Source organism: Copadichromis virginalis, linkage group LG10 (genome assembly GCF_057382275.1).
Source record: "Copadichromis virginalis isolate Kocher_CV1m ecotype Utaka linkage group LG10, C_Virginalis_male_GT1.1, whole genome shotgun sequence".
NCBI lineage: Eukaryota > Metazoa > Chordata > Actinopteri > Cichliformes > Cichlidae > Copadichromis > Copadichromis virginalis.
In genome coordinates, this window is record NC_140627.1 from 20,203,913 (window position 1) to 20,328,428 (window position 124,516).

The 124,516-nt window shown below is 41.6% G+C and overlaps 6 protein-coding genes and 6 long non-coding RNA genes across 16 annotated transcripts; 6 read left to right on the forward strand and 6 right to left on the reverse strand.

Moving 5' to 3' along the window:
- The first annotated feature begins 19,770 nt into the window (after positions 1 to 19,770).
- Positions 19,771 to 20,395, forward strand: LOC146700355 (uncharacterized). Its single transcript, XR_014922554.1, has 3 exons — positions 19,771 to 19,897; positions 20,100 to 20,180; positions 20,300 to 20,395. It is a non-coding gene; the product is annotated as an uncharacterized LOC146700355 (long non-coding RNA).
- On the reverse strand, positions 19,825 to 21,705 carry LOC146700356 (uncharacterized). The gene is made up of 4 exons (XR_014922550.1): positions 21,227 to 21,705; positions 20,820 to 20,928; positions 20,048 to 20,138; positions 19,825 to 19,888 (listed from the first exon to the last, which is right to left on the reverse strand). It is a non-coding gene; the product is annotated as an uncharacterized LOC146700356 (long non-coding RNA).
- Positions 21,706 to 22,385: 680 nt separating this feature from the next.
- Positions 22,386 to 37,172, forward strand: LOC146700357 (uncharacterized). Its single transcript, XM_085471303.1, has 17 exons — positions 22,386 to 22,767; positions 22,853 to 22,882; positions 23,096 to 23,245; positions 29,412 to 29,627; positions 29,711 to 29,767; positions 29,856 to 30,082; positions 30,386 to 30,406; positions 31,031 to 31,400; positions 31,448 to 31,585; positions 31,722 to 31,748; positions 31,842 to 32,390; positions 32,939 to 32,998; positions 33,328 to 33,411; positions 33,565 to 33,615; positions 33,800 to 33,823; positions 34,075 to 34,140; positions 35,638 to 37,172. Exons 1-17 carry the CDS (start codon positions 22,386 to 22,388, stop codon positions 35,658 to 35,660), a joined length of 2,475 nt encoding a protein of 824 aa, XP_085327429.1. The 3' UTR covers positions 35,661 to 37,172.
- On the forward strand, positions 25,154 to 27,991 carry LOC146700358 (uncharacterized). Its single transcript, XR_014922552.1, has 4 exons — positions 25,154 to 25,238; positions 25,424 to 25,447; positions 27,475 to 27,495; positions 27,822 to 27,991. It is a non-coding gene; the product is annotated as an uncharacterized LOC146700358 (long non-coding RNA).
- LOC146700359 (uncharacterized) lies at positions 28,038 to 28,518 on the forward strand. Its single transcript, XR_014922553.1, has 3 exons — positions 28,038 to 28,083; positions 28,188 to 28,232; positions 28,458 to 28,518. It is a non-coding gene; the product is annotated as an uncharacterized LOC146700359 (long non-coding RNA).
- Positions 37,173 to 39,676: 2,504 nt separating the features above from the next.
- On the forward strand, positions 39,677 to 49,588 carry LOC146700360 (LIM domain kinase 1-like). The gene is made up of 16 exons (XM_085470524.1): positions 39,677 to 39,805; positions 39,883 to 39,954; positions 41,837 to 41,975; positions 42,570 to 42,679; positions 43,830 to 44,003; positions 44,083 to 44,188; positions 44,293 to 44,573; positions 44,646 to 44,835; positions 44,942 to 45,028; positions 45,105 to 45,236; positions 45,324 to 45,383; positions 45,491 to 45,556; positions 45,886 to 46,072; positions 46,415 to 46,470; positions 46,564 to 46,721; positions 48,423 to 49,588. The coding sequence occupies exons 1-16, from the start codon at positions 39,765 to 39,767 to the stop codon at positions 48,880 to 48,882; spliced, it is 2,319 nt and encodes a 772-aa protein (XP_085326650.1). The 5' UTR covers positions 39,677 to 39,764; the 3' UTR covers positions 48,883 to 49,588.
- On the reverse strand, positions 49,327 to 51,855 carry LOC146700361 (uncharacterized). The gene is made up of 2 exons (XR_014922551.1): positions 51,583 to 51,855; positions 49,327 to 49,900 (listed from the first exon to the last, which is right to left on the reverse strand). It is a non-coding gene; the product is annotated as an uncharacterized LOC146700361 (long non-coding RNA).
- Positions 51,856 to 52,666: 811 nt separating this feature from the next.
- Positions 52,667 to 61,062, forward strand: septin4a (septin 4a). Its single transcript, XM_085470527.1, has 12 exons — positions 52,667 to 52,888; positions 54,862 to 55,236; positions 55,880 to 55,976; positions 56,262 to 56,348; positions 56,452 to 56,575; positions 56,753 to 56,887; positions 56,986 to 57,103; positions 57,994 to 58,095; positions 58,221 to 58,317; positions 58,508 to 58,670; positions 58,795 to 58,897; positions 58,989 to 61,062. The coding sequence occupies exons 2-12, from the start codon at positions 54,895 to 54,897 to the stop codon at positions 59,058 to 59,060; spliced, it is 1,440 nt and encodes a 479-aa protein (XP_085326653.1). The 5' UTR covers positions 52,667 to 52,888; positions 54,862 to 54,894; the 3' UTR covers positions 59,061 to 61,062.
- On the reverse strand, positions 60,773 to 80,841 carry mntb (MAX network transcriptional repressor b). The gene is made up of 6 exons (XM_085470525.1): positions 80,479 to 80,841; positions 75,960 to 76,530; positions 75,825 to 75,866; positions 75,415 to 75,526; positions 64,921 to 65,113; positions 60,773 to 64,758 (listed from the first exon to the last, which is right to left on the reverse strand). Exons 1-6 carry the CDS (start codon positions 80,552 to 80,554, stop codon positions 63,944 to 63,946), a joined length of 1,809 nt encoding a protein of 602 aa, XP_085326651.1. The 5' UTR covers positions 80,555 to 80,841; the 3' UTR covers positions 60,773 to 63,943.
- A 1,379-nt stretch (positions 80,842 to 82,220) lies between these two features.
- Positions 82,221 to 83,375, reverse strand: LOC146700364 (uncharacterized). The gene is made up of 3 exons (XR_014922555.1): positions 83,290 to 83,375; positions 82,862 to 83,003; positions 82,221 to 82,309 (listed from the first exon to the last, which is right to left on the reverse strand). It is a non-coding gene; the product is annotated as an uncharacterized LOC146700364 (long non-coding RNA).
- An 887-nt stretch (positions 83,376 to 84,262) lies between these two features.
- Positions 84,263 to 102,630, reverse strand: LOC146700365 (lissencephaly-1 homolog A-like). 2 transcript variants are annotated; one of them, XM_085470528.1, is made up of 11 exons: positions 102,455 to 102,630; positions 90,756 to 91,051; positions 89,154 to 89,238; positions 88,987 to 89,061; positions 88,539 to 88,745; positions 87,268 to 87,436; positions 86,854 to 86,956; positions 86,462 to 86,690; positions 85,931 to 86,032; positions 85,687 to 85,843; positions 84,263 to 85,536 (listed from the first exon to the last, which is right to left on the reverse strand). In XM_085470528.1, the coding sequence occupies exons 2-11, from the start codon at positions 90,785 to 90,787 to the stop codon at positions 85,463 to 85,465; spliced, it is 1,233 nt and encodes a 410-aa protein (XP_085326654.1). In that variant the 5' UTR covers positions 90,788 to 91,051; positions 102,455 to 102,630; the 3' UTR covers positions 84,263 to 85,462. The 2 variants fall into 2 exon arrangements, with proteins under 2 accessions (XP_085326654.1, XP_085326655.1); XM_085470529.1 differs by lacking the exon at positions 102,455 to 102,630 and adding an exon at positions 102,253 to 102,328.
- Positions 102,631 to 102,742: 112 nt separating this feature from the next.
- LOC146700366 (clustered mitochondria protein homolog) lies at positions 102,743 to 121,480 on the reverse strand. 4 transcript variants are annotated; one of them, XM_085470533.1, is made up of 30 exons: positions 121,161 to 121,480; positions 120,841 to 120,917; positions 116,216 to 117,535; positions 114,991 to 115,151; positions 114,731 to 114,902; positions 114,308 to 114,448; positions 114,094 to 114,224; positions 113,858 to 114,012; positions 113,550 to 113,675; positions 113,272 to 113,461; positions 113,099 to 113,191; positions 112,679 to 112,897; positions 112,375 to 112,550; positions 111,946 to 112,257; positions 111,713 to 111,846; positions 111,301 to 111,402; positions 111,066 to 111,166; positions 110,833 to 110,985; positions 110,366 to 110,428; positions 110,030 to 110,277; positions 109,792 to 109,876; positions 108,079 to 108,232; positions 106,880 to 107,019; positions 106,688 to 106,768; positions 106,135 to 106,260; positions 104,604 to 104,725; positions 104,355 to 104,448; positions 104,139 to 104,273; positions 103,982 to 104,055; positions 102,743 to 103,850 (listed from the first exon to the last, which is right to left on the reverse strand). In XM_085470533.1, exons 3-30 carry the CDS (start codon positions 117,489 to 117,491, stop codon positions 103,754 to 103,756), a joined length of 5,061 nt encoding a protein of 1,686 aa, XP_085326659.1. In that variant the 5' UTR covers positions 117,492 to 117,535; positions 120,841 to 120,917; positions 121,161 to 121,480; the 3' UTR covers positions 102,743 to 103,753. The 4 variants fall into 4 exon arrangements, with proteins under 4 accessions (XP_085326659.1, XP_085326658.1, XP_085326656.1 ...); XM_085470532.1 differs by having other exon boundaries at positions 109,792 to 110,277; positions 113,323 to 113,461; XM_085470530.1 differs by having other exon boundaries at positions 109,792 to 110,277.
- Positions 121,481 to 124,516: the final 3,036 nt, after the last annotated feature.

A 124,516-nucleotide genomic window follows, 5' to 3' on the forward strand; every position in this document is an offset into this window, starting at 1 on the left:
ACCCTGGAGAACGATTCCTGCAGGCTGCTTAATGAAATTATAGGAACATTTGCCTCAGAGAGTTCAAGCTGTGTTGAAGAATAAAGGTGATATTCCAAATATTGACTTTCAAACATGTTAGAAGTGTTCAAACTCTGTTTTGCCTTATATACTGGATCTTTCTTCGTGAGCTGGTTACAAAAGTCTTTGCGTATTTTCGATGCATGCAGGATTAAAAACAGATTCTAGTGATGGTTTGTTTACCTGTATTTTCTAATCTACTGTTTAATATGTTCGCTTTATCCTGTTTTTCAGGCATTTCAGTCACTATGAAATACTGTTGTTCCACAAGCCTTAAGTACTATGTTACACACCATGGCTTGATGATGATGAGAGGAATAACTTATGATGTGATGACTGTTATTCTTATGACCTGAGTGTTGTGGTGACATGTATTCCTCGGGCTATAATCAATAAAAAAAAGCTTGTTGAAATAAGCACGTTAACACAGAAATCTGTGTAGTCTCATGTTACGTATGCTGGGTTTCATCGTTAGGCCACAGCTTCATATTAAAATGGGGATTTAAGGTAGAAATACTTCTCACTAAAAATATTTCCGGGTCTGGGTTTAAGTCTGTTATTGTGTCCTTGTAGGTTCAGTGAGTGTCTTGTTTCTTTGTGTTTTCTCCAGCAGCAGATTTTTTCGTTTTAGTCACACTTTAACAACCGGGGCTTCAAATGGACTTGTCATGAGACTGTTCAGGGTCCATTTGTCTCCCTCTGCTGATGACACGATCGCTATATTCCTGATGGGACTTTAGATACACAAATCCACAAATTCTTGTGATGTAAACCTACAATTATGGACAAAACTTAAATGAAACTGAGTAATAACTCATAGCCTAAACTTTAAAAAGCATGTGAACCTATGTGCTTGTGACCCTGTAAAAGGCTACGTAGTGAGGTGGAAGTAGACATGTGAGGTACTGAGCTACCCCTTTCTATAAAAATGAGCATTCAAAGTCTGCAGAGACAAAGTGGGCATATTTTAGAACAAACAACCTACCAAGGCAAAGAAAAAAGGTCAGTGCAAAACACCAAGATGCCAGAGGTGGTGGAACAGTGTTGCTTTGTCCAACCCTGTTTTTGTAGGTATCATATTATCACTTGGTCATCAATACTCCAGCAGGTGGTGCATGGAGTGAAATGTCATTATATTGCACAAGTGGTTGAGAACACATTTCCCAAATCTGAAGAAATGTTCAGTGGACTGATGATCAGATTAGAATAGATGCGGTTTGGTCTATGAAGATGTAACACAAACCCTGATAAAGTGAAACAGTTTTGCAGGAAGCACTGATCTGAAGTATGTTCCTTCTCATAGAGGTTCACTAAATTGACTCAAGAGTTCATTTTTAAAACCTTTCCACTAAAGTGAGCACTGTATGGGTTCTTAAAAGAAAATATAAGTGCATCCTTTTATAACTGTGGGTTAAAAGAAGATCAGACTGCATATTATGAGCAGAGAGGCTACAAACAAAACTAGACTCATATGTTTTTCCTCTCACACGTTCGAGCCTTTCACCTTCTCGTGATATTTTGTGTTCGTATCCTGTAAAAACAAAAAAAGACTAATACAGAATCATGAAAAAGTGTCACCTTAGACTTTCTCCTATGAGTAATTTCTGGCTACCTCTTGTCAACGTTTGTCTTCTTACGCCTGTGCATTTGAGAGCAATTTCCTGTATCTGAGGCGATTATATTCTCAGTCCTTATGCATTGCACCACAGTTTACTTGGAAAAGGGCCAAGAGCTACATTTGCAGGTGGTGTGGTTACAGATTGATGGACATTTTTAGCACCTGAGCAAATATAAGGGGCCAAAGGAGAGACTAACACAAACCACTCCACAGATGCTTCATTAAAAAAGCCCCTTCAGTCTCCTGTTTGCATGCTTACACACAGGAGAGACGCAGTCGCTGACTGAATGAGCTAAACAAACCAAAGTAGACGTCGCTGTTACGTCACCAAACTCATCACTCAGATTCTGACCAAGAGAAGAAAACCCTGTAAGATAACAGAAGTGAACTGTGAGGGCTTGCGTCTGCTTTCTAGTGTTAAACACTATTTTATTGGTTAAGATGGTTCATGAGGCTGATGTCTATTCAAAGACCTCTGATGCTGTCAGTATGTGAATGAGGTGATTTTCCCATTATAAGCGCCTCCATCTGGTCACCTCAATCCTGACACTGTGGTGATGACAGAGATGGACTCATCATCATCAGGATGTCTGATTGGGTGTTTCTCTAACAACTCAGGGAGCTGAATGACTTCAGATTGCATGCTGGGACCTGATGACTCTACATGAATTACAGTACTAACGTTGGCTCTATCTCTGCTATATGAGCGTCTGCAAAAACTTCAGGTGAAACAAGGATGAGGAGACTGTGCTGAAAACCTAAAGCTAAGGAGCAAGAGAGAAAATTCTGGCACCATGTAACAGACGTTTTGTGTTGAGGTTTAGTCCAGATGATTAAATGTAATGAAGCTGAAACAAAATTAACTGCAATATGTTTCCATGGAGGAACAATAAATCTGCTGTTTAACATTTCGCTCCCCTTACCCTATATCTGATAACATAGATGAATGGAACCATTCATCTATCTGGCAGTGTTAATGGGCTGTGGTAAATCAAATAAACAGATGCTGTTCAATGCATAAACAGCATCCCCTGCTTTGCTCTTTTCCTGTTTTCTATTTTCTCTTAAAGAAAAAGGTCTGTGCGATTTGTAGGTGTTATCACTTTTGCCGCAGTGTCTCCAGACTCCTTCACGTTTGTCACATTTGCTCAATGTGAACTTGCTATCACTAGAACAGGACGCCAGTGGCAGAACTGCCAGGTCTGGTGTCCCACTCAGGGATGCCCGGTCCTTATGCTACCCTTATCAGAGTCTGCTTCTGACATGTGGTCAGAAAAATACACACTCTAGGGTCTGGCAGTGCTCCACCTGCTCCTCTTTACAACAAGGAGCAGATTTGGGTCCTGCTGCTGTCGCTGCAGAAGTATTTCTACTTCACTGGGTTTCTGTCTTCTTCCACTCATTAATTGAATCTCTTTTTGGGGGCTCTCATGTTGTTGCCTCTTCACAATGCATGTTCTCACTTTCAGTTTGGAAGCTTGCATGCTTTATGCTTCCCAACTGGACAGATTGATATCCCTGAAGTGTCACTTTTGCGTGGTGACAGTACAGGCCTTGGATTATTACGTGGAAAAAAGGTCAATGTGCAATGATAACCAACAGCAAGAACAGTGTGAAAGCTTTTTTGGATCCTGGCATTCATCTGAATGTTACTTTGGCACAAGAGCTGATCTGTTTAGGGGAATGACTAAGCACACTCTCCCACAGCAAAAGTGCTGCACTACATTAGCAGCAGCCTCCCCCAGTAAACTATTACAAAACTATTAAGCAACAGCTTAAGGAACAGGACAAAGATCCCAAGGTGCTGACCTGGCTGTAAAACAAATCTGATCCATGGAGGCCCCTTGCTGCAATCCACAGGACACAAAAGAGAAAATGCCCACGCCTCAGTGCCAAACACTTCAAAGAGCCCCAGAGGTCCCATCTCAACGCCCCGACAGGTCAGAGCTGTTTTGGCGGCACGAGGAGGGCCTGCACAATATTTGGCAGGTGGTTTTAATGTCGTGGCGGATCAGTGTATATGACCTCATCATTCCATTTACATCAGTCTGCCTGACAAAGCTTCAACACAAACCATCTGACAGCGAGAGTGACACACAAGCACACGCAGGCAAATACACACCATCCACTCAAAAGAAGAACATTATCAGGAAAAAAGCCTGTCTCATTTTCACGTCCTGGTACCTGAAACCTGATCTGTGACTTACAGTTTTTCTCGATTGGTTTGGCTCATTTCTTGAAACCGAGATGACATTCTCAAAATAACATGGACAAATCTCCAAACCACCTTGCAATTGTTCACAACAGAATGTCATTTCTCATTGGTTTTATCAAATTGCAAATGCTTTAGTACATGTCTCAAGTGACTCTGTGCTTCTTTTCAAATGATTATGTACAAGTAGCTACAGTTAGCACAATGAGCCCACATTTAGCACATTTTCCAAATAAATAGATCTTGGCGATCTAAACTGATTAGTTGATTTTTCAGTGAAATGGTCACTCACTCCAAAACATATCAGCATGGTTTCAGTGTGTAAGTCATCATATGCACAATTGTCTGTTCAACTGTCAAAATTAGTCAGAGATATAATACCATGAAAGTATGTCTTGGAACATTTGATAAAGTTACGACAGTACTTGACAATCAATCAGGTGAAAGTAGAACTAACGAAGGAGCAGTTTCCCACATCTCAGATGACCATGAAACAGATTTACGGGGTACCATTTGAGAGAAACTCTGACGGAGTGAAAGGGCTGTGGTACCAGTATGTGCATGTAAGTCAACTACTGGTTGTCTATCATTGTAACACTGTTACAGTAAGACATGGTTACCACTGTTTTTTTGTTTTGCGTTATCCTTTTTACCTTCAGAATCCACCTTCAGAATTGTGTGACTAGAGCATTTTGCCTAGAAATTGTCTTCAGTTGTCCACTCCCTGTTTTTACAGTACTTTAGATCCTCCCTGCAGTATCTGTCTCTACTTGACTGATTAGATTTATTTCTATTCTATTGTAGAGAATAATGGCATTAGAAGGCAACGAAACCCCTCACATCCTAGTGTTCGTTGATGAAGCTGGCTTCAACCTGGCCAAAGGTCGAAGGCGTGGCCGTAACATCATTGGCCACCGAGCCACTGTGGATGTCCCAGGCCAGCGAGGAGCAAATATAACAATGTGTGCCGCCATATCAGAAAGAGGTGTGGCCACACACATTCCCAGTTTAGGGCCCTACAATACGCAAAAGCTCCTCAATTTTTTGGACCACCTTTATACTGATCTGATCCCAGAAAATGAGAGAGGTGAAGAAGGACCTCAGCTACCACATTATGTCATTGTGTGGGATAATGTGAACTTCCACCGCGACCCACGCATCAGAACCTGGTTCACCACCCATCCCCGGATGCTGATGGAGTTTCTTCCACCTTACTCTCCTTTCCTAAATCCAATTGAGGGTTTTTTTTTTCAGCTTGGAGGTGGAGGGTGTATGAGCATCAGGCTCAAGACCAGAGGGCCCTGCTGCATGCAATGGATGCTGCATGTGAGGACATCGCAGGGGATCAATGTAGGGGATGGTTGAGACATTCACGCCGTTTCTTCCCTCGGTGCATCGCAAGGGAAAATATCCGTTACGATATGGATGAGAATTTATGGCCTGACAGCGAGCAGCGCGTCGATGGCCAGGGGGATGAGGATGGTGGCCAGGAAGGAGAGGGTGACAATGGCGACCACTGAAAATATTACTGTACTATAGTTCTGAAACCTTATTTACAGTATGGTAGGCTAGAGTTCTTTTTGTTTTTTTTGTTTTTTGTTTGTGTTTATAACTGTTCACATTTACAGAATCCTGTATATGTTTTCTTTTCACAGTATGTTCTCTAATCTTAACATTTCTTTGTACGGATAAGTATGTTTACAGTTTCCTTGAGTATGAGTGGTTTACTGGAGGCTGATTTTACTGTAACATCTTTTAGTTTTATTCATAGTGGTATTCTGTTGCTAGACCTGTGCCTCAGTGACAGAACGTCTAAGCATTTTGACTTGCAGTGCTTAAACAATGCCAAAGGTATAATGCATTTTGGGGGCATTGACTATTTATATGAGAAGGATATTTAGTTTTGACACATGGATAAACTCTTTTGGGAGAGGTGTGAGCTTTTGCAGGGGATCCATGGTGTTGTGCTAAACCATCCAGGTTATTTTGACAAAAGCACTAAATGAATGCACATGTGCCAAGGCAATTGAGAAGGATCTGTGCTATTTTGACTGTACTGACCTTTTATATGGGAAAGGAATCTGCTTTTGAAGCATGGACGAAGAGTTTGGGGAAGGATATTTGATTTTGCTAGTGAGCTATACTGTTGGGCAGAACTGTAAGACTGTTTGGCCAAATGACCTTATGGTTTTGAGATTGTCATCTCGGTTTCAAGAAATGACCCAAACCAATCGAGAAAAACTGTAACAGAGAAATTACCCTTTGATTTATGCTGAGTTCACAGCCTCACTATAAGTGTGTGTAACTTTGACATTTGGCTACAATCAAAAGATTCTTGATCACACACAAGCACACGGTTTTCTTTTCATGGCCTCCTTCTCCAAACTCTTTCCTGTTTCCTTCATGTCTTTCAGCCTCCTGATGGATAGCCCCTCCATATGTTATAGAGCTGCACTGTTTATGTAAGGCGCTGCTCTTGATTTGCTGTTGTTTCAACCCTCCAGAGAGGAGAAGCCTCTCCCCTCCGTGCCGAGGCGTTCTTTGTGAGTCATGGGAAGGGGCCTGCTGTTAATGTGCAACAATGCTCAGCATTAGTCATCTGATGTGAAAAAACCGTCTGTTTTGTACTTAAGGAATCTCTATTTGTGTAACCAGACAAATAAACTATGCGTACGTTTCCTTTTGACTTTGTGTGTCTGTCTGTGAAAACAGAGGAGAAAAAAATCTCTTATGGGGATGGTAAGTGCTCCTATGCTATCATGATGTAATTCTGTCTCAATGGCTTAATTCAGCCACTTAAGCAAATGCTTACGGTCATCAGTTTAAATGGTCTGACACATGTGGGACCACTAATAACTAGAGGATGCCCCAGTTTCTTTTTCTATGTTGGTTCAAGTGGAGATAATCATGTGCAGTATCACCAGAGTATTAAAATTTTAGTCAAATGTTGCTTGTTCTGTGGCTAAACTTTCCTCATGGAGATGCTAACAGATAGACATGAGGACAAAGAGACAAAAGCTGCAAAAAGCATCATAAAGAAACCTCACCATCAATTTGAATTTGGCACAGAAGTTCATATCCAACATTGCTGAAGTTGGGACAAAACTGTAGCCAATGCACCCCAGCAAAATGTTATTTATTTGCCAAAAAATTGTAAAATAATGCAACATTTTTCCGCTTTCTCATTTGCCAGATTTTTTTTAATATCAGATGACTTTCCTGACACAACCCCAAGGGTTTTGTGTCTCTTCCCAGATCAAACTGAGAGCTTGTCATGACTGTATACAACTACTCATTGGAGCAGAAGCATGTTCTGGTACCTATGAGTGCCCCTGTGCACTCATAGGTACCAGAACACATAACACATAGTTTCGTTTTCTATAAGATCTTTGGCGAGATTACACTGAGTCACTTTTACTACTGTGAAAAGAAATCTGAGACAACAATGTCCTCTTAAAAGTTTTGTAGATTTAAGAGCCTCAGAATCAAAATTTAAACATTGCAGTTATTTTTAGGTGTTTTGAGAATAATTGGTTGAACATCAAACTAAACTACCCCAAGCAGGAAATATTGGGATGAATTGCTAAATTTCGCTGCTACATCTAAAGCAAACAAAGACACATCTGCTGTCTAAGACTAACAATTCACGGCGTTACATTTTACAAAGACAGAAGCAATTAGCTGCACTTGAGCACCAGCAAAATAAATTACTTCCACAGTCACTTGTTTTGAAGGGCGCATGTAAGGCTTGCCATATGAGATTTCCAGGTACAATCCTTTGGCATGGATTGCTCGGGAAGCTCCAGCTTGACATTCACCAGCTCTGCAGCCAGTTTATCAAGTCTAAAGAATCCACATGCACGTGAGCGTGCTCTTTCTATCTGGGTTACAACTTTTCTGCTTGCTTTTGCCTCCCTTTTCTTCTCCATCACTCAACTTTCTTTCCCTCCATCACCCCAGAGGGGTAAATTACTAGTCTGGTCAAGGAAGGGGGGTTAGCGCTCCTCCACTCCACACGGGCCCATATATAGGCAGCAGACGTTAGGTAAACCCTAGGTAGACGTTAGGTAAACTCAAAACAGGCACGACTCAGCCAGCTGCTTTATTTGTAACACTGATATGCTTCTGTGAGTTGGCACAGTCGAGCACGCGTGGCACTGCAGGTTGTGCGGATGGATGTGGGAAGTGGGCAGCAGGTGGATGAGAGAGACTGCAGTGTGTTTGCAGCAGGCATGGCTGTCAAGGTTTACATGAATCACACTGTGTACACACATCACTTCACTGATGGCCACAGTCATGTGAAGAATAACACTTTAACTTTGTTTAAAGGATTGTTGGCAGCAGAACGAGTATTTCTTTAGCCAATTTTGGAGAGTGGTAATTTCTACTTATTCCTGAGGGATGACTGGCCAAATACAGACAACATGATGTCATGTCTACATGTTTCCACTGTAACTACACTACAATAGAACTTGATAGATAATGCTCCTAACTCTGATAATCAATTGAATGTTTTTCCTAGGACTGTTAAAAGGATAGTTCTCCCTAAAATTAATTTTATTTAGTGCTTTTTATCCAGTTTTGGAGATAACTGTTGAGGGGATGTCAGCATTCGCTTAAGTGTAATGCAATTAGATGATATGTGCCTTGAGATGCAAAAAAATAATGCACATGATTCACAACCAAGTTACATCCCAAAGTTTGTGGTAACTTGGGGGGTGTTAATTGATGCAACGTCCAGACGCAGAGGAACCAAGTGCAGGATGAATTTTCAACAAAAAAATCAAGTGGTGGTTGTTCACTTTAAGGTAGTCGGCAAAGTCAAACAATCCAGACAATCGGGAGGCAAAAAAGCAAAGGGTCATGCACAGGGAATCACTAGAAACACAAGAAAAATAATAAGAACATGAGGAAAGCCGTAAAGTTTGAAAAAAATGAAGACAAGGTCAAGACAATCTGGTAACTGGGGAGTGCAAGACAGCACGCGTATATACTGATTGACTAATTGGAAACATGTGTTACAAATACCGCTGATACTCATTAGGGCATGACAGACAATTACCAAGGGGGTAACACAAGCAGGGCGCCACGGCGGTGCAGCATTTAGCATTGTCACCTCACATCAAGAAGGCCCAGGCTTCAAATCTGCCTGTGTGGTACTTTAATGTTTACGCCTCCTCAAAAGCTCCAAAGACATTGCTGACGGTTAACTGCTATACTAAATTGGCTGTGGGGGTTAAAGACAGCATGGATGGTGACTTTCAACTGGACAAGCAGTTAAACGTGATGGATGGAGGGACCACAAACAAAGACAATAAGTGAAAATGACAAAGATGAAAAGAGACTAAAATTAATATTCCAGAATAAAACAGGACAAAGTTAACATCCTTTCATGCACCACTTGTAGCATGACACATGCTTCATTCTGCTCAGTGATGTCGATTAAAGTTTAATAAAAGAGAAGGCCTGTATCCAGGTCACAGGATATGCAGAGAATGTCTTAGAGTGCCTTTCTTTAAATTTTGCTTAAATAAAGGCCTGTGGCTCTGGAAGCAGCACGGATTGTCTTATAAATAGAAAGGTCGGTGGTTCCATCTTCGTATCAAGTGGCAAGATACTGAACCCAGAGTCACCCTTAAATCTGTGAATGTTAGGTTAAAAAGATTAGGATAGAAAAAATGTGAATGAGAAGAGAATGAATGGATGGATGGATGGATGGATGGATGGATGGATGGATGGATGGATGGATGGATGGATGGATGGTTGGTTGGTTGGACGGATGGATGGATGGATGGATGGATGGTTGGTTGGATGGATGGATGGTCGGATCATGGATAGATGGATGGATGGATGGATATGTGTGTATGAATGGGCTTGTAGTAAGAAAGCACTTTGAGTGCTCAAATAGAGTATAAAAGCATTATGTCAGTACCGGTCCATTTACCATACTCTTACAAGCCCATTACTGTTTCCTTATCCCACACGTGCATCACACAACTAAAGGCAGACTATTACACAATCTATTAGAGCAATTGGCTTCTAAAGTAAAGATCTGGTCTAAGAGCATAAAACTTTTTATCCATTACCGTCTGTGCATGTTTATGGATGAAATACAGCCGTGCCTTTTTAATCGTTTATGATAAGAGACTCTGTGGAGAGCTCTGCAACAGCAAGAGAAGGTCTTAAATTTGGAAACACGTTCTGAAAGCAGTTATATTTTGGTTTGTTAATGTTTCCAACATTGTGCTGTAACATGAAATACTGTTATGGGTGTCGCGGTTTTCCTTTGTTCATTGCTCTGTTTCTGTGCAAGACTTGTTTAACTTTACGGATGTGAGAGCCAACTGTAATTTTCAAATGTGCTCCTCTGTCCTTCTCTTACAAATCGTGGCTCAGTGTCAGTACAGCCATACTGGATATTAGGTGCTGCCCCATCCACCACAGGACTAATGAGATCGAATTAACAGTTTTACGCTCAATGAAACTAGACTTGGCTTTAGATTTTGGCCAGGAGCCTAAAAAACCACTGGGACAACATGCAGACCCCGAGGAGTAACTCTGAGTGTTACTGAACTTGCTGAACTAATGTTTCTCCCTGTGTTTACATATGCAGATGCGAGCTTATGTCACCCCGAAGACTGTGTTGACTGTAGCGGAAAGTTGTACTCAGAATTAATAATTAGCTCTCATTTCCCTCATTGTGAAAAAAATGTGTGTCTAAAACACTGATACCTCTGACTACATCTATTTTAGAGACTTTTAGGAACTTGTGCTGCTTTTAATTTTATAGTTAGTCGCAGGCAGTTAACAGCACTGTGCTTTGGAAATATAGGGTATCTGCCCTGTTCTTACAAGCCGCTTGAGGCCTGTACATCCACAGTGAGAACTTGGTCTGTATTGCCAGCAGTAAGTCAGATCCATTCACAGTGGGTCGCCTTAATTCTGTTAAAAAAAATTTATGGATTGAATTTGGAGGTGTAGCCAGGTATAGGAAGCCGTCCACTTTGGTAGTCTCAGGATTCTATCGCTGCTTTTTGTGGAGGATGTGGGTCTATTGACTTGATCAGGTGGTGGCCTCCAGCTTGCACTGGGATGGTGGTGGTGGAGTGTTAGGAGACAGGAAGTAAAATTTGCACCTCATACTCTGAGGCCATAGTTGTAAGCTGGAAAAGGGTGGTGCCCACTCTGGGTCAAAGACAAGTGGAGGAGTTTATTTATCTCAGGGCCTTGATCACAAGTGAGGTGAGACTGGAGCAGGAGATTGTCAGATGGATCGGTGCAGAACCAGCAGTGATGAGGATGCTCATCATTGAGTTTAAAACCAAAGCTGTCATTTGCCTGGCTGATCAACGTTTTTACCCTTACCTTTGGCCATGAGCTCCGGTCATGAGTGGCAGTAATTAGCTTCCTCCAAAGTTTTCTTTCTTACAGACAGAGTGACAAGTTCTGGTACTTGGGAGGGGCTCAGAGTACAGACACTACTCTTCCACTTCAAAAGGAGCCAGCTGAGGTGTTCCAAGCACGTCTGACCAGAAGGAGGCCCAGGGGTAGACCCAGGATATACTGGAGAGACTACGTTGTTTAGCTGGCTTAGGAAAGTTTCATCTTCTCCATACCACTAACCCAGATGGATGGATGGATCCATCTGACTGAGGGAATAATTTTACTTTCCTTGCAAAGAGATCTAAAGCAAAAAGCTGATAGTCGAGGTTGCAGATGAGCAAAAGGTAGTCTGCATATATGAGCACTGCACTGCAGATGCAGAGAATTTGGGGTATTAATGTCTGATTTATGAACATGAGTAAAATATATGTAATGTAGGATTGAAAATAAATGGTCAGTCATAGTTTATTTTAAATGTGTGTTCTATGATTATTCTCAGTCTTCGCTTTACACCTGCATTGACCATAACACACACGTACTTTTCGCTTTGCTTTCATTCTCAATTTTCCCTCCATTATTAACCTTTATTATTATTACCCCAACATTATTTCACTGCATAACTATGAAGTTCCATCAAAGCTAAACGCAAAGCATACCCAGTCTGAAAACGGAGCAATAAAACGACAATTTAAGACCAATTATGGGGGGTCAGGTACCGACTCTCTCCTTCTTTGTCTCTGAAACAGACAAAAATGGCCAGACTATACACTCATGTAGAAATAAAAATAAAAGACTCCCATTTACTAGTTTTTAAAGATAACAAAGCCAAATGAGTCTACATGAACACATGACAGAAACATCTGCCACATTTCAGATCAGCCACTGCAAAAGAGGAAACTTGCACTGCATGAAAATGTTATTCTTCAAGCCCTGAAACCCAGCTTTGCTTACCTGAGTGACCACAAGTCACTGGTCATAGGTCTACAGCTGATTGTGGCTGTAAAGAAGAGGTCAGTGAAATGATCTAATATCCACTATGAAGCCACATTTTTCTGCCAAAGAACAAGAAGCACAGTCTATGTGAGAGGACTCAAGTGCTTCACCCATCCTCAGTCCTGCAGTCTTTAGGTGCCATTAGCTCATTTACTTCATCTGTTTCCAGGCCCATTACCTCCAGAGAAAGAAATTATTTCAGCAATCCTGCCAGACAGGACCAGCCAGCCCAAACATGGAGAGAAAACCCCAGTAATAGCCCTGGTTAAATAAAAACACTGATCAGGTATCCTGACTGGTGTGTCTCCGAGTCAGCCGAGGCCGCTGGACACAAAGTGGGGACATAAAAAAGACAAAGACTTGTGGATGAAAAGTCAAAAGGTGACAAACTGGCAGGGTTACGTCTCTGATTAGGATGATGCTTACATTTTGATGCCTACATAGCATTTTTACATGTTGCTTTTCTTCTCTTTTTTAATGTTTTGTGGTACTGGCTGCTGTTTCTTGTGTGTCTCTCCTCCACCTCTCTGCATCATCTCCTCTCCTGCAGAAGGTTGCATGATCAGGTAAATTAGTAAAAAAAAAATTCTTAGGACATTGACTAATCCATCACCGCTTGCCAACCTTCAGTCCTGGTCTTGTATTTACCTGAATGAACACAACAAACGACAATATTAAAAACTCTGTCCATCATTGGTATCTATAGCTTTTTTGTAAAAACACATCAGTACTCATTAGTTAGTACTAAAGATCTATCATATATAGTGAATCACTCTAGTTTTCCTGCATTTTAACCTGGAACACTAGTGGAATCCAGGGCACACTCACACTTCTGTCTTTTCTTAATGATTTGTGGAGAAAAACAAAGAAGTGCCCCCCCCCATTTTCTTCAAATTCATAGTCACTCATTCATCCCAAACCTCCCTTGCTCTCTCTCCCAAACTCCCACCCACCCTACGTACTCTCTTTTCTTGGCAGCAAAGAGCAAAATAAATGCATCCCAACAGTCTGGGGGGTTAGAACAACCCATTTGCTTTAATGAGGTGATCCAGTGTGTTTTCTCTCCCTCTCCCCTTCTTTCCTTGTCTATCGCTCTCTTTCTCTGTCTTTAGCCAATTACACACTGTCCTGTTTTGCATCCCCCCCCCCCCCCCTCTTTTTTTATGCTCACACTCATTTTCCCTCCTTCTTTCTGAAGGCCTCGGTAAGCCCTGATAGGCTTGCTGGGGATAAAACCTGCAAGTTGGGAGAGGAGAGGGACATTTTGGAGCAGGATGGCAAGAGGGACGGTGGCCACATACCTGCATGGAGTCCTTCTCCTGGCTCTGTGGAAACCCTCGCTGCAAGGAGGTGGGTCCCCTTTACTGCATGTGTGTGGCACCCAGTAGAGATCAGGTGTCACATAAAGTTTCTTTAGCATTTGTAAAAGAGAAATTCATGGACAGCTCTTTTTTTCTTTGTTTGTCTATGTTCTATGAGATCTGTGAGAGGTTTTGCATTTATAAACTGGCCGCTAACAATTATTCTATTATTATACCATCGATTTCCTCAGTGAAAGCACATTGTATTCAATGTCCAAAAATCTACTACAGAGCTAAATTTACTTGACTGAAGAAGCTATTTCTTAGCACCATGAGTGTAGCATCATTACCAACATGTCTGCAGCCTGTCCCATCTCAACTCTGAAGAACTTAAAGTCTAAAAATGGTTTTCTTAGTCAAATTCATTTGCAGCCTTCTGAAAATACTACATTGACCTTGCAGTCAACATGCCTTATATGTTCATAAAAAGTGCATTTTTTTCTTAACAATAAATCAAGAAGACAATGCTTTGTTGAGTGATTCTAAGATATTGCTGCTTTAACTTTCCAAATGCTAGTTTCCTCCCCCCTCATCTGTCTGGAAGAAAGTGCTGAAGCAGGTGAACGCGTAAATTAAGGATGACACACTTTAGACAAATAACTTCTCAAAGCCCAGGTGTATTCATTTTCTCACAGTCAGCTCCTGAGGCATGAGGTCTGGACAACAGGGTTATACTTAAAGCTTTTAATGAGGTGTTGCACCGTATTAAAAGGTTTAATTCAAACTGTGTGCTCCAGACCTCATCCCTCCAAGATGCCTTTTCATTGTCTTGTCTGTTTAAGCTTTGAGCCGGCTGATCTGAAGAGGTTCCCCCTCAACTCTTCCTGTCTTGTTAGACGAGACATCCGCTGGTTTAAGAGCTGTTCTAGACTGTTGTGTAATTTGCATTCACTCGAGGTCAGGCTGAACCACTGCACGATCACTGGAAAGCAAGGAGATGGTATCTGCTGTTTAGCTTCTTTGTTTTGGTCTTGCTTGGGATCTCAACATCTGCATTCTTTAAAATGGTACCTCAAGCCAAAAATAAATTGAAAACCTCAGCACAGACTTTATAGGGTACAGCAAAAGTTAAACTGTGTGAGTTTTAGAAGCAGAAGCCAAAAATAAGGTAAGAATGCCAGATTGCTTTTTTGCCTTTATCTGATAGGACCACCTACCTCCTGAAGTCTGCATTGCGTGATGACTTCAGTGACAAAAAAAGGCCAGCATACAGAGAGCGCACAATTAAGCTGCTGGATATAGGAAGTGTTACTTAAGTTTTTGTCTTTCTAAATTAGATAAGAGTCAGTGTTGCGATGGCAGGAAATGAGAAGTGAAAAGAGGATTACATGACAAAAGGTTTTCCTGCCTTGAGTGAAATATGATCACTGGATTTGGATGTTAAGTGAGCCATCAGACATACTGTGACTTTTTCTGAGCTTTAAAATAACAAAACTGAAGTTCAGACTCTGTGAAGTTATAACTCCTTGCAAATTAATCCAAGTTGTTGGGTGCTATAAAACAAGATATTGAACTAATTGAAACCCGGTGATGGGAATAAAACTTGCAAAAACAACCAGCTCACCAAAGTGCATTGAAGAACATCCAAAACAATGAAAGACCAGTTTTAATCTGAAGCTCAGATGTAAACCTGTTGATTGTAATAAAGGAAATAATCACCAAATTCAGCAGAATTTGTCCTCTGGGGTTCCCGCAGTTAGGCTAGCATGGCCTAAAACAGTAATATTTGTATATGGACTTAGCAATTAAATGTGGCAGGCATTATTACTTCACTAATGAGTTATTAATGACCCTGAAGAAAAATCCCTTTCCAAACAGTGACCAAATCTCTGGTGAATTTGAGAGCATACCTGTCCTGTCCAATGTTTAATTCCAATAAAAATTCCTCCAAAAACAACAAAAGCCTTTTGGCAAGCCTGTCCAGAACAATCTAGCCGGCAGAGCTGAATGACCGAACAGTTAAGTTATTTACTGTGTTGGAAATGTGCTGTACATGGCAACACTATGAGATCAGTAACCCACATTCTTTAGGAATCCCTACAGACCTTTACACATCTGGACTGTGGGATCTTAGAAAGCCTTTCCTTTTATAGTTGTTCACGCTCCCTGGTTCTATTTTTGGTTGTTGTGATTTGAAAACAACATAGGTGCAAAAAAGTGTGAGAATTGTGACCGAAGCATGCCATTTGTATGAAACAGCGTTTGTTATTGGCTGCAGAGAAACTCGGATATGGAGCAAAGAGATGATAATCGTTGCGGACAAGCGCACACGTACACGCTTTCCACACTTTTCATCATCTCCCTGCTTGTGTGGCATTCGATTCTATTTGTTAAATGTAATCCTTGGTGTTTAGGCAAATTAAATGGGTTACATCCTGCAAAGAGGTGAAAATTATGCCCTATTAGCGCCGACAGATGACTCACAAATTCCACAAATTCTGTCAGGAGCCCGAAACATGGTCACCAATAAATTGCTGTGTTTGTAAGGTGATGTAAATGGCTTTGTCTGCTCATATAAAAAGAACTGTGCAACTTTATTTTATCAATAATACCCACTGTTTTTTTATAGCAGAATATTTCTACAGGCACAGAAAAACCTACAATATTAAACACATTGCTTTTGCACACTGTGAACAGGGGTATATGTACCTGCTGGAGGTGCGACTGGAGGAGTCGGGCCAGGAGCTGGAACCGGATTTGGACCAGGAGGCATTGGGACAGGATTTCAGCCTGGAGGAGGTGGACCAGGAGGCACTGGTACTGCTCTAGGAGGCTTTGGACCAGGAGCTGGTGGAGGTAGGTTTGAGAGTTTCTCCCCAAGTTTTACTGAATCTGACTGCAGCTGCACAGAAACACTGGCTGACATGTTTCAAGTTATCCTTGGACCGCTACAGGTAATCAGCATTCCTTTCAGATGCAGTTGTTCTCATAAAAATAGCTAAAGATTTAAGATTTATCGTCAATTACACAAGCACCATTTTTCAAATGTTCTATACCTTCTGTTTAAATGAAATCAGTTACTGGAGGAGTTCCAGGTTACAAGCCATGAAAAAGCTTTAAACGCCACGCTATGTTTTCATGTCTCACCAATAATGAATTCCTCATGTTGCGTTCAACAACAAGAACAAAATCTGGCCATAAATTTGCCTATGATGTTTGGCTGCTTTTCAGCTTTCTACATACACATGTCATCTACATCAGTCTTTCTGTGCTTTCAACTCACAATAACTCTATTCCTCAGGGGGCTATGGGGGTCAAAGGCCAGGTGGTGTAGGCCCAGGAGTCGGACCAGGTGGAGTGGGACCAGGTGGAGTTGGACCGGGTCTGGGACCAGGAGGAGTGGGACCAGGAGGTTTTAGGCCCAGCAGCTTTGGTCCTGGAGGACTGGGACCTGGAGGCGTTGGGACTGGTAAGACAAATATAGTCGTGAGATATTTTGTTTACTTCTTGATTTATTGATTGATTTAATTATCTGCAAAGAGCAAAGTTTTTCCTTCTGTTACTTTTCACCTAACTGTCCTGATTACTTTCTTCTTAAAGGTGTCAAGCCTCCAAAAACAGGTAATATGTTTGTTTGTTTTTTCAATAAATCTTCAAATGTCATGAAATTTATGCAACAAAAAGTCAACTTATAGATCACTCTGATGGCTCTAAGAGCTCAAGGTGATTTCTCCTTTATTTAAATAGGAGGCAGCTATGGTACTGGTGGAACAGGACTAGGACCAGGCGGAGTCGGGACGGGTGGTTTTGGAGCAGGTGGTGTTGGTCCTGGTGGTTACGGAGCTGGGCCTGGAGGAGTTGGTCCAGGAGGTTTTGGAACCGGCACTCAAGGCATATTCATCATGATTTTTTTTTTCTTTTTTTGGGGGGGGGGAGGGTACAGGTAGCATATCATAAATTGTAGATTTTCAGCACAACAGTGTGTCTCAGCAACAAGTGACAGGCATATTTGATAAATAATATAAAACATAAATTAATACATTAACTTCACAAAGAGATTACTCGTGAAAAAAAAATCAAGTATTAATAATGCAATCTGCTATTTTACGTATCGGTATCGGACATAAAAAAGTGGTATCGTGCCATCTCTACATAGTACATGTTAAAGTTCGGGGATCTGTGTTCAGCCTCTGGTTAATTCCAGGGAGCAGGATAAGAACAGCATCGATGTACCTTCATTTCATATCTTCTGTCTTCTAGTTTACTGTTGGTGGGGACCCAGCCTGATCAGTACAGACACATACAGCGATAAAGGCTGATCCATTAGGCTTGGCAGACTCCCAATGAAGGAAAAAAGTCATTACATGAGTCAGAAAGACTGATATGTTTTGGAATTTCAGTCCATTCTGTTTTCAATCCCCCAAATCATGGAAGTGACAATATCCAAACTAATCCTAGACGTTAAACATAGGCTTTGTGTAACATTTTGAAATCCATCTATTGTGCCTTTATTTAGAAAGCGTAAACAAACCAAGTCCAGGTAAGTGTAAGCAAAGGAAACAGATTCACATATCATATTTTCCAGTTTACTGACGTCTGGCCATCTCAGTGAACACATTTTTCATCCTCACTGCATGTTTATGTACACTAAGTATGTGCGTGTGTGTGTCAGTGTGTGTGTGTGTGTGTGTGTGTTTGCATGTTCCACTCTGAGGAGGTACATGTAAACATAGGCAAGCAATAGAAGGCATGCATTATGAATAAAAGTAAGTTCCATAAATGGAAACCATTGCAAGCCAAAATTATGCAAACGAACACAATGACAATTAAATTATATTTCAAAGAAAAAAGTTCTTGTGTGAAGCTCGAAATGACCTAATTTGTATACGAAGCATGAACAGCAGCACCTGTTTTAACGGGAAGTTGCAGAATTTTATTTATGCTACATGTTTTATTTTCATTCATATCTCTTTAGAGGCTTTTGATTCCTCTCTTTGACCAGCTGTAATTGATTCAGTTACTGTTAAAGCCGGAAGTTTAAGAGGTTTTAGAGATTATGACTCTAAAAACTGTAGTTTTGTCTTGAGCAGACATAAATGTGTAATAGTACAAAAAGTACATCAAGTTGCACAAAATTAGTTAGTGTATGATTTAATTTGTGTTTGGAAATTTAGGTAGTACTAAGTGCTCCTTCTTTACGTTTTTTCACCAGGGTTTGGAGGCCTTGGAGCAGGAGGTACTGGGACTGGTGGAGGACTTGGAGCTGGCACAGGTTACACACCTGGAGGTCAGCAGATTTCATATGTCTGTATCAGCGTGGCTCTTGCATGTATATCAGCTAAATACTTACCTTTATACATGCTGGATCTCTGTGATCCAAATACCATAGGCATACTGTACATACCACACAAAGCGTTGGAAATGGCTGAAATATGATTTATTTAATCTTCTTAAGTTTCCATTTACCATAAATGTGTGGTAAACATAAATATAAACTGCTTGCCTTTAAGGATGCATATGTAGCAAATAACACTCTGGTCTAACACAGGTGGATATGGAGGTGGTTATGGACCAGGTGGAGGAGTTCAATACCCAGGAATTGGTGGAACTGGTCCCAAACCTCCTAAAACAGGTAGGTACTATATGTTTATGAATTAATATTAGATGATACTATATGACTGACCTATGATATCATATCTTTCTTTTTCATCTTAGGTGGAGTTGGGACAACACTTGGAGGAACAGGATTTGGGCCTGGAGGTGCAGGGGTTGGGCCGGGTGGAACAGGATTTGGGCCGGGTGGAACAGGATTTGGACCAGGTGGTGCAGGGGTTGGGCCAGGTGGAACAGGATTTGGCCCTGGTGGTGCAGGATTTGGCCCTGGTGGTACAGGAGTTGGGCCTGGTGGAACAGGATTTGGCCCCGGTGGTGCAGGACTTGGGCCTGGTGGAACAGGACTTGGCCCTGGTGGTGCAGGATTTGGCCCTGGTGGTACAGGAGTTGGGCCTGGTGGAACAGGATTTGGCCCTGGTGGTACAGGAGTTGGGCCTGGTGGAACAGGATTTGGCCCTGGTGGTGCAGGTGTTGGACCGGGTGGAACAGGATTTGGCCCTGGTGGTACAGGAGTTGGGCCTGGTGGAACAGGATTTGGCCCCGGTGGTGCAGGACTTGGGCCTGGTGGAACAGGACTTGGCCCCGGTGGAACAGGATTTGGCCCTGGTGGTGCAGGACTTGGGCCTGGTGGAACAGGATTTGGCCCTGGTGGTGCAGGACTTGGGCCTGGTGGAACAGGATTTGGCCCCGGTGGTGCAGGAGTTGGGCCTGGGGGAGGTATATAATATACATACATTTCCTCAACAATAGAAAGAAAGCTTTTGTGATTAAATCGTAATAATAAATTGATATTTAAACAGTGCATGCCGCATTTCCCGCTATTTGTAAAACATACTATTCTGAATTTTCAAGTAGTTTGTGTCTTACTTTTTAAAGTTGATGAAAATTTTGTCTATAGAAAACATTTTTCCTCTTTCAGTTCCAACATTGCCACAGACTGGTACCACTGGAGGAGGACCTGGGGTAAAGAGTGGTGGAAAAGCATCAAAGCAAGTCCCAGGTAAACTTATCACAACACAAAAACACGAATGCAAAAGGCTTTGCAGTTCTAAATTTAAACCAGAAACACTGATTTTTTTGGGTGGCGGTGGGGTATTGCGTTAATATGATGTCACACAGGCATTGGCGTGCCTGGACTCTATCAAGGTGGATTTGTCCCAGGCCAAGGTATGTTGAAACATATCAAACATATGATAAATAAATGCACGATGGTACGATAAAATAAACAATATATCAGTATAAGAGATTTTGTTTACAGAAGAGGTTGCAAGTGTTATCCCGTCTTCTCTGATCAGGGTTTGGAGGCCGTGGTGTTCTCCCTGGAGTGGCTACAGGAACTGGACTAGGAACTCAGAGTGGTATGTACATGAACTTTGTGAATACTGTAAAATCTCATCTTCAAAAAAAAAAAACACGTTGCCTTGTTCCCTGCAGGAGCTGGAGTACTTGGTCAGGGTGGCACTGGACCGGGAGGTGCAGGCAGTAAGCATCATAAAGCCTAAACCTAAAAGCTGTGTGATATTACAAGTACAACTGTTGTGCATTAATTGGCTTTTAAATATTACGACCTTAAAAAAATATTAGTGAATGGCAGCAAGTTAGAACCTTAAAGGGCTTCTGTGTAAAGTCTATCTCTCACCTTAGATGGGCGAGGACAGCCATTGCCTGGGATTTTTCGTGGTTATCCCCTCATATCACCAAAAACAGGTAAGAGAAGCAGAGACATGAAGAAGATCCAGCATGTAGCGCTACAGGCCAGCAGGACAAAAAGGAAAGGAAAAATTCAACTTTTTTTATTTTATTTGCAGGAGTGGGAAAATCCAAGAAGAATCCAGCCAAAGCTGCAGCTAAATACGGTACAGACCACAGTTGAGGTGTAAGCCTCATTTTCAACATCAATAATGCAAAAGTAACTGAATAATTGTGGTCTAATAGAAAAATACTTTGTTTAAATTTGTATTTATGGAGGTGGAGCTGGAGGCGCGCTTGGTCAAGGAGGCACTTTTGGGGGTGGGGTTGGAAGAGTTCCTGGAGGGGGAGTCTCACCTGGGTTAGGTGGTGGAGTTGGCACAGGAGGCGGACCTGGATTTGGAGGCGGAGTTGGAACAGGTGGCGGTATTGGAACAGGAGGTGGAGTTGGAACAGGAGGGGGACCTGGATTTGGAGGTGGAGTTGGAACAGGAACTGGACCTGGATTTGGAGTCGGAGTTGGAACTGGAGGTGTCCCTGGATTTGGAGGTGGAGTTGGAACTGGAGGTGTCCCTGGAGTAGGTGGTGGCATACCAGGCTTAGGTAATTCCATACTCCTGTCAAAGTTACATCATGCATCCATTCAGAAATCTTCTATTCATAGATGTTATTTATAAATTCTGAAAATTCTTCAACAAACAAGATTTGAAATTAAATATGTTTATTGGGGTTTAATGGGTCCTTTTGTGGTTTGGTAACTTTGTATTCTGATATGGCCACAGGTTATGGCCCAGGTTCAGCCAAAGCACGCAAATATGGTGAGACACGTTTCTTCATTTCTGTAAAATACCCAAATTACATGATGAATATGTGTTGTTTGCAACACTCGAAGTGCCTTAAATTTCTCCAGGTGGTGGAGGTGTCGGGACTGCAGGAGGGCCTGGTTCTGGAATTGGAACAGGAGGGGCAGGTGGTGGCTATGGTTTTGGTCCAGGCGGCTCAGGTACTGGCACATCTGGAGGCCTTGGAGGTGTGAGACCTGGCTCTGGAGTTGGTTTTGGTCCCAGTGGTACTGGCACCAGACCAGGTGGTCTTGGCTATGGTCCAGGTGGTACTGGCACTGGAACAGGTGGTCTTGGCTATGGTCCAGGTGGTACTGGCACTGGACCAGGGGGTCTTGGCTATGGTGCAGGTGGTACTGGCACTGGGTCAGTAGGAGTGGGACCTGGGGGTAATTATGAATCACTATATTAAAATCTCATATTAAATATTAAAATATACATAAACTATATTGTACACTACTATCAACACTAACTTGAGAATGTGCAGTTATGAAACCAAATCTATGACATTATCAAAGACATACAATATACATAAATACTATAATTTTATTTCAGGGTATGATGCCAGTGCCAAAGCTCGTAAATATGGTAAGACATAACTTCTCTATTTATTATAGATTATTCATCAAAATAAATCAAAGTAGCTAAAAATTAACAATTTTCTCCTGAAAGGCATGTTAAGTGGGGCTCTTGGAGGTCCAGGAACAGGTACTGGAGGACTAAGGCCAGGTGGTGCTGGAACTGGTTATGGCCCAGGCGGCGTTGGCCCAGGCGGCGTTGGCCCAGGCGGCGTTGGCACTGGCTATGGCCCAGGTGGAGTTGGGCCAGGTGGAGTTGGCACTGGCTATGGCCCAGGTGGACTTGGACCAGGTGGAGTTGGCACTGGCTATGGCCTAGGTGGAGTTGGACCAGGTGGTCCTGGCACTGGCTACGGTCCAGGCAGCGTTGGACCAGGTGGAGTTGGCACTGGCTACGGCCCAGGTGGAGTTGGACCCGGTGGTGCTGGCTATGGCCCAGGTGGAGTTGGACCCGGTGGTGCTGGCTATGGACCTGGAGGTATGATAGAAGAGAAATAAGGAGCCATGTCAGAATTAAAATAGGTCCACTGGCTAATATAAAACTAATGCTGATGCGTTTGCAGGTTATGCTGGAGCCAAAGCGCGCAAATATGGTAAGAAACAACCTACTAAATGTCTGATGACATTGATGCAGTAAATTTGCAATTTCATAAAATATATGTATAGAGAATATCAGAATATCCACCTGAACTCACACAACTATGTACTTCTAATGAATGTTACTAATCACACCTTTAGTTTTGACATCTGACAAGTCTGTGGATCTGACAAGTTTTTGTTTTCTCATAAAATCCTGCTCTCTGCAGGTGTTCCTGGAGGTACTGGAGGTGCCCTTGGTGCAGGAGGCCTTGGAGGAGGAACCGGGCCTAGTTCTGGGCTTGGAGTTGGAGTAGGGGTTCCTGGACAAGGTGGAGTGTCAACAGGTGGTGGACCGGGGCTAGGACTCGGGGCAGGTGGTATACCGGGGTCTGGTGTTGTGACAGGAGTTGGACCAGGCGGATTTGGACCAGGCAGTGCTGGAGGTACAGACATGAAACGCCTGTCTTATAGTTCTAAATATGATACACTTAGCTTTAAAGGATTTGTCCCCTCGTGCTTATCTCACAGGATATGCAGAGGGACCCAAGTCTAAATATAGTGCAAACTAATGTAATATACATGAGCATTAACACAGGAAGAGTTCAAAATATAATGTAATTTTATAATTAAATGAAGGCAATAATTTTAAGTTTCTTACATCAGATTTTGGTAGGAATTATAATCAGTCAATTAGAATTAAATCATTTTTGATATAAATTTTTAAACAGCAACAATATTTAAAATATTTCCATGGTTAGAAATTGTTTTTCTTTTTAAAGATATTTTAAGCTTTTGTTATAGATAAACTACTCACACACTTTTGAACCTTCCTAGGTCTTCCTGGTGGTGGCACGGGCCCAGGGACTGGAAGAGGATATGGACCTGGTGGTTATGGGCCTGGAGTTGGCACAGGCTATGGACCAGGTGGAGGTTATGGTCTAGGACCAGGGACTGGATTTGGACCAGGTTTAGGAAGCAATGATAATTTTGCTAGACAATTCTGATTGTAGCGCTTTAGAATCTTTAAAATGAAACTTTTTATGTGTATTTGCAGGTTATGGACCTGGATTAAAACCTGCTAAATATGGTATGAATGTTTTTTTTTTTTTCAAACTGAATTCTCTTACTTTGTGAATAATGGTGAAAATATCTTCATATGATTTTGATGAAGGCCCAGGTGGAGCTGGCACAGGTGGAGTACTTGGAGTGCTCCGAGGGTTATTAAAAACTAAAATATTAGTTGCTCATTTCTTTTTGTTTGTTTGTTTCAAAGTTAGCAAGGAAAATTAGGTACAAAAAAAATCATTCCATTCAGGAAAAGTAATATACAACAAGCTACACACTCACTATTCCTGTTGTTTCTAATGTTTACTTAAAATGATGTTTTTTACTCTCTTTTTTTTAACCACATTTGATTTGTTGTGATCCTCAGGCTACGGCACGGCTGGATCTAAAGCTGCAAAGTTTGGTAAGGTGTAGTCTGACAAGTCAAGTGGAAAATAATAAATAAACTTTTTAAGCACCTCTTTTGAATTTACCTCTTTTATAATCTGTAGGGCAACCTGGTGGAGTTGTACCTGGGACAGGAACTGGAACCAGCACTACAGTAGCAGGAACAGGGACCGGCCCTGGCGTTTCAGCGAATGGAACCACCACTGGCACCAACCAGACAACAACCAGACCAAGTGGTGAGCCTCTGTGCTAAGGATAAAATTAAAAAAAATCATATTACAGTTAACTATCATTTTCACAATTTACGAGTTCAATTGTCTATTGCTGGATCAGGAGGAAGACTTGAAGACACAAGAGGCACACTAACCCCGGCAACAGAAGGTATCTGTGCAGTGTTAGAGTAAACACACACAATCAATATGCAAACACGTTTTATTTGACTATTTAAATTTATATTACTAATCATTCCAGACATTACATGGAGTGCTAGTTTCTAATCTCAGTCCTTTTATTATTCTGTCCTTGTTTCAGGTGATGATATTTACACTGTGATAGAGGGGTCTGGAAGTCCTGGTGGAGAGGGTGTGTGAAACTCTCTGGATTCTTGAGAACATTTTCTTATGTTGAAATCATCCACAGACTTTGTGCATATGACAATTCTCACAATCAATCAGGTCAGGAATTCTGATGGTTGCTGAAGATGGTGCACAAACAAAGAAGCAACACAAAAAAACAAACAGCAACAAAAAGAAACCTTAATTTGTAAATATTTGTTCGAAATAAGTTTTCAGATGTGAAAAGATTCCTACATAATTATTAAAACAGGAGGTACCGGTGTCGGTGGCAGACCAGCGGGTACAGGGAGTGACGGAGATCGTCTAGGTGGAACAGGAATCCCCATCATTGGACCCAAGCCAGGTATTTTTGGCCATTCATGCTACAGAGATATAGATATATGCATATCATAATTACTTAGTTACTGGTTGAACCACGTGTTTCAGAAATACCAGTATTAGTTTAAAAGTTGTATATTAGTTGAAACTTTCTGTCATCTAAGCAGTATTATTTCAATTTATGTTATTTAATCTATCTGTATATAACAGGAATCAACGGGACAACACTTCCAGGTCAGAGATTCTGTATTTATCCATTTCTGTGCATCAGTAGCTGTGTCTTTGTCTTTCACTGCTTTCCTGTTCAAGTCATTATACAGATTTCAGCTACATTTGTTGTGAATCAAAAGAGCTGGATTTCTTACATTTGGGGGTGGACAGTGCCACCATGTGGCCATTTGAAGTATACATGGGCGATCGTGGCTCAAGAGTTGGGAGTTCACCTTGTAATCGGAAGGATGCCGGTTCGAGCCCCGGCTTGGACAGTCTTGGTCGTTGTGTCCTTGGGCAAGACACTTCACCTGTTGCCTACTGGTGGTGGTCAGAGGGCCCGGTGGCGCCAGTGTCCGGCAGCCTCGCCTCTGTCAGTGCGCCCCAGGGTGGCTGTGGCTACAACGTAGCTTGCCATCACCAGTGTGTGAATGTCTGTGTGAATGGGTGGATGACTGGATATGTAAAGCGCTTTGGGGTCCTTAGGGACTAGTAAAGCGCTATATAAATACAGACCATTTACCATACAACATGGTTGCCACAAATTCAGATTTTGACTAACATATTCAACCATTACTAAAACATTTTTAATCTTTTCTCCAACAAATTTCATCCAGTTACTAATCAGCAAATAAATAATATTACAGACTAGTAGATCTAAAACAACAAGCACTCCATGAGAGCAAATGTCCACCAAGCCAGCGCAGCATTTACTTTTGAGGGAACTGCATTGTATAATGTAGATATCTATTTTGCTTTTTAAATTCTTTTTAAATGTACTTTAAGATGTTTGTAGTGCAGTAAAAATCAGGTAAGGGTATCCAATGTTAACTTTGATTGCAGAAACTCTGAAAATACTTTCTTGAAAGATAAAAAAAAAGTTTGGGGTCAACTTGAAAGAAAAGAAGATGTAAAATATAAAACTGGGAATATGCCCTAAATATTGCCAATGCAAACAAACGGCAGTAGAAAGCATAGTTTTAAAGATAAAAGACATTTTATGAAAGATTGACCGTAATTGAAGTTTAAAAAGAGCTCAGAGGTCCAAAATAACATGACATTTACAATCCCCATGTATCATCCCTATATGCTCACATGCTGTCAGTACAAACGATGGCAGTAAGAATCACTGTTTTAAATACCTCTTTATAGCTTTACAGTCACTTTGAGTTTCTGATCAACCTATTGAAACTGAATGAGAGGTCAGAGGTCAAATGTGAGATGATATTTTAAATCTTTATATGGTACTCTATATGTTGACAATAGGCACCACACTTCTAAGAGTTATGGTTTTTAAGTCATACAGCTTTTTTCAACCAATAAATCACTGAGATGATTTTTAAGATCTTGGTGGATGCAAGCCAAATTTTAATGGATGGTTAAGATAACCCCACTCTACACTGAGCCATCATGTTTACGGACAGAAAGACAGAAGAGATAAATATATTCATTCTATAGTAATCTGAGTGCGATGTGGTAAATAATGTACTTTATACTTAAGATAATATTGTCTACATATAAAATCGTGCCCCTTACTTTGCTTTAGTGCACATTTTGTTTTGTATTTGTACACCATTGCTTTGTTGATGGTCTTACGTGACACACCCAGTGTATGTGTGCAATAGCAAATTAAGTTCTTTTCTTTATTTCATGTTTTATTATTGATATTCTTCAGTGTAAACTGGCTGCAGTATTTTCACACCTACCAAACCTGCAGCAGATGACAACTCTCAAAATCCAAAAACTTGAATGAACTGATTACAGCAAGCAATAAATATCTTTGTGTTCTATTAAGTGTTACGAGGCATTAGGTGTGTGTGTGATTACAGGTCAGTAAAGTGCCAATACAATTTCCTGATGGGAGATCTTTATTTACTGAGCAAAATCTAATGGTCACGAAGATTAGAGTTAAAACACTGGTGACATTTTAGGGGACATCGAAATATATTCTAACTGCAAAGCATCCAACATCTGTGAGGCAACAGGAAGTCCACTTCTCTTCTTTGAATTTATAACAGTTAAACTAATAGCTTTCTTCCTACATTCCACAGGATCCACAGGCGTGACCCCTGGTAAGTTAGTATAAATAATTAACACTGAGATCTTATTTGAAGGAAAGCAGATCTCATTCTAAACAGTACTTGACTATAGAGATTGAAAAAGCATGTGCATTTGAATATAAAACTGAGCATGCAGTGACACACTGACTCCTTTTTGATGTGGCTCGTGTTATTTCTCCACTGAAATGCTGTCACGGCTGTCACTGGTTTACCTGAGAGTACCAGAGAATACTGCATGGCAGACTGACACCAGTTAACAGCTGCAAATTGAAACAAATGTTGCTTAACTTTTTCTGATTTATGCTTTTACAAATAAATCTGTACTGCTGTTGTTACAGTCGTTGGTGGAGCTGCGCAACCAAGTGGTATGTAAACCTCCATAAACTGCTAAAGTTTAAATAAGTGCTGTCAGGATTTTACTTACCAGTGTTTCTGGTTTCAAACCGCTGGTGCAGGTGTTGGTAAGTAGGCCTATATGTGGCTTGCAGATTTCTGAAAGATACAAAGATATCAGCAAACACTGCTGTGTCATATTTACACTGGCAACTCTCTTGAACATTTCTCTTTAAAATTCAGGTGGGACAGGACTTCCCCCTACAGGTGAGATGTATGAAAGCAAGATGCAGTGCACAGCATTTCTTTGATGTGTTTCTTGCAAAGTTATTCACAAATTAATATTATTTCTCAAATCTGGCCTTTTACAGGTTCTGGTGGTGATCTGACTGGAGTTAAACCCCTCAAACCCCCAGGTGATTAAAACAGGATAAAAATAATCAATTACAAATTAAGTTTAGGGATTACTTACTTATACTGATCACAGATTCAAATCATAAGATTAGCAATAGGAAAAGACTAGAAGTGAGACTAAAAGGAAAAATAGCTACCATTTTGAATAAAGACTGTAAAGAGAAAGGTCATATCAGCTGCAATGGTGGTGAACACTCATCCGCACACCATCTATGTTCTGTCTGCAGGTGTCCCCAGAGGTGACACACCAGGTGAAGGTGATGGAGAAGGAGGCCCTGATGGATACAGGGGTGGTACAGCGGGTACAGGTGGACAGGGAGGAGTAGGAAGGGGTCCCACCAGTGCAGGAGTTGCAGGAAGTGTTTCAGGTGGTGTATCAACAGGAAGAGAAGGCAGCCCTGCTACTGGAACAGGTGTTGGTTCAGGAGGTGCAGTTGGAGCAACACCAAAACCACCTAAAGGTGCCACTTGTGCCTTTTAACTAACTATCCAACTTCTTGACAGTGTGTGCAACTTGCCATGACTAACAAATATTACAACAAACAGTCATGAAGTATAAAAAAAAACACCACACACTGAAGGAAAACATCTAATATGTCTTCATATTTTTAAACTATAGCTTATAAACCTATAGCAGGAGGCACAAGTGGTGGACAGGGAGGAGTGGGAGTAGGAGTGGGAAGTGGTCCTGGATCTGCAGGAAGAGGTCCTGGAGCAGTGGGTGGAGGTCCTGGAGGAGGTGGTTTGGTACCTGGGGCTGGTGGGCCTGGTGCAGTAGGAACAGGAGGTGAGCTGCACTCATGTTTTGGTCCTCAAATGTTTGTGTATCCACGCTAAACTTAAATTCCTATAATACAATAACATAATGATTCCCAGTTTATGCACTTCACACATTTTTCTATTACAGGCTATGGTACTGGAGTTTTACCAGGGGGAGGTGCGCTACCTAAAACTATCTTTAACATTTAAATCCCAGCAAATTTAACAACCCACATTTGAGAATATTTTTGTTTTTCACTCACAGGCATTCGTTACCCTACTGGAGCTGGAGTAACAAAACCAGGCAAAGGTTTAGAAACTGAGAAATTATGTTCTCCTTTTTTAAATTAAGACTTTTTGTTTAATCTTTAGCTATGAGAGATGCTACACAGTCCATTCAGGGTGTTTATTCTTTCCATCAGCATATGGGACTCTTGGAGCAGGGGGCCAAGGTGGGGTTGGCCCCGGTGGATATGGCACTGGTCCAGGAGGTTATGGCACAGGGCCTGGAGGTTATGGAACCGGTCCAGGTGGATATGGTACTGGGCCTGGTGGATATGGAACTGGACCTGGACGCTATGGTGGCGTAGGAGCAGGAGGAACAGGAGTAGGCCCTGGGGGAGGTGTTAGACCTGACGGTGAGTTTACATTGATCAAAAATATCTAATTTAAATAGTTTATAACTATTAGTATTAACAGTTTTAAATGCTCTGTTAACCAGGTTCTAGATATGGCACAGGTCCAGGACTGGGCACCGGCACTGGAAAACCACCTAAAAGTATAATGAAGTGAACACACAGAGTAAACCTACATAAAGGAAGTATAGAGAAAACTGAAACTAAACATTTAAAATATTTGATTTTTAGGCTATGGAGCAGGAGCTGGTGGTACTGGGTTTGGACCTGGTGGCTATGGGACTGGACCAGGTGGAATAGGTTATGGACCAGGTGGCCTTGTGCCTGGTGGCACTGGTCCTGGTGGTGCTGGGACCGGAGGTGCTGGGACCGGACTGGGTGGTGCTGGAACAAGGCCAGGTGGTATAGGACCAGGTGGTGCTGGCACAGGACCAAGCAGCTATGGACCTGGTGGAGTAGTAAAACCACCTAAATCAGGTATAATAAGCAAGTATTTATGACTAACAACATTCAATAAAGTATTATATATATGAACCCGACAGCTGAGTGGTCAGAGGACTAGAACTCTAAAAAGCAGACCCCTGATCCAAATCCAAGCTGGGACAATTTGCTGCATGTTTGTCTCCTGTTTAAAATCCTGCAGTTCTTCTTTTCATTATGCTGATGTAAAGACACAAAATTAAAAATGATTAGGAAAATATTTTATAAGCTATACTCAAGCTGTTAACTTCTGTTGACAGGCTATGGATCATCCTCACTAGGTGGAGCTGGCTTTGGACATGGTGAGAATTTATACTTAATCACTTGTGAAGTGTGTTTTTGTCAGTTCTTTGTCTATATATTAAAAAAAATCACCATCTGCTAGCCATTACATATGTGCATACTGTTGTTTGAAAGGCAATAAATAACAAGTGGTGATACCTTCACTGTTGTGTGTTATGATAAAATATGCACTTCATCTGTGTAGGTTCTCAGTCACCATGGTATTTTTAAGAGCTCAAAAGAAGACGACTGGACTTTGTTAACTATTTAAAGACGTTTCACCTCTCATCCAAGAGGCTTCTTCAGTTCTGAATTAACTTCTTTAAATAACTTAAAGAAGTCCAGTTCTTTCAAATTCTTAAGAGTAAAGGAAGTACACAAATCTAAATGTAGGTTGTTATTAGCAAAACATATAGCTGTGATTGATGTCAATAACCCAACTCTTATACTCTCGGCACTTCTAATTAAAACCAACATGATGCTTTTTATTTCAGAGGCTTCTTCTCTGAGGCAGGTATAAATATAATAAAAAGAACTTTTAAACACAAAACTTCCAGATAGAGTACACCACAGCCTGGTAAAACTATTTTTGCTTTTATTAAAAATGTGATAGGGTTACCAGTTAAGTTATGCCTGAATTTCAGGTACAGGAGGGTTTGGACCAGGCGGTGTTGGCACTGGAACTAGAGGGTTTGGACCCGGTGGAGCTGGCACTGGAACTGGAGGGTTCGGACCAGGCGGTGTTGGCACTGGAACTGGAGGGTTTGGACCCGGTGGAGCTGGCACAGGAACTGGAGGGTTTGGACCAGGCGGTGTTGGCACTGGAACTGGAGGGTTTGGACCCGGTGGAGCTGGCACTGGAACTGGAGGGTTCGGACCAGGCGGTGTTGGCACTGGAACTGGAGGGTTTGGACCCGGTGGAGCTGGCACTGGAACTGGAGGGTTCGGACCTGGCGGTGTTGGTACAGGAACTGGAGGGTTTGGACCAGGTGGGGCTGGCACAGGAACTGGAGGGTTTGGACCAGGTGGAGCTGGCACTGGAACTGGAGGGTTTGGACCAGGTGGGGCTGGCACAGGAACTGGAGGGTTTAGACCAGGCGGTATTGGCACTGGAACTGGAGGGTTCGGACCAGGCGGTGTTGGAACAGGAACAGGATTTGGACAGGCAGGCCAAGGAAAAAGAAAACCTTATAAATCTGGTAAGCAAGGATTACATAAATAAGATCATTAGCTAGATCATATACTAATGGAGATACCTAATGGAGGTTTCATGATATAAGAAATGCAGCCAGCAAACAGATGTTTTATCAAAGTTTTTTTCATTGTTTCTTCCAGGTTATGGAGGAGCTGGTTATGGAACAGGTAAGGGTTTAGTTTGGAGTAGGGAGGTTAATGGTTGTTTTAGATATTTTTATGGTTTATAACTGTGTAAATATATTTTAACTTTTCTTCCAGGAGGAGGATTAGGGGGAGGATATGGCCCTGGTGGAGCTGGGGGTACAGGTCCTGGAGGTTTTGGACCAGGAGGTGCTGGGACTGGTTTTGGCCCTGGAGGTGCTGGGACTGGTGGTTTTGGCCCTGGAGGTGCTGGGACTGGTTTTGGCCCTGGAGGTGCTGGGACTGGTGGTTTTGGCCCTGGAGGTGCTGGGACTGGTTTTGGTCCTGGAGGTGCTGGGACTGGTGGTTTTGGCCCTGGAGGTGCTGGGACTGGTTTTGGCCCTGGAGGTGCTGGGACTGGGGGCTTTGGCCCTGGAGGTGCTGGGACTGGGGGCTTTGGCCCTGGAGGTGCTGGGACTGGTTTTGGCCATGGAGGTGCTGGGACTGGGGGCTTTGGCCCAGGAGGAGCTGGGACCGGTGGCTTTGGCCCTGGAGGTGCTGGGACTGGTGGCTTTGGCCCTGGAGGTGCTGGGACTGGTGGTTTTGGACCTGGCCAAACACTTGGAACAAGAAAGCCGTCTAAATCAGGTTACGGCTCGTCGCTGGGTGGAGCTGGCTACGGACCAGGTAAAATTCTGAGATATACTTAGAAGCTTTTGATAGTAACTCATATATTTTCTTATCAGAACCTCTACATTCAAAGCACTACCATTTGCACAAACTTAATGTAAATTAATTCAGAGAGACACTTAAACTAATCCAATTTAACCAACTGAATGCATGAAGTTGACTTTTTGTCTGGATCAACACCACATTAAATCATGCATAGGAGTAAACAGCAGCAAAAAGCAACAGGAACTGAATCATATGGTTTGGTTTGCTATGTGGTGGGATTCTATGGAGGGAGTATCTCACACTTTGTGTTTGTCGTTGCATTAAAGTCTTGTCAGAAAGTAACCTTAGACATAGGAGCTCTCTTTACAGTTACAAACTGTAATGTATGACGGACCATTATGATTATTTGAAAGACCAAATATCCTATTCCTTTAATAAACATGGACTACAGCTCAGTCTGCTTCTCTGTTTAACTTGTTGTTTCACGTTGCTCTATGGAAACATATGTATTGTTGTATTATTTGTCATTTATGTAATTTAATCACATCACTGTTCATTAGGAGGTGGAGTCGGAGTTCTTCCTGGTACTGGGACAGGAGGCGTCACTGGTGGTGGCCAAGGTGAGGTTCCAGCTTATAAAGTCAAGTAAATGTTTAGCACACAGCACATTATAATAAAGAGACAACAGACATGTGAAAATTTGACTGAGATAAAACTTTTATTAGTGACTAACTTGAGGTGTGTCAGTTCTCTCTAAAGATCTGTAGTCTCTGGTAATAATACTGGTAATAACTGGTAATAAAAATAAGATGGTTTATTTTACATAAAAAATTCTCCCAAGTGCCTCTAATCCACTGGGTACAACAGTGTTCATTTGGCCCTTTGTTTATATCCCCATGTTGATTAAAAAGTTAACTTGTCTCTCATTCATACCCATTTATCTGTTTAGGTAGCGTAGCAGGAGGTACAGGAGGGCTAGGAGGTCCTGGAGGAACTGGCCAAGGAGTTGGAGGACTACCTGGTGGGGGACCAGGTCAGTTTATATGAAAATATAGTCATTAGGATAATGAGAATGTGCTTTTAATATATTTCAAAACATCAAAATCAACTAAATTCATAGCACTGCACTGTAAACATGGCACAGATAAGAAGTGCTTTGAAAGCTGTAATGTTTTTATTCTTCCAGGAGGTGCTGCTGGTCCTGGATATGGTGGGCTGGGTATAGGAAGTTATCCAGGTGAGACAGATTTGATCACATATGTCCTCTTTTTAATACTCAGCATACACATTTGAGTAAAATCATACAAAACTGAGAATAACAGGAAACAGAAAGCAGTGTTATTCTGAGATTGTTTTAAAAAGTCCATTGTAAGGTATCAGTTGTTTGTTATGACTTTATCTTTCCTGTTATTGTTCTCTAGGGTATGCAGGGGCTGGACAAAAATGTAAGAAAACTCACTGTGTCCTCTGGAATAAGCATGTCCAAATTAACAACGTTGGTCTAGCATTGACACAAAGATACACAGATCGGATGAACATATTACTTTTGCTTATCTTGTTAGTGAAATATAATATATCAAGGATAATTCTGATTGTAACATGCATGCTTTTTTAATATCTACTGACAACTAAGTATCTAAACTCGTTTTCTTGTTTTTGTTTGTTTGTTTGTTTGTTTTACTATCATGACCTTCAGCTAAAGCGCAGAAGGCAGCCAAATATGCAGCCATGCAGGGTTTACTTGGATCCAGGGGCTACAGAGGTAAAAGTCATAGACATATTATAACAGTCCTGATCACTGCATTTCCTATGCAATACAATATTTAGCCTCACTTCTGTCGATTAGATAATAGTGTTGACAAATAATAATAATACAAAGTTTTTATAAGGTTTTATAAGGTGCAAAAGGGCTAAAAAGGATCATCTTAGCCCTTTGCTAGATGGTTGCAAGGCAACATGATGACATTGTAATATCCGATATAGATAAAGACCTTCGTGAGCCTGAGATGTATCTATGTGTCATGTTTAGTTGTTCAACTCCTGATTATCTAGCAGGAGTTTGCGGACAAAGAGACAAACATACGGACAGACAGATTTTCTATCATATAGTAAGAAGAGGTGATTTACATTCATTTTAGGACTCATAGCGATGATATGTTCTTCTTCATGTGTTGCAACTTGAAAGGAATTTAAAAAAAAAAACACACAAGTAAAGATTTCCGCACCTCCCAATATACACTGTAATTATTTTCACACGCATACTAGACCAGATATTAAATGGTCTTTGGCCTGCCAGCTCCCCAGTACAAAGTCCTGTGATATCCAAATGCAACAATTTGTGTTGATGTGAGAATAGCACAGGTCCACTGAATCCATAGCTAGGTGGTTAGCTTGTGCATTGCTCATACATGCTCTGTCCAGGCAGCAACCTAATCTAAAGCAAACTGAACATTTTCCAGCAAATTATTTGAAAGCAATCTGAAGCTGACGACCTCCTGCCATGTGCTACATGCGAGGAAGGACAAGGACAACGTCCTCACCTGCTTCACCCGACACTGAAGTCTGACCAGAATTATTCTTTTTAGTTAAAAATAACATTTTTGCTTCGCAGGTGTAAGCCTCTGCAAACCAATCAAGTTGTAGTTTACAACTTGGTCTCTCCAGAATCACAGTGAAGCTACACTGAGACTGCATTGTTGTAGGCAAGATAAGATTTCATGTTGATGTTGCTACAAGCAAGCAACTTTGTAACCTAAATACAAACATAACTACAAACCAGCTCTGGACTACAAACTAGCTAAGGACTCAACCAACTGGGAGATCAAACTCACCCTCTAGTTATACATTTTAAGGGTTTAAGAAAAGTCATGTCATGTTTTTTGTGTGTGGCTGTAATCTTTGTGGGATGGGATAGACTTTCAATTAATAAAAAACCGAGAGTAGCTTCTAGAGTAAATTGCCAGACTCCTCTGAGAGTTTCCTCTGATCCAAAAATGTTTTCTACAGAAGTGACATGCTCAAAATTGGCAACAATTGGTAACACCCACAAATACAGGAACTCTGTGTCTGTGTAGGAAATGAACATTTGACCCTATAAACTAAGGGAAATATGTCCTGGAAGCTATTCTGAGTTAGTATAAAGTGGGATTTAACAGTTGTCATTTTATGTTGGTCTGGATGAACAGCGGAAGTCTTATTTAAACAATCTGCATACTGCATGTAAAGTGAAGAATAACGCTGTCTTTGTTCTGCTTTTTAGGAGCTGGCCGAAGGAGGAAGTGAGAAAGACCAAAAGACAGGAAGTGACCTCATTAAAACAACAGTGGTGCTATTGCATGATCCCACACTGTAAATGTCTTACCTGCCACAGAAGCTAAAGCTTCAGCACATCCCGCTTTTTACATTTCCATTTGCTTGGGTTTTATAAAAGGTTGCAGTGGTTCTCAACCGGATCAGATTCACCGCCAGGTGAAGATTGCTGTTTCCCTTTGTTAAATACTTTTTTTCCCTTTTTTGGATAATTAAGTCATTTTATTTTGGTCAAATTATTAAATGTCAATTTCTCAAGAAAGTTTCAAAAATAAAATAACGTGGGTAGAAAACCCCAGAAATTCCTGATGATCGGGTTGAGAACCACTACAGTGAAGAATCAGCATTTCTTTTCATCACTTTTTGTCTGTCTTTGCTGTGTTGATTATCATTTGTGTCGTTATGCAAGTATTGGCACAAATCCTCTGGGTTAAGACTGACACCAAGGACTCCCTCAGGGCAGCTCCTTCAGACCTGTCTGCATGCTGACGCAATGTGTAAAGAAATATAGGGCGACACTTCTACCCAGTTAAACTGGGATATGTCTGCAGAGTGAATGGCCGAGCAGATAATTCACTGTTAGCATCTTTTACATCAGTGGACAAACAAGTAGTGTGTACAGACACAGAGACAAACAGCTGCTGTCACAGGAGAAGATGAAGGCAGTATTTTATGCAGTAGTGGTAGTCTTTTGATCCTTGAAAAGCAGTCTCTGGCCATGTGAGCTGTACTCAGGCCTCAGTAGTATCAGTAATGGAGCCTGAGGATTCTCACAGATACCACTTGAGGCCCACCTGTGAGATTCTTCCACTCATTTCACAACTTAATGGCACTGTTTTATAGCCACATCACACTCAATGGTATAAATGTAAAATATTGGTTAGCGTGCATATATTTTGATTGTTAGGAGGGTGTATTTGTCCTGACTTTCTGAATGGGCTTAGTTTTAGCTTTTACATTTGCTGTTGAGGTAAGCATTCAAGCTAAATGTGAGGTAATATGACTAGAGTACATGACATCTGAGGAGTACTGATTACTGCGTTTTCCTTCTGTTCATGAACCTCCTTTAACACTGTTGGGGAAACTGCTCACGTTTACTAGACTTTTTAAATTATGTTGAGAACTGTATTTAGCCTCATTTTACAAAGTCAAGTGCATTATTACAGTACTAAAATATTTGAGTTAGTCATTCTGTGTGTGTGTTTTTACAGTTTTTAAACCCGTTTACTACTATGATGAGTATAAGTGCTTTGTTTTCTACATTGTCCTTGAATGTGTGCTGAATCACAGTGCAGGCTGTGACGTCAGTGGGTCAAAAGTGGGGTGAGTGAATCTCGTCTTGCATTTGAGCTCATGTGCATCTCGAGCTCAGTGTGATTTTTAACATCTGTGTTTCTTTTTTTTTATGTGGCCTATGAAGAAAATTATGCACTTTTGTAAACTCTCTGACAATGCTCTCCGAAGTAAAGAGATGACCAATGACGACTTCTTTGTGTCATTATTTTATTGCTACTGGAGTAATTTAGCACGTACAAAAAAAACCCTATAATGAAACAACAAGGAGGGGTTTAACCACTTGGCAAGAGGAGGAAGCTCAACATCTAGAAGTAGATGTTGGTTTTTTAGCATATTGAACTGTGGTGGGTTCAACCGCAAGGTATGCTGTACTGAGAAAGGAAACAGACAACTGTGGCTTAGGGGAGTATAAAAAAAAACGCAGAACAGCAGTGAAGCTTTGTGTACGTGGTGACTCATATGAAGAGTGAACAATTAGTTGTTGATGCTGTACAAACTTTAACAAAAAGACAACTATTATGAAGAGCTGCAGTGCATATTTGGGCGCTGATTGAGATTGGGTACTGCCGAGTCAACATCAGTTAGTGATAAAGTGCCAGCGTGACAACTCTGCAGACTTGGCAAGTTATTTTAAAAGTCTGCGCTCCTTAATTTGGTAATGCAGGTCAAGCGTCACAACAGAACAGTTAGTAATTGTCAGTGCAGACAATCATTGTTGTGGGCTATAGACAAGGGTTTTGAGTGATGTTGGTTACATAACTGATTGGGCCTTAAAGTCAAATGAAGGGGGGCTTTGAAGCCATTTTGGCATCCCACTGCACTCTAACCTGAGTAGGAACAATGTGCATACAAAGCCAAGTTTCTGCTCTTTGTTTGGGTTAGAAATGGATTCAAGGTATTAAAGGTGCATTAGGCTGCTTTTCAATTACTAGTAAAACCTTAAAATGAAACTGTTATTTCAGCCAATGGGGCAACTACATCAGTTTAGTTTAAATAGTAATAGGTATCCTAAAAGTACAGTTCAAAATGTGACTAGAATTAGGGAACATCTATTGGTGTCTTAGGACAGGTGTAAGCATTGGCCATCCAAGTCTATTGCACTGCTAATATTCTGTGACACGAGGCTCAGTCACTTGTGAGTCTCCGTCATCATAGAAAGTCAACACAGCTTTTTCAGTTCAAACACACCAATTTATTTTCCAGCGCCCTGCCGTCGAGCCAGGCTCAGTGGACGTTCTTCTTTATAGTGTTCTTCTCTAGTTTCTCCCAAACAGTCCACACAGTACCTTTGCCAATTACTGCACAGCGTCTCCCAGCAGTGATTAGCTCATGCACAACAGGTGTGTCACTCAGCTCGCTTGGCACTGCTCCCTGAACCAGCTCCACCTCTCCCCTCTACAGCTGAGCTACACATTCACATTCAGCCAATTTGGAATCACAACCTAACCAAACATGCGTGACTTTGAACTGTAGAAGGAAACCGGAATACCTGGAAAGAATCCATGCTGACGCAGGGAGAGCGTGTAAACTCCATCGAAGAGGGTCCCTGATGACGAGCATGTTGAAACCAGATACCCTCTTCCTATGTTAACTACTGCAGTACCGTGCTACCCTAGGATGGCATAATCATACTTAACTTATTTCCTTACCAGTGACGAGAAGCAACCCTAAAGTCTTAACAGCACTTTCTATAGCGTTGTTAGATAACATCATTCTACTCCCAGCTCATGTAAGTATTTGCCTTTTACATGAAATATCACAAAAGAAGCAACATTTAACACAAACTAGCTTCTTTGGTCTAAAAAAAGAGGACAAGAACAACTGGATATAGTTTTGTAGTGCTGTGCGTCATGCTGCTTGGAAGTTTTACAACACTGAAGCCTGGTAAAAATATTTGTTATGAGCAATACTCGCACAAGGTTTTGCTGATTAATTTGTTCATTATGCAGCTTACAGAGATGCAATGACTAACTCGGGCATGAGAAAAACAACCGAGGATGCAAATTAAAGAGAAACGGTAACTGAAAGTGGCATAAATCTATGACAGTATCAGTTTTGTGACAGAAGGGTCTCCTCCATATATCTACACCTGTTTCTGCTTTTCTGTCTGCAGTGCAGATTTGCCTCGACAATTTAACAAAAAATAAAAAAAATATGCATATGCAGACATATAGCACAGCTAGTCTGAAGTTGCTGAATTGACAGGACTGTTTGCAGGAAACCTACAGCAAAACAAATTTAAAGCTCATTAGGTCATAATTTTGGTTTGAGAGGTCGATACTGAACGCTATCAATGGATTTGTTTGTCTGTTCTGAGCTGTTCCCCACAGTTATGCTTTAACTAATTTCTCCCTCTTTGTTCGTTGTGTGTGATGAATGGAGTTCTTTACTGCAGGATCTGGACAGTGCAGTAATTGGGGCATTCATAAAGAGATTATGCCTGCACTGATGGGAACAGGGCTTATTTCAAAACACACACACAAAACACGTCTCAGACCACTTATCACATAAGCACTCATTTAGGTTGTGAGTTTAACTCTCCTAAACTTGCTAGACTCTGCAGAAGAGTGTAACTATATCTTGCAGAGGTCTACATGCTGGACATAACAGGAGAGGAGAGGGGAGGGTGAGGGAGGGCGTCTCTTATCGGATTGGTCTGTTTCTCAGCAGCCAGCAGGGGGAAACTGGCCAGCTGGTGTCAGTGGGTCAGACTCTTTTCTCACACAGCTTCTCTTCACATTCGAAAGGGAACTCATATTCACACAGGAAGCCTTTGAACACATGGAGAGAGAAAGGCAACGCCTGTCATCAGTCACAGCAGAGTAGGTGTATATGATCCGCTCACAATCACATGCTGCTAACAAGCTCCTTTCTGAACTGGGTGGACTGTGTTTGACAGCTGTCTGTCGGTTAACTGGCAAGGCAGAATGTCACGACGGGACCAGAGGTTTCGGCGAGGCACGAAAGGACGGTAAGAACTGAAATCTTTAGATACGCGTAAGAGTGAGCGAAAGGGGAGGAAGCGTATGAAAGAGTGAGTCAAAGGAAGAGAAAAAATTAATAGGGAAACTTCTAAACGTCTGCATGTATACTTCCTCAAACAGAAGTCTGCCAACAAAATAACACTTGAGGTTTATTTTTTTTGGAGGTTGTTTTTGCTCTAATGTTCACAATAACAAAAAAGCATGTTGGAGCACATTTCGCAAGTTACAAAAAAAATTATAATTTGTTTACTTTGTAAACATCCCTGTTCCTCAGGCCAAAACCTAAGAGTTAGCATTTAAAGTCTTTTATTTAGCATAAAGAAATATGTGAAACATCCAGCGTGACACAAGCAGTTTAAAAAAATCCTTTTAAGAGCTTTTTTTTTTTTTTTTAAAGGAAGTCCGACATACCAACGTACAGAACACGGAGGAAACGGTGGTAGGAGAAAACGTCATGAGGTTGTTAACATCTGACCGAGGTTCAGTTCTGACGTCATAACTTCTTTAGAGACACGAGAACAAAGGGGATTTTTATTGACAGGAAAACACTCAGGTGACCAAAGAGAAATGTGGAGAGATGGATGAGGGGGCGGGCAGTAGAAACAGCTGAACTGATTCCAGGTTTTCTTGCAACCAGATGCTTTAGCGGAATCGCAGATGTGGAGCTGGAAGGTTCCACATCCGCGGCCTGCAGCACAGTAACAAAGACAGGAGGTCGAAAATAAACCTGCAGCGGTCTGATGGCTTTATTGCTTAATTATTTCCTTAGCAATGAAGGAGAAGCGAATCTTGGTCTCTAGCAGCACGTCCTACAGTGCTGTCAGAAAAAAAGAGATCCCACATGTGAGGGTGTGCGCACTGAAGAAGCAATGTGTTGCTCTATCAGCAACAACAAAACGAGCTGTTTGGTGTTGTTAACAAAAACACAAAGGGAAAGAGCTGCCTATAGTTTTCTGTGACGAAATACTAAAACCACAACAAAAACGGCAGAATGAATCGTGGCTTTAAGTTGTTTTGCAAGACTTAAGATCACTTTAACATATTATGAAGAAAACCTTTAAAAGAAACTATTGTAGGAATTATGCTTTATTCTCAATATGACACAACCTTTTGCTATTCTTACAAAAATGGATTCAAAGCATTTACCGCATGAGGTTTGGGGAGAGGAAACATGGGCCAGTACTCAACCCAGGAAGTCACCTCCCACTCCGGCTGCAGTGTTGGAGAGATAAGGAAGCAGGGCCTTTATCGTACACACTATAGTATTATTCTGCTTTAGCAGGGTAACGATGGGTCTCACTGTAATCTGCAAACTTTAAAGGCCTGAAACTGAACATTGTGCTCTGCATTTAAGGAATGCATGCTATTTTAATTTTTAACAGCTGTGTTGTGCAATCTTGAGTGGGTGTGTCTCTATGGGGAACATTGTTTTTGTGAAAACATGTGACTAGTCTCTTTGCATGAATAGTCCTTTTTTGTAAAAACCAATATTAATGTCACCCCGGGCTGATTGTCATGGTGATGTCAGCATAGAAGTAAAGATAAGTGTATTTCCTTTGGGTGTATGCCTCTTTGTGACCAGATCATATTGTTAACCAACATAAGAGAAGAAATGAGTAGAGTATGAGTGGAATCGTATACTGCGTTCATAAAAAGGAGCTAAACAGAAAGCAATCTGTTGTCTCACAGACCTTGAAATGTGATACTCTTTGTGAGGATTTCAAGTCCCACATCTTCCATCCATGGTTAGGCTCATGTTACTTTGTCTGCGTATCTGAATCTTTTCTTTTTTTTGTTTTTTGCTCAGGTTTTGTTCCACTTTCTCACTCTGTTACGCCATATTCTCCCGTTTCCCTCTTGTCTCTGCAGGTGTTGTGAATGTGGCTGTATTCTGTCTCACTGGTACTATGAAAGAGAGGGGCAGCTGTATTGTAAAAAGCACTACTGGTGCCGTTATGGAGGACACTGCCACGGTTGCAAGGAGACCATTGCAACAGGACTCATAATGGTAATATTGAAATCACTCAAAATTTTAACCAAAAAAAAAAGATTCTGATGAAACTATCCCTCTGAACACAAATAATTCACAAGTTCCTCACTAAACTTTTTTTTAAAATAATCTTGGCTACAAAACTTTAGCATACATGGATTTCTAAGCTTATAAGATGAAAGCCTGATTAGCTGCCCTCTCTGTTGTCTGACTCACTTAGTCCAAAGCAGTCTGAACTGTCAGCAACAAATCAATTGGACTAGTTTAAAAATACCCCACTTATTGATCATTCAAAGCTTACTGCTGTTCAGACTAACAAGTTAAAAAGAGTTTTATATAATATTCAGAAACGGAATATGGAATACCAAATCTCAGCATGCTCCACCAATTATTCATAAATTCAAAGCCTTCCCGACTTTTGGTTTCCTCCTGATATGAAAGCATTTATTTTCTCTTTTGACTCTAAGCTAGAGGATATCCTCTGAAAACATCCTTTATGCAAGAATGAACAGAAACAGCTCGAGTGTTTCACAGTTCAGAGTGGCCCAAATAAATGCGTTCTGGTAAAACTGTATTATGTTTTTCATACACTACTGCCCTGCATATAAACAGGTTGCTGGAGAGCAAAAGTATCATCCTGAATGCTTCACTTGCATGAGCTGTGATATGGTCATTGGAGATGGAGACACCTACACGCTTATCGAACGCTCTAAGCTCTACTGGTAAGTAAGACTCTGAAAGGAAAAATGTAAAGAAGTCTTGTGTGTTAGCAAATGTGTAAGCTGGAGATGAATGAGTGAAATGGAAACAACCTCTTTCTGACAGATTTACAGTTATGTTAAAGGTTAGGGACTCTGGGTGGTCCTATGGAAATACTAAGTAGATCCCATGATTCAATAGCTTGTAAAACCACTTTTAGCAGCAGTTGAAGTAAATGTTCTCTGTATGACTTCATCGGTCTCATGTTATTTTGGAAAATTTCTTTCCAAAATTGCTTTAGTTAATTGAGGTTAGCAGGGATTTGTTTATGCACAGTTCTCTTAAGGTCCCACCAGAACATTTCTATCAGAGTAAGATCTGGACTTTTACTGGACACATTGAGTCGTTTCTTTTCAGCCAATCGGTTGTAGATTTTCCACAGTGCTTGAGATCATTGTCCTGTCCCAGTTTCGGCCAAGCCTAAGTTTATAGTCGACTCAATGACTGTCAGGTGACCAGGTCCTGTGGCTGCTAAATAAGCCCAAATCATCGCCCCTTGACAGCTGTTTTGAGACGTTTGTGTTGATATTCTGTTTTTGTTTTTTACAAACATTGTATGTGCATTATGGCCAAAGGATGCTAAATCAGAAGTCTTTTAGGTCTGTCCAAATGCCACTTTGCCAGCCTAAGCTATCCTACCATGTTCTTCTCTCAACACTTCCAAACAAGCCATACTTGTTCGTTTTTTTTTTTTGTTTTGTTTTGTTTTTTTTATAAACTGTACTGTTATGAACTTTAACCTTTTAACATGCTGAGCCCTGTGGATTCTGAGATGTGGCTCTTAAATTTCTACATTTTCACTGAGCATTGCACAGTCGACCTTGCAACAGAGGTTCTCTGCACTCTTGGGAAGACTGTAGCATTGTGAATGCTCCAGATATGCAAACTGTCCAAACTTCTGCTTTTATGGAGGTGCTTACATTTGCTGAAGATTGATTAATCAAGTGCATTTGATTAGCAGGACCTGATGTTTCATTTTAGTTCTTTTTGAAGCAATAAGGGTGTACTTAGTTTTTCACAGGAAACTGAGTACACTGTGTAAACCTTTTTTTTTTTTTTTTCTTCCCCCCCTTCAAGTCACTATAGTATTCATCTTTTGATTTGCCTCTGCAGTGGTCACTGCTATTGTCAGGGTGCTGTATCGGACGTGGAGCCAACTTCTCCAGTTACCAAGAGACCACACATGGTGGCGCTGGTCTCTTTCCCTCCACATGCAGTCGGACAACGAGGCCTGAGTGTAGTCATTGATTTTGGCAAAGACAAAAGTCCTCTTGTGACTGTGACAGAGTGAGTCTCTGAATTTAGCCATTAACAATTCTGACCCTCACGTCTCGCCCACCTATTCAATCACTGTCATTCTGTTCAGGCTGGACTCATCAGTCCTAAGCCCTGACCTGCTATCCTCTGTCCACACTGGTGATCAAGTATTGGAGGTTAACGGCATCCCAGTGCGCAATATTTCTCCAGAGGAGGTAGGCCTCAAACTACCCACTGCTTCAGTTATAACATCACAAGTTTAAGAGAGAAGAGACAAAAATGTCAACGTGACCATAATGTTAAATGTCCTTTCCACTAGATAAACCGTGTAATCCAGAACACAAGCAGACCACTGCAGCTGACCATTGAGCACAACCCACAGGCACCTCATGACCTCTTTCACTCGGACAGTCCCTCGGATAACATCTCTTGTCCTGAGCCCCCTGTCCGCAACAAACTATCTTCAACCCAGAAACTCCCAAGTCTGGAGGAAGAGCCAAGTCCCAGAGAAGAACCAGATGAGCAAAATAAACAAATTAGGATGAGACTCTCACCATCTCAGCACCAAGGGACCCCAGGAATCCGATCCAGAAACATTTCGTAAGTGATGTCAGCTGACAGCTTGCCTTAACTCAATACTCTCCCCTTTCTAAGTCTTTGTTTCTTTCTCAGGCGCAGCTGCAGTATAGATAAGTGCCCCGTGTCTCCTGGAATGCTGTCGCTTTTATCTCAAAAAAAAGAAATGGTTCGCTCAGAGTCTCTTCGAGTAGATCCAGGAGACCGGGCGCACCGCATCTTTAGACCTTCAGACCTCATCCACGGAGAAGTGCTGGGCAAGGGCTGCTTTGGACAGGCTGTCAAGGTGCCTTGCTGTTTCCATCATTTTGTTGCCTGACTGCAACTCGCTTTTAGTTGTAATGCTGATTTTAATCAGCAGCACTGTTATGAACTTATCTCTCTCTCTAAAGGTAACGCATCAGGAGACTGGGGAGGTCATGGTGATGAAAGAGTTGATACGCTTCGACGAAGAGACGCAGAAGACTTTTTTAAAGGAGGTAAGTGGTCGTGGGCGCAGAAAAGGCCTGAAGAGAGCATGACATGTTTAACCAGCATCCCTCTCAATTTGTACAGGTAAAGGTGATGCGCTGTTTGGACCATCCCAATGTTCTCAAGTTCATTGGGCTGTTTTATAAGGACAAGCGAATACATTTTGTCTCTGAATACATCCAGGGAGGAACTCTTCGAGAGACTATCATAAAAATGGTAGGTTAAACTAAGTTTTTATGTTTCTTCATGAGAACCATCAGCATACACAAACACAACATGGTGGTCATAATCTTTCTGTTGCAGGACAAGGATTTTCCCTGGAAAATTAGAGTTGGGTATGCTAAAGACATTGCAGCTGGGATGGTAAGTCTTTCAAGCCAATACTCTAAGAATAAAAAAAACTTTTATTGCAAAATTAAGCTGTTTTGGTAAAAAACTTGTCAAATATATATATCATCTCTCCTTCACAGGCTTATCTACACTCCATGAATGTTATCCACCGAGATCTAAACTCATACAACTGCCTGGTCAGAGAGGTGAACAGATGTTTTATAGCACACATGTCAAAAATTACAGTATCTTCCATTATATAGCTCCACTTCAAAAACTGCTTTGTTACTTGAATGTGTTACTTTATTTAAATCTGAAATTATATCAACAAAACAAGCAAAACTTTGGTCCAGATACATTTCTAATCCAATTCCAAGACTTGTTCTTATTATTCTGCCAATGGTGAAAGGAGATCAACAGTTCTTGAATGTTAATGAATTTTACTTATTAAAATTCATTATACATACCACTTTCAAATAAATAAAGACTTCACAGCTGATTGTTATAACTTCTTTACCCCTCTTTGGTTGTGTAGAACCAGTCTGTGGTGGTGGCAGATTTTGGACTAGCCAGGTTGGTAATGGAGGAGAGAAACCAGAGCAGAACATCTTCGCTTGAACGTCCGACAAAAGGGACGCTGTCAGAGCTCCGCAAGCATGACCGCAGGAAGCGGTATACTGTGGTAGGAAACCCCTACTGGATGGCGCCTGAGATGATCCACGGTGAGTACACAAGCTAGGACACTACTACTTATGTTGAGGGGTGATCAGATTCTGAATCAAGCTCCTAAACCTTCACGCCTTTCGTAACGTAGTTTGCAATAAACCTTTGGTGGGTGCAGATTTAAAAAAATACATGCGTATATTATTTCTTATGACAAAATGAAAATGGGATTCACAGGACATTTTCTAAATTCATTCAGGATTTATAAAAGCTGCTATCTTCAATATTAAACAGTGAAGATATTTAAATAATGGCCTGAGGATAAGTAGCTCCACATAATGAATGCAGAACCACTGAATATCCAGGACAGGCTAAGAATTTCTTCTTCATTTTCCTCCCAGGGAAAACCTATGATGAACGGGTAGACATCTTTTCCTTTGGCATCATGTTATGCGAGGTAAGAAAATCTGGACTGCTAAAAAGATTTCTGAAAATGCCACGTTTCTAAAACTTTTAACAGTTTTAAGGCTGAGTATGTCTCTGTCTTAAGATAATAGGGAGGGTGAGTGCAGATCCTGACTACCTTCCAAGAAGAAATGACTTTGGGCTGAATGTGGCAGGTTTCCTGCAGCAGTACCACCCTCCACAGTGCCCCTCTGCTTTCATGCCACTGGCTGTTCTCTGCTGTGACATGGACGCTGATAAACGGTAAGATTGCACCACAAGTAAATTAGATGGAGCTCAAGTATGTCTGTTGTTGACAATTATAAACTAATAGGCAAAGTCTTACCGTTTTTGTTTTTTCACCAGTACATACAGAAACAATAAATACTTTTCCAGCGTTCTTTTTGCTACCCAAACAGTGAATACTTCACTGAGTAATTCAGTAAATAATCTAGCTGCTGAATAGCCTACCAGTGGCGAAAAGTTTACATCAACTCATCATTGGCGTGAATGTCATAATGATTTTGGGGCTTTTATTAAATTCTTTGAACTTTTTCCAGGGTGAAATGATCGTACAGCACACATCTTTAATGTCTCTAAAAAAAACAAGAATCTATTCACACAAGGTCAAAAGTATACATACAAGTTGAAATGTATACATACTCGTATTTTAATAAGTGTTAAGAAGGTTCTACAGTGTTGATGCATGCTGAGTCATCCAGGTAAGTAAATCCTAAAAGGTCGATTCTGTTCATCTGAAACGTTTCGTGACAAGGTTCTACAGTGTCTTTTAACTTGACAAAGCCCAGCTCTAATAACGTCTCATGAGCAAACATGATCAACTACAACTGTTAGTTTCTCTTTAACAGCATAAAAACGATTGGTTTGGCAGCACTCATTGGTTTGATCAATACTCTAAACATTGGAAAAGATCAAAGCTCTAAGAAGGAAAATTGTAGATTCACAGAAGTTGGGAAGATCTCTTGAAGCCAACAACTGCAGATTCCACAATCCTCAACCTCATCCTCAAACAGCTGTACATCAGTACAAGTTATTCACATGTGTCACCAGTTTGCCAAAGAACACCCAAACTGTCACCCTCAGATGACAGGCATTTGATAACGATGTTCAAGAACAGCCCAGGAACTACCAAGGCTCAAGCATGAATTGGAAACAGCTGGAAAACCACCATCACTGTGGAGCGTGAAGCCAGTTTTACACCACCATGGACTTAGATGATGCCCACCAAGAAAGAAGCCCTTGCTCCAAAATAGACACCTTCAAGCTCAACTGAAATTTTCCCACATAGACTCGCCATGCCTTCTGGAGAAAAGTTTTATGGTCAGACGAGACAAAGATTGAGTTATCTGGCCACAATGCCAAGAGGTATGTTTGGAGGAGTAAAGGTGAGGCTTTCAAACCTGGGAACCCTGTACCAGCTGTCAAACATCGCAGTGGTAGCATCATTCTCTGGGGCTGTTTTGCTGCCAATAGTACTGGTACATTGCAAATAGTGGCCTTTCCAAAGCCTCAACCCAATTGAAAATGTTTGGACTATGCTTAAAGACCAGGTCAATGCCAGGAAACCAACCAATCGAAATCAACTCTACCAATTCTGCCAAGATGAGTGGTCAAATATTCAGCCAGAATTATGCCAGAAGCTTGTTGATGAGTAACAAAAAAGGGTTCCTTGAGGTTCAACTTGTTAAGGGATATTTAACTAAACATTAGTTTTGGGGTATGGATATATTTGAGCCTGTATTTATACTTTTGACCCTGTTTGGGCTACTTATTTTCAAAAAATTTTAATGTCATTAAAGATGTATGCTGTACCATCATTATACCCTGGACACAAAAGTAAATGATTAAAAGCCCATAATTACCATGGCATTTATGCACATGACCTCTGACAATATGTGGCAGAGCATCTTAAAACTTCTCATTAATGCAACTTTTGCCTTTCAGTCCGTCCTTTTTGAAGCTGGAGGGGTGGCTGGAGAACCTGCTGATGCACCTGGATATTGGTCTGCCTCTGCTCTCTGAGTTAGAGCAGCTCTGCAAAGCTTTTTGGCAGAATAATAACCACCAATGCTCTGAAAACACAAATAACCACACTGAGCCGAATCAATTTACTGAAAACAAAGACCAAAATGGCAGACTTGACAGCCACACAAACCACGAGCAGAACGCTCAGGCTGACCTTACTGTGAGGACTGGGTCAGAGGGTAGAAACCAGTCGTGCCGCAGGTCGATAAGCACAGACTCATGCAATCATGGCTCTGAAACCTATGAACACAGTAACCCTGCAGAACAACTAGGAGCCCGGCGTGAGCAGTCAAGACCAGTACCAGAGCAGTTAAACGGGTCCAGGAGGATATACAAAGCATTGTGGGACACATCTACAGAGGATGGCTCATTTCTTTGATTGATGACCAAGATGGGACACATCTACAAAGCCCAGTGTTAAAGGAATAAGACTGTTTGTGGAGACATTTGTGTCTTTTCAGTCAAGTAAATTAGTCATGAAACTGCATTTGTGAGAGGAATATGTAAATGTAGAATCATGCAAGATATTCAACATGCGAAGCAGTAAATATTTGTATGTTGCCCACATTGGTCTCATACTCCACTGTGAACCAGTATTTATGTGATTGCAGCTAGAGCCCTGCTGACACTGAGAATAGCAAATATCAAAATTGAAATTAACTGTTTCCATTTTTTTTTTTTTTTAATGGAAATGCACAAAAATAACTAAATTTTATTTAAATTCCATAAAAATTGTCAGTGGACAGATTAAGTAAAGACAATCCTTTTTTATAATTTACCTCGACTGTTTTTTTTGGGGGGGATTTTTGTTTTGTTGTTGTTGTTGTTGTTGTTGTTTTTGTTTTGTGTACTGCAGCTGGTCTTTACTTATTGGCCAACAACATAAGCTAAATCTGGTTGTTTACCATTTAGGCTCTAGTTTCACTTTTACCAAGAAGCTGTGGAACACATGTCACTTTATGTCGCCTTATGTATTTGCTGCGGAAAAGTGTCAAACCGAATCTAACCCAACTGAGGACATTAAAACGTCTACTGCTACTAAACTATAATTAAGAAAATAAAGAGATGCAAGTCAAAAATTTTAACTACGATGTAGCAAAGATTTATTTACCAAACATTACACAAAATTAAATATAAACTATTTAATATTTTAAAATGCTGACCTTATTAAAGACAAATTAGCCAGAATTATCAGCACGGTTCTTCTTAAAGGATTGCACGCATTTTTGTTATGATGGACTGTTTACACTCACCTTTTAGGTACACCCTTTTGCCTTAGTTCTTCATGGCATAGAGTCTGGAAACATTTCTCAGATCCACTCAACACACAGTTGCTGCAGATTTGTCGGCTGCATATCCATGATGTGGATCTCTCGTTCCACCGCATCTCAAAGGTGCTGTAATAGATTGGGATCTGGTGACTGTGGAGGCCACTTGAGTGCAAAGAAGTCATTGACATGTTCAAGAAACCAGTTTGAGATTATTTGAACTTTGGGACAAATGATCTCATTCTGCTGGAAGTTGTGCACTGCGGTCATAATTCAATATGAGTCTCCCCCATTTTTATTTTATTTATTTTTTAAGATATATTTCACAGTCACCTCAAGGAACTTTATATTGTAGGTTAAAACATCACAACATAAAAACCCTAAAGGGATAGAAATGGTCAGCAGCTGTACTAAGGTAGGCTGAGGTATTTAAATGATGCTCAGTTGGGGCCCGAAGTATCCCCTGCAACATGAATACATGCATCCTTGTATCACCATTGATACAAGGATGCATGTATTCATGCTTTCATGTTGTTTGGGTCAAAGTATGACCCCACCATACAAATGTTGCAGCAGAAATCGGGCACTGTTTTGTTTTGTTTTGTTGTTCAAATGCAGTGATCGTATGCAAACTGTAGTCTGTTTCCTGTTCTTAGCTGTGGCCTTCCAATTAAAGGTTCAACATGGTGTGCATTCAGAGATGCTTTTCTACATACCATGGTTTTAACAAGTGGCTATTTGAGTTACCATTGCCTTTCTATCTGCTTAAGCCAGTCTGCCCATTCTCTGACCTCTAGCATCAACAAGGCCTTTTCTCTCACAGATCTGCTGCTCACTGGATATTTTCTTTTCTTCCCTGACAATTCTTTGTAAACCCCAGACATAGGAAAATCCCATTTAAATGATCAGTTTCTGAAATACTCAGCTCATCCCATCTGTCAGTACCAACCATGCCATGTTCAAAATCACATTTGTTCCCTCTCTAATCTTAAATTGATTTGAAATTTAGCAGGACAACCTCCAAATTCTTCATATTAAATCTCTTAACAAATTTGAATAAATTATAATATAATCCCATGACCTAGCTAATATAAACTCACCCCCTGTAGGCTTGAGTGGGGGCCCTCTCTTGACAAAAACATTACTGTAGCCAACAAGGTGTCAGTCTGTAAATCAACCAGCAATATTTGAAAAATAAAGCAGCTCAATGATGTTCAGAGTTGACATTAAGAAATTTAGTCCAGAAATATATCGTGAAGACTTTTTAATCATTTGGAAGAAAAAGCTGAACAAACACTTACAGATTAGCCTCACGTGTTAGCATAAATTTAAATCCAATCGTTTTCCTGCTTGTTTATTGATTGATTTATTGTCTAAATGTGACTACTTTACTATATAACGACATGAATGTGTACACACTTACCAAAATATTTAACATACTTATACAAAAAAAGCCGTTAGGCTAGCTTAGTTAAACTGGCTAATCTTGACTAAATGTACCTAAATACAATAATATTAAAACATAAAAATGGCAGCAACTTTCAGACTCAAGCTTTCATGGTTGCCAAAAAAATTAAAAATGATTGCATAAATATAACTCAATAAGCACAGATAGCTAAGTAAGCTGAAGCGCTAACCTTGTTTACGTCTACAGTACTATACAGGTCTTTTTGGCTTCACAAAGATTAAACGAAGAGAATTTTATGGACTTTTAGTATTAAAACTGGGCTAGCCCACATGTGGTTGTGGACTTACTCCAGGGAGCATACTTACAAAACAACTACGGGTAGTAGAAAATCCACAACACTTACTGCTTTGATAGACTCCACTCTTCTTCATTGTAACACACTTTGAGCCACTCGATAGAAATGCTGGAAATTTTACTCACTACTTTTGTCAGATCTTTAATTATGGTATTATAATCTACTGCTAAGATAATGTTTCCTTCTTCTTTTTTTTCTTTTTTAAGGTTTCTCCTATAAATAGGAAGTTATTTGTATCTTATGCCACCTCAAGCTTGGATTGCCAGTCTTAAATACTCCAAACATATTTTTTGTGTAAAATTAACTCACTGTGGTCAGAGGTTTATAACAACTCATCATGTGCATAAATGTCATGGTAATTTTGAGCTTTTAGTGGTTTCTTTGAGCTTTCTATTTGCTATGTGGAAGGATTGTACATCATAGATTTTTAATGACTTAAATAAACAATGGGTCACAAATCAGAATTTAAACAGTATTTTCTATAATCCACACAGGTTTAGTTATACATAGAGCCTCAGATTGACCAATACTCCAAACAATGAGGAAGTCCATGGATCTCAGTGAAGATCTATGACGCTGTACTGTAGATTTACAGAAGTTGGGAAGAATTAAGAGTACCTTCTAATTCTTCAACTTTACCTCAAATCAACAGCTGGATGAATGAATCTTTAAAATATTGAGAAGTTCCACCTGGACAATGATCCCAAACACACATCAAAACTGGTTTTGGAAAGTAGGCTTACATCCAGCTTCTGGGAGGGCCTTTCCAAAGTACCAACCTCAATCCTATTGAAAATTTGTGAACGAAGTTTAAAATCTGTGTCTGTGACAGGAAACCAACTAATTTAAATGAACTTTACCAAAACTGATCAAATTTCCAGCCAGAATTGTGCTTGAAGCTTGTTTATAGCTACTAAAAGCATCTGGTTGAGGTGCAGCTTGCTAAGGGATATTTAACCAAATATTACATTTGACTTCTGTATGTATGCTTTTGACCCTCTGTGGATTAGAGAAAATGCAAAACACACTCAAACTTTTGCACGAAATTTGTGTTTTTTAAATATATTAAAGATTCACAATCATTCCATTAACATTATTATAATAATGATGATGATGATGATCGCTGAGCTGTATTAAGCTGTTCTGTAACCACAGAAAAGCGGTAACACTGAGTAGACATGGAGCAGGGTGCACCCGGAGCTGAGTAGTATAATTCAGGGACGCACACGCCCACAGAGCATCTGCAGCATTGTGCTGCAGCCATGCGCTGCCCTCCTCTGATCCAGGGACAGCTTGAATACCAGCAGCATGGAGCACATGTCCTCTCCCGTCAGATTTCGCAGCAATAAAAAAGGTAAGTCTATAATCCAGTTAATATACAAGTCTACAGAACAAGGCTCCTTCAGAAAGCAACTGGAATTGGCCTACACTGATACTTTCAGCAGATAAAATTTGCTCAGCCAATTTGAAGCTGCAGCCTGTGACAATCCTGCAAGGATTTATATCTCTGTAGGTTATTGTATTCTTAAGCTAATGTTTTCTCATCTTATTTACTGTAATTTCATCAGTTTATCTGTTTGTATAAACAATGGGGGGTTATGGGTCATTTAGTATTTTTCTGCTATTTTTTCCATTTCAGTTCTGCATTTTATTGCAGATTTACTTTTTAGACATCAGGGTGTGTAGTAACGTTAAATTGATTACGTTTTTAGCTTGTGCAGGATGGATGCAGCAAACCTGAATAAATAATTTTTTAATATATATTTTTTCCAATTTGCTCTCCTCAAAACAAAGCTTCAACTTTCTCGGGCAAGGAGGTAGGACAATTTTGTAGAGTAGCCTATAGAAGTAGTGTTTGTTTGAGCTTATGTGTGTGTTTAAGAGTTAAATCTCCAAACCCCAACCCTGTCAGAGCGCTAGAAGCTGGATTAAGCCTACTGCAAAGTTTTGTGGGTAATGAGAGCTGACAGGTAGAGGAATGCCAGATAAACCCTGGTCAATCCAGCAGCACCGTGGCCGGCGCTTTTCTGCAGTCATTTTGTGTGGAAGCAGGTGTGGAGTGAAGTTTTGGAAAACTACAAAATCAGCACAAAAACATACAATTCGGGTTATTTTTAACTAGCTATAGATTTCATGCTGAACGAACCTGAGAAACCGGCACTCACAGCCTTGTGGGTATATCCGGTTTGACCCTATTGTTTACGAACCTCCAGCTTCAAACGGTCTCTACATCCTGCCTGGACAGATGGACGACGGCATTTGTAACGGTATAATGAGATCACAGGTCACACCTAATCAGTGAAGGGTTTAGTCCAACACTGCAAGAAAAGATACGTCATTAGGCCATGTATTCAGAGAGCAACAAACAATCAGACTTTTTAGTTTCCTGGTTATTTTAATTTTAGTAGTGTTAAAGATATCTAAAGGGCGGGAGGAAAATTACAGTGGAACACCAAAAAATCATGGTTTTACTGTCATAGCATTATGATTCATTTACTGCATGACCGGAATACAGATCACCCCCTCATGGCCTCCTTCAATTACCATTTTAATAAATTCCAGCTTCTATTCTTTGTTAAGTTATTTATATCTCCTTGTCAAAGCCTTGTGACACAGAGCTCCTGGGACAGGTGGCTACCCTGGAAATTTAAGTTATTAAGTTAATTCCTCTGAGGACAAAGACAATCTTATTGGTCTGTTGTGAGAAACCTTCTGTCTTCTCACAACAGGCAGTCTGGAGTGTGTAATGTTATGAGATTAACAGGAAGCCTAGTTAGTGCTTATCTTAGGGGAAAAACACCTCCAGTTACTGCTGTTAAAGCCAAAATATCAGCATTACCATTGATTCGCTGAGGTCAGACAGACAGAGGTACAACCATGACCAATGATTGATACACGAATGATGAGTATTTTAATCATGATGCGACTTTTCTTCAGGTTTTAGGATTCGATGTTTCTCCAGCTTACCCATCTTTTTGTTTGACTGCGAACACGAGGCTTAGACAACAATCTTGAGTGAGTGTGGTGATAATCCGTCTATGTTGTGGACACATACATAGGCTGTGGACACATACACAAAGCCACAATGAGAAAAAGAGGCAGATAAGTGAGCTGTTTTCCCCTATCAGATGACCAAAATCAGCCTCAGCCCAGCATCACTGCGGTACCTTCAGGAGAGCACGGTTATCAGCCACATATATCCACACACTCATAATTAGAGAGGGGCTTTCACAAGAGTCCTGTCAGCTGAGGTATATTCGTCTGCTGTGCCTAATTAAAAAAAAAAAATATCAGACAGAGGAAAAATCATGCTGCTCTCTGTTTTAGTTGTCCAGTCTGTCCATAAGGGACCAGGAGGACATGCAGTATCCTTATGCCATGAGGGATTTGCCTCTCATGTCTCACTCTGGTGAACAGCACCAGAGACCAGGCCACTATGGAGCAGAAGGCATTGGGAGCCCCATCAACGGGAGACACCTCAGCCTTCCTGGGACTCCCTCTCTGGTCCGCACCATCCCCTTCCACCCCAGGGGCTCTCCAGCAGTCCCTCCCAGGCATAATCACATGGGACTAGATCCAGAATTTCAGCAGCTACCGCTGAGGAGGCAGATTGTTTCTCAGGTGTCTTTGGACTCGCCGCTCAGCCCTTCCATGCGCCCACGTAGCCCCTGGGGACGCTTTGACCCCTACGACTCTCCTGAGGTATGTTTTTACTATTTTATATAATGTCTGGCTGTTTATGTCTCTAAATGTTTGTTGCCTGAACCTCTGTGTTACTTTACTTCGTAGTACATCTTTAAAACCTTACACCCACTTTCAGTACCCGTTCAACAGTTTCCAACTCCTTCATGCAGCTTTCAAAGAAACACAGTTTACGACATCAACTTTCACACAGGGGAAAAAAAAAGCGGCAAGCGAGTTTGGTTATCACATCTGTCTGGTCCTTAAAGAGCATATCAAGCTCTAAAGCTAAGAGGCGTCTATGGTTTCCTTTCTTGTCTGCTCACCGTCGGTGCACCGAAGCTTCTGGGGCAAAGGCAAAGTGAAATGAGGTTTCGTGATCCTTTGCAGTCCAGCTTGTGGCCCAATAGGGATCAGCCTGTGACGCGAGAGTCATGGCTGTTATTGTGACACAATATATGTTTATTTATTCAAGATAATAAGTGCTACAGTATCCATGAGGAGAACGACAGGGCTACTGATAACCAGTTTGGACATTTCAGGCCCATATCTGACTGCTTTATTAACTAAGGAGCACTGAAGCTCAAGGATGTAGAGAGAATTTCTAATTGAAGCAGTAAATATCCCCATATGTGTATGTTATCTTTGTATTTTCCTTCTTTAGGATCAGGACAAGGAGTACGTAGGTTTTGCCACATTACCAAACCAGGTCCACAGAAAAACTGTGAAGAAAGGCTTCACATTCACACTCATAGTCGCAGGTGAGTCTGATTTCTCTCCTGAGGAGGAAGGGTTTTACAAAAGGCACAACAAGTCAAAAATATCAAATATCAAAAAACTTAAGTGATGATAAACGAGTAAAACAAAGTTAAAAAAATATCTTCTTAAGTGGAGATAACGGACATCACTGCTCTGCCAGCGATCATTAAAACACGCCACTGATTAGTGGGAGCGTGGCGTCCATAAATCCTTGTAACTTTATCTGTTGACACAAATTCTTCCGAGGAAGACAGATGATTTATTACCTTACTCAAACGTCTCTGTAGGGGAGTCCGGTCTCGGTAAATCCACACTAATCAACAGTTTGTTCCTCACGGATCTTTACAAGGACAGAAAAGTTCTCAATGCTGAAGGTAAGTATTAGTTTTTCACTTTCTGTATTGGGGGGGTAGACACACAATCTGATGTCACGTGTGTGATCTCATGCGTCTTTGAACAAACTGCGTGCGCTTACAGAGCGGATCAGTCGAACAGTCGCCATCATCAAACACACCGTTGGCATTGAGGAGAAAGGAGTCAAACTGAGGCTCACCATCATAGACACGCCAGGGTTCGGAGATGCCGTCAACAACACAGAAAGGTGAGGTCACGAACTCCTCCTCGCAGTCAAACCAGCTTAACTCGAGCAAGACTTTGGTATTTTGGTGGCATTTGAATTGAACTCGTGAAGCACATACGTAGCCCTTGATTTCATCGCTGACATTGAGTGTCAGTGTGCCTCCAGGTTTCACTCATTCATTTTCTGTTTCTGCATCAGCTGGAGGCACATAGACGACTACATCGACCAGCAGTTTGAACAGTACTTCAGAGACGAGAGCGGGCTGAACAGAAGAAACATTCAGGACAACAGAGTCCACTGCTGCCTCTACTTCATCTCACCGTTCGGACATGGGTACACTGATGAAACGGCGATAACACTGTTCCAACAGCATCAGCTAAACTTTTTCTTATTTTTGCACATTTCTGTATGTGACTATTTTCTCTTATCAGCCTTCGACCTCTGGATGTGGACTGTATGAGGGCGCTTCATGAAAAAGTCAACATAATTCCTGTGTTGGCCAAAGCTGACAGCCTGACACCAGCAGAGGTCTGCAGAAAGAAGATGAAGGTAACAGCTCAGTTATACCAATATGTACACACGGCTGCTTCACTGGGTGTTGTTCAACTCTCTGTTAACACAAATATCTAATCAGCCAATCACACAGGAGCAGCTCAATGCATTTAGGCATATAGATATGGCCAAGAGGACCTGCTGAAGTTCAAAGTGAGCATCAAAATGGGAACGAAAGATTATTTAGGAGACTTTGAATGTGACATAGTTTTGGGGGGCCAGAAGGGCTGGTCTGAGTACTTAAGAAACTGCTGATCTAAATGGGATTTTCCCACAGAACCATCTCTAGGGTTTACAGAGAATGGTCTGAGAAAGAGAAAATATCCAGCCCGCAGCTGTTCTCTGGGTGAAAAATCTTTGTTGATGTCAGAGGATAATGGTCAGACTGTTTGGAGCTAACATGAAGGCAACATTAACCCACATAGCCGTTCATTACAGTGAAGGTATTCAGAAGAGCATCTCTGAACACACATGTGGAACTTTGAAGCACAATGTCAGGTTATCACACCAGGTGGCACTGCAGTCAGCTGCGAACAGGAAACTGAAGCTACAATTTGCACAGGGTCCTGAAACCAGACACAAAAAGACTGGAAAAGCATTACCTGGTCTGATCGGATTGAAGCAGTCTTGATTTCTGCAGTTAGGGTCAGAGTTTGGTGTACGCATGGATCCGTCCTGCCTTGTATCACAACACAGCAGGAATTGCAGTGCACCAAGTTGGAATTATTCATGACTCCTTTAATTTCAAACTATGCAAAGCTATCCAGCAGGGCCGATTTGACCCTCTGGCAACCCAGTTCTGTTCTGTAATTGATCTCCAATCTCTGTTATATAGTTTATCTATTTCTGTTACACATCTTCTCCTAATGTGTGTTCATGTGCTCCAGATCAGGGAGGAGATCAAGCAATTTGGGATAAACATCTACCAGTTTCCTGAATGTGATTCAGATGAGGACGAAGACTTCAAGACACAGGAACAGATACTTAAGGTTCCTCATTTTATTCACGTTGTCATGGTTGAAATGTGTTGTCTGGTCTATTTTAAGGCTGACGGTTTATTTTGGTTTGGGCTTTTTTCTTTGTCGTTGTTGTTGTTGTTGTTGTTTTCTTGCAGAACAGCATCCCATTTGCTGTGATTGGGAGTAACGTACAGGTGGAGAGTAAAGGTCGAAAGTTCAGGGGTCGCGTCTATCCCTGGGGCGTGGTAGAAGGTATTACCCCAAGCCTTTTAATTTTAATTTTACTTTAGTTTTTTTTTTTTTTTTATGTTTTTTGGTTTACTTTTACTCAATCATTACCCCTTAGAGTACATTTTGTGTCAGTTGCGCACCTGGCTGTTGTTCCATTTGATAACAAAGAATCCAGTATGATGCGGTAACAATGTTGCTGTTGCATGGTCAGTGGAGAACCCGGCTCACTCCGACTTCCTGCTGCTGAGGAACATGCTGGTGAGGACGCACATGCAGGATCTGAAGGACGTGACGCGGGAAATTCACTATGAGAACTACAGAGCTCAGTGCATCCAGAACATGACACGCATGGTGGTGCTGGAGAGGAAACGCAGGTGGGTGGAGGCAGGATGCACAACACCACAAACCAATATTAAAAAAAACTTGAAAAAAACCCTGTTAAGCACAGTGAGGTCAGATATTTTTGTAATATCTTTGTGTGTGTGGGTTTGGTCTTAGTTTGCGTGAGAAATATCGGGACGGTAGTGAGGCAGACTTACCTCTGCCTCTGGCCGTCGCTGACACTGAGAAGGAAAGACTGATCTATGAAAAGGATGAAGAGGTGTGTTTCTCTTCATTCATTCATTCATTCATTCATCAACTTAGCTTATGAGTAATCAGACCTGTATTTACTCTCTTATTTTGTTTTTAAGCTGAGAAAGATGCAGGAGGTGCTGGAGCGGATTCAGGAGCAGATGCAGCACAGTCATAGAAGTGGCTGCTGATTCTCACCGTACATCCCTGAAACAGGAGCCAGACGAGGAGCACCCAGAGTCACAGAGGAGGCCTTGGCAATTGGCAAGCTTGAAACTGAGCCTATTTCTAATTGTTCTTACTTAGGATAACTTGCAGTGAGAATCATAGTTGGAATCACGACTTTCCAAAGATACTAGAAAAGATTTCCCTGTTTTTTCCAGATCTAACTCCCGATCTAACCTCCTAATCCTAAACGCCTTTAGAAAAGAAAAATCATGAACTTTATCCTAAAACATTCTATAACTATTAAGGATACTGCAAGGACATGCAAGTCAAAAGCTCAGTATTGCTGTTTGGGAGCATCTCAGCAGGATAACTGATTTGGACTTTGGAATGAGTCACCCATTCGAAAAACCAGAGTGCTCCAACTGTTTTAGTCACATGCTAGCTAAAAAAGGAACACAAGTCAGTGTTTTAAATAGAGTTTATAGACCAACACTATGGCATATGTAAATATAAGATGTGATCCAATGCAAGCAGTCACCCAACTCCTGGATGTGTGGAAGAATTGCTCTCCATTCCTGGATGAGCAGCCTGCAGCTGTACAATGATAATGATGATTGCTGCTGTTCAAGTTTATTTATATAGCACCAAATCTCAATAGCAGTCGCCTCAAGATGCTTTTTATTATAAGGTAAAGACCTTACAGTAATACAGAGAAAACTCCAACAATCAGAAAACCCCCTATTAGCAAACTTTTGGCGACAGTGGGAAGGAAAACCCCTCTTTTAACTGGTGGATCCAGGCTCAGGGAGGGGCTGGTTTGACTGGTTGGGGCGTGTTCATCATGCAAAAGACACACTGATGAACACGCTGACCCAGAATGTCCCAGACATGTTTGATAGGAGACATATTGGTGCTAAATGATAAGGACGTGTGTGAAAATGATCCTGATCCAGAAAGACCAGCTCTGCCCTGACATTGTCCTCCTGAACAGCAGGAGGCACCGCTGCCTCTAGTACAGCTTGGAGCACCTCGTCTTCAGACATCTGTTGCAAAGCAAAGAGTGAAAACATATTTCACCACATAACACTTGCATTTCTTTTTTATGACTGGTAGATTTGTTTCTTTATCATGTGAACATGATCCCTTTATCAGCAACCTCGTTAATGGACCAAAGCTGCCACAAACAAAATAAATACATCATTCATTTGGTAAAGAAGTTATTCAAAACAAATATGTTGATATTTATTTTACTTTTCTTCCGTATTTAAATTTGTAATGAGCCCTCACACTTCTAAATTACTGAAAGCAAAAAGGTTCAACCCCTGCGTCTAACACACGATCCCTCTGACATGTGCAGTAGGTGAAAAGTTGCTCCACTTCGATCGACAACCTTTCTAATTTGCATAATGATGCAGAAACACATTACCAAAAAAAAGTATTTTTTTATTTTATTTTATGGTGTTTTTATTTAACAAGTTATTTGTTCATTTAATTTTGATCATGGTAGTTTTAGGCCTCCACATCATACTGCCATCTAGTGTTCACTGTAGCAAAGTAAGTTTTTTTTAATGTTTCAACTTAAACAGTTTTTCATGCTTTTATTTCTTGTGAGTTGACTTGTTTTGTAATTTTTAATATCCAATTTTGCTGTTTTGTAAAAAAAAAAACAAGTAAAAAAAACTGTCTTAAGCCCGTTTAAATTTTTCTTCTGAAAACCACTCACGCAGAAGCAAAATGTGTTGTAAATGTAATAAGATTTATTAAGAATCTTTATTATTTCATCAGCATAATTCTTCATTAATATGTTTTTTTTAATCCATTATTATCATGGTTATCTTAAACAGTGGACAGTTAGATCTAAAAGGCAGCCCAAAGTGTACAGGCGATATATAACTTAAAACTTTCTCCATAGGGAAAAGATGTTTTTTATATTCATATATAATATCAATGTAGCATGAGGTCCAAGATTCTGCCCACGTTATATAGTATTGTACATGGTCCCAGAAATAAAACATTAAAACAAAACTTCTAATCAAAAGAAACTAAACAGAATCTACATGCAAAACAAAACAAAAAAAGAAAAGAAACAAGCATTTTTAAAATTTTGAAGATACATACACTCATTTGCCAAAACGTGCATACAATCACAAATTTACAAAACTTTCATACATACATACAAATATTACAAAAACTCAAATATTAGACATTATTAGGTTATCAAGAAAGGATCAACAGCTTTTTTTTGCCCCCCCCCCTACATTTCATGTCTCAGTCCAACTCACAAATATGGAAACCTTACATGTTAAAAAAAAAAAAGGAGAATAAAGAAAAAGAAAAAAAAACGAGTGTGACAGTAATTCTTTGTCTCTTCCATTCGCTCGATGTGTTTTGCCAGAGCTGTCACAGTGTTCAGGAAAACTGAGTAGAGGCACACACAATAGCACCCAAACAGGCTCATACCATAAATCACCTCTGTGTAAAAAAATAACCTGCTAGCTACACGCTCACACACACACATTCAATCATGCACAGGGCAAAGGGTAAACACCCCCCTCCCAAAAGAACCTAAACAAAAAACAGAGCCATGCTACAGGTACAATAGGATTAGCTATAGTACAGAATATAAAACATACTGAAAACAGTCACATATACATACGTAACACACAGAAACCAGCAGAGGAGGTGAGGAGCAGAGCCACGCAAGACTGACGACATTATACCGAAGAGAAATCTGATGAAAAGGCTGGCGAGAAGGCTGTGAGAATGCGCTCGCACACGAACACACTTTCGGGTTTTTTTTTTAATTTAAATACATTTGATTTTTTTTTTTTTAACAAATTTTCTGGACTGCGGCTGAAGATTTGGTGTTCAGCATTTGTCGTACATCTCTTCCAAATTTCTCTTGGAATGAAAAGCTGTATTTTTGGCCTTGCATCGCCCTCCAAAACAAGTAGATAAAGTTATCACTTTATCTACTTGTTTTCACCTGTTCAATCTATGGAAGGTTGTTTCTGCCACTGGAAGAATGTAAAAAAAATTTTTTAAATTTTTTTATTTCTTCAAAATGTCATCTTGCTGAGCGAAACTTCTGAGAAAGCTGAAATTTCGAAATATTAACCATTTAAAGTTATGTTCTCAGAAGTCTGAACGGCAACATTGTGTTTTTTGTTTTTATTTTAGTGGCATAAACAAGCTTCCATACAGTCATATAATTTTGTTTCGTTCTGTTAAGTTTAAAAAAAAAAAAGCATTTTCACAAGCCTCATCACAAGCCTCATCGGAAACTTGTGTGCTGTGTGTGCCTGGGTAACGACAGCAGAGGGAGCTGTTGCGTTACACTAAAGCGGCTGGAAACCTGTTTTCCCCACAGTGTGCTGAAGGAACATCACTCATCAAAGGGACAAAAGGAAACCTGCCTGACTGTTTGAGAGCAGGTATGCAGACAATTTTCTGCATACAGTCTCGCTCAGGCCTTTGGTTGGTTTCAAAATGTCTTAGCTAATAAACAATCCTATTAAAACGCACAAACACGAGCTTCGGAGCAGTCCTAGGAGGTTTCCTGAGGGCTCGTTAAGCCGCTTTAAGCCTCAATAACCACCAGTGTGTGCAGACTTGACGGGAGTTGATGCACTCAAATGACCTGTGGGTAACTGGGCAACTTCTCAGGTTTTGAATCTGGCAGTGAAAGATAGCTGAGAGCCTTTAACATCTTTCTTTAAAAACCCAGCAGAAGGCAAGCTTTTCACTGTGGGTGTAGGTAACCAGATCAAAGCTGACTGCACTGCACGCTCTTCCTACTTTTAACTATTTTTTTCAACAAATAGCTGGAAAATCCCAGTTGCCAGCTTCTGTCCTCAGCTGCTTTTCTGACTCAGCTCCTGCTCGCTTCAAACTTACTGCCCTACTTTTATTTGTGGTTAACATGACACAACTTCTCCACAGGGCCATCAATAACAGACACTACTGTACGCTGACCAAACCGAGCAATCACTGCCCCAATTCTCTGGAGCAAATCGCTGTTTTGGAGTCGCCCTCCAAAATAAAAGCCTTCTGAGGTAGTGGATAAAAAGAAAATGAAAAAATTAACTCCACTGCAGAATTTGCCTTTAAAAAGATGTGCTGTCTCCTTTTTTTGTATTCTGAACTGCAGCGTGTCAGGTTTTTTTTATTGCACTACCATCCTCAAATTCTTTTCCTTAAACTATTTGCAAGATGTTTAAAGAATGACTTCGTCTGCCACGTGTCGAACTTAGATCATGGCGAAAGGGGAAGAACAAAAAACTTTCCTGTCGTGTTCCTGGTAGAAAAAACTAAATAACTGCATCAGTACGTGACAATGTTTTAGCCCTAATTAACTATGTAATGTTATGTGATGTAATTGACTGATAAACGGCCCTGCGTGTGATTTATCTGGATGAGACCACTGAATCCAACTCCAGCTCCACCCTTTAAACACAGGAGTGACGTTACACGTCCCACACGAGCTCAAAGTCCTCTCTCTGTCTCGCTGTAATCATTTCCCCTAAATGACTGAATGACCAGTTAAAGTAAATCCTTGATGCCTGAGTGCAAACAGAGCTTATTGTGTTAGTGCCTCTGGCGGTAAAATAAAGAGAAAAGGAAGGAAGATAAAAAGGTAAAACAGAGTTTCTGTGTTTGCGGGGGAGACAAACGTCACAGTCACATTTTCACAAACAATGGCCCGACCTGCTGACTCAGCTTTAATGTAATTGTTCACAAACTAACAGAGCTGTGACTGAAATATCTCAGAAGATATTCATCACACAAAGTCCAGAAACAGTTGATGCTCAAATGTTCACGTGTCTGTCAGAGACTCTGCGACTGACAGGAGATGAAAACTCGTTCTCCTGTCTCACATCCATCGCTACAGGTATTATTGTCTGTTTCAGGCCAGTTTGAGCGTGCTGACGGGAAAGGTTGGGACTGTAACCATGGTGACAGGGTTCAGGACAGTAGCCTGTCCAACCAGCTGTGGGTGGGGGGCCAGCACTGCTGTGGGTTTCCCTAGCGACGGGCTTCCCTGGCTCACCACAGTCGCGCTGTTCACCTGGGCGCCGTTAGTGTTAGTTTGAGGATTGGCCTGGACGTGAGGAAGGGTGTGGTGGGCGAAGGTGTGGGCGATGTGGCCCACCATCGTGGGCTGGGACACAGACATGCCCTGGGGGTAGAGAGTCGGGAGGTGGGATGCCAAAGGAGAGCCCAGGTGGGCCACCGGATGGACGGTGATGTGTCCGATGGGCTGGGCAGTTATTGGCTGGTGAGTGGCGGTGGCAGGGGCAGCCGGAGCCGCTGTGATCGGCTGAGGTGTGGAAGAGTTGGGGCCAGGTGATGGAGCGATATGCGTTAGGTGTTTGTGATTGGTGGGAAGGGCATTATTGACAGCCTGGATGACTGAAGCATGGGACACAGTGGCGTGAGCGATGACGGTGGGCTGGACCTGCATGGCTGGGGGCTGGATAGGATGAGGAGGTGGCGGTGGGGGTTGACCCGGGGCTGGAGCAGGGGCAATGGCTTGAGGTGGAGGAGGACCCACGGGGGAGGCGCTGGTGAGGATAGGCAGTGTGGTGTGCTGGATCGCCAGGTGAGGGGTGATGAGCGGCTGAGCTTGTAAAATGGGAGGAGCCGGTTTGGGGAGGGGCGTGGGAGCAGGAGGGGCGGGAACGTCCTCGTCCATGTCCTGCTCATAATTATCTTCTCCTTCTGCAGATTAGAGCAGAAACAGTGATCACGATATGAATGTTTACGTAAAAGTAAAATTCAAACCACATGTAACGACTGCTACATCAAAAAACAAACTTCTCTGATCACCCTTCTCTCCTGCGATTCAGTTTGAAAACAAACTGCTGCAGTCTGTTCCCTTACCTGAGGCCGTGGACGTGGACGCCTGGTCGTCCTCTGGCTGGATGGTCTGTCTGAGGACTCTGTCGATTTCTATGGCGTCCATGTTCTGGCTGAGCTCGTTCTTCAGCTCGGCCAGCCGCTGCTGCGTTGCGATCTTCTCTCGAGCCAGACGCTCCATCTCGTGCTCGTACTCCTTCTCCTTGCGCTTCAGAGTCTTAAAGGATGACAAAGAGAACAGGTGTAGACTGTTATAAAAATATAATATGTCGTCATATCTGCATTTATGATACAAAAACAGAAAAATGAAAAATGTATTAACCAATTACCAACAACAGGTGAAGTAAGACCAGGAGGCCTCATCCTGCAACCCAAAGAACCTAAAGGATGCACTGGGTCAGATTTATCTGAGGTACACAGGGGGATGCTACATAGCATCAGGCGGGTGCTTTTAATGTTAAGGCTAACTGGCGAGTAGCGCAGTCTCAAGTGAGGCTATCTAAAAAATCATTTACATCAATATGACGACGAGTAATCCTATGGCTGAGTTTCTTTTCAAGAAAAACCCGTCCTTACTTCGTTAGCGCTGACTGATGCTGCCTGGTTTTAAGCAGCTGTTTCAAGTTTGTGCCTTTGAGGGAAGCGTGGGGGGATTTGGCTCTGTGAAACAGTGGAAGTGTGTTAATATGAAACAGACGGGGGACTTTTAATCAACAGCTAACAGCAAAGAAAGGTCAGAGAAAAGGGAAACTCCCTCATTTTGCCTCTTTTAACTAATAACCCATGTGGCTTTTTCAGAATAAACCCAATACTGTTTCAGGTTAGAATTCTTTTTAAATACCCACACTGTAAATAAACAGCATTACAACACAACTTTTCTTCTCCCTGTACTTCTAAACAAACATTATCCATGCTATCCCAGATTCATACACCAGCGGGAAGTCACGCCTGCAAATTCAAGCATGTCCACACTGCTTTAGTGGCATTTAGTCATTTACCTAAGCTCCTCCCATTTCTTGGCTATCACGCTAGTTTTTTTTCTTGAGGCCAGAGTGAGAGAAAACACCCTCCTGTCTATTATCAACCCCAAATCACTTTGGGGTTGATAATAGTTCCTAATTACTGCTACAGTTCTGTCACTGGATTACTGAAATCTGTTAATAATAAATGCGTTACTTTCTAGAGCACCGCCATGCAGCAAGAGTGAGCTGAATGTGTTTGTGGAGGAAAATGAAATGATTATAAACATGGCAGGAAACGCAAGAAGAACGGAAGCTTCATGGAAAGATTTAGGAAGAAAGAGCAGAGCTTTCCCAGCCCCGCCACACCATCGTCGTGACCCAGTTTCTGTGTAGGTCAGCTGACGCATGAACTCCAAACACTATGACGGGCTAAGGACATTAAGGCAGATTACTGATGAGGAATGACGCATGGGAGGAGGTAGAGGGGAAGGTACGGGCGGGGAATGGGAGGAGAAAAGTAGAATAGTATGTTGTGTGCAGCTGATTAATTCTGGAAACTAAATATCTGGTTGAGATGTTGAATAGCCAGCATGAAAACTTGGAGGGAAAAAAAAAGGCTTGGCAGAAAATGGCTTCCTGTCCTAATGAAGGTGCAAATGATCCTCAGGGATGTATCAGACTGTCTCAGAGCGCCACCTCTTCCAGTATAACTGCTGAACAAATCCAGGAGGTATTAGGCGCTTGCCACTTGCACTTTATTCTGGCACCCACCACGAGGGTTTTAACTTTGAAAACAGAAGGAAAATCACAAGGATTGTAAGACAAATCAAATCTTAAGGTGGGTTTCAAATTACAATACTACAGCTAATCAAATGGCTTGAAATAACAGACTTCTGCTAAGTAAGGTAAATGTGTGCAGACCTGTCATGATTATGTGTGCATTCACCCCCCGAGGCCCATTTAGAGCCAGCATAGGCTTGTTTGTGGTGGTCTGATTGCTGGTAATTGTGCCACTGTTACGGAGGACATTGCTGATAAATGTATATCACGGGTATAATTGTCTTTTTTGTTGTGGCTGTGTTTATCTGACAATTAGCGCAAACACGAAGCGAACCGCCGAAAGGATAATAAACAAAAGGGAACTGAGGTAAGGCTGGAAATACAAGCGAGATTACACAAAATGAGCATATGGGGACACATGATCTTACTGCAGGAAAAGCTGTTTACTCTCTGCAGGCACGTGATGGCCTCACACGCGAACCCACCTTCCCCACAGCCCTCTTTAAACAGTTCACATGGTGCAGGTTAGTAGCACTCAAATCACTTAACAGCTCAACACCGCTCACACCAACGCCCTCCCGTCTTTGTGCGTCCACGCACGCAGTTGTGTGAAGCCTGATCGTGCGAGCAGTTTTAGAGGTCATAAGCGACGAGGAGGCAGTGCTGGAAATTACAGCAAAAATCAGTTCCAGTGATTTGTCAGCATAGGACCAGGTTACATTTACAAATCACATGTAACCACACAGTTAAACAACACTGGTGCTTTTGCACTAGAGGTTCTGTGTGTACGCAGTGTAAAATTATTATTAATGATGTTAACATGAACGAGCTGGCATCAATCAAAACATTGATCTGGGCTTCAAAGCAGGCCTTTGGGAGGTACTGGTGAATTTCATTTGATGTTGAGGTAACGATTTATGAGTTTCCAGCTCCAATTTTGAACTGAAGTCAGTTCAGTGCAACCCTACCGAACCCAACTCAGCAATCCAAGATTGACTGTTAAAGTAAACATTAGCAAAAGAGTAAAACTTATCTGTAACCAATGCTGTGGCTAAATAAACCATATGCAGAGCACTGACCAGTTTGTCTGTGAATGTGCTCCAGTAGTGCTTTTAAGTGCAAAAACAAACAAACAAAAACCAAGCACCGTATCACGAGTGACACAGTAATAGTTTCATTGCACTACAGAGCAAACCAAAACCTGTTTTTCCATGATTTTCAAACTACTACTGGAATGTGAAGTCAGCTACGACATCCGACTTCTAAGGTGAAGGCATAACTACACACATAAGCACAAACGGTCCACAGATAGTACAGAGTCACTGCCTTAACAAACTTCATAGAAGTCTGTGGATTTCTGTGTTTTTCGCCATTTGAGAAGCAAAAGTGGATCGTCATCTTTTTATTGATACTTTAAACCCCACTAACCAAAACATAAATGGTGATTACACAGTGGAAACATTACATGACATAATGTTTTATATGCATGCAGTGTAACCAGGGATTACTGTAAATACTACACGTCATGCTGTAGAGCAGCGGTGAGACCAGTATAAATACTGCATACCTATTATCAGTGTACTTACAACAAACTTGGCCAGTCAATAAACAATTAGCCAGTTGTTTATTGACATTAGTCATTACTGAACTCCTTTAGCTAAAATTAGTATCCAAAGAAACATAAAAGCATTTGATACATAAAAAAACTCTGAGTAGAGCACATTTAGGGGCAGCTTTCTGTTCTGATAAAAATGCATGTTGTCGTCACAAATTTGAAGCTTGTTTTAACACAGATTTTGGATGGATCAGCATCTCTGGCTGTGCAGTGAGAAACGTTACAGAAGCCAACCAAAGCAGATGCACTTGCAGGCGGTCTTCCCCTGACCCAGCAGCATATCATCTATGTGCAATACGCATAGTAGGTCAGATGTTGATTGAGAAGGAAATTGAATCGGCATGGAGTTCACCAACATGGAGCTCAAAAGATGCCGGGATGAGAAACAATCAATAGCTGTAGTGGACATTTTAATGCGCCTGTCTTCTCCACTGCATGCACTAAACTAAAAGACAAACAAAAGCACGAGTAACCCACTTTAATCAAATGCGTCCGTTTTAACAGTATTTTTGACACTTCTGCAAAGTGTTACTACACACATACAACATGTAACCATAGATCTGCGGAGCTCCACGTAGCATTAACGCACTCCAGTGCTGGAGATGTGACACTTAATTGACACAGCAGACTCTTTGAAATACAAGGACTTCCGAAGAACTGCAAGTGTGTCCGAAGTGCGAATGTGCATCCATGAACATCATTTCAAGGTCTTCTCGCATCAACCCAGACACCATTAGTCCTGCACTAAATCACCAAGGAAGCAGCTGCCACCCATAGCTGTTTCCTTGGCAACCCCATTTGTGAGGATTTGGCTGCTTGAGCAGCAGTTTGTAAAAAACATAAGGAGCCCTCTAATTGGGTGAAGCGCATGGGCAATTACATATAAGGAGTGATGCGACTGGATGTTTGCCAGTCGGGTGCTCTTGGATCCCTCCCAACCCCCCTCCTCCTCCTCTTTCTTCCACACTTCCATCCCACACTCCCCTCTCCTCCTCCTCCTCCCCACATCCGCCACTCCCTCAAGACCCTTCCCCCCTTATTCTCCTGTGCTTCATCTATCGCTCTTTTATCCATCCTCATTTCAGAAAGTTCCTTGTAATAAAAAAAAAAGGTGCAAATGACTCAGGTGAGATGAAATTTGCCCCGGAAGGTTTTTTCTTAATCATATGTAGGGCTGGGCCATATTATACCGTTCACGGTAATACCGGTATAATGTTAGGCAATGATAGGAAAATGAAATATCGCGATAGAATGGGAGTAAAACGCGCATGCGCAGTGCCTTTGTTTTCATACGCACATGGCCGATTGTTGAGTGAAACAGATGAACCAGAATTGGTTTGTAAAAATGGTGCAACTTCCGTGATGTGGAACTGGTTTGGTGTTTGTCCGTCAGATACACAACAAAGCACATTTTTTTGCAGAACATGCAAGCGGCCGTTGTTATTGTCGTATTTGTCGGACTAAGATGCTCTTAAATCTGGGAGTAATCTGGGTCCTAAACTCCGTATACTTCAGGTCAAACAACACTGCAGCATCACTGAGAGTTAAAAACTGTCTAAATTCTTTCATCTTTAATAAAACGATCAGCATTGCTGCTTTACCAGGTGTAACTATAAAGTTTAACTTCCAGGCATCCATGAAAACAAAAGTTATTACATTTAACGGAGTTAGAAGTTAGCAGGAAGCTAGCGGAAGTTAGCTCGCTAGTTTCGCTAGTTACCTAAGCATGATATAGCATGTTCTGACTGAGAGATTTCTGAAAAAAATCAAACGTACAGCTCTGCTATCACTTCCAACATAAATGAAGACAGGAAACTAAACAGCAGTGACGTTTGTAGGGTTACTGAAGTTGGGCTAGCTGGTATATAATGATGTGCTACGTGATCGCTAGCGACACAGCTATGTTAGCATAACATAAACAGTGAAGCTGGAGGACGAACACTAACACTTTTCCACTTATAAAAGTTAACGTGAAGGTTCCTCATGGTTAGAGACAATAGCAAACGCATGGCAGGATGCTGTAAACGGACCAAACTTCAGTCAGGAGAACAACTGAGATAATCCATCCACAATACGAGGTTAGTCATTAATATACTGCAACAACATGGGAATAGAGCAGCTGCCAGAGAATTCAACATTAATGAATCAATGGTACAGAAGTGGAGGAAGCAAGAAGAATGAGTTTAATAAAGTTTGATTTATCTGACTGCTTTGTTTCGCTTAATGTGCCTTATAATCCCGTGCACCTTATGGTCCGAAAAATGCGTACTGCACACTGCAGTTTAATGTTGCAAAGCACCTCTTTTTAACTTCAGTGGATATTATACATGGTTATGCTCAGGATATGTCAGCCCATTTCTACTGGAAATGCCTTTTGGTTAAACTTTCAGCAAGGAATTTGCATTTGCACTGTTACATTTTTATAAAGCTTTAATGTACATAAAAACCAGCTTCTTGTTTAAGTGAAAATAAATGGAAGGTTGTCTTTTTGCGCTAGTAATGTTGTGGAGTTGTATTTTGTCTCGCATCAATTATATCGTCGGTTATATCGTTATCGCAAATTTTCAAATATATATCGTGATAAATATTTTTGGCCATATCGCCCTGCTCTAATCATATGCATCTGTAATCTGATATGAGGACAAGGCAGCAGGACTATCCATGTCTTGAAAGCACCTGTGAGTGCTCCATCATCCATAACTGCTGACAGAAAGACCAATATGACCAGAATTTGACTCGTTTAGTCTTGCATCTGGCACACTCCCTCATGCAGACAAACACGGAGGAACGGACTCACTACAGTGCCCCGGCCACCTGCCGCCTGTTGCCATAGTTACCAAGTGCTTTAAAGGCAAGAGACAGCGGGGTGACACAGGACGAGACGGACACAGATGTGGATAAGAAAAGGCTGGGACAAAGAAGAGCTGATATAAGTGCATGCGCCGCTACATTAGCGTAAACACTGAGCCCATCACTGCCCATCTCCTTCTCTCTGCAATCTAGGGATGCAAAGCTACTGGAGTGGGTGAGCTGTGGTGACATCATCGGCCTTGCGCTAGCCATGTGCTCAGGTCTCACATGGCTCCGCGAGAAGGAGGGGGAAGAGGTTTGCAGGTTCACATGGGGAGAGGTGAGAAGAGAAAAGGACGAATGTGCATTAAGGTCCTGATTATGATCGCTGTGCATGGAAACACCATCATCAATCATTTGAGAAACCTGGATGTGCTACCCGGAGTACTAAAACACCATCTCCAGTTTCTGTTTTTGGCTCAGACCATCGAAGCTGAGATGAAATCACGACTCGCCTGCAGGCAGACGATCAGAAAATTGAAAACTGTTATGAGCGTGCACGGAGGGATATGAATAATCAGGCTTTTTATGCTTCATGGAGAAAGAAAAAAAAGAGAAGACCGGGTGTTTGTACGCATCTAAACGCAGTCATTCACCTACAATAAAGCCAGCAAATATTATAAATCAGAGGAGAGTATGCCACAATGAAACCATCAAAGGAAAACAGAGGAAAAGTGAAGCAATTCATCAGCCTCAACATAGTGTGATAAAGGAAAAGCATCCCTCTAAGATATTACCCAACCAGCTCCGCAGTACAGTGTGGGCTGGGGAAAATACTGCAAGCAACGCTGACATACACTAGCCGTGTGTCTGTAAAGCTAATGATTACTCTGCTTCTCCACAAAACTTCAAATGTCTTGCTGTGTCTGACAAATAGCCCCAAATCCTAAAATATCTCATTTATAATCCTGCAAAACGGATAAAAAGCAGCCGATACTTAATGTTTTTCTGTTTGTGCACACCCCCTCAAATATACTGATATGGCTAAATGATTTTAAAGTCACTGAATGTTACACGATCACCTAGAGGGATGGTCTTTCAAATAGTTCTGCAATTAAAATAATAATAAAAAAACAACAACAAAGTTTATGCAACTTCTTCTTCCCATCAGTATAACTACTGCCAGAATATCGAGACAAGTTAAACTGGAGGTGAAAGGTTGCAAACTGTGTGTGCAGTGAGGTTAAACACTGCTGCACAAACAGGGCACACATGAAAGGTTAGACTACAGACATACTGACTCACCTTTCACCCATACTAACAACCCGCTTTTCACTGTATATTACCTCTAAAGCAAGAAACGTGTATCTAATATGTGCTGTTTGTGTTTCCTCAAACGCAGCTAGGCTCTGCCTAACAACCATCATCATCTTAAAGATGGCCTGAAATCCCTCTGCGCTCTGCTCCCTGGAGAGCAGCCCATGAACTTGCAGTCATCTTGTTTTGAATAAATTCCCTCATCTCACGCCCTAATTTAGCTCCTTCCACTGACTTTCCGCTGCGTATTTCATTGGACTCAAAATCTTAAAGCTTACACTGCAATAAAGTAACCCCCTACATAGACAGCAGCTCCAGCCTGACATCTATTTCTGCTAAAAAAAAAAAAGTACAAAAGTCCTCATTTGTCTACTTTTGCAGACCGAAAACTTCCCTCTTGGGGCTATACAGTTGTCCCTTCACCCAAGTACCATCAGCCTCCTGCCTCGATGTGCAACGTTAGATCTTCTAACAAAAAAAAGTTGCCATTTTATCCTTTCATGTTATGTAGTTCCCACAAGATTTGCTGTGATGTGATGCAAGTCCAGGTGTGCTGTGGGACTTTGTGACAGCCTTACATTATTACTGCAATATACACGAAAAGTTAAGAGTGAAATGTTGAGTTGTTGTACCAGTAGTTTTTAGTTTAAAGCATAAAAATAAGTTAATTCAGTTGCTGAATGAAGGGAATTAGAAGAAGACACACCAAAGGCCCTGACTGAGAGGAGGAGAGTAATACGAGTGATGTTCTTGTGTAACTAACAAACAGTGCAAATTGGCCACTGCAAATTAGAAAAAACTAACTGTCAGTGAACAGTCTGGAGACAGCAACCCGTGTTACTTCAGCTGAACTGGAAAAGGAAAAACCCTGAGCCCAAGAACGCCATCTGTCAGAGAAAGTGCCAGGTGTTAACACTAGGGCTGCCACGATTAGTCGACTAGTCACGGTTACGTCGACTATCAAAATCGACGACGACTGATTTAATAGTCGACGCGTCATTTGAAGCTTTGTAAGATCACAAAAGACGCAGGAATAAGTAGTAGGATTTAAGAGTGTAATAACAGACTGAAACAGAAGATGGCAGCACTGCATGTACAAGGATGCCAGCTGCCGTTAAACCCCGAAGAAGAAGAAGCAGCTCTGTCCCAGAATTCATAGCGCAGCCCAGCTCAGTTTCCAACAATGGCGGCAGCTAGTTAAACGTTTAACATATTTTCAGGCGAGAATGTAGCTGTGTAAACTTCAAATATCTGCTCAGTTTATCAAGACACCGCATACTTTCAAAAGCGCTCCGACGTTTTCTGAGACGTCGGAGCGTCTCAGAAAACGGCCCCGGCTAGCTCGATAGCTAGCCGGGGGCATGGCTCACTAGAGCCCGTGAGAACACCGGACTCCCGGCGTCACCGCCGGCTTTCGCTACTCAGGTTAAACATGTTATATAAGTCACTTAGATAACTTAAAAATGTTATTGTTTGGCTTTTTTTTTTTTTTGTATTTTTTTTGTTCCTGAGTAAATCTGTTTGGCTGAGATTAAAGTTATAGTTTTTACACAGCTGAATAAACGTCAAGCAGACAGCTGGTTATCAGAAGTGTGAGATGCTGGAGAATATACTCCGGTGTCCTGTTATATTTTAGATAGCAAGGAGTTTATTAAACTTCACCGAAACAATCTGCAAATTTCATTACAATTTAATAAACTATCATCTTGTCTTTATTTTTAGTTAGCACAGACCTTAAACACTTAAAGCTGTAAGCTAATGATAGTTATATAAGAGCAGATGCATGCTGGTGCAATAAGCTGTAGTTTTACGTTCAATGGATGATGATCTGATTAGTCGACTAATCGCAAAAATAATCAGTGTCTAGTCGACTATCAAAATAATCGTTTGTGGCAGCCCTAGTTAACACTGTGCCAAACCAGGCTAAAAAAAGACTTGTAGCTCTTTTCCATTAGTACCTACTTGGGTCAGCTTGGCACAGCTCGACTCGGTTTTTAGGCTTGTGTCCTTTAGCTGGTACCAGGTATTTTTTAGTCCCTACTCGGTTGAGGATCCAAGCAATCTGAGGTAATCCGAAAATATGACATTAACAGACTGCACGTCACTGACTGGCTAGACAGTGGCATCACTCGATGAGTGACAAGAGCGTCTCCTTCACAAAAAGGAGATGCTCAAAACCCCCATTTTTTTAAAACCTCGGAGCGACAGAAATGGCTACAGAAAAAAACAACACCATGGCCACTGGGTTTGACAAAAAGCCACATACTGAGCAGCAGTTATATCATCGCCTCGACGTCCTCCTTTGTTGTGGCGTTCCTGTGGCATACAAATGACATCACGGGACTTTCGGCCATGTTGCTATAACGACCCCACGCACATTAGGTGGTACTCAGTTGTAATGGAAACCGATTGAAACAGAGTCGAGTCGAGTCAAGCTGTGTTGAGGCAAGCTGAGAAGGTACTAGTGGCTAATGGAGGAAAGCATGTTTCTGAGAGAAACTTGGCCTACAGTAGAAGAGTGCTTGAGCTGAACCAAAGTGTCTGCAAAGGTGATTGAGGCAAGAAATATGTTAATAAAGTTGTAACACTGTTACATAAAAAACTGCAGGCATCAATCGAGGTCCAGTTGCCACAAATGAGCTTTAGATGAAGTCCCTTCATCTAACAAGACAATCTAAAGGAGACATCCATGGATAAAGGTGTGCCTTGAACTTTTAGTTTCCCCTCTGATGTGACTTGGAACAAAAACTTTGAAAACCACCAATTTAGTTCAGCCCGTTTCTTTTCTATCCCTACATGACTACAGGGCAGTGTTGGAACAACTGGTTACCACTGTATAGACCAAGGTCTTGGAAACAAAGAAGCCTCCAAGTATTACATTATACTGACTGATTCACAAGCATGTAGCAGACACTGTATCACCGTCACAAGAGACTAACCACACCAATAACACTGGACCTATGACCTATGAGGTCCCCAGAGCTCAACCAGTTAATTGAAGTCCTGACAAAGTAACATGAAGAGCTTGCTGGGGAAAGCTGAAACTGTCCTTACCTGTATGTAACGCAAAGCGCTGCGGAGAACACTGAGGTTGGACGTTTTCTTCTCATCAATGTTCGGAACATTTTTCTTCAGTGTCTCAAAACACTCCTTCAGGTGCGCTCGCCTGAAGAGGCAGAAATGTAAGAGTCGAACTTCATATGGTAGTCTTTGCTCAACTGTGAATATTCACCATTTTTAAGACGGTCGATTCTTTGCGTGGGATTTTTACCAACAAATTTCAAACCTCCAATTTTGCATTTTTGATGAAGGATTTCATGGATTTATATTAGTTCAGGAACTGCCGTGACCTTTGCCCTCGTTAAATGCTTTCATGAAAAACACCCAGAAAATGTGTGTATGTGGAAGGCAAGTTTTCCTCAATTTCTTTCAACATGAGAGGGGTTACCATCATTTTGACTAACCTGTTCTTCTCCAGTTTATTGTGCACCTCTCTGGTCCCCGCCCTGGAAAGGCAAAATAAATAATCAACCATAAGCCGATCACTCTTTATACCTTATTTAACACACACACACAGACAGACACACAAACAAACTCACCCTCCTGGTCTCCTCTTCCCTTCCATTCCCTTCATTTCCTCCATGGTCATCCCGTTAGGCTGTGGCTGAGGTGTGAGTGGGGCCTGATGAGGAACCAGTGCGTGTTGGGAGCCATTAGTGCTGATGGGGGCCGGGTACTTGATCTGAACCTGAAGCTGTGATGCTCCAGGCTTTACATCTATCAGCTGCTCACTGGGTTCCACTTTGATCTGAGGGGAGCACAACAGTTGACGAGTCGCTGGCTGAGGTGGAGGGGAGGAAGAGTTCTTGACTGGCGGGGAGCTGTTGAGCGTCGCTGCTGCAGCAGCAATTGGCGTTTTGAGCGGAAGGGGCGGGACTGAAGTTGTCGCGGTGACAACCGGCACCATTGGGATGACTGCAATGGGGAGTTGACGAGTAGGTAGAGACGGGGGCGGTGGGACAGGAAGGTGATGCGGCTGTTGACGGTGAGTTTCATCACCCCAGGTGACATGATTGGCTCCTACTGGCTGAGATGGTGAAGCCACAAGTTCCACATGCTTTGACTCCGCCTCCCTTCTGATGAGCTCCTTGTCTTCAAGTTGCTCTTCTTCTAAAGGAGGAAAAGAAGTAAGTTAAAGTTAAATAAGGATTAACATCAAACAAGTAAGAAGAACAAGGATGGATGACTATCACTATTGGCTGATAACAGTCTTGTTGACTGTCGTCTACAATTACTGATGTCAGCAACTGAAATGCATCTGTTCTCTGTTCAAAGACAGTGTGATAAAGAGCTGAAAAGACCTTTAGTTACTTGATATAATAAAGATTCTCTGGCACAAAAGAAGAGCAAATAACTATAAAAATAAAACAATCAAACAGAATAAAATGCAGCCATCAGTGCCGACTATGAGCCAAGCTTTTATAACATCAGCCCAGGATTTCAGAATCAGCGTGACAACAGTAGTATGCAAGGAGACAAGCAGGAATGTGATGTATATGATAATCTGGCAAGACTGGCCTTTCAGTAGTTAAAACTAGTTTTCACACAGTATTTCTGCACCTTTTACTCATTAACAGGCTGCGTCATTGTCCAAACGTAGCACACAACACAAAATAGTCCACATCAGATTGGTTCTCAATACTGGAAATACTTCGTTTGGTTTAGGCGAGGGTGCTGTCTGAATAGAGCATGCAGGAGGCAGGACACACTACGCCCACTCACTCACTGTGGATTGCAACACAATCAGACGTCACACTGACTGTGTAGCAAGGATCTGGCAGGACAAAATCTGTTTAATGTTCACCTATGTCAGACATTTATCATATCTGAAACGCGCTAGGACACCACATCTGCAGTGGTCTCCTAGCGCATAATGCACCTCTGTGGGGTGGGAGGGGTATGCTCCTTATCACTACTGGTTCACATACAATTAAGATGTTGAGTCTGGGGTGTCGGACAGAAAAGGAGGTATTGCATTTTCCTCTCATTTCTGGCCATTTGAAAAAAGAAATGTATTGAATGCCTGAGTAAATTAACCCCCTGCTACATTTTTATCACAGCCCTGGTGAGTTTCCTTTGATGAAAAGCCAATTTTATTCCCAAAATCTGGAAAAAAGTGATCTGTGATAAATGCAGAAAGCACTCTTCATAAATTCTGATTTCATTAATCACTTGTAATTTATCAACCAACATATGACCTATGTTCCCTACAGGTCCTCTTAGCAGCTTCACTGCTACGCTACCGAATCTGTCATGATGGATTTCACTTTGTCTGTATCATGCACACCAACACTTCCTGCACACAAACACGTACAAAGAATGATGTCATCAGAGAATGAGACAGTGAGGAGGGGCAAATAACCACATTAACTGTCTCTGAATCGGTTGCCTCACTGGAGAGAACACCCCTCAGTCTGCCCTGTGATTGGACCGGTCCAGCACTGAGAGAGCCTCTCGCCCTGGGCTGCGTCAGGGCGTCTGACCAAGAGTTGAGGACTGTTGTGAAGGAGCCATTCGGCTGGGATAACTAGAGCTGGCAGCATGACAACATACAAATGAAGCACTGTTGTGCTGCAAACAAAGGCAAAGACATCATTATGCAGAGGCAAAGAAACACACACACATACACACAGTGAGTGATGATATGAGTGAGTAGTTACTGCACACTGTAGCAGGCAGACTAGAAAGTAATGTGGAAAGCCCTCAGTCACCATGGAAACAGCAGCATTAGAAGATCCCAGGGATTCCTCAAACCTGCACAACGCCAACACACATCCCAGCCACCTCCAACAAAACAGATACAGCACATGCCAAGATGCCTAGCTGTGCGTTAAGTAACACTTTCGTTTCCTCTCTGCGTGAGAATAAAAACTCCCGATGACGCAACCCGGGCAAAACGCCTGCGTAGTCAATGATACGATCACGACCACAGACATATTTCTAATCACTTCTGGAAGAATATATTCCTTTGAACAATAGGATTTGATAACAACAATGTTGCGAGAGCTCCCACAGAGTTATAATCAAGTTATCTATATACTGAGAAATCATCCTCCGACTCCTTCTGAACAGCACAGGCTGTCCTTCCTTTGATGCAAAAATCACTAAATCAACTGTTGATTAGTCAATGTTAAAAAATTAAACTCTAACAAATTTGTAATATTTTGAACGTAAAAATATTAAAGCATATTGCATAGTGGTGTCACATGTGAACACAGAAAAATTTGTATTTAAATGTTTGTTTATTTGCATCTTTAGTCACTTTACTCATTATATATATTAATAGCTCATTTATTTTGTGCATCTTATTGAGCTTTATTTCAGCTAATTTGTTAGAATTCTGGATAAAATAACAGGGATCTCCTAACTTATGGATTTAATAAAGTACCTACTACATATCGCTTTTAATCCAGTGTAAGCTTATTTAGGCTCCAGCCCCTCAACATATCACATAGAAATGAACATGCATAGTCGCAGTTTGAACATTTTCAAGTTTTTAGACAGCTTCTGAAACAAAAAAGCCAAATTTTGCATTAAAAAATTACATATCAATAATATAATAATTAAAACTAAAAACTAAAGTAACAAAATGTTTTTCAGTACAGTATACTCTATATAACATAGAGATGGTGTTTATCATCATGATTGCTTTCACATAGCTGCTATGTGATGACAAAGACTGAAAGTGAAAGAGAGGCTTTTTTTCTAAGTTCACATTGTAAAATCACACTGTAACTCGGAAAATGGAAATCCCTCTGTTACAGGCATAATAATACTAATGCAAAACAGTTTAAAAAGCACTTAATTACATTATTCGTTGTTATTGTTATTATTATATTAATAATAACAACAGTATTATTATTATGTAAATTATTATAATTTACGTCGCACGCAAACGTAAATTACATAACTTCTGCACTGAGGCTGGGCCGAGGAGAAGGGCGGTGAGCTGCCCTACTTACCCCCTTTTTCTCTCTTTGACCCGCCACTGTCAGCAGACTGAATGGGAAGGGCGGGGACGAGGAGGGTGTGTGTGCATGCGCGTAAGTTTGTATATTGGGGGGGGGGGATAGGAGGGGGTGTGCACGTGGTAGCTGTGGGCGGGCCCTAGCACGCGGTAGGGTGAAGCACGCCGAGAGGGGGAAGGGGAGCGGGGGGCTGGTTTGCCTGACACGTCATCTGACGGGAGAAACACAAAAAGGCAGCCTCCCCCACCCTCTACACCCCCAACCCCCTTCATCCAGTTCAGTGAGTGATCTTTACGTCGATTGACAACTAATCGGAGGTGCACGAGCCAATATGCATAAGTTCGAGCACTGATATACAAATGAGGGCCGGGGTTAGCGCGCGAGGGCCCGCCCAAGTGAGTGTCATAAGATAGCTGAGCAATGTCAGGGTATTATGTAAAGAGCAGCCTCAGCTCGCCACCGCCCTGCCGGCGCTCGACGGACAAAAACTGGGGCAAACTGATCCAGGGGAAATTTTTCATTGGAAAAATATGAAAAAATAAAATTATAATAAACCGTTTCACTGCCGATTTTACAGATTTCCAAAAGCGCACGGGGGTATTACACAGTTACAGCGCGTGTATGAGCTGAACACACACATTAAGGACTTATATGACAATCACACAATTTATAAATGGACCATGGTTAGTCACACAAAGTCTCCTGTTCCTGCCTCTCACCCACACACACGCGCTCGCGTACGGTGAGTCACTGGAGTGGTGAAACTATGACTGACACACACACTCCCGAGAGCGCGCAAAGTTGTTCGAAAAAACAACTTTAGTCGTTTCCGCATTAATGCGGGGGAGGCTGTGCAATAAGTAAGCACCTGGGGTTTGGTGGCAGTTTTCTGTGAATCCTTCTTATTTATTTTATTTTTATGTTTTTGACAGGAACCCAAACAAACGCCTCATAGGCGGATCGATTACAAATGCAACCCGCTGGTAGTAACGGGTGTCGGTTCCTCAAAAGGGAGTATGGTATTAAACACACACACTGTACACTGCCCTGCACGTTGAGCACGAACCCCCTGGTCTGCTGTTCAACTCACCACGTGTGGTCTGTTGTTGCTGCTGGGCTTGCCATTCCAGATACCTGGCCGCCTCCAGAAGCGTATCGATGCTCATTGCGCGTAAAACCTCACGGCAGGAGACCCGGTAGCCCGGGACGGAAGGAGGAAAAAGACCGAGGGAGGGGGGAGGGAGGTAAGTAGCGTCCCAGTAGTAAGCGTCGTATGCACGGTTCACACCAGCCCTCCCAAACCTTTCGTCCCTTGGGTTTCTCCTGAAAGCACACGGGCGATTTTTAATCCGGCCGAACGGAAAGTAGATCCTCGCATACGTAAAAAAATAGGATGGCAACAAGATGGCGATGCGAGCACGGGAATACACACAACAAGGCGAGTCGTGTTCTCGTTAGGACCCGCCCCTCCCGGATTACTGCCCCGCCCTGTTACTATGGCCACCCACAAAATCCGGCGACCGAAGCACTCCCCATTCCTCCGCTCTCTAATTTACCAGCTTGTTACACCTTCCATTGTTCATTTATTAACATTCCTAATGGCATGAAGTTGAATTACAAGCTCCGCGAACAAAGGGTCTCCTCGTGTAGTGGCGTTATCCCCGCGGGATTCGAGAAAGGAAACCCCCGTAGCCGTAAACGTCCCTCCATGTTTTTCTTTCCGCCGCTGGCCCGCAGCGCATGAAGCCCGATCAGGCGCCAGCCAGCCAATCAGCACTCAGAACAACAAGGCATGGTGCTGGTCCACATGGGCACCCGCCCGGCCCGAGCGCAGCTCATTTGCATGGCGAGAGCGTGACTGGCCACCCTTTCGTCTCCGGATCAGAGCTGTCAGTCAAATCACCAGGGGGCGGGACTTATCCGAGGAGAAGCAGCTGACCACAATGTACTGTGATGTACAAAATGTTACTTAATTATTATTTTTTTTAAAAACATACAAGTAGTTGCAATTATTTTCCCATAAAACCTATTTTACAGTAAATTATATTTCCTTTCTGCCATTTACCTCACTTTTTTTTAAAGTCTCATCCACGCTGTTTCTGTGCCACACACTGGAATAAAGAAAGGGGATGTTCCCTCTCTGTAGCTACATGCTCCTGCCCTTTGGTATAATAGATTTATGGCCATGTCTTTTGTTCTATAATGTATCCTTTAAGGTTCATGCAGTGTGTTTCTCTCAGGGGACCGATTAATAGAGTTATAGTGCTTGAAATATATTACAGTTACAGCGATATTTATGAATGTATGCTGTGTATGGATGCACATATGTAGAGTATGTGGCTGCATGGTAACAATCATTGATTGGACACTGCTCAGTCATATATATTCTCCACCGCACCGAGGTCTGAGAGTGTCAGCCAATCTGAAGAGCAGCTCAGAAATACATTTAGAGCTCCCATTGCCACGCAATGTGCCCTTCCTGTACATACAAACCTACTGACACCATTACGATCCACACGGTTAAGAGTCAGGTTTGTGTGGGAAAACCACAATAACAACTAGCCAGCGTAAAGTGACTGTGTGTGTGTGTGTGTGTGTGTGTGTGTGTGTGTGTGCGCGCGTGCGCGATGGGAGTCATTTAGCAACAGGCTGAGACACTATGACAGCATGCATGGACGGGAGAAAATGAATCAGGCAGAAAAAAAGGAGGGGGCTGGGGGCGAGAGTGAGACAAGAGGCCTCAGCACATGAGCTGCATGGTGAAAAAAACTATAGGAGTGTTTGCATATAGAGGGGTGGGAGGAAAGGAGGAGGAAGAAGAGGAGGGGTGACTTGAAGCGATGGTGGGGAAGGCGGGAGGGATGCGAGGAAGGCACAGGCTGACCCAGTTAGAAGTGTTGCATCATTCCTGGATCTACAGACTGGAGACCAAAAGGAAGCAACATAGGGGAAGAAAAATTACTCATATGATAGAAATTTAAACTTCTATCTGGCAAGCATCTTAGAAAATTACATTATGTCGTCAGTTAATGCTGATCACCTGAAGCGTTAAGTTTAATCTGAAACTTTATTTATAGCTTTTTGTTGTTGTTGTCGTTGTGAAGACAAAAACAACCTTTAAAAGTTATTCTATTTCCGTTTTCCATTACATTTATGTGTCCCCTGCTTACTTGCTGCTGCAAAGTGCTGGGAGGCAGCAGTTTTCGCCTCCTCATGTATGCTACCACCAGAGGGCGCCACATCCTGTAACATATCCATTTCTGAAGCTTTCCCGAACGCTCTCACCGGGCATTGCAGGGATTATAACACCGGTCACGTAAACTAAAAGGGGATTCATCTAAGCTACACTGAGCTGACACAGAAACCTATAAATTACACGAGTGCGGAGATCTTCAAATGCAGACAAATGCAGTTTACTTCTCCGTGGTTGAATCAATACTGCAGCATCTGACGTGTCTGTGTTGTACACTGACCTTGAAACCTCTCCGCACTTTCTTATCATGCCAGCTTATTTAAATCGATGCTGGCTCACAGCTCCCTGCAGCTCACTGTCTCTCTCTGTGCCATGAATCCATATCAACAGTCTCGTTACAGAACTATGTAGAAATGGGTGACCTAGAAGCAATATAAATGAGAAAGTGAGCCTTCTCCCCCGTCTCCCTTCTTCTAACCATCTCATGAAGTATTCAGCTTGCACGAGGGAGAAAGCGGGCAAAAGCCATATATGAGAGAGAGGTGGTGGGGCGGATGTAGGCCAGTGTTTCTACTCCAGTGCCTCTTTTGAGAAACGCCAGATTCAGACTGAGACAGGTTTCATTATTCTTTCATTAAATCCCACGAAGACACAATCACTGCACGAACTCGTGCAGTGATCAATCCCCATTTTGGCATTTGCACCTACCCTTTGCAGTCCTCTATAGCTAGCAGTATTTGAGTACCCTCACAGGTCTGCAGGACAGAGCAAGGTGTGGTGGTTTGCTCTTGCCATCCAGGTAACTGTTGCTAGGATACCAGGAGGCGCAGAGGAAGAGTAATTGCTGTGTGGGTGAGTGAGCAGGTGTGTGTGAGAGAGCACAGAAGTAGGCTGAGGTGCCGTACATAATTGATTAAAAAAAAAAAAGGCCCTGAACTCTTCAGTGTAAAGAACTGGACTTTAAACTACTTTACACACACACAGCACCCAAACATCTCGTTTTTAAATCACATTTTGTGTCTCTCATCTTATCTTTCATTAAAGAAAATACTCGAGATTGATCCATTCCTTCTATTTGCATCAGCAACAGTGACTATATGACCTCCTCACTGGATGGAAGTCGCCCTGAAGAGGCTGCACTGTAGCGTCAGACTAACATCAGTGCTCCTGAGCCTGATAGTTATACATAAATAATACTGGCTGTCTACAGCTGCAGTTTTTCCTCGACTGACCCATTTCTTTCTTAAGATTTTAGTCTGGCGACCTAAAGTTAGCAGACAGGCTTTAAAATCTAAGCTGACAATGTTTAGTGCTTGCCGATTTACAAGCACCAATTGCTCTCCAAGAGCCAAAATACTTTTCGGATTAAATGACGCGTATGTTACAAATAAAACCAATAGCACAAACAAGTCTCCACACAACTGGTTATTTGTGTTAAATCAATTAAAAATCCTATCAAGAAAGCACTTAAACGCCTCTTCAGCACACAGACTACAAAGCTCTTACTTTGACATGCAGACTAGCCCGCTTTTTTTGACTATTAAAAGCAACAAGTGCAGCAGTTGCAGCATCCAATCAGATGCCTTTAATATCAAACGGACTGAATAATGTGCTGAAGCATCCAAACTTGCTCTTTGAGTTCTTGTTCCTCCTCCTCAAAGAAAGCACACACACGGGCAAGTTATATTTACAGAATTTTATTATGTTGCAAACAATGACATCCAGATATATTGATACACAACTTTTACTGTGCGTGTATGTGCATTTGTGAGTGTTTGTGTGTTTGTGTGTGTGTGTAAAGAGAGCAGTGAGACCACAGAAAGCAGAATGAAAACCCTGTGTGAAGGAGCCCTCAGTGGGTTAACAAGGCAGAGATAGCGAGCAAAAAAAGAGGGCACTGGGCGATTTCTCCAGGGCGACGTACACACGCGCACAAACCTCAGGAAGAAAAAGGTGAGCCGGCTTATTTTCCTCTGTTAAACACACTTCTCGCTATGGGCTGTGTGCCTGTGCTCTCAGCAGCTTATGGATCATTAAGGTCCTGTGAGTGTCTACTAGAAAGCAAGTTTGTTAAAAGAGATGAAAGCGGCATGAATGAACACAGCGGGTGAGAAACTGCCTCCTCTCTCTCCTCTGACCATCAGAGCAGAGACGCTGGAGAGATTCTCCTGTCGTGACATACAAACACACACGCACACTCACACGACGTAAACACACATGTACATGTGCACTTGCACAAAAAAACAAAACTCATGAGATTCATCTAGGGAGCCGCAGCCTGCTTCAGTTTTTCATCTTCATTGTCAGCGTCGTCTCCTGGACAGGCTCCACTTTTCCCCACCTCCCTCACACTTTCTCCATCACCAACCACACAGTGACAGACCACAACAATGGAGGCATGGAGTAAAACAAAATTAAACTAAACCCCTCCAACAAAGAGGTGCTATTGGTATTCGTGCACTGTTAACCAGAATCCACCTAAGCCAGCACACAGATATTTACCCTTTGACCCGACGGGAAGTCATGAGAACGGTATGCAAATTTAAATTTTTTTTGTTGAATTAACCATGCAAGGATACTTCTTATTGGTTTTTTTTTTTGAGTGTGTTTATGTGTCAGAGATTGCGTGACATTTATTAAGCATACCCTACATCCAGAATAATTTACACAAAAGGACAATAGTCATCTTAATAGGGCTGGACCGATGTAGGGGAGGAGGGGGGGGGGGGGGGGGGGGGGGGAGAGAGGGCAGCGAGGAGAGGGGAAAGCGGCCTTGGTCTACTATGGTTTGAAGTGCAGAGGGTTGGGGGTGGGCACAAGGAAGAGGGTGCAGGACAGGGTTGGGCTTTAGGGGTGGAGGTTGGGGGTGATTGAGGCAATCTCAGCGGCACTCCCACACTTTGACTGTCTGATCGACACTGCCCGTCACCACGTAGGGAGCAGTCTTGTGGAAATCTGCAAGAGGGGGAAACATCTGCTCAGACACATTCAACAAGTTCACACATCACAGAGTGAGCATCAGCTCCAGCTCAGGTTACAGAGCTTCAAATACAGACAGCTTCATCTTTTGTCATATGTTATTTATTTTTAAAAAGTGCATCTCACCAAGAGAGGTAACAAAGTGTTCGTGGGCACTCAAGGTCTTCATGCAGCGTTTGTTCTTGTAGTCCCAGATCCTAATGGTCTTGTCATCAGCACAGCTTACTATGAATCTTCCTCCAGGGTGAAACAATATCCCGCGCACCCAGTTGTCATGTCCCACCTGCAGACACAAGACCGATTAGCTACCACACTCCTCACTATTCACCCACTGTGCAGCGACACTGGGACTGACACTTCCGTTACTCACCAGAGTCATGAGACAGATCCCGATGCTCACATCCCACATCTTGATCGTTTTATCTCTGGAGCCAGAGAGCAGGAAAGGCCCAGGTTTTCCACTCTTCTTATTCTATCACAAAGACAGAGATAGGACGAGGCCATTAGAAACAGTGTTTGGTTGCAGCAAAGATGACAGTGAAGTTTGGTATGTGTAAAGATTCCTTCTAAGATATGAAGAGATCATTTTTCAGCTATGACAACATGATTTAAGGCAGGATTACGCTGCTCTGTGAGTCAGTCTGAGCCTACTGAATGTTTTTGCAGAGTGCTCAAATTGTAAATGAGGGCAATAATTCTACACTATTCACTAGAATAATTATGTAGTAACTCATAAGAGAGGTTGTCTGAATCATTAATTCCTTCTTATTTACAAAACCCTGCTTTACCACACCAAAGTAAAGTGGTTTATTACAGTAACTGCGCTGCTACTGAGGCAGACACTTTCATAGAACCCAATGTACATAAACATCCTCCTGGGTCCTGCAGCTGCCATATTCACCTCTGAGCCTGTAGCTTCTAGGATGGTGGGATGAGCGCTGTCGGGGGCCCAAGCGATGCACTCTACCACATGTTCGTGTTCCCGCAACTCAGCTTTGCACTCCTTTGAGGCAACCACCCAGACGCGCACCGTCTGGTCATTGGAGCAGCTGGCAATCAACGAGCCGTCCTGATTGGGACGCACCATCCTCACCCACTCCCTATGGCCTGTAAATGTCTTCACACAGTACCTACAGAAGAAAGTACAAGGTGATCTACAGAGAGCATGTTCAACTTATCCTAAATGCATTACTACAGAGGGCTAAAACAGCATTGTTGGAATAAAGAATGAAATGTTTAAAGTTAACTTTAAATCTAGTTTAAGACCGTAAAACATGCCTCTGTCTCACTTACCCAGTGGCCACCTCCCACATCTTGATAGTCTTATCTCTGGAGGCAGATACTATATGGTCACCATTTGGCATAATAGCTACAGATGACACATTGTGATCGTGGCCTGTAGGACAAAGTCAAAAGATTAGTTGGTCTGCTCTTAATAAGGCAGATACTTCCCAAATAAGACCATCAATGTGTAAGATCTCTAAAATAAGACTACTTTTCTCCCAAAATGAATGACAAGCCTCAGGCCACAAGGCCCAGATTAAACCAGAACTTTCTGTTGTCTGTTGTGTTAACAAAATTCTCTCTCAGAAATACTCACATATTTAAATATAATTACAGTAAGATTAAAAAAAATACTGTGTAACACAAGTTACGATGGTGTAACTTAAAAGCCTTTGCAGGCGGTGTTTTGTAAATATTTCTTACCATGCATTGTTCGAATGCACTCAAAGCCCTGAAAATCCCAAAGTTTGATGCTCATATCAGCTGAACATGAAGCCAGAAGTTTTCCTGACTGGTCAAAGGAGATGTCCTGCACAGAGTCTGTGTGGCCTTTGAGGGTTCGCTCAAAGTCCCCTGCTTCATAGTCCCACACCTAAAATTACAGATGCAGGCAGTGAGGAACGCCAGTCCACAATGATCAAGAAGAACTTAATATCGAACCTAAAAACACATGCACACAAAAGTGCATGTGTATTTAATCAAAAGTGATTAAATTGGTCATTATTGGACAGAATCATGACACAGGGTTGGGTTACAAAATGTAACAAAAATACTAAAAACAGAAAACATTTCAGCCTAATTAAAAAGTATGCAATTTACTACCACAGTGTCAGTTAAATTCATTAAAACAAGAATGAACTTTGACGTTGGAAAGAAAAAGATTTGCACATTTCCCAGTGCTGTGCTCTGGGAGTGCTCCCTCTGACAACACAAGCATCACCCCATCTCCACATAGATGAGCAGTGACAAAGCAGAAAAAAATAAAACAGCGAAGGAGGGAGGAGGATGAAGGGAGGAGGATGGAGGGGGAAGTGTGCTGAAGCCGAAACGCAGAGGATAAAAAGGGAGAGCAGCCTCAGATCTGCAGTACGGCTTTGATCTAAAGGGTCAGAGCTGCAGAGGATTCGCTGTGCTGCAACAGTCTCCCTGATTTTGCTCATGAAATGCTGCTCAACACAGACACCACTGATTTGAAATTCCTCAGAGAGACATTTTCAAAAGAGTATAACTGACTTCAGATAAGGCATTTCAAAGATGTGAACAAAATGTGATGTGAACAAGAAGGGAAAAAAAAGACAGCAGCAACTTATGACAGACAAATGAATGCATAATGTATCAGAGTGACAGGTAGGACAGGTTCCAGCCCCTCAGTGACCTTGAATTAAATAAGCAGAAGAAGATGGACAAATGTGTGAATGGGCGATACAGCTGTTAATTCTCCACTTTGATATGGTGAAAAAGGAGACGTTCTATTTTTCAGTATGGAAACTACACCTTCACACTGCCCATATCTACAATGTAAAGGCTCTCCTCTAAACTTGTTTTCTCAAACTGTGATAGAAATGTAAGGACTTAACTAACCATAAAATGAATGAACTGCATGCAGGATTTGTAAGCAAGGTTCAAATGCAACTGACTGTATTTACTAATATTTTAACAGTATGCAAATGTTGTCTGGCAATACAGATGCAAACCTTAATGGTAGCATCCTCAGAAGCTGTGACCATGACCGAAAACACGGGGTGGAATATAACACGCGTGACCGGAGCACGGTGCCCACTCAAGGCGTATCTCTCTGGGGGGCGAGGGATCCACTCCTTGGGGTCGCGCTTCTGGCCCACAGACCCTCCGTGTGTCATCTCCTCTTTAGCCTCATTCAATTTTGACTCCAATTCCATCACCTGAAGTAAAGCAAGGAAAAGCAACAGGTTAAGAAATCCAGTGAGACAACACTTATCCCAATAAACAAAAAAAAGTTTTCAAATTCATTAATGCAAATAAAACTCGCTTTACCTATAGCTTCTTTGTACAGGGGGCCATGGCTAAACGCAGTTATCACTTTACATATTGCATTGTGCTTGCAAGTTTATTCCGCCATGTTAAAAATGTACAGCTAATCTCAAACGTGTTTTCATTTGTTACCTTCTTCTGTAATCTGATAACCGAGGTCCACTTCTTTTCCAACAGCCCTGCATACTTCTTATCTACTTCTTCATTCTGTGAACCAAGTAAAAGACAACAAATGTTCCCCCTCATTAAAATTACATGTGCAACTTTTTGGTCATTTCTGTGCATCAACCTCATCATACCATATCTAACTCTGCCTCTTTCTTGAAAGTGGAATACGCCTCCTCGTAGCCATTGGAACGAAGATAGTCAGCTATGGCCCGGTTTCTGACGAAAAAAAATAAAAATAAAAAAAATTACAACACCACAGTCATTTTTTTTTTGTTTTGTTTAAAGGTTTCATCTCAAGATTTAACCAACTCTTTGGAAATGCAGTTTCTGTGAAACCACTAGAGTCCAAAGCAAATTTCTGCGAGAGGAAAATTAAGTATATTGTATCATATATCACTAACATTTCTAATCTTACGTGACAAACATGAACTGAGGGCAGTTGTGCCAAATCAAACACATGTCAATAAAGTCAAGGTGATGTCGACATTTATTAAGTAGCAAGTCTACCCCAACCGAAATTCTGGTTCTTGAAAGAGGGCAGAGTGCACCCCGTCTTATGATGGGGGCTTTGGGATTCAAGTTTCACAGTTCCCCTCCCCTTAAAAGTCGGGCAGTTTGAGCAAGTGTCAGAGGAAATTCTAACCCTTCATTGAAGAAAACAAAACGTAAGGACCCGATCACTGGGAAACTGTGTTTTGTGCTGCTATGGAAACCAAAGACTTGGCACAGAAAGAGTCCTGAACACCAAGTGTGGATGACACGAAGCCCACAACCCACAAGCACATGGAAACGCATAGCGAGCATGCAAATACACACATACAGAGTTATATAAATGATTGTAAGGGCTCTTTTATAAGATGAGGGGTGAATATTTCATGAGTAAGTGAGCTAAATTTAGGCTGCAGCTTTGGGGCTACTTCGAATGTCTTATAAATCCTGTCTGCTATTGCTTTTCAACAGGATTTCCACTGATTTCTTCGTTTCGGGGTTTTTCAGACCTTTATTGCAACAAGACAGCAAAGAGAAGACAGAAAAGCTGGGAGAAAGACCAGTGGGGGACAGAAAACAAACAAACAACAACAAAAAAAACAACAACAACAAAACAAACCCCCTGCACAGTAAGTACTCTTGGGCCAGATTCAAACCTGAGCCTCTGTGTTGGTGTTATGGTATATGGGTCGCCCACTTAACTTAATAAGCATAGGGGTTTTTCAGGTTTTTCATGAGTTAAACCAGCCATGATCAAACCTGTTTTTTTTGTTTTTTTTTTCCCAACGTTCTACATTTTGAAGTCCAATGGTGAGTTAAACTCCTAAAACATGTTTAAAAATATACTTTTTGTATTGTCTGGACTGTGAGATCAGCCAGTCATTCACCACGGAAGAAGGCTGCCCACATTAAACAGCCATCACTTTGTTAAGTTCCTCCTCCTGGCACACCCCACTCATTTATTTGCTCCTGTCATGCGGGGTTATGAAATATTCACCAAGCAGCTAACAAGTGAAGCACCATAAAGCTCACATCTCTTTACACTTCCTACAATACGTTCTTGTAAGGCAGCGTTTTGTATCAGGACTAGAAAATACAAAATTTACAAAAAAAAAAGAAAAAAAAAGGCTCATTTATAGAAAGTGCCCCCCTCCCTCTCCTCAAGTCCTGTCAGTTTACATGTCCATTCTTGTTTGTATGTTTAAGAAGGCTGCATTCCTACACATTTACATCAGGGCACTCACAGTTCATCTCTTTGTCTCTGTGACAGCACCATGGTGGCTGCTGTTCACTCCCTCTCAGGGAGGTGAGGATGAGGTGATGTGGGAGGGGAGGGGGAAGTCTGGCTCGTAAGTGTCTGGTGGTGAGGTGCCCGATCCCTCAGAACTTTCTCCTCCAGGGGTGCAAAGGTGGGGAAAGTAAAGGTGCCGGGCAGAGCAAGATGATCTGGAGATACTGCCGTCACCCAAATGTCAGAATCAGGTTCCACGAGTTCTCCCAAAGGTCCAAATCTGTCTCACTGAACAGATGAGCCCATCACCTGATGAACAGAGGAGAGGGTGAAGAGCAGTGGATTAAACATACATATATGCAGTATTCAGACATACAGAAACATGGGACACATGAATTACAATCTAGAAGAATTCTCCAACAGTAAAGTCAGTGGTAAAAGAATATGAAACTTTTCAACACCACATTTTGGAGCCAACAAACTTTCCAGTATTTTTTTTAAAGCAGATTTTATTTGTGATTCCAGAATAGGAATGTGAGCAGCTAGATGTTGAAATCCTGCTGTTTGTAGTGGTGCAACGGATCAAAAGTCTCACGGTTCGGATCGGATCAGATCACGTTTTTTTTCATCACAGATTGGATGCCTCCACTCTGCCTCCTGACATCTGACCCACGTTAACACATGGACTGAACAGACACACACCCACAATGGACAACTGTACCCTCAAACACACAATAATAACATGGACTGAACCACCACTCACAACCACTAGCACTTTATATAGCCTCTGTAGAAATTATCCACATATCTCACTTATCTTAACTGCACTACTGTATAGCTCTGTGTAAATAATCATTCTGTACATTCGATAATTTTTAATCCTACAACTGTTTACAACTTGCATAGTTCCCATTTCTGTATAGCTGTATATCTCAGATTTCTGTAAAGTTATTTCATATTCTGTATAGTTTTTCATATTTATATCCTGTTCATAGCTTGTACTCACTACAGCCTGTACATACTTATAGTTATAGAATATTCACAACATACTTCATACCGTGTACATTATAACATACCATAATAGACCCATTTCTGTAATATACTCACATATCTATATTATTGCTAATATATATTGTAATATATCTATATCACTAAAGCACTTCTGGATGGATGCAAACTGCATTTCGTTGCCCTGTACCTGTGCATGTGTAATGACAATAAAGTTTAATTCTATTCTATCAATTTTCGAATCAGCAAAAAAAAAAAAAAAAAAAAAAAAAAAGACAACAAAAATTTAAGTCGCCATTTACTTATTTAAGTACTTTTTGCCTATTAAAAAACATTCAACTCAAGACTCATTCCTCGCTGTGATTTAATGAGCGGTCAAGTAACTTTAAACTTTTCCTGCTCATACATGCTTGGAGCGATCTTGTCACTGAAGTGGACGCGCGACGGGATATCATAGCGTGGCTCAAGCACGTTCATCATAGTTTAAACTAGTGCTGTCAGTGTAAATCTCGTTAAGATGACGTTAATGCCATAACTGCATTAACGTGTTAACTAGTTACCGCGGATCGCCCCGTGCGTGGGGCTGCACGGCGTCAATGCGTCAACTAGCGCATTGACTAGTTTAAACCCCCTGTTTTGCACAACAGAATACGGCCTCCCGTCTGCAGCTAAACACCCCAATAGCTTTTGTAATAGCTTTAGCCCGGTCGGACTGGGCAGCAAAGGACTGCTTAAATACCGCAAACTCCTCTGCTCCTCCACTTGGACCGCTAGCGCTGACCATAGCTATCGCTTGACAGACTGATCACGTGCACCATACACATACTTTTTTCTTCTTTTTCGAATCTTCGGATCACGTGCGTGCTGAACTGTGGAGTGGGATCGGTTCGGATTACGGATCAACCATGATCCGTTGCACCACTACTGGTTTGTTAATCAAATTACTCTAATATTTCCTGTTATTAAGATGTTCCGATGGCACTGTTCCCTCTCTGTGATGGGGAGTTGAAAACAACAACAACAAAAAAGATAGCTTATAGGTGATAACTGTGTTAATGAATGCTGTTCTGCAGTATTCTGATGTAGAACATGACTGATTGATTATACAAAGCAATGTGTTCTGCACATGCACGTGGACGTTGACCTACAAAGGTGGAACGCACACACAGTAACAAATGCAATTTGACTTTTACAGAATGCTAATCTTAAAGGTAGGGCTGCTCGATTATGGCAAAAATGATGATCACGATTATTTTCACTGAAATTGAGATCGCGATTATTTGACGATATTTATTTAACCCTTTAAGACCTACTATAGAACCAAGTCCGCCAGAGCTCATATTATTTTTTTTACATGTTGTAGTGCCGTTTGTGGGAGCATTTCAATTTGCTATGCAACTGTTATAGCCCATATTTTAATAATATGTATGCATTAAGTCCATAGTAACTACATTAATTGCAAAAAAGTGCAATAAACTACAAAAAAATTGAAAATCGTTTTTGTTTTTTTACATGTATTTCTACTTGGAGAAATTTAAGAGGTTTATCCCTCAAAACTTTAAATACAAAAAAGTTGCAAAAAATAGTTTACAACAACAGGAAATTTATTTTGAGTGTATTCATAGTTTTATTTTGGAGATACACCAATTTTTATATACTGCAGGAAAAACAAAAAAACAATCCTATGATGCAAATTTGCAAAGAAAACAGCATGTGCATCAAAATAAACTATTTCCAGCAGTGCAATTTGAGTTCTAAGCATCCCAGCAACTATTCAGAAAGGTCAAACATGACCAGTATAGGCTTTTAAGGCCTACAAGTAAAAAACTACAATTTCCGCGAAAATGACGTCACTTCCGGTTTCGGCCAGGAAATGGCGGACATACAGTTCGCGCTGACGTCTGTTTCACTGTGGGAAGTGTTACGAACAGCTGATAGGAACGGCAAAGCGTGTTTCTGGAATATTGTGTTTTTGTTCCTGCAAGAGCTTTTTATGCAGTTTTTGCAAAGTTTTATGTGGAAGGAAACTGCGACCGAGGACAAGCTGATGGCATCAGATGTAAGTACAACTCCTCTGGTTTCATATGCAAAACAAATTATTGCGCTAGCTTACACGGTTCCGGTTCTACAGGGATTTAAAAATAGTTACACAACACGGAGCGTGCTGCTCTGACCGGCTTTAAAGGGTTAACAATGACTTTAAAAAATAATATAAAATAGTGTGCAACACCACTGAAGTTTTTTTACCTCTCTTTTCAACCAGCGGCAGTCACTCTCCTCTCCAAATAACTTCTGCTTAGCTTTCCGGGCTTCCCTCGGGTCCTCTTAATCAGCGGTCTCCAACCGTTTTTGCGCCCGACAATATTTTCACGGACCGGCCTTTAAGGTGTCGCGGATAAATGAGGGAGGGGCTAATAATCGGCTCAGTCATTTTTAATGATCGTTGAAAGCCCAGATCGTAATCGTGATTAAAATTCGATTAATTGAGCAGCCCTACTTAAAGGCGCAATTTAGTACAGTGGAACCCCGACTTACGAAATTAATCTGTTCCCGAGGGTCTTTCGTAACTCGAAAATCTTTGTAAGTCGAAGCACCCATTGCGCGTTTTGAGTGAGGCGATGCTGAACGATAGGCTATAGGCTAATTGCTAACTAGAACAACGTCGTTCAAGTGGAACCGCGAAGCGCAAGTACGGAAGCCAAGGGGTTGTCACATGATTTGGAAGGCATTGTAGGCTCAGCCAATCAGAGCCAGCAGATTTCATTACTCGGGCATTTTGCCATAACATGGGCAGAAATACTGTCGTTCAGTGCCTTCGTAACTTGAATTTTTCGTGAAACGGGGTATTCGTAAGTCGGGGTTCCACTGTATAACTTTTTTCCTTTTGGACCACTTGATTTACTAGTCTTTTAAACAACTGGTTCAATGCATGCAGTTTTTATGTCCCGATAACCACAGAAATGATTTTTGGTATTCATTTATCTTTATTTTACATGGAAGTCCCACTGAAATCAAATCTCTTTGACATGACCAAGGTAACAGCCATACAAACTCAAAATACAATAAAATCAAATATAATGTAAAATGCGAGAGAGTATAGGATATACTATATACACTGGTGTGCACATAAGTGGTCCACAGGTGCGCATGGATTAACCCCAGACACTGACAGAGGACCATAAGAGCATGTTGCCCTTGTTTATGTCACAGTCTGCTGCATTGTTCTCATCCACTTCACCCTTTAGACCGCCTTAAGATAAATGAAAACTGCAAGGTGCCTCACTGGAAACTGTTCATAATAATATTTATATTTTACAGATGAGCATCTGCTTAAAACGGAAGCATTCAACCACTGCAAACATTTAGCCTGTAATATCCTAGAAGGAGCTCCTCTCTCCTGCCTGCAAACATGATGACTGACTGAGATGACAGGACAGAGCAAATGATTTTAGCTGATCTCATCTCTCACCATGGTGTAAAAACAGCGATTTGACCAAACATACCATGCTCCATCTATTACAGAACCAAGACAATCTCTGTTACTTCTGCACCTGCCCGACACTTCTGAACATCACCATTAAGGAGAAAATACTTTAAAAGAACACACAGGCAAAAGTTATTGCAAATAAATAATAATTGAAGAACGGTATAAAATTCACAAACACCTTTTTAAATCTTCTAAGTTATTACACTGAGAGGCAAATGTGTTTAGTTACAAGGTTAGGACAAAAGGAACTCATGCGGGGGCGATTTGTTTGCAACCTTCCATTCTCTTAAATTAAATTTTTTTTTTAAATAAAATAAAATACAAAAATTCTTTTAATGAGTTTTCTACACAAAGATATAAACAAATAAAAAAGGAAAACCATACACACTTATTAGTAGGGGTGCAACGATACACAAAATTCACGGTTCGGTTCGGTTCGATACTTTGGTGTCACGGTTCGATATTTTTTCGATACAAAAAAATGTTCATGCCTTTTTAATTTGTCATTTATTAAAATTATAAATATATATTTTAACTCAAAAGTACAGTTTTTAAATTTAACCCTAACCCTTGTGCGTGTTTTTTATTTTGACAGCGAATGCGCACCTGTGGACCACTTTTGTGCAGCCCTGGTTATTTAGCTCGTCATATTGCAGCCACAGAAATTCTTTTGTCCATGAAACCATAAAGCTGCACTTTCTTTTTGCCTTATAGTCTGATTTGTCATAACTTCTCCGTTTTGTGGTAAGCTTTTCTTTGGCTGTCACTTCTTCACCCTGACCTGTCTTGTTTGGCTCAGCAGAACTGAAATGCTTTTACACACTCACTCACATAAGCTCAGCGATTCTCTGCGCGATCAACCTCTCACATGTTTAAGCTTGCTGCGGGAGATTTCACTTGTCATGTTTGCATAGTAAGCTAACGATTAATAAGACGATGTCAGAGGAATTGGTGCGCAAATTATCATCACTCACAGATCAGTGCTGTCGCTCTCTATACACAGTTCGCACGATTGCAAAGTGAAAGCAAAAAAACAAGCGCAAATTCAAACGCGATTTCAATATGTCACATATTGACAGTGGCTCACCGATGCCAATGACATAATTACCCAGCTACATTTCTGAAAGAATGCAAAAGCATTGACATATATTTTTCCTTCCTACAATAGCCCGACGGGCAGGGTAGCCCGACTGAAAAAAATCGCTAGCCCCAGGACGTCAGGCTAGCGATATTGCAAGCCCTGTATCTGATTGAGGAATCATGCATCTTTGGAAAAGAGAGTTTATTACAGAGAAATGTCTCTTTCCAAAATAAAAGCTATACTATCCGCTTCTTCTGGGCTATATTCTCAGCAGCATAAGGAGAATCATGTGCTAACAGCTGTCTAAATGACTCGGCTAAAGTTAGTAGCATGCTTGTTGTTTTTGTCTTTGCACTAGTAGAGCTGGGCGATAGAACGATAACGATATGTATCGCGATATAACTTTTACTCGATAGAGAAATTAAGCTACCGCGATAGACCTCGCCGCTCTTGTCCTCAAAAAAAAAAAAAAAAAAAAAAAAAAGGTCAGCCAATCCAAATTAAGTAGCGCAGAGCCGAACCAATCACAGCCGCAGCGTCACGTCGCGTGACTTGTTACGTACAGCACAAGTGCCAAGCCGCACGTGTGTTTGTTTGGGAAGCAGCCAGCGGGTAATGGAGCCAGCGCGTAATGGAGGAAATGAGTGTGCCGACTACAAAAATCAACCGAGCGTGACCGAAGAGAAAACAGATGATGGTTCCAATGCCGGAGAGATTGTCAAACGGAAGAGCCATAGAAGTTCCGTAGTGTGAAGGTATTTCGGCTATTTCAAGTCTGACAAAAATAGAGTAGCGTGCACTGTAAATTGTGCCGAAAGCAAGTCTGGAAATACAATAAACTGGTGCATGCGTCACACTGTGCGCCACGTTATTGTTTCGGTGAAATGAATTTCTACAATACTGTTACTGTTAATTCTACTCTCTGCAGTGTTTAAATGCTTACATATACACACAGTTACTGTCCCTCCACACTTACGACTCGGTTCTGCTTCTATGCCCCAGCTTTGTTTACTTTTTCCCACCGAGGCTTCTAGACTTCTGATTGGCCAATATTTCTGCACGGTTAGGAATCTAGCGCCACCTGCTGCTTTGGCATGTTCATAGCAGCGTTTTCCTTCATTTCTGCCTTTATGTGTGGACGGGATTATTTTTTTAAAACGAAAACGGAAAATCTCCGTTTTCAAAAATACCCGTGTACGCGTGGACGTGGACAGTCTCTGACTGGAAGCGCTAATTCGTCATTCGGCTTTTGTCAGACTAAAGTAACTGTTAAAACTGTTTGAAAAGCTCAGCTATACAACAAGGAGAGATTGAGAATTTCCTTTTAGTTCTCAGTTTATTTGATATTGACAAAAGTTAGTCAGTTTTGTCTGTTCTTCTGTAAAACAAACTAAGATTTATTTTTAGAATTAATATTTTGTTTCTAAGTGGAATTGACAATTTAGTCTGTTTCGTTTGTTCTGTTTTGAAACTTAAACGCTTTAGCGGCTGCCTTTTGTGTAGTTTGCAATATTTGCCTTTATTTATCTGAAAAAGTCTCATGTTCCTTAAGTACATCTACCCTGTTGAACTTATTATGGGAAATAAATATTTAAATAAAAACAAGCTGCTGATTATTTCACATTTTACTTGTGAACAACGGCACATTTAAATCTTACAAATATAGTTATTTGGCTTATATCGTGATAGATATCGTTATCGCCTGAAATGAAAAAAACATATCGTGATATGAAAAAATCTCATATCGCCCAGCTCTATGCACTAGGATGATGTAAATGTGCAGTCATATTCGTTGTGTTCCCACTAGTGCTTTCAGGTTAATCTCGTTGAAATGACCTTAACACCACAACACGGCAAATCTCCGTTAACGAGCTACCGCCGACCGCCCCGTGCATGGGGCTAGACGGCCAACACGTTAACGAGCTAACTGCGCTAACACACTAGTTCCCACCCATGTAATTGAGCATTGCATGGCACATCCAACATACTGTTTTACTTTAGTCCATGACTCGCTTACCTTCAGGGTCATACGTCACATGAAAACCAAAATAATTCCAAACGCCAGATCTGAATGAGGGTGGGGGAGGTGCCCTGCGCTCTTCCTTCTGACTATGCTGTCTGTGTTGAGCGCTCAGTGGATCTGCGCTCGACAGTGCAGCCTAGGCGGAGTAGTCGAACGCAGATTCACTGAGCGCTCAACACAGACAGCATCGTCAGAAGGAAAGTTGATAAAATAAATTACAAATGTTGTATTGTTCGATACATATGCGTACCGAACCGAAAGCACTGTATCGAACGGTTCAATATCGATACGAATATCGTTGCACCCCTACTTATTAGTGTATGAACATAACTGCTTATTTTCTAGTTAGAAACCGGGTGTTGTATCATTTGTAAACATTCACATAATCATTAAGCTATTAGAAACATGTTTATGCAACATTTGTTTATGCAACATTTTTTTAAGACACACCTCTATTTCTACCACTAACTAGCCTCTACGTGTGAATTCATGAAGTTTATGAATGCAGCTTGCTAACCAACTTCAGTAGCACTGGATAATAACTTCATAGTCTCATTCAAATATGTCAACTTATGGCTTGAAGAAACCAGGTGGCTGAAAAAGCACCAACACTGAAGCTTCAAAATGTGTAGTCCAAACTCAGTGGGTGGATACAACCATCTTTTATACCATCTATTATTCTCCCTCACTTTTCCCAAGATCTGGTTCGAGGTATAACAGAATGACCAATGGGTAACTTCATGGTCGCGGGTCCATTTTTTCATACTGTCTGATACACAGAAGTAGCTAGAGAACAATTCAAAGAACCAACCCAATAATTAGTTAAGTGCATTTATGCAATCCTATAATCACAGGATTTAAGATTTTGATTTTTCATGGCTGAGCTTACAATAACAAGGGGGAAAGACAGCGTCCCTTTTCTTCTGTCTTCAAAACACACAGTTCCTACAGTGCAGGATTCTTTTTTTTTTTTTTTTTTTACAATTATAGAAAGAAGGAACCTTTAAAAAGAAAAGTCAAATTAAACAACCTTGTGATTGTCCATAGGTGTGCAGCCATGGGTCACAGCAGCCAGCAACTGACTGTGGAAGATTTAAAGAATATCTGAGAAATGACACTTCTATATTCTAGATACTTGGTGATTTCTGCAAGCAATTGATTGTGCATTTACATAAAAAGAATATAATCATACTATGATATTGCCCAATGTGATTTAATTGCTCTAAACCTTTATTATTAAACCAATGCCAACGTCTTTAGATGGACAAACAAGCCAACGTGGTGTCATCGGCACATTATCCATGAGGCGATCAGTAGAGTGTACACAGCATACCGAACACTTTCAATTTAGCAGTCAGTGAAAAGGACAGAGATGTCCTCCCATCTTGCTCCCGATGCTCATCGTTATCCACAAAGCTCTTCACGCCTCTCACCAAGAGCTACAAATGTACCCATGAAATACTCTCAAACCGTGAAGGTGAAAGATGACTAAGCCCCCATTAAGACTACAATAACAGGCAGTGATGTCAGCTACGCCTCAGCTCCTCCCGACTCAAATACGCGTTATGTTCAGTTTAACAAGCAACATGCACAGGTGACCCAGACCTTACCGCACTTGTCAAATAATCGCACCGCTATCTAAGCGGTGTAGAAATTCATTACTAATTGTAATGATGCAATCATGAGAATAATTTCACTGAACCTGCTAGGCACTCCTACATTCCCTATCTTCTTATCAACCAAACTACTTTACAATGATAAGGCAAGATTTTACACAGGCTCAAAATAGGACTTTGCAGAAGGAGACTACATACGTGAGCAAGACTAGTCCAAATACAGTTAAGGCCAACGTCTCAGCTGCCCTACTTAAAAGACGTCTATGCATTTCCCTGTTATTTCTCGTCACTTCACACACCAAAATCTATTCTATTTTACAACCAAGTAAATTAATCACCATTTACAAAAAAATTATAACAATGAATGTCTGTGAAGGTTCTCAGTCATCCAGGTCATCGTAGTCAAAGGAGCTTGACAATGAATAATAAAACTCTAAATTCTCTATCCTGGGTAATTTTGTGTTGGAAGACAACCAAAGACTCCTTTTTTCAACTTCAAAGTATAGACAGAGGGGGAAAAAAAAAAAAAAAAAAAAAAAACTCTGCACATTATAAAACAGGAAAATAAAATACACTGGATAAACTGAATCAAAAGCATGACCCTAAAAACTGACTTGGCATGGTTTGTAGACAATTTAAACAATCACATTTTTTTTATTTGTTTGTTTGAAATTTGTTTAAAATAAAGACTTCCAGAAAGGTTTGGGTTCTTCACTTAAGCTATTAGTTATACACCATAATAAAAGAGCCTACAGGCAGAGATTAGAAACAGAACTAATCATGCCTTTTTAACTCCTTGATAAAATGTACAGCCTGTGGGTACACGTGTCTCGACTGAGTTTATGACTAGACAGAGGGGCATATGTTGTTTTGTTATTTAGATAAGACATAATTTCACAATGTTTACATGCAGACCCAATGAAACAAAAAGGTGACAAAAACCAACCAAACCCATTAGTATTTGCTCTGTTCGTGTCAAACTGCTGAGCAATGCCCCTCCTTATGGATGACCTTCAGGCCAAACAAGTCCCTTCTTGCACAGACTAAAGCATATAGCAATGTTTGCTTACTAACCAAACATCATGACAAAGCAATCTGTTTTATTCCACTTGCAAGCCCTGATACTTAAGATTTCCTTAATTATGTCATTTAAGTTTATTCTATTAGTCTAGAACTTCAGCTTAAAAGTTATTCTCACGACCAAAGTGCTGCCAACAGTCACAGCCCATGACATAAAAAATCCAAACTATTTAACAATCTTAAAAATGGTACCAAAAATACCCAAACAACTACAACAAAAACCTGCATATTAATAGATGCAGGCATCTCAAACATATTATAAACAAATCAGAAATGCATGCATAAATGTAGCACTGAATTGAACCTTTACCTTAGTATATAAAATATAATTTCACGCTATAAGATGGACAGTCTAATGAACAAGCACTGGCCTTCGCGTTCCGTGTTATGCAATAGCAACTGGTAGACAAATCAATAATGATTCAATTAGCAAAATTGGGCTTAGAAGACAGTTTTGTGCACAGCAATTTAAATCTGCATAGTATTTTTCCATCAGACTCCACTCTGAATGTAATTCCTAAAATGCAGGTTTAAATATGGAGGAAAACTACCAAATGTCCCAAGACTGCTTCATGTATTACAAATCATAGACGAGTTTTAAAATCTGGATAGGGTGACGTCTTTCTAAGCCTCTGTGGCCACAAGGGCAAAGTTGCAGTACAGCCTCAGCAACGCCCTTTCCAGCTAGCGTTAGCTTAGCACGACAAGTGCACCAAGTCCGCTAATAACCACACGCTGGATTCCTGGATCACCACACCGTCAACATAACAAAATATACAAAGGGCGTCTGTCCACACCAACGAAGAGCTAAAACATCCAGCCGCTTGTTTGACAAAAAATAACTGCTACCCGATATATGTGAAGGCGGAGAGGGTATGAGCCCCAAGTTTGGGATGTTATTGCCAATATTCCCAATACGAGACAACACAAAAGGCTTCAACTTTCAGAATTCAGAACCTTAATTTAGGCGTTTTCCAGCCGCATCAGATCCTTTGCAGCTGACCGTGAGAAATATGACAGCACCCAGGTTAGCTTAGCCGGCTAGCACACCACGTTAGCTCATCCGAACTTCCATAAATAGGCGTAGCTAACGTTAGCTCGATCTACAGGGAGGGTTCACAACAAGCGCCCAGATGCAAGTCATGCATAGTCCGAGAGTCGCGACACTTGCTTTTAAAAATCCCAGTCACACTCGGGGGCGTTGAATAACCTCACCGTGAGACTGTCTCAACGTTCAACCTCCGAGTCGATGATCTTATGCGGGCGAACTTTTGCCACTTAGCTTAGCTCTCGGCCTCTCCGCCATTTTGAGGTTGGAACGGGAAAGCGCAGACACTGCAGGCAATTCGTCGTCAAAATAACAAGTCTCACTAAGTGCCAAAACAAAAATACACATTTGTTACAACTAATAACTTACCATAAGGCAAATCTCATTCTCATATCTTCTTTCCTGGCCCGAGCATGCGACGGAATACCCTGGTTTTGATGTGATAATGGGACTTTTCGCATCACCCGGCACGGACGGCCAGATTTTTCTCCTCTTGGTACCACCGCATTCGCCCGACCCAGCTAACGGTCGCGGTTGGATATCGGGAGCGCGCACGTTCACATGAATGGTGGCGCGCAGCGTACAGATATCACGCTCTAAATATCACGCTTTAATTTTTTTTTCTAAATTAAATGAAAAAAAAAACCATAGTCACCATGGCGTTATAAGTCATTTTTATTGTCAGCTGCATCCATGTTTTGATTTGAATAGATGAAATTACACCGCCATGCTTCGGCTCTACAGATGTTGATTTATACTAAACAACTCACAGGAAGCTATATCAGAAATACTCGGATAGTTTTCAGATGGAATAATATATAAAATATATAAAACTGTCGCTGTTTTTATGAAGTAGAAATGCAATCTCAAAGCCTAATCCTCTCATTTTTAAGCTTTCTGTTATTATATAATAGAAGAATAAAAAAATAAGATGATATTAATAACAACTAAATTGTGGTACACATCTAAATCAGTCTCACACAATAAAATGTATTCATTAAAGTGCCCACAGCCTACCTATTCTCACTCGAATGTTACTTGATTCACACAAGTAACATAAATGTTGGACTTTCAGGTCTGTGGCCTATCGCACAATACAAAACACACACTTAATATAAGCCTATAAAATAGTTACTTAAAAAAAATCTATTTCTTCTGCATAATGGGAACCTATCTACTCTACTTTGTTCTGAGAAATGCTCATGGCACAAGTGTGAAACCCAGTGGACACTCAGGGTAGTGCAAGAAGACGACATGCCATTTCACAATCTGAGATATTAAACACTGTGGCTATATATTTTTTTCTCTGTATGCACAGTGTAAAGCTTACTGTGCTTTTCCATTCATCTAGCAGCACAATTCTTGCTTTTATTTATCTACTTTCACGACAAAAAGGAAGTGAGTTGAACGTGTTTGCCATCACGTACAGTGCCGTACAGTTCGGCAAGAGCTTTATTATGGCACTGATAATCTATGTCTACTGACAACAGCAGAGCAAAGTCCTCTTTTAACAGGAGACAGGTGCACCTGGGTGACCTGTTTAATAACGGCATTGTTTTGCCTCGCTTTCATCCGCCATTGCTGCTCATTGTCCACAGTCACTTTCACAGATCATGCAGGTGTCCCATTGTGGTTGTGTTTTTAGTTCATAAGTCAGTATTGTTGTTTCTACTCCACAGAACGTAACAATTGATTTTCAAGCTCTTCCGTTTTCACTTTTACTTTTCCTTTAAACTCAGCCCGGAGCTCGTCAATTTCTTTTCCACTAGAAAGGAAAAGGCAAAACATATATAAAGTGAGAGGGAAAAGCACATTTACATGAACAGTTTTAATCAGGGAGTGTTAAACTGGGACATTAGTGGCTACTTTTGATCCTGTGTCTGTTTCAGTAATCACCTGAGGGGGATGAGAATGATTCCACATGTCAGGTTGAGCTGCTGGAGTATTGTGGGAAGGTTCGGTGTGGAAAACTAGAGAAAAACAGACAGTCACAACCAGAAATGCATGCACTGCATATCTGTGTATGTTCACATAACATCCAAACTGTGCAAACCTTTGGTGGTGGAATACAGGCACCAGGTGTGTTGCTGTATATTTGGTTGATGGCTTTCTGAAGGATCACAGCCTGCTGAGTGAGGCTCTTCAGGTATTCCGAGCTTTCCGTAGTGCTGTTATGGTTCTCACCAACCTACACATGTTCAGCAACAGTTAAAATCCAGAGCAGAATGCATGGACATAACACCAGAAAACACTTTATTCTAAAACACACCTGGCTCTTATATATTGAATAAGCTTCTTTCTCGTGGTGCAGAGCTGATCGAAACTCTCCTTTACTCTCATACACAGTGGCCAGCAGGTGATGACTGTGCAGAAGAAAGACATGGAAAGGCTATTTTTTTGCACAGAAAATTCAAATGTGAACAGGAAGATCACAGCAGTTGTCTTTCAAACTTTCTGTAACTGAATCTATGTTTTTTATGCAAGAAGCAGGAGCGTGAGGACAAAGTGTGTCACGTACCTGTTTGCGTGTTTCAGGGATGTGACACCGTGGTATTTTGAGGTTAAAGTTAAGGCATTCTGCAGGAACTTCAGGGACAGCTCATACTCCATCAGTCCATGAAGTACCAGACCTAGCATGCTCTAACACAGAGGAGCAAAACAGGGACACAAACGCACAAATGAGCTCTTACTCTTGAGTATTTCATGGATATGACCCACTTTGACCTTTTAACCAGTGCAATATCACATAGACTACCACTGTGTCACATAATATTGTGATTCTTATATAATGTGTTACATATTCTCAGACTTTTACTTTATATTTCACTCATTAAAATATCAAAAGGAGTCAGTTGAGGTGGTTCGGGTATCTGATTAGGATGCCTCCTGGGCAAGCATGTCCTACTGAAAGGAGGCCCTGAGGTAGACCTGGGGTTTCCATCTCTTGGCTGGCCTGGGAACACTGACACACCAACAGGTTTTCTGCTTTTCGGAGTTCTTATTTTCCTCAACTGTTTTGAATGTCCAAATAAAAAAAGCTTGATGGTAAGAGGGTTTTTTTTTTTTACATTAGAAAAGCAGCTCAACCGCAGCTGTCTCTCTGATGTACTCATATATAATATACGTCCAATGAAACCTGAGCATCCTTATCTCTGCCACCTCCAGCTCCACCTCGTCTTTTTGCTGTCTCTATACCGTACATCATAGCAGGTCTCACTACCATTTTGTAAACCTTCCCCTTCAGTCTGTATTGGCCCCACCTTTGAAAAGTTGACCTCAGGTATTTAAACTTATCTACCTTCACTGTCTTAACCTTTCTTTTTGCCTCCCCTCATTCACACACATGTATTCTGTCTTGCTTCTATTAACTTTCATCATTCGTCTCTTCAGTAAATACCTCCACCTCTCCAGGCTTTCCTCCACCTGCTTTCTAATCTCACTACAGATCATCTACAATATCATCTGCGAGCATTATAGTCCATTGAGACTCCCGCCTGATGTCATCTGTCAGTCTGTCCATCACTACTGTCAACAAGAAGGAGCTCAGAGCCGATCCCCGACGTAGCCTCCACTTTGAACCCATGTGTCACTTCTACTGTACACCTCACCACTGTCTTGATTTCCCATCCCTCGCATACTTCTCTGTGACTTTTGACTTCCTCATGCAGTACCACACTTCCTCTCTTGTCACCCTATAATATGCTTTCTCTAGAGCCACAGACACAGTCAAGCTAATTCTGGCCTTCTCTATACTTCTCCATCAACACTCACAAAACAAACGTCACATCTGTAGTGTTCTTTCTTGGTCATCACCTCTCTTCTTAACCTAACCACAGGTGGGACACAAGCCTGTGTGCTCCTAGTAGCGGTCACAAGCCCGGATACATGGGGAGAGCGGTATCAGGAAAGATACCCACCATAAAATCTTTGCCAAACCAAACACGCTAATATACTTTTTTTTAAAAGATTATTTTTTTTGGGCCTTTTTGCTTTTAAAGTATGTGGTCACCTGCTCAATAAATAAATAAATCAGGTGGGATCTCACTTACATCCAGTAATGCTACTTGTGGATGATCATCTCCACCAACAAGCAGGGTGAGGTACCGAGCACGATACAGCAGCTGTAGAGAGGTCAAGTGGTGGCCTCCAGCAAAGCAGTAGAGGGTCAAAAAGGTCTGAAGCATAAAATGATAATATATCAAAGACATATTTTAATAAATACAGTTAAGCGTTTGGCTAGTTTTTGTTTTAATTTCTACATGAAAAAAATAATCCCTAGATCCAGTCGGTAACAGCTGCAGAACTGTGAGGCCAATATGAGCAAACTTGGGTTCTATAGATGGATTTTAAAAAACATGATAAGTGTCTTTATCCACATCACAGGGTCAAGACTTGAAAAAAAAATGATGCTGATGTTAATGAAACTATCCTTTTTTTTTTCTTCTTTAACTGCAGATCTGTAAATAGGGATTGTGCCACTGAAAAATATCACTATATATATATTTTAATAAGATGTGTGGACTGGAGATCGTTAGGGTGGAAGACAACACAAATAACATAACAAGACTGTCTGTAAATTAATGAAAAAGTGACGAAACTCACATAATCTTGTATGGTCTGTGGATGGTCTATACCATGCAGTCTCTCAGAACTCATTACGGCCTTTTCTTGGTGGCTGAGGGCCTGCAATGCATGGACACGTTACAGGAAACATTGCTGTACATAACTATGGTCTGCTTGATTCAGAAAGTTAAGTACTGGTTCATTGTATAAATTAACATAATGAATATTTACATCTGCGTTTTCTCCCAAGATGTAGCTGAGCCGTCCGAGGAGGCGCAGGCACATGCACACGTCCTCATGCAGGACCCCACACACACTGCTGAATAGAGTCAGGGCCTGACTAATCAAGTCGTAGCATTCCTTGAGGAGCCCTAAAATCAAACACAAAATACTATTAATGCACAGCAAATAAACAGAAATGAATATCTGCTCCTCATATGAGGACTGGCCTTCGAGCAGATCCATTATCAGGATCTGTATTGACAATGTGCATCATAGATCGTGTTAAATACAAGGAACTGAGTGGCACAATACAGCACATATAGCATAAATGCGGTCATGTTTAATATGTGCACATGCTTGGTATAAACGCACATATTTAAGTGTGTCATAAAATCATCCACACATGTCTACATGTAGACTGATGAGATGACTGTACAGGTTATTGATTGCTTACTCTTCTTATATAAGCTGGAAAGCCTTCTTGAGATGATTTCAATATAGGTGATGAGGTCCAGCATCCACCTACCTTGCTCTGTGGCCTTCACTATAAAGCCAGATGGGCTCAGCAAGCCATGTAGAGCTTAAAGTTGGCGTATGAAAGTGGCTGTCTCTTTACCTGGCTATATCACCATGGTAACTTATGGTGAGTGCAACATTAAAAGACATTTGCTTGGTTTTTGTGACTGACTGGCTGCTGAAGCTCCATATTAGATTAAGAATGTATTTTATTACAGAATGAGAAGTGTGGATCTTGTATCACTGGCATTAAAATAGAGTCAGTGTCGCCACTATGAACAGGAACAAAGAACTATACTCTTTCAATTTGCATGTGAGAACTTCCTCACACACAGAGCACATTAGGAAGTTACTTTTAAAACAGTGATTTTTCTTTCTTGCAATGCAAATGCAAACAAATAACAAATAGCGCGTTAAAACCTCCTGTTGATTGTGTAAGCATACTGTTAACGCTTCTTCCCACGCCACACATTTGCCCCTATCAGATGTGTGATATTTTTAGTTAGTGACATTTAGAGTTTGTGTTGATGTTTGGAGGGAAGCAGCTCCTGCTGCTGCAGGATGTTAAAATGTAGGGATCTCAAACTCCTTTTACATTGAGGGCCACATTTAATTTTACTGTAAGAAAAAGAAGAAGAACACATACACTGTATATTATGCTGTTTACGTCTATATTTGTGCTTATGTCTCACCCTGCTGCACTGCCAGCTGGGCTTGCTGAACAAGCTGCGTGGCATCCGATGACGTAGGCTTGAGATGCCGGACCACGGGAAACATGTTGACGATGTCCTCCTCACCAAATGCCGGCCTGTGTCGAGACTCAAACACATATTCCCTCAGCTGCACCTGAACACAGAGAAAGGGAATGGAGGAGGAAAGCAGATGCACTTTAAAAGTTGGATTTAATAACTTTGTGGTTTTTGGTCTGATTTTCTGCTCTAAGCACAGTAAATTGTGAACTTCAGCCATCAAAAACTCTGAAGCTTGATGTCAATATTCTATTTCTTGTGTAAAACCACAAGAAATAGAATTATGGATTTAAGAGAAAAACTAAAGTAAAAAAACATTCACTTTTCACCCATGAATGTCATGATTAAAACTATTTAACAAATGTTAAATAAATGTAATAAGTGCAAAAACAGCTCTATATGCCTCTTAAGTCGCTTAACTTTAGATCCTAGACTGCCACACTGTTCATTAATACATTCACTGGCCACTTCATTAGGTATGCCTGTTCAGCTGCTCGTTAAGACAAATATCTAATCAGCCAGTCACATGGCAGCAACCTGTGACATGGGCAAGATCATCATAATGGGGGCAAAATGTTATTTTAGTGACCTTTAACATGACATAGTTAATTTCAGAAAGTGCTGATCTGCTGGGATTTTCCTACCAACTCTAGAGTTTACAGATCTTGGTCCGAGAAAGAGAAAATATCCAGTAAGCGGCAGTTCAGTAGGTGAAAATGCTTTGCTGATGACAGAGGTCGGAGGAGAATATCAAGACTGCTTCAGGCTAATAGGAACAGGAAAGAACAGGATATGGATGCTATAATTCAAACATGTTGCCTGATTTCATGAATCTCGTTTTCCGTTGCAACATTTGGATGGTAGGGTCAGAATTTAAAGTAAACGACATGAAAGCATGGCTCCATCTAGCCTTTTAACACCAGGCTGATGGTGGTGAAATGCTGTTGGGGATATTTTTCTGGGCTCATTACTACCGACTAAGTATCATTTAAATACCACAGGTTACCTGAGTACTGTTGCTGACCATGTCCACAGTGCACCCAAAATTAAAATCTCTGAGCAGTGTTTTCAACACCTTGTTGAATCTATGCCACAAAAAATTAAGGTAACGCTGAAAGCTGAGGATTATTTGAATTGAAATCTTTGGTAGTATGTTATCTCTTTTTTTCTAAGGCTGATCATCTTGTTGATCAGCCTTGTTGGCTGAGAATCATCTGTCGACTTATTGCTATTAATACAATCTAAATGTATTTGTCATTTAATTGTTATTGAAATTTAAATGTTTTGGATATTAAAAAATGTATTCTCTAATTTAAAAAAAAAATTCTTGGATAAATGTAGGATAACATTGAATCCAGATCTTATCTTTTTTGACCTTGAAAGAACAGAAGTGTGGCAAAAAAATAAACTAGATTACCTCACGTCAGCTTCTGCAAAGGGGTAGAAATGTTGACTCATGGTCAGTGATCAACATTTTTATGTATTTTTTCTCCATATTTTTGTCCCGTCTGTTATGTCTTGACCAAATAAAGCAGTGTGTTGAGTATTCTATGATACAGATGTTGTGATTTCACGTAGCATTGGCAGTATGGAGACTTATGGGATGGAGACTTAATTTAAGTTCATAGGTTGCTGTATTATGAAGAGATGTCTGACCTGGATGCCTGTCTTGATGGCAATCTCTCTCAGCAGGGAGATCCTCTGAAGGTTGTGCTTTTCTATTACTTCATCTATACTTTCACTGAACACAGAGAGGATGACAGTGTGAAAGTCTTGCTGCACATATCCAGGAACACATAGGCACACACACACACACACACACACACACACACACACACACACACACACACACACACACACACACACACACACACGCACGCACGCACGCAAACACCTGTCAAATGTGTAGTGATAATAATCTCGAGCCTCAGCCCTGATCCTGCCCCACAGCTCGCCGGACGTCAGCCTAGCCCACACGCTGTCACTCAACAATGTGACTCGACTCCCGTGACTCCGGCGTCGGCGGCTCCTGCGACGGGAGAGCAGCTCGTCTGAGAAGGAGTCGGGGAAGCAGGAGGAGGAGGTCAGGAGGCAGTTTAGGAAGTGACTGACAGCTGCAGAGAAAGCTGCAGGTTCCACATCCTGGGAGAAAATAAGGTAATTGCTGATAAATCAAAAACAATGATAGGTTGCGTAGTGATTAGTACATGTGTTTTCTTAATCTGAGCACCTGCAGGTAGGTCCTGAAGATGTGTTTGGCACTTCTGAGGATGATTTCACTGACGCAAATTCTCTGTAAGGGAAGAGGAGAGAAGACTTCGAGAAAAAGTTCATGAGATCAAACTGCAGGACTAGCTCAGTCTTCACAATCTACGTGTGAAGGCTAATATTGAGAAGCCAGCTCTTGCTGCTTCACACTATATGAACAAACATTTAAAGGCTTGATGAAGGTTTAAACTTTTGATTTCAGAGATGTTTCTTGATTTCTTGATATGACAACCGCTTTTCTATTTTCTTGCAAAATAAACAAAGCTTATAATAATAACAACAATAATGATTAGGAACAGGTTTCTTATACAATGCGGTATATTCAGTGGAAAAAAATGCACGCTGCACCAGCCTAACAGACCCGCCTTATTCATATATGCTGAATAATAGCATTTATGTGGTATGGTTATTAATAGCTGTATTATGTGCCTGTATATGGCCGAGTCGTCTTCTCTCCTCCACCCTGCCGAGCTCCCTCAGTATGGTGCCCAGATATCGCACGTTCACACCCCGCTGATGAAGCGCTGAGGTCAGACTTCCGCCATCCATTGGCACTGCTGTGTGGTCAAGACAGTCCATCAACTATAACAGAAATGACACACACACATCATCTTACACTTTATGCGATACACTTAAACATTATCACTCCACACACAACTGACCATTGCTGGGATCTGATGCGACAGGAGAAAAGCAGCTGCCTCCCACAGCAGGCACCTTTGCCTCTGAACCTCCTCTAAACACTCAGCAGGGAATCGAGCACCTGCAGGAAAGACACACAGTTCATCTTTAATCTGACAACATATACATACATATATATATATATATATATATATATATATATATATATATATATTACTCTGAGTATTTGTATGTGAGCACGAGGGTGTTCAGTACCTGGAGAGCAAACATCAGGATTGAAGCGGATGTCAAAGCAGGAGTCACTCACTGAGCCGACGGCTCTACAAGCTTTCAGGATCGCATTTCTTTTACTTATTTCTACAAAAATCAAATATGAAAGTATTGTTAGCCAACATGAAGATAATCCGCTTTCTTTGCCCTCACACATCTGTTAACATTTGATATTTGCATTTTCATTTTGTGGCTCTATCATCTGTGATTCAGGCCTATGATAAAAATTCTTTAGTGTGTGCAGATTATTGCATGTGTTCCAGCTTCTTCTGACCTTCTGTAGATTTCTCCATCAACAGTTTAAAATCAAACATCACATCTGCAATGATCTTTCTCAGCATGACACCTCTGTACATATGTCATATTCACTTTATTCACTGTATAAGGTCTTATTCACCCATGTCAGCACTGGCTGCAGGTCTCTCCCTAGTATCTGAATCACAGATGGGCTTCTCACTCCACTCTGTGGCTTCATCCTGTTCAGTCAGCTGGCTCAGCTCATGCGACACCATCTTCATGAAAAGCTCATACCTACATCATAAAATAAAAGATAAGAAGATGAGAAAGCTCATTTTCTAACATTGGCTCATCCTGCTGGTCTAGTAGTTCAGTTCTGAAAGTCTCCCTCACCTGTGCTGAATGAAGGCCTCAATCAGCTCAGGTCTCAGGCTGGCCAGACTGTGACAATGGAGACATGGGTAACCAAAGCTCTGGCACTCCTTCGGCACCTCCTCCCTCCTCTCCTCTGTCTCTGAGAACTGGAAGTTAAGATCTGGGGGGAAGGTTCGCAGGAGGTCCAAGATGTAAGGTCGTCCATCATTACCCAGGATGCCTATGGTCTCGATGCCAGAGCAAAGCTCCACCGGTCTGTTGTTGTGGTCTAAAACCTGGTGACGCTGGATTCTCAGCTGCTTACTGGTTTTATCCAGCAGCTCCAGAAACCTGCCATAAAACACACTCCTGCTCAGCTGCAGTAATAGTGACAAAATAAAAGGGCACGTCCGGCTTTTCGATCAAGAGCTACAATATAAGATTTCACTGAGTATGTAGGAATGTTACCTCGGATGAGTAAACACTGTCTTGCCGTTGTCATTGGAGCCGTACACTATACTCTCCTCCTGATTTTTCTCAAGTATCCCAGGAATGATCGTCTGTGCAATAACTCGGACACCACGATAATCCACCACAACTGTGCCGATTGTGTGTAGCCCCTCTATGTCCACTGATGCATATGCCTGCAGCCGTGCAGATTATTTTTTGACCAGTTTGACCATTAATATCCTTATAACTACACCCTTAAAGATATCTGAAATGATAATTTCCTCCCAAACACCTCCCCAGTCATACCATCAGGATCTCTCACCTGAGCTCCTCTTAGGTCACAGATGGCAGCAGCGTGAGCAGCAGTGTTTCCCCCTAGTGGTCGGTAGTGCTCAGACACATCAAACCCCTGGCTGAAGAAGAGGTTGTTCCACATGAACATTTGCAAATGAGGCGACTCCCCTGGGTTTATCGGCATGATGTTGCCGTCAATGACAGCCGTAGCACCTCGTGTCGCAGCGGCCACAAAGTCACTGTTGGTCTGCGAGGAGGGATTCAAATACTGGTTAATGAGTTTATGTTTCAATAAAACAATTAGGTCCCAGAGGAGGAAGAAGAATAGAGGAAACATAAGAGGACTGTTATAAGAGGTCATGGCTTCTGGGCTTTAAATTGATTATCACAGGTTTGCATCATTAGTAATGAAGGACAGACTTGGAAAGATGATGTTGGGAATCCGCACCTTGAAAATGCTCCTCTCTCTGTGCAGTCGTTCCTGCAGGGAGCTCCCGGGGAGCTCCCTGCATCCCTGAAGCTCCTCGTTCCAGTCCCGACTCTGAGATCATGACACACAACCTAAATATCAGCATCATCATCGCCATCAGTTGAAATGTAAAATCAAACCTATATTTTTACATGTCCTGCATTTCCACATTTAGGTTGCCTCCTCGATCTTGCGTCCACTACCGTATGCTCATCCTGGCCCATGTAGCTGGCGTGCGTCTCCTCCGCTCTCACGCAGTCAAGAGTGTGGTCCTCGTGTGGCGCAGTCCAGGTGAACACCTGGAATGGTGCTGCAATGCGCTCATAAGGGTGCTGCTGAACTCTGGCTCACAGCAGAGGATGGAAAATATTTTTACTGTCAAGCTTCATGCTAAAACAAGTTCTAAATCGATTCCAAACAGTTGGCTCACCTCTTCTTCTGCAGGGCGGTGAAGTTTTTCCTGAAAGCAGGGCTGACTTGACTCAGCAGCTCCACTAGAGAATGGCAAAGGGTTTTAGGAACTGCAGGTTTGGGGTTAAAGTTGAAGGCAGTTGACCTGAAGAAGTCAGAGAAGAGCACACGCCAAGTCAAGGCAAGTTTATACCCTTGAGTAACTATAGTACTCAAGGGGAAATACCAATGTTTAATTATAATTATAACTATTAAACCTACTGGAAACATCTGAACAAAATATCTTGCCAGGATGGATAAAACCTTTTTATAGCATGTAAAACTCACTGATTGAGGAAGAAACCCCGTGTAGAGGATGTAATATTGAGTTCTCTATCCTCCATAGTCAGGACATTCAGGTATATTAAGTCACCGTGCATCTTCCTGTTTCCTGGAGGTGGGTTCCAACTGCTGAGGGTCAAGACCCGCAGGCACTGCAAAGGCTGTCATTTCACTGTTGTTTAACCACGACTAAATGCACATTTACCCAGCCTTAACTGCATGTAGAAAAACTGACAGCTCACCTTCCAGTCCTCTCTGACTGGTTGAAGTGGACACAGCGGTCGCTCCTTAGAGCCGGGGAGGACGTATTCTGGAGGGCTGCAGTCAACAGACTGCCTTTCAGAAGCTCGCCTCTTCCCCACGCTCTGACCATCTGCAGGGTTGAACGTAAAGGTGAAAGGGTTGAGCGCTTTCTTATAGGGAAGCTGATCCTAATGTATGACAGAGGGGCGTTACCATTGTTTCCTGTGGTGTAGAAGGTGAGGTAAGACAGTGAGCTGCCGTTCACGCCGTTGTACGCATCGGTGGGGTCGAGGCTCCTCAGAAGATCACGTACATGTCTGAGATGAAGACGAGCATCACGCACCGAGTAAGATTCTGCAACAGGAGCAACAACGCTCACAAAGGATTCAAATCTATCTTGCACGAGTGCGGGATTAAATGGAAGAATTTTCCATATGAAGATGCTCATGAAATAAGATTATCAAGTGGAAATGCAGAAATAGTAATGCTAAATAATTTAACATCAGTATAAGAAGGTATGGATGTTTTGTACTCATGTTTTTCTTTCACTCTAATACTATTTTGAGAAATGACTCAAATGGTGAATCATCACATGAAGACAAAACTAATGCAGTAAGAACAGGAAGAGGCAGTTACCCTCCACCACCTTGATCACCGCTCCGTCACGGATGCCCGGGACAGAGTGCAGCTCATTAAGGCTGTCGAGCGTGACACCACCCAGCTGGAGGGAGAAGCACGTGCGATGGCAGGTGATCTCATGATCCATAAGCACCTGGTGGAGCTCTACAACCAACATCTGGCCGGTCACCTGATGGTGGAGGAGAAACATGAGAGCTGAAGTGAAATGAAGACACAGTGAAGTGAATCTTTGAGAAAACAGGGACTAACAACAGAACCTGTAGCTCAAAACTTTCTGTTCCCGGAGGCTGGATTCTGACAGTAAAACTTGTCTCTTGGAGATCAACTATGTCTTGGATACTGAGTTTTTTCCTTTTATCATCATCAGACTGCTCTGGGAGATCATCTTCAGAGGGTGCTGTAGCTGGATTTGGATGTGCTGTTAAACAGAAGAGAAAAGACAAAAATAGACCATTGAGATGAAACTGGCTGAAAAACAAACAAACACTTTAATGTGAGTTAATCAGGTGGAAAATACAAATTCAAAATGAAAATAAAAACAAGGAAAGTTGATCATACAGGAAGCACCCCGAGAGCATCCTGCTCACTCTCTGGGCAGTATTTACTAAGTGCAGAGGATTGCATACATACTTTAAGAAGTTTGTAGTGGAGTAAAAATCAGATAAGGGTAGCATGGCAGATGTTTACTCTGATTACCCAACATTATGTTGGAGCGGGTAATGGATAATAGATGCTGATTTGCGAATAACTGGACATGAACAACTTGAGCTTATTATATAATTTTATATTACAGTGTATTTCGGCTTTTCCACATTCCAACAAACACTACACTTATGAGAATCAATGTTTTTAAATTATAAAGCTTTTTGTCAATTTTTGGAGATTATATCTCAGAATTTCAGGAGCAGGACCACGCCTCCAAACACGCTCCTGCTGGTTGTCATCTATATAGGTTCCCCCAGTTCTGCAAGCTGTTCATTCTCGTTTATGTGCCCCACCCTCCCTCCCTCCTTGTTCTCAATTCTTTAACTTATTCACTCCTATTAGTACATGGGGATCCGCCAAACCCAGTCCCCTTCGAGGCCTTCCCCAAACCGCAGCTCAATTCATGTCCAAGTATTCACCTTTACCTACTAAAACGCTGTCAAACCTAAAATGAGGCCCAGCTAGTGAATTGACCTTGAAGTCCTTGAAGAGCAGGATCTACACCCCTATGAAATTTGACCAGAAATCTTTCAAAACTTTTTAAGTTATTGTTTTTACAGACAGAAACAATGACACGACCAAAAATACCAAAAATATGCCCTCCTTGTCCGAGGAAGTGAAAAAGATCTAAAAAATGAAAAGGAAGGTGAATGAAGATATGGTGTTATCATCCAGAGTTTTTCACTGTGATAGATTTCAGACTAAATAAATGAGTTCTTAAACACAGTCTTAGCTTAACCAGCTGTAATACTGACTACAAAAAAAAAATCCACTCACTTTGGACATGTGTTGCTCCCAGAAACAGTCTGTCAACTAAAAAAAGGGTCATTCGATCAATCTTAGTCTCTCCTTCTTCTTCTCCTTCTGCCTGTCGCTCATCAGTCTTGATGGCTTCCTCTAACTTCTTTGGCAGATGTGACTTGTCCTGACTTTGAATATGACCTGCTGTCTGAACCACAGAATTGTTTGTTTTTATGTGGATATTATTATGTTGCTTTTCATTTGCAGTCTGCTCTAACTCTTCCATCTGTCCATTGTCCTGATTGCTCTGTTGTTTCAGGTTCACACAACCCTCAGTGGGGTTAAAGTTTTCCACATTTTCTGTGTCATTATTGCTGCATTTTGTCATCTTCTCTGACTCCACTGCAGCAATGTTTTCATTTGTGCCGCTGACCTTGTGGTCAGCCTGCATCACTGAGGTGTGTTTGGATTCAGTCTTTTGCTCGTCTGGCTTTTTGTTGCACTGTAAGGTTGTCGACTCTCTCAGGGCAGAATCTGTATGTTCCTCTTCAATTGGGTCAGTGTTTCTTTCTTTCTGCAAAGTTAGCTTTGTTAAGGTGGCCGTCACTTCGAGTTTGTCTTTGGCTGTCTGCCTTCCTACCTTTCCTGGCAGCTTCAAGTCAGCAGAAACTTCAACGTCACACCAAATGTCACTGCTTTTCTTCTCCGATGTTTGTGCCTCCAAAAGCAGCTGTTCCACACCTTCATGTTGATCCCAATCATGCATCTCTTTTCCAGTCTCACTATTAATGATCATACGTCCTCCCCTCACCACCCTCTTATTACCGAACTCGAGTGTTTCTGTTTGTGTTTGAACTTCTGTTTGCGACTCAGTCTGAGTCTGCACCCCCATACCAATCTGGGTCTCTATTTCAGTCTGAGTCTCAACCTCAGAGTACCCTCTGCCTCGCATCTCATTACTCCTTCCTTGTTCTTCGCTTCTTTGCTCGCCCATCCCCTCGCCTCCTCCTTCATCCTCCTCAGACACGAGCAGACACACCATTGGCTCCACCAGAGTCACATCTCCTCCCAGGCTACTGCTTAGGATGATGTCAGGAAACAGAAAGTTCTCCGGTTCGAGGGCCAGGTTTGTTATACTGTTTGTTGAGACGGTTAACACGTCGTCCTCCGAGTTGTCCAGCAAACTCAGTGACTCACATTCACTCTCTTCGCTGGACAGCAGAGGAGATCTTTCTGCCTCACCCAGGCCTGGTGTATCCTGACACTTAAAGTAGTTTGAGAGGGTCTGGCAGCACTGGAAGATGTTTCCCATGGTGCCTTTATGCGCTAAAAAGAAGTAAAAACTGTGAAGGTGACCTAGAGAGGACCAAAAAAAAAAAAACTATGTTAGTGTCAAACCCCAGTAGAGTCCACTTATACTTTCATACTTGAGCCAGTGTTGTTCAGTTACAACAATAAAAAGGAAACAAATAAGTCAAACTAGGAAATACCAAGCAACAAGACCCTACAGTTTTGACAAAGTAGGAACTTTATTTAGAGATAATGAATGGTCCTAATTATTCCTCATTTCACCAGAAAACAACGCAATCATACACAAACATTAGACATTGTTTTCTTTTCTAGATAAACCTGACATTATTGGTGCTATGTTTTCTATCTTTACATTGGTGGAATGAATTATTTAATCTCTGGCGGATCTCAGCCCATTTTATGTATAAAGCACATCTGTCCACAAAACCAGTTTCTCACCAGTTCCTCAACATAGAGCCCCATGCAAGAGCTTACCTCATGGGGTTGGGATGGTCATAAGAAAGGTGGCAGATTAGCCCACAACTTCATGGGAGGAGCATGTTAATGATCTGAAGGCAGCCACCAAGAAAACTGGTGGTAACACTACACTGCAATTGATTGAAACATTGCAGCACCTGCAAGGTCCCTCTGTTGAAGAATACCCATCTTTAGTTTGCCCACTCCTCTTTATCATTTACAGAAAACATGTAAATGAAGTGCTGTGACCAAATGAAACTAAACTTGAGCCACCATGTTTGAAGGATAAGAAATGCTGAGTATCACCCAAAGATCACCAAACCCACAGTCAAGCATAGAGGTGGAAACATCATGCTTTAGGGCTGTTTTCAGCTAAGGGTACAGGAAGACTCCACCACATTGAGGCACTATCGGACAGGGTCATATACTGTAAAATCTTGGATGAGAACTAGGGCTGGGTGATATGGCCTAAAATTCATATCGCGATATAATTTGAAGCATGTGCGGTAACGATATATATCGCGATATATTCTTTTCTTCTGTATAACGTGTTTTCCACACTATAAGGCACACTTAAAATACCTTAATTTTCTCAGAAATCGAGAGTGTGCCTTATGTATGCATTCTGGTTGTGTTTACTGACCTCGAACCGATTTTGGCTGCAGAAATCTGTTAAAAAATGTTTTAGTACAACTTTGGTAAGCCGCACTGCTTGATGGATTGTCAGAGCATTACGACTGCCGTAGTGAGGAGCTTCGCGGAGTAATCTGGGTCCAAAACTCCATTATGGGCTCAAAATGTGGTCATAAATATTTTGTACTTGTAAATCAGTTTCGTATGTGTAAAAAGAATTTGTGCGTGCGTAAAAAAGATTTGTCTATGGACTTAGCCAAAAAAAAAAAAACCCTGCAAGTTACAAGTACGAATTTTGACCCGATTTTTCTTCCTTTCATCTGATTGGTCAATGTCATGTCAATCACAAATGTAACAATCCAGTCAGAGAACAGTGGGTTTGGCTGTCAGAGGGGCGCTTTTTTGAACTGCAGGTCTTTTTTACACATACAAATCTTTTTTACGCACACACAAATTTTTTTTACACATACAAATCTTTTTTATGCACACACAAATTATTTTTACACATACAAATCTTTTTTACACACACACACAAATATTTTTAGACATACAAAACCGATTTCCAAGTACAAAATATTTATGACCACATTTTGAGCCCATCAGGTCCTAAAGTCAAACGAACACTGAGAGTTAAAAATGGTCTAAATTCTTTAATCTTTAATAAAATCATCAGCGTTGCTGCTTTACCAGGTGTAACAATTAAGTTTAACATCCAGGCATCCATGAAAACAGAAGTTATTAAATTTAACAGAGTTAGAAGTTAACAGGAAGTTAGCTTGCTAGTTTCCACCTACCACTTCCAAAATAATGAAGACAGAAAACTAAACAGCAGTGGAGTTTGCAGGGTTACTGAAGTTGGACTACCTGGTATATAATGTTGTGCTACGTGATTGCTAACAACACAGCTATGTTAGCAAAACATTAGCACAGTGAAGCTGGAGGATGAACGCCAACTTTTTTCCACTCGATAAAAGTTAACGTGAGGGATTCTGGTGGTTAGGGACTAATGCAATCGCATAGCAGGATGCTATACACGGGCCAAACTTCAGTCAGGAGAACAACTGAGATCATTCATCCACAACACAAGGTTAGTTATTAATATACTGCAACATAGAGCAGCTGCGAGAGAATTCAACATTAATAAATCAATGTTACGGAAGTGGAGGAAGCACAGTTTTTGGCTTTCCCCATATTTCAAAAGTGCTTCATCTCTTTGCTATGACTCTCGGCATAATTTGCAGATAATGGTTGTAGCCACTGCCATGCTTTTGACCAAACCAGGCGCAGCTTGATGACATCATCAACATGTGCTATCGCGATAGAGCGGTATAGTCAAATCTCTATTGTTGGCCAAATCGTTTCTATCGTATATCGTTTATATCGCCAACCCCTAATGAGAACCTCCTTCTTTCAGCCAGAGCCCTGAAGGTGTCTCATAGGATGGCTCTTTCACCATGACAGCTACCCAAAACATGCCACCATGGCAACAAAGGAGGGGCTAAAGAAGAAACACTTCAAGGTAATGGAGTAGCATTGCTGATCTCCAGACTTCTAGACCTCACCCTGTAAAAAATCTGAGGGGGGCAGCCTGAAAATTTTCACAGTTTCTGTAAAGAGGAGTGGGTCAAATTCCCTTCTAGGATGTGTGCAAACCTAGTGACCATCTACAAGAAACGTCTTTTGCCTGTGCTTGCTAACAAGCAAAAGTACAAAGTCATGTTTTGCTTGGGAATGAAAAACCTATTTCGATCAATGACATTTAAAACAATTTATAACTTTTTTATAATGTCCTTCTTCTGGATTTTTGGTTGATATTCTGTCTCTCTCTATTAGATTGAAACTACCATAAAACGAGAGTCTGATGATTTCATTACAAGGGAGCAAACTTACAAATTTAGGATTGGATCAGATAACTGTTTCCCCCCACAATACAAATTCCTGACTGCACATTTGATAACGCTGTCTTATGCTACCCAAAGCAAACACACAAAAAAACCCAAACTAATTATATTTTAGTATCACGTTTTAACTTCTCAGCTTGCAGCTGTGATGTACAGTCGTACTTCTGGCTGAGGTTAGTAGACATCAGAAGCACGCACTTTCAGTCTGGTGTGAGCGTCTAAGCCGTAACTGAGTTCTAGTTTTGACACTGCCACAAGCGTGCGTGTGTGTGTCATGTGTAAATGCAAGCAGCTTAGAGCCTTAGACGACAGCTGATGACAGGACAATCATGAAGTATTCCTGCAGAGGTGTCACCTTACAGTGGAAGGGCCTGGAAAACCTCAGAGACAAATTCTGATCAGGCGAACTCAGCAGTGATGTTGGATGTGTAAAAATCCTGGAATGAGGAAGAAAACAGATGAGAAGGAGAAAAATATCCTCTAAAAAGCTTCAAAAGAGCCAAAGTAAAACAGCAGAAGATCTGAAATGGACAGAGTTATGATTTTATATGTAACATGTAGCACACATTATTTTGACCTCATGAGAACACAAGCACAGCAGAAAATGAGCGCACATGTCTCAAAACAGAGAAAATCACATCAGTTCATTACAGATTAATGTAGCAAATCTACAACCCTACCATCCAGTGTAGAAAGACTGAGTCTGTCAGTCTGTTTAATCTTCTCCAGATTCTCCTGCTCCTCATGGAATCAGAAACGTAAGTTTCCTCAGGCTTTCCTCCAGAGCAGGAGGCTCCCCAGTCCTTACAGCGAAACCACATTACACAAACTATGTGTGTGTCTGCCCTTCAAGGGGAGGAGAGGAGCTGTGGCAGGCCCTCTGCTCAAACACACAGTACCCGTCCAAGTCCAGAAGAGGGCAACCTTTCTGCCGCTCATGATGCAACTTCCTGTATTCAGATCGGCCCATGCTTTCTCTATCAATCTTGAACGTGTGAGCACGTGCAATGTATATAAATAGCATCAGCAGGAGAAGGAGGAGGAAGAGGAGGAGGACTGGGACGAGGGCTGGCGCCTTTTCACATTGTGTGAGATGTAAACATGACACAGCAAACACCTCCTCAGACACTCAGTGCTGGAAATGAGGCTCCAGTAGGTGCGCTGAAAACTCAGGCATCAGTCTGAAAGCAGCTCTCTGGTTGCCATGGAAGCGCTGCAGCGGTACATTTGCATTCTGAGCACAGTCACCAAGACAACTGTGGGAACGTTCTAGAATGGGACGTTTGCTAGGAGACAAGTGTCGACTGACAAACTGACAGAACCATGTTTGGGTTTTAATGAGTGATTTTTGTAAACCTAATTTCTCGCTATAGCTTATTTATATTTTGTTTTCTTTTTAATACATTATATATATATGTATATACATATATGTGTGTATATTTGTGCGTATATTACTCATGTCAAAATTTAATTTTATTTAAACTGCCAGCTTCACTAGAAAGTAATGGTTCATGGTTCAGCAGTCTTGGTCTCTTATGTGTCCTTCACCTTGTTTTACCAGGTTAAAATGTGCATATATGAAGGTGTAGAGTCCCAGTTTTCCAGAATCAGATGAAGGACTAATTTCTGAAAACTGGACTATGAGTCTTCACAGTTTTCCTCCTCAGACTTGTCTGGACCCTGAATGCTCTCTCTGCTTTAATTTTTCAAGCCCAGAAAAGCCAACTATGTAGGTGTTTGTGTGTATGATAAAGCACATTTGTAAAAAAAATGCTACTAGCTACAATACCATTTCCTATGTTTTTCTTACCTAATAAGGTAGCTAATACGATAATGCCTTTACAGCGGACATGCGGAAGCGACTCTTCATGTGTAAGATTATATCCCTATGACACCTATAGCAGGGCTCAAAGACTTATCCTTATAATAATCCCTCTGAAGACTGGGCTATACTGCCACCCAGTGCTGTAATTTGAAATAAAAGCTTACTTCAGTTTAAATTCCACTATTTATAATTTAACTTATAATCAAATTATAAAGAACACAATTACAGCAGTGCAGCAGGAGAAGTTAACTGTTGACTAATAAAAACGTAAAATACCCTTATACCTGCTAAATTATAGTGTATTAACTATTAACTGTTTGAATATTTCTCCCATCCATCCATTCGCTTCCGTTTATCCTTTTCAGGGTTGTGGAGGGCGCTGGAGCCTATCCCAGCTGTCATAGAGCGAGAGGCGGGGTACACCCTGGACAGGTTGCAGGGCTAACACACAGAGACAGAAGGCCATTCGCACTCACACTCACTCCCGCATTCACGCCTATGGGCAATTTAGATTGACCAATTAACCTATCCCCACTGTGAGAGAAAGCTGGAGAGTACCCAGAGAGAACTCACGTAAACACGAGTAGAACATGCAAACTCCACACAGAGAGACTCCAGCTTGATGGTGGAATTGAACTCAGGACCTTCTTGCTGTGCGACAACAATGCTAACGACCGTGTTGCCCACATATGCCCCAAATATGAATATGAAATATGGGGGTGGAGTCGGGTTACTGTTTTATAATTTATTTTTACACCCGGGTTAGTTTTGCTTCCATTTTGGGCATCTGTGAGGATATGGAGTGAGTCATCTACTACTCAAAAGGTTGTTGGATCGATTCTTGACTCCTCCATGCCAAAGAATCCTTAGGGAAGATACTAGACCTACAAGTTGCTTCTGATGCATCTACTGGAATGTCACAAAGTACCTATGCATACATAATATGAATGCACCATACACTGTATGAATGTGTGTGTGATTGGGTGAATGAGACGTAGTACTAGGAAGTGTTTTGAATGTTCAACTGAGAAGAAGGGTGCTATTTGAACACCAACCCATTTGCCAATTTTTTGCTGTTTCTACATCCAATAACTTAATCACTTTCACTAGAGTGATTAATGCCAGGTCATCATTGGAATAGATTGAGCTATTCACCTCAATTTTAAGATCCTTGTGTTTTCTGTGTTTGCATTTGACCTTTCTATCTATTTTATCAGCATTTCTTTTGCCTACTTACAGTGGGGCAAAAAAGTATTTAGTCAGCCACCGATTGTGCAAGTTCCCACACTTAAAATGATGACAGAGGTCAGTAATTTGCACCAGAGGTACACTTCAACTGTGAGAGACAGAATGTGAAAAAAAAAATCCATGAATCCACATGGTAGGATTTGTAAAGAATTTATTCGTAAATCAGGGTGGAAAATAAGTATTTGGTCAATAACAAAAATACAACTCAATACTTTGTAACATAATCTTTGTTGGCAATAACAGAGGTCAAACGTTTACTATAGGTCTTTACCAGGTTTGCACACACAGTAGCTGGTATTTTGGCCCATTCCTCCATGCAGATCTTCTCGAGAGCAGTGATGTTTTGGGGCTGTCGCCGAGCAACACGGACTTTCAACTCCCGCCACAGATTTTCTATGGGGTTGAGGTCTGGAGACTGGCTAGGCCACTCCAGGACTTTCAAATGCTTCTTACGGAGCCACTCCTTTGTTGCCCGGGCGGTGTGTTTTGGATCATTGTCATGTTGGAAGACCCAGCCTCGTTTCATCTTCAAAGTTCTTACTGATGGAAGGAGGTTTTGGCTCAAAATCTCACGATACATGGCCCCATTCATTCTGTCCTTAACACGGATCAGTCGTCCTGTCCCCTTGGCAGAAAAACAGCCCCATAGCATGATGTTTCCACCCCCATGCTTCACAGTAGGTATGGTGTTCTTGGGATGCAACTCAGTATTCTTCTTCTTCCAAACACGACGAGTTGAGTTTATACCAAAAAGTTCTACTTTGGTTTCATCTGACCACATGACATTCTCCCAATCCTCTGCTGTATCATCCATGTGCTCTCTGGCAAACTTCAGACGGGCCTGGACATGCACTGGCTTCAGCAGCGGAACACGTCTGGCACTGCGGGATTTGATTCCCTGCCGTTGTAGTGTGTTACTGATGGTGACCTTTGTTACTTTGGTCCCAGCTCTCTGCAGGTCAT

Coding starts and splice junctions, on each gene's coding strand:
- LOC146700360 (XM_085470524.1), top strand. CDS start 39,765: ATGGAGAGAGAAAGGCAACGCCTGTCATCAGTCACAGCAGA. Junction 44,574..44,645: donor ATCCGATCCAGAAACATTTC/GTAAGTGATGTC, acceptor TTTCTTTCTCAG/GCGCAGCTGCAGTATAGATA. Junction 45,384..45,490: donor AAGACATTGCAGCTGGGATG/GTAAGTCTTTCA, acceptor TCTCCTTCACAG/GCTTATCTACACTCCATGAA.
- septin4a (XM_085470527.1), top strand. CDS start 54,895: ATGCAGTATCCTTATGCCATGAGGGATTTGCCTCTCATGTCTCACTCT. Junction 56,888..56,985: donor ATCTCACCGTTCGGACATGG/GTACACTGATGA, acceptor TTCTCTTATCAG/CCTTCGACCTCTGGATGTGG. Junction 57,104..57,993: donor TCTGCAGAAAGAAGATGAAG/GTAACAGCTCAG, acceptor CATGTGCTCCAG/ATCAGGGAGGAGATCAAGCA.
- LOC146700365 (XM_085470528.1), bottom strand. CDS start 90,787: ATGGTGCTGTCACAGAGACAAAGAGATGAACT. Junction 89,239..90,755: donor CAGAGACAAAGAGATGAACT/GTGAGTGCCCTG, acceptor TTTTTTCGTCAG/AAACCGGGCCATAGCTGACT. Junction 86,033..86,461: donor TAGAAGCTACAGGCTCAGAG/GTGAATATGGCA, acceptor TCTTTGTGATAG/AATAAGAAGAGTGGAAAACC.
- LOC146700366 (XM_085470530.1), bottom strand. CDS start 117,491: ATGGGAAACATCTTCCAGTGCTGCCAGACCCTCTCAAACTACTTTAAG. Junction 112,898..113,098: donor GAGAGAGGAGCATTTTCAAG/GTGCGGATTCCC, acceptor CCCTCCTCGCAG/ACCAACAGTGACTTTGTGGC. Junction 104,274..104,354: donor ATTCAATATATAAGAGCCAG/GTGTGTTTTAGA, acceptor GAACATGTGTAG/GTTGGTGAGAACCATAACAG.
- LOC146700357 (XM_085471303.1), top strand. CDS start 22,386: ATGTTAAGTGGGGCTCTTGGAGGTCCAGGAACAGGTACTGGAGGACTA. Junction 22,768..22,852: donor TGCTGGCTATGGACCTGGAG/GTATGATAGAAG, acceptor ATGCGTTTGCAG/GTTATGCTGGAGCCAAAGCG. Junction 32,391..32,938: donor TGGAGCTGGCTACGGACCAG/GTAAAATTCTGA, acceptor ACTGTTCATTAG/GAGGTGGAGTCGGAGTTCTT.
- mntb (XM_085470525.1), bottom strand. CDS start 80,554: ATGAGCATCGATACGCTTCTGGAGGCGGCCAGGTATCTGGAATGGCAA. Junction 75,527..75,824: donor AATAAACTGGAGAAGAACAG/GTTAGTCAAAAT, acceptor CTGCCTCTTCAG/GCGAGCGCACCTGAAGGAGT. Junction 64,759..64,920: donor GTCCACGTCCACGGCCTCAG/GTAAGGGAACAG, acceptor TCTAATCTGCAG/AAGGAGAAGATAATTATGAG.